General features: G+C 41.1%; 8 protein-coding genes and 2 long non-coding RNA genes across 10 annotated transcripts; 3 read left to right on the plus strand and 7 right to left on the minus strand.

The window, feature by feature from the left end:
• Nucleotides 1-273: 273 nt before the first annotated feature.
• Nucleotides 274-5,326, minus strand: LOC124291663 (embryonic protein UVS.2-like). Its single transcript, XM_046728711.1, has 4 exons — nt 5,245-5,326; nt 4,539-4,629; nt 1,737-1,864; nt 274-368 (listed from the first exon to the last, which is right to left on the minus strand). The coding sequence occupies exons 1-4, from the start codon at nt 5,264-5,266 to the stop codon at nt 274-276; spliced, it is 336 nt and encodes a 111-aa protein (XP_046584667.1). The 5' UTR covers nt 5,267-5,326.
• Nucleotides 5,327-5,410: 84 nt separating this feature from the next.
• LOC124291651 lies at nt 5,411-7,986 on the minus strand. Its single transcript, XR_006902254.1, has 4 exons — nt 7,954-7,986; nt 6,607-6,697; nt 6,200-6,330; nt 5,411-5,429 (listed from the first exon to the last, which is right to left on the minus strand). It is a non-coding gene; the product is annotated as an uncharacterized LOC124291651 (long non-coding RNA).
• A 1,008-nt stretch (nt 7,987-8,994) lies between these two features.
• On the minus strand, nt 8,995-15,289 carry LOC124291662. Its single transcript, XR_006902257.1, has 5 exons — nt 15,230-15,289; nt 14,001-14,131; nt 13,118-13,264; nt 10,075-10,168; nt 8,995-9,111 (listed from the first exon to the last, which is right to left on the minus strand). It is a non-coding gene; the product is annotated as an uncharacterized LOC124291662 (long non-coding RNA).
• A 12,783-nt stretch (nt 15,290-28,072) lies between these two features.
• Nucleotides 28,073-53,155, plus strand: LOC124291654 (cubilin-like). Its single transcript, XM_046728705.1, has 19 exons — nt 28,073-28,143; nt 28,640-28,793; nt 30,444-30,528; nt 31,714-31,841; nt 33,052-33,195; nt 35,218-35,302; nt 36,390-36,520; nt 37,066-37,212; nt 40,027-40,120; nt 41,069-41,190; nt 42,068-42,211; nt 43,466-43,556; nt 43,831-43,961; nt 44,746-44,928; nt 45,540-45,630; nt 48,147-48,274; nt 49,634-49,783; nt 51,074-51,144; nt 53,050-53,155. Exons 2-19 carry the CDS (start codon nt 28,649-28,651, stop codon nt 53,062-53,064), a joined length of 2,085 nt encoding a protein of 694 aa, XP_046584661.1. The 5' UTR covers nt 28,073-28,143; nt 28,640-28,648; the 3' UTR covers nt 53,065-53,155.
• On the plus strand, nt 53,073-63,593 carry LOC124291657 (cubilin homolog). Its single transcript, XM_046728708.1, has 6 exons — nt 53,073-53,180; nt 55,048-55,194; nt 58,100-58,190; nt 59,912-60,036; nt 62,196-62,369; nt 63,079-63,593. The coding sequence occupies exons 2-6, from the start codon at nt 55,128-55,130 to the stop codon at nt 63,411-63,413; spliced, it is 792 nt and encodes a 263-aa protein (XP_046584664.1). The 5' UTR covers nt 53,073-53,180; nt 55,048-55,127; the 3' UTR covers nt 63,414-63,593.
• A 9,245-nt stretch (nt 63,594-72,838) lies between these two features.
• LOC124291634 (neutral protease-like) lies at nt 72,839-74,568 on the plus strand. Its single transcript, XM_046728685.1, has 2 exons — nt 72,839-73,034; nt 73,222-74,568. Exons 1-2 carry the CDS (start codon nt 72,839-72,841, stop codon nt 74,559-74,561), a joined length of 1,536 nt encoding a protein of 511 aa, XP_046584641.1. The 3' UTR covers nt 74,562-74,568.
• Nucleotides 74,569-75,820: 1,252 nt separating this feature from the next.
• LOC124291635 (ryncolin-4-like) lies at nt 75,821-78,000 on the minus strand. The gene is made up of 3 exons (XM_046728686.1): nt 77,710-78,000; nt 76,728-76,824; nt 75,821-76,491 (listed from the first exon to the last, which is right to left on the minus strand). Exons 1-3 carry the CDS (start codon nt 77,998-78,000, stop codon nt 75,821-75,823), a joined length of 1,059 nt encoding a protein of 352 aa, XP_046584642.1.
• Nucleotides 78,001-80,780: 2,780 nt separating this feature from the next.
• LOC124291655 (putative ferric-chelate reductase 1) lies at nt 80,781-90,060 on the minus strand. The gene is made up of 11 exons (XM_046728706.1): nt 89,720-90,060; nt 89,342-89,437; nt 88,646-88,799; nt 87,701-87,820; nt 85,892-86,007; nt 84,950-85,036; nt 84,692-84,772; nt 83,895-83,994; nt 83,338-83,481; nt 82,803-82,936; nt 80,781-81,652 (listed from the first exon to the last, which is right to left on the minus strand). Exons 1-11 carry the CDS (start codon nt 89,786-89,788, stop codon nt 81,554-81,556), a joined length of 1,200 nt encoding a protein of 399 aa, XP_046584662.1. The 5' UTR covers nt 89,789-90,060; the 3' UTR covers nt 80,781-81,553.
• Nucleotides 90,061-91,472: 1,412 nt separating this feature from the next.
• On the minus strand, nt 91,473-99,663 carry LOC124291658 (ferric-chelate reductase 1-like). The gene is made up of 5 exons (XM_046728709.1): nt 99,506-99,663; nt 96,159-96,385; nt 94,151-94,266; nt 93,241-93,344; nt 91,473-92,378 (listed from the first exon to the last, which is right to left on the minus strand). Exons 2-5 carry the CDS (start codon nt 96,352-96,354, stop codon nt 92,018-92,020), a joined length of 777 nt encoding a protein of 258 aa, XP_046584665.1. The 5' UTR covers nt 96,355-96,385; nt 99,506-99,663; the 3' UTR covers nt 91,473-92,017.
• Nucleotides 99,664-111,040: 11,377 nt separating this feature from the next.
• Nucleotides 111,041-118,090, minus strand: LOC124291636 (putative ferric-chelate reductase 1). The gene is made up of 7 exons (XM_046728687.1): nt 117,689-118,090; nt 116,853-117,038; nt 115,466-115,561; nt 113,985-114,138; nt 112,963-113,076; nt 111,487-111,602; nt 111,041-111,142 (listed from the first exon to the last, which is right to left on the minus strand). Exons 1-7 carry the CDS (start codon nt 118,088-118,090, stop codon nt 111,041-111,043), a joined length of 1,170 nt encoding a protein of 389 aa, XP_046584643.1.
• Nucleotides 118,091-120,271: the final 2,181 nt, after the last annotated feature.

The raw sequence follows: 120,271 nt of genomic DNA on the forward strand, positions 1-120,271 counted from the left end.
CTGCATGACATACTGACTAGGTAGTAATATGAAGAAATGTCTTTGCTTGGGTGTTCTTTTACTAGCTATAAGTAGTATAAATCTGATACATTGTAAATAGTTGATGCATACCACCCAACATCAAAACCTATGTTTTTACTTCTTTTTTCACTACTTTTTCTTATGACTGACTACCCCAATCAAGCACCAAATCAAATATGACTTCTAGCTGTACCTGTAGTTTCAGATAACAAGAAACGAAATCCTTTCCCCGCGGGAACGCTTCATCGGTTTTCATGACAACAGTAAGAAGGTTTCCTGTTGACTGTAGAGTATCAGAGCTCGTCCCAATACAACTTGGTTTAACAGCTTGGACTTTTCCTCAGCACCTAAAAATACATATGTAATGTTTATATGAGGTAATAGTTTCATTAAATGATGAAACACCATTGGTCTGGAGACAAACAGTTAGAACACATTGGCGTGAACGCACCATGCTACACAATCAATCAAACCAATCAAAACGAAGCAAATGATCATGTGCTTTGATAAAATAATCTTGAACATTTGTGTAATCTTGCTTGTCATACCCCTGGTGGAATTTTAAAATGAATTTGTTGGAAAAAATATGAATGACCAAAACAATAGTCAGACTAAAAATATCCCCAGAGATGTGAAATATAAGCCCAATGTTTGAGATTAAAGTTGATAAGTTACATACAAATATAATAATATTGTTTTGAAACTCATAGCCGCATTTATAATTACATTTCCTAAACTTATTGAAGCCAAGACGCATAATCTCCATAACAAGCCCGCAAAGATCGCCAGGAAATACACTCTGTTGGACCCATGAGAGCTGTTATGTCAACAAACGACGCGGCGCAGTATTTGAATCTCTCACCATCAATTGCATGATTCTTATTAAAAACTTCATAATAGGCAGCTTAAATCCTGTTAACTACGCTCTTTGTACTTTCAATATGTATGCATATATATTTATCAGGATTTTTAAACAATGACCTCAATGCCATAAACGATTTGGCACTCGAATTATTTTTATCAAAGCACCATGGTCATTTACTCGCTTTTGATTAGTTTGTTGATTTTCGCATTATAACAAGCATCGAGAGGGGATGAGTCTTCTTGTAGTTTACGGAAAGGGGTGAGAGGTGACTTAATGACTTACCCCATTAGCATTGTCGAAAAAGATTCAACGTTTAGTTCCCCATATTTTTATAGTTTGAATTATTTCATCAGTTTAATCAAGAGAGTCACGCTTAGTTCCCCCAAATAGCATATTTCTCGACACTTCAATTTTAGTTAGTTTCTGCTTTCAATTCCACTGCACAACAACCATCTTGATCCTTCCGAGAACCTGGCTACAAGAGCCCCTCAGTGTTGCAATGTACAACATTAAACAGTAGTCAACATTATGTATAATTCTAAGAATATGACTTCAATTACAATTTATCCAAGATTCTTGTGTGATAATTGTGTTATCACACAAATACAAAGTTCATATATCAACAAAAGTCCTCTTTATGTCAGCAAGCTTAATCAGTAGGTAGGTAAATCTTATCCCAGCCTTAATGTCTCAGTAAAGCCCAGAAAGGGAAGATTACACCTTTTGCAATTCTAGCACAAGTTTGTTAAGGTTAATTGGCACACTTATATGAACTTAAAATTTAGTTCGAAGTTATTACTGCCATTACATATTACAATATACGGAGAATATTAAGGTGGTTCAGACGCACCATCGTACACGTTCAGATAGTCTCCACCACAGTTACCACTGGTGCCGCCTGCAAGGGAGAAATTGCCACTAAGACGGATCTGGGTCGTGTTAGAAGCTGCCCATATAGTCCACTTGCAGAACATTTTGCTGAAAGTATATAAAATCTCTCCATATATACAAAGTCAACATCACTGATGCAAAAGGCAAAAAGGGATTGAAATGGATCACTGAGGTTTTGTGATAATGGGATTACATAATTTAGAATTACACATAATATCGGTCGATGCTCATGCTGTTGATCACTGGATCATCTGGTGACCTGCCATATAGCTGGAATATTGCTGAGTGGGGCATAAAACTAAACTCACTCACTCACTACACATAATATGTACTGAATGGGTGAATTTTTGGCTGGGTTTTTGAGCCTTGAGGGAATGACATAATCTTTTACTATTTGTGACAATGCATCCAAAAGACGCCATATTGAGGCGCAACTTAGCAAATACATAAACTGTTAAAGCTCAGAGAATATCCACCTCCATTGAACAATTTAACTCTTTTGCTACAATCTAGCCAACAAAAACTTGGAGACAAGAACTGCCGAAGTTCATATTCTAGCCTAATATGCCATGCTTTTCAAATTAGGTATCAAATGGTCAGGGGCATGATTGGCTAGCCTAATGGTTAAAGCTGCCCACTTGTCACGCTGAAGACCCGGCTTGGTTCCCCACATGGCAAATGTGTGAAGCCCATTCCTGGTGTCCCCACCGTGATATTGCTGGAATACTGCTAAAAGCGCCCAATACCATACTCACTCTTTAGTCAGGCTGTTCTCTAGTTTGTAAAGAAGTAAGCTTCTGCTGAAATCAAAGCAGTCGAGCCTAATCGATGCCTATATTAGAGCATTTTGGGTTTATTTGGCACAATAAAAGCTATAGTCTTAATGCCTACAGTGACAAATGCCTACAGGCAATAATAGCTACAGAGTATGTTGTTTTAGGTGAGCAGCAGTGATGCGCTTCCCCTGCACACAAGTGGTCACTTCCACCCTAATGAGTTTAACCTGTTTACACTATGAAAACTTCCTAGAGATTATCCGATCATATCAGCACAAGCAGGTGCCTTATGTATCCTTTTTGCTTGTTTTCACACAATTTGTCTATCTTTCTCAACAGGAACTATATATGTAAAAGCAATGTAATTACTTCTGTTTAGCATGCAATAGATTTTGTACTGAGTAAGTTTGAGAAGGAAACATGTTGAGCTGGTGTGAAGGCTCCCTTTGACTTTCTCAGTGCTGTTGGTCGACTCAGTGAAAATGGAGTAAAACAAATTTCTCAGACTTTTTGCCAGTCAAAATATGCATAAGATGATGTAAAGATATTTGACCCTGTCAGATGTAAAGATATGAATTCAATTATTGTTCCATTTCACAAATATATGAAAACCCCCAGCATTTTTAATTGTGTAGGCATTTGTCCACCTTGTCTGTTGGAATGTTCCATTTATGTAACGGGAGAAGATACTGCTGCTTGAAATCACTGGTGCATTACTTTGTTTATTCTACACTGTAGGCATTTGTCACTGTAGGCATTTGTCACTGTAGGGCCACTACAACAGTAACAGTGAGAAGCCTGGCAGTCTATCCTTACATGTATATGACTGCTAGTCCTTAATGTGGATGTCGGCACATGGCGCTTGTCAAACCTTGAATGTTAAAATGTCGAAAAGTGAAAACTGTGTGAATAGCATTCTAGCCGCAATATTGGGGTTCATATTCTTCATAATGATGCCCAAGGGCAAAATATCACTTTGTCATAGTGACATGACGCCATGAACAATGCCATGACGCCACGCTTTCCATGATTTTAGTGTTCAACACGACACCTCGTGGTCTAAATATCGGTATATCCCTCGCCTTGCCTCAAGAAATACCAACATTTAGGCACTCGTGTCGTAAACAGTGTGACATGGGCACTCATATAATATCCCTCTATGGGTGACACTAGAATTGAGCTCCACACATGGTACACTTGTGAGGAATCAACCCGACTTCGCATGACAAGCCGCATTGTTTTAACATCTAGGTTACCCCACCACCCATGTAACAGTTATTTCAACTTGTGTACTCATACTGATACAGTGTTTGGGTACAGGTCCTTATGACGCTGTCAATCAAGAAAATGGTATCAAGATTTATACTGATATGCTGCACCATAAGAGAATAACAAAGTTGTCATCGATCAAATATCTTGCCTTTTACAATATAGACAAAGGATAAACATGTAAATCAATGTTTTTTCACTTTTCAGGATATTTCCCATTCAAAATTACCCATTTCTTGCTCATTTACTTTTGAAAAGTAGATGGATGAAAAAAATGAAAAGACAGTGTAAGATGTGACTTTTCAGCTGTTCCATATTTCCAGGAAGCATCTGAGAATCCTTAGCACTAACAGTAGACTCCAAAGTTTCTCACAGCTTGTACACTTTCAATTCTTGTAGAAACTCTGGCATTTACAGACTCAGGTCCTGTGAGGGTCCTTACTCAAAGGAATCACACAAATTGGGATTGTCAAATCCCAAATGGTGCCTAATGTCTGTCACCTGCCCGCCGTGAAGAGGCTTACTTAATGGGATCGGTGGTCAGGCTCGCTGACTTGGTTGACACATGTCATCGGTTCCCCAGTTGCACAGATCGATGCTCATGCTGTCGATCACTGGATTGTCTGGTCCAGACTCGATTATTTACAGACCGCTGCCATATAGCTGGAATATTGCTGAGCACGGCGAAAACTAAACTCACTCACTCAGTCACTTGCCTGCGATAGTTTCGAGGGTAGTTTGGTGAGGTGATTGCAGTTTCTTGTGATGCGGCAACATACATTCCGCCACACGTATATGGGTAGATATCTATTGAACATAAGGTCTTTCAGTATCAAGAGTATTATAATTAGGCATAACAAACACACATTTAAATTCCTACTTCACATCTGCAAATAGGACAATAGCTTGAATAATTGATTTAGTGAATAAGAATTGGTTTTCATCAACCCATGTTTGTCGTAAGAGGTGACAAATGAGGTCGGGTGGTCGGTGACTTGGTTGACAAGTGTCAACATATCCCAACTGCATAGAACGATGTTCATTATATTGATCACTGCATTGTCTGGTCCAGACTCGATTATTTCCAGACATATAGCTGGAATATGCTGAGTGTGGCATTAAACAACAAACAAAACAAACATGATTTAGTCGCCATCACACCTTCCAGGCAAAAGAAAATATTACATGATTCTTATTTAAGTGCCTTCAATTAAGAACAACATTTGGCGATATAGGTTCACATTGTCCTAAATAAACATGACAGCTTAATTTACTTGACAATGAAGATATGCTGAACAAAATGTCAGGGTGGTAGTTTTGTGCACTGGCAACAGACAGCTTAATATTTCAAATATACCAATCAAAAATTCTCTTGATCCCTTTTGTTTTTGTTACGATATTTAGACGCTTGATTAAACATACCACTGAAGTTCCCGCGGCTCATACATCAGCACAAAGCCAATTCTTCCATGGTCGGAGACATACGCTGTTTGATACACCATGGTCATGTAGTTGCTGTTGCTGACTTAAGACTGGGAGGTCCAAGGCACTCAGCCGTGATTCCCTGTGTGTTTATAGACTTAAGCTCGAACTCTCTGAAGATGGGCCTACAATGACATCATAAAGAGCAATAGAGTGTGTTTGAAAGCCAAACAGTTTATCATAAAGCTGCAAACTTGCATGGTGTGGTTTGCCTCTCAGAGTAAGTGAGTGAGTTGGGTTTGAATTTTAACAGTATATCAGTCATATTACTTAACTGTCAGCTTATTGTGTGTGTGTGTGGGAAAGCCTTCACTGGCAGTGTCTGATGTTTACCTCTTTCATTCTGGTGCTGACAAACCAAGAAACCGAATCATGGTGAATCTTGAATTCAAACCCAGGAATATACTACATTGCATGTGGTGCTGCTAAACGCCAAAGTGTTTTGGCCTATCACATTGAAGGCAAGGTTCTATACCAAAATGTACAATATTTGAAGCCCATTTCCAGAGATCCCTGCCCCAGTATGATGGGAATTTTGCTAAAGTGGTCAAAACCATATTCACACATTCCATTCAGTTAATATATGCCGACGAAATAATAGAAGGATCACATAAAACACAAGTGTTCCTTATTTTTTCCCCAGGTTTCTTCACAAGCTTTGTATCTCACAACTTGTGAAAAAACCTGGAAAAAAATAAAGCATTACTTGTGTTTTCATGTGATCCCTTATTTTTTTTCCTCAGTATATTATCATCACCACAAGTGAAAGGAAGTAGGCGATATGAATTTGTTCAATACATTTGAAATTTATTCTGTCACCTTTTGCTAATGCTAAATATGCTCATTTGTCTTATTCCTCTATAACACCTGTATTGTCATGCTTTGTTGGTTTTACCATCATACAGCCTGACCCTTTTGCTGAGACAACGTCCATTGGCTGTGTTGTAACGCAGATACGATTCTGTAACACGCAGCCGTATTTGTTGTTGAGGGTCGGCAGTAAAGACGTAGCTGTAGGTGATTCCTCTACAAAAATCAAGGAAATGGATCAATAAAACACTTACAATAAGATTAGCATGAAATGTATAGAAGACATAGCGGGGCCCTCGTGGTTAAAGTGCTCCAATGGTCGGTTTTGAAGGGCTGGGTCTCGACTCCTTACTCATTGCTACATCTTTTACAAACGACTTTAATTTTCACTTGCAAATATAATCATTTTGCTTTTTACATTTCAGTAGCTATAATGGATACATAATCTATTTTCATCTTTGACCTTGTAAAATATATTCATAATGCACGTACCGAGGGAATCGTTTTTCAAATCCAGGCGAGGTCAGGTAGAGAGGAGTGCTTCGTGTGGGCATCGTCATTGTCTGCACTCTGCTTGTGGAACCTGTACACGTGAAAGGTGACAGTGTGTTCTGTTAAACCTAAACCATGACAGTTTTATGGTGAAAATGTAATAATTTTCCTCTGCTCAAACTTTTATATATTTTCAACCAAGACTTTTGAGTTTAACTCCTGAACAGTCTAAACACAAGAACTATCACATACTGAAATAATCCTGATCTGTAAATAATCTAATCTGGACCAGATAATCCAGTGATCAACAGCATGGGCATCGATCTCCACAATTGGGATATGATGACATGTGTCAAACAAGTCAGCGAGCCTGACCACCTGATCCTGTTAGTCAGCCTCTAAAACAAGCATAAGTTACTGAAGACCCAGGTCTTCATGGGTGAGGTGCTGTATATAATGGATTTGATGACTGAGAGTGAATGAAACATCATGTGCAACATGCAGACAACTGAAGTCATGACATGTATGATTTAACACTTTTCCATTAGCTGCACTGGCAGCTGAGTGGGAGACCTTGCTTACACATACTGAACATGATGCTCTGGATTGTACGCTTGATTCATGTCAGAATTCTCCTAGGTACACTTACAGAATACCGGATACCTAATTATATACATCTCTATTCTGCGCAAGTGAGGCTCCTATATATAGAAGAAACAGAGAGCGCCGAGCCCAAGCGAAAGGATCCCATAAAAATAATGAATTTAAGGTAAAAAATAAGGTTAAAATCGAATTCTCACCTTTACTGCCGGGTTTAGGAAACCTAACCTGGGGATTTTAACAGAGTTCACTGACGTGAAACAGAGTAAAAAGTTATCGCGGTGTTGAAATTTTATTCAAATGCATGCTGGGAAAAGGAACTCTACAGTGTGGGAACACTCTGATGGTAAGTGTTTTTGATTGGTAAGGTTAGGTAGGTAAGGCTTTTGACAGCTGGGGTACCCCTTTACCCCCATTATCTTACCTTTTTAGCTTTTAATATTGTTTAATATTTAATATTTAATATTGAACGCTGCTCCAACACAGCCTTCCTTCATGGCGCGCATTGCTAAGGAAACAAAACGGAAGTGCGAAAAATAAATGCTAATCAAAATAAAATGCATGGATAGGTATCCGGGTATTCTGTAATCTTGCCTCCTCCTATAAAAAATCATGATCTTTAACCAGTTAAAAATCAATCATTGGATTTTCTCATCCGACTTGACTATTTATATATTGCTATCAAAGAGATGGAAAGTTGCTGGCATTAAAGAGCAAACAAAACACATGTTTCCCAGGGTAACCTACCTCTGACGGCAGAGTACTTGAGGGAGAAACCCCTGCCCGCTGTTGGAGTCGCCTGTAGTGTAGGTCACTGTGAGGTAGTTCTTCTTGACTATTCACAACTTCACCAGCCCTACTACCACACCATAACTCATCAAGCTTCTCGAGGTACCTTAAAAGCAGACAGGACAGGTGATTGATTCAGTAAAAATCCTGTACACACCACACCTTCCAAAATAGCACTGGTCCCTGGGATATTATATTTTTGTTACATTTTTAAATCCCTTTGCTGCACAACTTCATTTCAATTTTGCACATTTATATGATCGAAAGTAATGACAGTTTATGAATACACAATGCCATTTAGAAAGTGGTCACTAAGAAAGTGTAATCCCAAATATAACATGTTACATTTGACTACTTCTCTAAATGGCATTGTGTATTCATAGCTTCGGCTGTGGGAGCCGCGGCAATTTACTTATCAGAGGGTACACAAAGTCCCCAGTCTAGACTACTTCAGTTGTCCGGACCTCCATTTTGTGGAAGTCGGCTGGCTGAGTGGGTTAGACACCTGACTTTGTGTGCTGGCTGATTAGGTGCCTGACTTCTGAGGGTGGGTGGGTCTCAAACTCCGGATGGGAATCAACCCAATAAAGTACTAGAATCTGTACTTTACTAAGAAAGTGTAATCCCAAATATAACATATGTTACAATGAATATTTGTCCACCAATGGGATACATGTCTTCAGCTTCCAAAACTATGTATGCTCGCTACAGGATGATAAATAATATTTTCAGAGTGAAATATCAACTATTTAGTAGCTGTTGGTTCCATCCAGTGAATACAATGATTTTCAATGACTGCAAATTCATGCAAGGAAAAGATGATGTGAAACAACAGAGAGAGCTGTATTCAATTTCCAATTTTTTCTAACGATAATGCCAAGGGTTATTCTCTAAGGTGCTTTTCCTACAAAAAACAATCAAGTAAAGAGCATCTTTATTTGCACACAGATAAAATCATTATGTTTTTTTTGTGTTTTATCATATCATTACCTACCATCTTTTATCATCAAGCTGTCATATCGGCATTCTCGGGCCAATTCAATGTCAAGGTCATTCAGAGTCACTCTGATGTGGTAACCAATCGGTCCTCTTATAGTGAAGGAACAGGTCTGTGATCTGTAAAGGAGAAAATAGATTTAGCTGATACAGATGAAAGACTGACTGACTGAGTTTTTAGTTTTACCGCTTAGCAATATTCCAGCAACATCACGACGGGGACACCAGAAATGACCGATGAAAGAAGACAAGGAGAATGAGTGAGTATGATTTTATGCCACTTTTTAGCAATATCACAGCAGGGGACACCAGAAATCAGTCTGTAAAGCTGTGTCAATGTTTTAAATCAAACTTCAGCTGTTGGTGTGATGTGCAAACACTTCAACTACTAGACTACCCCACTGACTGGAGATAAGGGAGAATTGTCAGTGTGATATCTCAAGTGTTCTTATACATGTATCATTACATCATTGACACCACTATAAACAGTGTACACCAGTTATGTACACATAACAGCATGTCAACTTTACCTTGCAGTAAAGCCTAAAAGAGATGGTCTCAGACCTTTACGAAATTTGGTGAAACTAGCAAGCACAGCGTTGTTAAGCGACAACAACTAGAAACATAACCAGGGAAAACCAGAATTGGAACCCACCATCTAATGTTTCTGGTAAGCTCAATGGAAGCAGAATTGGTGTGAGCAGTATTAGACAAACAAACAATCAGGATCGGGTTTAATAGATGTTAACCTTATTTTGCACCAGGTGCAACCTAAGATAAAACCTAGTTGCACTAGCCAAATTCCAGCTGCACTGCTCTTATCGCAATATGTAATGAAAGAAATGTGCTACTGAATTATTCAAAGCTTAGATAAAAAATGAGCTGACATAAAAATGCTTATAATAGATTTATTTCACAAAAATGACTTGCACCTGGTGCAAGTTAGACGAATAACTAGGTTGTACTTTGTAATATTGGGTTGCACCAGTGCAAGTAACAAAGCACTAAATAGAGCCCTAAACAAACAAACATTAACAGGTTGATATAATAATCTGACCTCCAGAGTCACTAAAACAGACTTACATGAGAGAAATACGCGGATACCCTTGAGATGTGAGAACTTGCTCCGTTTCAGTTGCACTCAATGTTTTATCACACGAGCCAGAAGGTTTGTCGACTGGAGTTGCAAAATAGAATTATCTGCATATTATCAAGCATAAGACATCTACATACACGGGGAAATGATACGACAAGGTCACTATATCATCTGGATACATAGTGAGTGAGTGAGTGAGTTTAGTTTTAAGCCGCATTCACAATATTCCAGCTATATGGCTTACAGTCTGTAAATAATTGTGTCTGGACCAGACAATCCAGTGATCAACAGCATGTGCATCGATCTACACAATTGGGATATGAGGTCATGTGTTAACCAAGTCAGCTAGCCTGACCACTGATCCTGTTAGTCGCTTCTTACAAGCATGGGTTACTGAAGACCAATTCATGGATCAAGATACATAGGTCATGATACAATATGTATCTGTATGGCAATATGCATATTAACAGCAAATCATGTCCAAACTTCTTCCTATAAATATTTCAGAGCTTATGAAAAGGAACAGCTACCTGTTTGTACTGGATATTTTAAGTAGTAAACATGAAATTCTAATTACACTTTAATTTGCCGCAATGTCAAAATGATGGGGTGGGCGGTGAAAACCGCAATTAGTAATTTAGCAAGTGGCGGGTGCGGTGGGCTTTAGCTAGCTAAGGCTTGCAGGCTAGTGATCCAGCGAGGTTGAGGTGTCGGATCGAGCCCACCTGTGACCGGGTGTAAAACCTTTGGAGTCAACTTTGTGCAGACTCTTTCAGTGTTGTCACAACCCCTAGTGTACAGTACACAACCCTGTGCACTTAAAAAGAACCCACGAATCCGTTGGTATTTGACCAGATGGTGGCTACATGAATACGCAAACACCTAGTTGCGGGTACAGCAACGTGCAGTGAACATGGACAAAGTACTGTGACTATGTGTCCCAGTCCACCCAGCTGTGAATGGGTACCTCGCTAGGATGAGAAAGCCACAATAACTCGTGCTCCTAGTGGCTGCAAGAGTTGTATACTCCCCAGGAGTTGAGATTGATAATGCGATGTGCCGCTGAGATTGACATCCAATGAGCGAGGGAAAAAATACCAGCGTCTTGAGCATGCACTAGTGCGTGGATATGTGCGCTATATAAATATCCTATAATAATAAAGTGAATCATTTGGTTTCCATACAGAAGAAAATGTATCACATCATTGCATGAAACTAATACTGCATCCATTCCACCTGTGTATCATCTCATCCTGAGACATATACAGCATTAAACAGGAGCTGTTAACAAGAAAACAGGTGAAAAACATTGCTCTGTTGGTATGGTGCATAGGCTCTAGTATGACAGGGGCTTATATTGAATGGAACTTCCTTTAAACAATAGGGTCAGTGGTGTGGTTCTTTCAAATTTTAGCAAACACAGGTGACCAAGGCATGTTAGGTACAGAAACTCATTAATCAACTTATCACTCACTCACTCTCACTCTCAAACAACCACCCACCCACTCACTCACCCACCCACTCATTCACTCAAACAACCACCCACCCACCCACTCTTTCACTCACTCACCCATTCACTCACTCACTCATCCACCCACTCACTCCACTGGACTGACTCACTAACCCACCCATTCACTCACTCACTCACCCACAACTCTTACTCACTCACTCAAACACTAACTCACTCACCAACCCAACTACTCACTCATTCACTCACCCACCCACCCACTCACTCAAAATACTCACCCTATCATTCATCTCTCACTCACTCACCCAACCTGCCACCCACCCATCCATTCACTCAAACAACCACCCACCCACTCACTCAACCACCCACCCATTCACTCACTAACTCAAACAACAACTCCACCCACTTACTTACTCACTCACCCATTCACTCACTCAAACAACCACCCATCCAACCACCCATCCACTCACTCAACCATTCACACACACTCATTCAACCAACCACCCACTCACTCACTCACTCACCCACCCATTCACTCACTCACTGACTCAAACAACCACCCATCCACTCCACTCACTCACTCACTCACCCACTCAAACAATCACCCACCCATTCACTCAGTCACTCCACCCACCCACCCACCATTCACTCACTCACTCAAAAACACCCACCCACTCACTCACTCACTCTATTCACGGTGGTCAAGATGCAAAGAGTTTCACTTTCACTCACTCACTCAAAACAACCAACCACTAACTCTAGCACCCACCCATTCACTTTCACTAAAACAACCACCCACCCACTTACTCACTCACCCATTCACTCACTCAAACAACCACCCACTCACTCCACTCACTCACTCCACCCACCCATTCACACTCCACTCAACCACCCACCCATCCACCCACCCACTCATTCACTCACTCACCCACTCAAACAATCACCCACCCATTCACTCACCCACCCACCCATTCCACTCACTCACTCGAAAACACCCACCCACTCACTCTATTCAGGATGGTCAAGATGCAAAGAATTTCACTTTCACTCACTCAACAACCGCCCACCCACTTACCTCACCCACCCATTCACTCACTCAAACAACCACCCACCCACTCACTCACTCACTCACCACTCACCCATTCACTCACTCCAGCCACCCACCCACTCACTCCACTCACTCAATCAAAAACACCCACCCACTCACTCACTCACTCACCCACCCACCCACCCATTCACACTCACACAAACAAGCACCCACCCACTCACCCCTCACTCCCTCACCCATTCACTCACTCACTCAAACAACCACCCACCCACTTCACTCAAAAGAACACCTACCCACTCACTCACTCTATTCAGGATGGTCAAGATGCAAAGATTTTCACTTTCACTTTGACAATAATATCATTCTAATCACAGACATGTACGCCAATAATTATAATTTCAGGATTATCTTTTACAAAACATGACAAATGCAAACATGTAATACCAACATCAAGAGACATGAGGACTATACCAGCCTAATTTCCAGCCACTGTGTAAGTTCAGAGAAAGCCTACCTTGTACCTGACGATACCGAATGTCAAAACCTTTGCCTTCATTGGCACCGTCTGAGGTGAATGTGATTAACACTGTGCCATCAATGCTAACAAACGTTTGTGTCGGGGTGCTTGAACCGCAAATCACTTCATTTGGTGACGATGAATCTGCATGAAATGAATACATATTCAGACAAAAAGTATAGCGAGTTGGTTCCCTAACATTTACAGCTGACATCAGAAAGATACATGTCATGAAACAGAAATAAACGACGAACAACCTTACTCACATACTACATAAAGAACAGGGTGGTATGTCCGTCATGTCCATCCCTCCATTCGTCCGTCCTGTCCATCTGTCTGTGTGTGTGTTTGTGCATGCTATCCATGTCCATCTAACCATATGGTGGGTATGTTATACACTTACTGGACATGAAAATTTGAGATCACGAATATTTTGGAGATATTTGTAAGACATTGTATAATAAGTCTTCACTATAAAAGTGTCCTTACAAAGTCATGACCCCTAACTTTATGGTTCAGTACAAATGTGTTATAACTTCATGAGATGCTGTTACACATGCTGAAACAAACAAACAAACGTCGTCTACTGCAGTGTTACATGCTGATCAGACAAGACAAAGATGTATGAAAAGCGTCTACTGAAACTTACATTAGATTTGTGATTGTAAATATATGGATGGGGCGGCGGGGTAGCCTAGTAGTTAAAGCGTTGGCTCGTCACGCCGAAGACCCGGGTTCGAATCCCCACATGGGTACAATGTGTGAAACCCATTTCTGGTGTCCCCCGCCGTGATGTTGCTGGAATATCGCTAAAAGCGGCGTAAAACCATACTCAGTCAGTCAGTAAATATATGGACAGGCAAATAGAGGCAAAACTTACGAAGGTAATCCACTTCAATTCTGTCTTCATTACAGGTAGGAGGTGTGCCAGATATTTCTACATGGATGACCTCGACCTCTATCTTCCTTTCTGGGTCACTAGTTGATATTGTCCATCTACATGCAAGGTTGCTGAAAAGAACAAATTAACATCCTAAAATTCCCACTGAAAAATATTCAATCTCAAGAAGGCAGTCGTTAAGTTTTTAAAACACTACTTTGACTAGTATTCAAGTTCCATGTCTGGGTTTGAATATTGAAAATCCGGGTTAGAATATTGATCTTCAGTAACCTATGCTTTTTGTAAGAGGCGACTAACGGATCGGGTGGTCAGGCTCGCTGACTTGTTAGACACATGTCATCAGTTCCCCACCATAGACCGCTGGCGATGTATGCTGTTGATCACTGGAATGTCTGGTCCAGACTTGATTATTTACAGACCGCTGACATATAGTTGGAATATTGCTGGAGTGTGGCTTAAAACTAAACTCACTCACTTCACTCACTAAATGTCAGCATGATGTAGGAGAAAAACATGTGACATTCACTCACTTTGGTGAACCCATGACAAACCCCGGAAACAAAATCGTGGTCAATCTGGGATTCGAACCCACAATCACAGGTTTCTGACACAACCAAGGGATTCAACTCTCCATAGCAACTTGTAATGCCTGAACTGACTAGGCCATTCCAGCCCTTAGAAATCCATACAGATTGGGGTCATATTTTTAATGGCAGTTGCTTATTTTGCATGAATTTTCCCTAGTTTTCAAGGAGAAATAGTGTTTTGGATAATCGATTGCTGGTGTTTAAAAAAGGAATTGCAGCTCAATATAAGTTGGGTGAGGTGAGGTGAAATTGGGTTTAACGTCAGGTTTAAGAATATTTCACTATATGAAGATCGCATGTGTCTGTATGTGTGTGTGCTGCTTGTACTAGCCCAGACTGAAGCTGGTTTTATAGTGCTAGCCCACTGAGATACCATGCCGCAGTGAAGCATGAATACCCCACTCAGACACATAATACTGACTCGAAGTCAATCAGTCCTTGTTGTACCCATTAATGCTGAGCCAGGCAGGACCAACAAGAACCATATTTTAACGCCTTTTTGGTATGACGTTGGGGATCGAACCCATGACCTTCCGCCTCCGGCAGACGCTTTAATCACTACACCACAGAGGCGTGACAAGAGGTAAATACCAATTTTCACACAGGACTGAAGCATCTTACCTGTAATAACGATTTGATAACCAGGAGACAACAGGTAGGAATCAACATCAGTCGCTATCAACTCTCATCTCCGCAGTCAGAATCTAGATCAAAATGCCAACAACTGTCACTGTAATTGCCTCTTAGCAATATTCCAGCAATATCATGGCAGGGACCCCAGAAATGGGCTTCACACATTGTACACATGCTGAATCATCCCAGGGCCTAGATTTGTAAAGCTCTCTTTAGCTGTTAAAATAGTCGGTTAATATTAATGTATGGTACTTATGACTATCTTAGCTTAAGACAGCTTAGAAAAATCTAGGCCCAGGTCTTGAGCATGATGAAGAGAACACTTTGACCACTTGGCTGTCATACTGTTCCCCTGATATTATTTGGATTACATACCAAATAATGCCTTCAGAAATTTAACTGACATTGTTTCAGGAAATATTTTTTTAAGTGGAATAAAATACAGGGCTCGATTTAAGGAAATGAGACTCTGATTTGCAATAAGGTGCAACCTTGAATAAAAAAAACCTTGTTGCACCAAACTAAATGCAGCCCAAAATGGGACCTCTGCTAGGAAGTAGGACTGTAACGATGCATCAAATTATCGATGGATTGCAATTGTTGAGTCTCCGATAGCAGTTAACTGATGGTAGAAGAAATATAAAACTATTGATGCATCGACAGTATGTGTGGACTATGGATTAGTGACTATTCGATGATAGTAAACATGAGCAGTGTAAAATACAGGAAGTACCACATTCATTCCCTTTGATTTAGAGTTATCTGCCCCTGTTACCTCTTTTAAACGTTAAGAAGACAAAGTTCAATCAATATCCCCGCAATGGCAAAATAATGCTCATGATTATGTCTACAAGTTATGATTATGTCAACATTTAGGTGTGTATATAGAAAGGTGGAAGGAGAGTATTGAAAGGTTTTAAAGTTCTTGCCCAGAAAGCAGCACTATCACCAATTTCAGGCTAAGTCAAACTTGTTGCCATGGAAATGCCAAAAATATTTTATTCAGAATTCCAAAACTACCAAAAGGCACAAATACACCACCAGATCTATCTATGTGCCAAGTTTGGTGAAGAAACATTGAACGGTTTTAGAGTTCTGCTCCGGAAAAGAGCACAACCACCACCCCAGTCTAAGTCAAACTTGTTGCCATGGAAACGCCAAAAATATTTTATTCAGAATTCCAAAACTACCAAAAGGCACCAGTACACCAACAGACTATCTATGTGCCACAAGTTTGTGAAGAAATTGTGAACAGTTATAGAGTTCTGCTGGCCCGAAAAGAGCACAACCACCAATCTCAGTCTATGTCAAACTTGCTACTGGAAACCAAAAATATTTTATTCAGAATTCCAAAACTACCAAAAGGCACCAGTTCACCACCAGATCTATCTATGCGCCAAGTTTGGTGAAGAAACATTCAACAGTTTTAGAGTACTGTCTCAAGAAAAGAGTCCTACCACCAATTCTTCTTGTGGCTAAGTCAAACTTGTTGCCATGGAAACGCCAAAATATTCTTATTCAGGAATTCCTAAAACTACCAAAAGCAAATCTTCAGTTCACCACCAGATTCATCTATGTGCCGCTTCTAGTAAAGAAACATTGAACGGTTCTAGAGTTAAGTGCTCCGAAAAAGCACACAAATGCACGGATCGATCGATGGGATCGACGGACGACGATCGACGACGCTGACGACCATCGACGACGACGACGCATCGACGGAGTCCATTTTTAATTCCCCCGCAAAACGCTATGGGGATAACAAAACTTGAACTAGGGTTTCAAGTTTCTTACCAGTTATTAGAAGAGACTAAAACCATCGTTTGCTTGTTTTATTTTCATACAAAACTACACATTCATTTGGGTAATGACTTCAAATGAGACAATTCAAGGAGAAAAATAATGATGTTATAGTGGTCGTACAGTTGGTCGCGAACAGATTGTCGCCATCGCGAATAGCTTGTTTCCCCTCAATAGTTACACTTCCTAGGAAGTGCCGCGTATTGTACCCACCAAGAACTTTCCCTAGCATATGTAGACTTCAACACTGCAGCCTTCTTGCATTACCCAGAGTGTCAGAAGGGTTGCAGTTCTCGTGGAGAAACTCCAGGCACACGCATCACCTGTGTCAGGGGAGATCAAGAAGCACAAAACCAAGGGATCCGAGAACAACAGGAGCCTGATGACAGTGGCATGCAAGTGAGACATTTTAAAGGTGGAGGTCCACATATTTATCATGCCTTTCCTGAATCTTGCCAATCACACTCAAGCCAAAAAGGACAAAAATTCAATAACACCACCAATAATTTCAGGAAAGACTTCCGCCATCCCCACACATTTAAATTCTCTCATCTGTAATCAAATCATATCACTTGAATACATTATCCCTCATCTGATAAGGAATAGTTTTACCATTTTTCTTTAATTGTATCTGAACATATTCGAAAGACATATTCTACTTCTAAAAATGCCACTCAAAGAAATCTTTCCTCATCCCAAGTAAAAATTTAGGGGATACGGATGGAAGTTTTACCTAATTTCACTGGCTTAACAAAAGACTCTTATGCTGCATATGGGCCTATTCCCAAGAAGCATAAAAGCATCATATTCCTTTTGCCCTGAACATGCACAGGATCATATAAAGCCAAATTAAAGGCAGAAACATATGGTGCAGAGTTGTATGACAGAAATAAGCCATGCCATTGCAGTTTCTTCAGATAAGTTGTTTATATGCACATGGATCGACATCCATCATCACAATGAGTTATTATCAGCCGTGATAGAAATAAGGCCCGGTCCGACAGCCCGAGATCGGATAAATTTCTGATGATCTGACTAAATTTACAGCTAAGCAAGCCCCATTGTCCGGTAAAAAATATTTTTGACGTTCCATACATCTGAGTAAAATTCACCATATCTTGGTGTCTGGTCTGGTTAAATTCATTTCTGGGACTGGTAACATTTTTGAAGTTACCAGCCCTGATGTCTGGCTGGGTTTTACCTTATTTCATACAATATTATTATTATTTCAAAAACACAAACAATGATGCATTAAGGAGATGAAAGCAAATGCTTGTGTCGAATGAATAATTCACTTCTACTTAAAAATACCTCTTGTACTCTGATCATAAATCCTTTGGCTCTGCTTGATACGGTTGGATTTGAAGCTTATCTGTAGCCTGTTTCCACTGCCTGATACTTAATTTGGGTTTCATTTGTCCATTGCGATAGCAGCCCACATCATGCACCCAATATCTAGAGTGAGTGAGTGAGTTTAGTTTACATTGCTTTTATCAACATTCCAGCAATATTACGGTGGGGACACCAGAAATGGGCTTCACACATTGTACCCATGTGGGGAATCAAAACCCTGTCCGCGCGACGCAGCTTAAAGTTTTAACCACTAGGCTGCCCCCAATACCCATAGAAACAAAGCAATCACTGCTGCTACAATGAAATTTCTGATTAAAACCATACAATATAATTTGTTATCTTTACGCTTGTAACCCCATTCGCCTATGTAATCTCAACAAACCAATTTCCAGATACTAAGTAAACCATGGCTATAACGAAATGAAAGGGACTTATAAACAAGCGTGTTACAAATCCATAGTTTGCTATATGCATTCCAATGGATATACACAGCAATTGGGCCAAGACAAAAAAAAACAACAGTGAGTGAGTTTAGTTTTACGCCACACTCAGCAATACCCAGGTATATGGTATGGCCCGTAACAACGAGTCTGACCAGACAATCCAGAAGATCAATAGCATGAGCATCGCATCTGCTAACTGGGAACCCATGATATGTGTCAACCAAGTCAGCAAGCTCGACCACCGATCCCGCTAGTCACTTTACGACAAGCATAGTTACTGAAGATCAATATTCTCTAACCCGATTTTAAGGGTCAATAAAACAACAGCTTGTAGTGAGTGAGTTTGGTTTAATGCCGCTGTTAGCAATATTCCAGCAATATCACAGCGGCTCATTGCCATGGTTCATCATAAGTTTGTTTATTGTAAACGCAGCTCAACGTAGTAAACGTGAGTTGGTGCAATTTGCAGGCCTGTTAATACATCTGATAAATGTTACTATTGTTACTCCAGCCTGCTCAGCAGCATTAAAATGTATTAAATTTCCATTTACATTTTTATTTTAACCATATTATATTCATTGAACAAAAGCATTGGGGCAATGCCATCCAACTTAATGAAGCCCTCCCAGCATTTATGTTAAATCCACATTTCATACGAGAAACAGAGAACATATATACATATTTTACATTTCTTTGGCACAAAGATAAAAGAGGAAATGACGGCAGCATTTACCAACCGAATTCAGCTTATCAGCATTCTTTGCCTTTTTTCACCTGCATTTAAAGATTATGGTTTGTATTGGATAGAATCCCCACTGCCTCCGTGAAGTTAAAATAATCAGGTATAGATATGTGTATAATAATCAGGCATTATAATCAGGTATGACACTGTCCACCTACTTGATCTACATTTGGTGATGTTGTCGTTCTCAATAACTAACAGAGTTCTCAATGGATGCATGTCCACCACGCCTATCCGTATCCCGTCATGCGACCTGTGCTGCTCCTGGATGTTGTGGTATTTATGACATATCACTGAAACGGACAAGAAACAAGTAATGACAAAACTGCAAAGTCCCTCATTCATATCCCAACCAGGAGTAGATGTCCCAATAATGAGGGGTAAAGAGATGCACGAAGTGGTTAAAGCGACGGCTCATCACCGAAGACCTGTCTCGATTCCCACATGGGTACAATGTGTGAAGCTCCATTTCTGGTGTCCCCTACTGCATATTGCTGGAATATTGCTAGTGCTGCATAAAACCAAACTCACTCACTCACTCACCTAATAATGAGGGAAATTATTCTTCAGATGTACAGTGTTAATGTTAGTTGTAGTCCAACGATGAGTCATAGATTATACAACACCAGCCATCAGAACATGATTGTCCAGTGGAAGAACTTAGGCAGGAACAAGCCATATATTTTCAGATGAAATAGTCATCGAACACGATGCAGCAATAGGTTAGAGGGATCATAAATCAGGTGATCGATAAGTCACTGGTGCCGATTACCGCGGTGAGCCATGAAATAGGACACTGATTGATTACCCTGTGAATTATGCCACGATTGCATAGCGCCCAGAGCACTGATTACTATTTGTTTCAGTGCCATCTGTCGGACGCAGACTACTGTCATTCATCTGGGATATTGTGCGACTGCTTGATCATTGTAATCACACCATTTGAATTCCAAATATGATATGTTATCTAAACAACAGATACCATCACCAACGCTGTGCCTGTTTCACGTCGCATGTCATCCACTGTCACCTTTCCGAGTTTGTTTTTGCCTAATGATTTGCGATAAGCATTATTTTAACAGCAGTACGTGAAGAATTGCTTTAACTTTTCGCGGTAGTATATATAAGGCTGGTATAAGTTTCATATACGTCGATAATGAAATTTCCAATCAACTGGTGGCGATATGAAATTTCGCTTTCGGTAAAGCCAAGAACGCGAGCCCATTATTAGCCAGCTTCGAAGAAAGACAATGAGCATTATAATTAAACATAGAGCGACAACATGAATAAACATGGTCGTTTAAGATAAAGCCAGACTCAGGCTTCGTGTCATCACAGATAATCTTCAGACAACTCCGAACCCGGTTGTTCAGGCCGCATTTTGGGAGATTTTAACCAGCACCAGGTGCAACTCAAGATGTAAAACCAGTTGCACTGTGTCGTTCAGCAGCATCGTGCTTGTATTGCAATATGTAATATCAGAATGGCGTTATTGAATATTTAGATGTTTTATTCTAGTGCCATTCGACCGTGCCGATTTTGAGTTTCGGTGCAGTTGTGACCACAGCAATAACTGTGCTGCACCCTGGTAATATTGGGTCAGTACCAGCAAAAGACCAACGACTTCGTCACGCGTTGGCGCGAGCCACGACACACCAATACGCCGTTAAAACCAGTATATCTTTAAAGGCTGGCATTGTCAACTATCATAGACACAGATCAGTTCGGTAAGTATAGCATGCAACGGGTTTCTCTGCTTCGGCGTCGGGTCAATTTTCAATTAACATATTGTAATACAGGCTGGCAGATCGGTATCAGGTGTTGAGTACCTGTAGATCGGTAATTGCGTTATGTTATACCTATCGGTACTGCGTTACCTGGCAGTGATTGGGTAATCAGGTGCTGAGTACCGGTAGATTGCACGGCGTTAAGTGCTCGTGTAGATCGCACGCCCGGGTGATTGCGTTGCGCTTCAGTAGATCGCACGGTTTTGGGCACGGGCAGATCGCGATCGGGCGTGTTAAGTACCTGGTGACCGCAATCAGGTTAAGCACCTGGGCAAGACGGTAACATGGTAACTACTTGAAGCGTCGAACTATGGTTTCAGCCTAGTTTAACATATATGATATCGTGATCATTGGCTCTAAATGAGCCAGTTATCATGTTTCAATAGTTTTGATACCAGCCGACAAGTTCAATATCAATAGCTGGCGACCATCATTGAAAATCATTTACTCATCATTGCCATATTTCATATTTATAAACCGACATGAAAATTTCAATTTATTCGTTTTGCTTCAGTCTTCGAAAACCCAGCTTGCGAGTTCGTCGTCGCGCCCGGTAACGCCAGATCAACACTGCCGAAGACATATACCGAATGTTATGTCTTCATAATGAAAGATGATCCAAAATCTTCATCTTTATACGATATTGTTTTCGAACAATGTCAAGGGGATCGAAGACGACCATTAAAACCAAATACAGAAATATATTATTTCAGGGAACGTCAGCGTGGGGATTTCCCAGCATAAAGAGTTTGAGAATTGTTATGACATGCTCGATAAAGTCAATAGCGGAACATTTCGAGTTCAACAAAGAATATTACGTTGTTTTGACGATACGACTTAGTCTCTGGAAGTAATATCGCGATTTCACCGTTTCATATTGAATTCGACGAAGAAAACAGTAGTTATTGAGGCATCAAAGTTGTAATGGTAAACCACAGACGCATACGGCAGTTTCAGGTTGGCACCCGCCAAATAGGCATAAGTTGTCATAGTAACGGTTCCAGGCAAGCGAGTTAACCAGGCCTCGATGAGTGAAAGCGAGTTTGTTTATCGCCAATCAAAGCAATAGTTCCAGTTATATGGCGGCGGTTCAAACAGTTCGGATCCGTCATCCAGCGATCGAACAAAGATAAGTTAGTCATTCGCACAATGGGGAATCGATGATAGGCGTTCGTCAGCGAGCCCGACCACCGATCATTATTTGACGTTGGCCGGATTACCGAAAGACCATCCCAACCCGAATCACGGGCATACGCAGAATCATTAACAATCATTGATACAAAAACCGCGACATTGTCGAATATCAAAAACCGGCACAAACCAAACTCAATCATCAGGAGACACACAAAGACCAAATCTGCCTGGCCTGGCAAGGGTGGAGAAACTGATTTTGTATCAGCACTTCCCGTCTTCGAAGACGTACTTATCAACGCGGTCAAAAGCACTAAGCTTCAATTTCATCGGTCTGTAACATCACCGAACCAGATAACTGATGTCATGAGACCATCGTTCGAACAATTAGACACGACGACGACATGCATCAGGTCAGTAGTTCGACCACTGTTCGCGAATGCAGAGGCAGGAGATCATCATGACAGTTCTCCTGGATTCGCACCGGTAGAAATCGGGTCAGCCATCGTATCCGATGGAAAACGATTACGTATTCAATATTTGGTGATGCAGAATTATTTCAGTTTAGCACAGTTTGTATCGTCGGGTCTCGATTTATTATTCATAGTGGCATTGTTTAAGATCGTCTTCTGAATATAAACAACATCTGCGCTGAAGAAATTATCAGTCCATCGTACCGCGAATAAACATGAAGTTTAAACAGCATTGTTGAAGCCAGGTTTGCTAGTCAAAGTTTCAAATTTTATTATTTTTTGTCGTATTTTCGTTATTTACTGCGTTAAATTTTGCAGAATTTGAAAATGGTGATGAAAGAATTTCACCAAATTTCAATGGTAACGTGCTGCGGGAATTGGTGATCGACAGCGAATTCGTCAAACAAGTAGCAGCTTGTTAATGCCAAATATCATCAATGAATCAAAATTCACAAATCTTCTTTTGTTTCTATGACAACATTAATGTTAATGCCATTTTCAAAGGTACTGACACTGTACCCAGACAGGTGATTATCAACAAGATTAACAGCATTATCGCAATTTCGAGATTTCACCGAACACGTAAGCAAAGTGCACCCGTTTGCAAAGCCGATATGAATCATAGAGTTCAATGCCTCCATCAATCACCTGTTTAACGAATATGGCCACACGCCATTTACCGTTGATGTCGGTTGATTAAACTTTTGAGACAATATTTAATCTTTTGAAATAATATCTGAAGATTGTTTCCATGATATCAATGAGAAAGGATGAGTACCCATAATACGGTCGCAGCATGGCGTGGAAACCAAAGTTCAATACGTGTTAATAAGCGGGGTGGTCACGGCGTTTCCAGCATTTGTTTTTAGTTTGGTGTTTTGTTTCGATTAAAGCATGCGCCCGCCGAGTTGCATTCGTAAATTTATGTTTTGCGGCGTTAGTGCGTGAACGCCGCCGCAATGGTTTGCCGCAAAGTGCCCTTTAAGTTTCGACGAATATTGATCGGCCGTTAAGTTCAGTATGATTTAGTTTGCAGATATGGGGAAAATAAACCTGCAAGATGAAGATTGATTAGACTGAAACACTTAGCCTTCGAATATGCTATACGGATATAAGTAAATCACCTTTAACATAACCGTTGCCGCTAAACATGATGTGAAACAGAGCAGCAGCCAGTTGAATTTTTATTTCACACCAGTCATTTTTTAAACATTGGTGAAGTTGTATCAGGAAGTTGAGATTGATAACAGAGTGCCGTTTCAGAGCCGATTCAGCGATTGAGTGAAAGCGTTCTTTGTTGCCGAGCGACATATGGCGCCATAAATACAATATAATGCGTAAAAAACGTTTATCGCATTAAGAATTATTTCAACATTATCTATTACGCTGCAGATATTATCGTGAAAGACACGGTTGACAAGCCAAAGATGCCAGCGTTCAGTTGCCTGCGGCCGACAGCCATATTAGTCAGGCTGATATTTTAAGACTGTCTATTAATATTTCACTTATTCATCCATATTGTCATAATACGTTTTCGATAATAAAGATGATGAAAAGGGATTGCAGTTGATCATATTTTGAAGACAGACTGAGTATTTGTTGTTTGATATTCAGCCGAATGAATATTTGAAACACGATACTAGCCTTTAAAATTGCATTGAGCGAAGTCAGTGTAAGGGTAAGATTCGTTATTGAAAAGCAACATTTACGAGACTGCCCGGATTGTTGAGTTCGAAAATTATCACGTCAAAGACCTGGGGATCAGAAGACTCGGTGTTCGATTCTCCAGTGCTGTTGGTCAGAATATCATTGTATCACTGATAATAAGGAATAATCACAGCGTCTGTTCAGTGGTTTTCTGTCGGCAGTAAGTCAGTATGAGGCCGGAGTTCAGTTTTCCATGTTATTTATTTAAAATCGCTAGTTAATGGTCGGCAGGAAGCCAGATGAGGCAGCATTTTGTTGATGTCACTGTACGAGCAGTAAAGCAATTTTAAAGTTACTTCCACCCCGTATATACATACATAGATAGAGGGTGAGATCATTCATCAGTAGCTTAAACATTTAATCATATATGCCAAATGTATTATCTATGTCACATGATCACCACTAGCATGTTCACATATTCCATACTTTCATACTGGAATCTGCAATACTACTAAAGCACACTCATCTCCTGCCATCGTTGCGACTTCTTACATTGTAATTGTCATAAAGTGCTTCTCTATTGTGTGTTTCATGTAGTGCAGCTTGCTTACATCGGCCAGATTGCAGTGGACTCTCCACATTAACTTTCACTTCGCCAGGATACCCTGTAAAATATCCTACGGTGAGGTAAAATGTCAAATAGCAACAGCTATGATCTTTAAAAGCTGATGGCTGAGATAATTGGTAACACAGTAAATGTTACAGACCCATTATGGAAATTAATGGGTTATGTGACATGCTTAATTGGGAACAGGTCATGTGATTTAGATGAAATACATTTTGGCATGCCATAAACCCATGGTCGTGGTTTTCTATACTGATGAGGTTTGTCTGCACCATATCTATCTATGTATGTATATGCAGGTGGAAGTAACTTCTTCTTTAAAATTGCTACTGGTAATTCGGGTACAGTGACACATGTAAAAAATCACTTGCCCTCATCATACTTCCACTTATACCGCCGATTTTCTTTGCTGATTTTTAAATAAGCAACATAATTACCATAGTAAAGTCAACTGACCCCGTACAGCATCACATACAACTTATTTGCCCCATGCAGAAAACCACTGGACTGGGACGCCGGGCAATGGGTTATTTCCACCCCTGATATGAGGAGGTGGGCACGAGAAATGGTCTTCACACATTGTAGCATCAGGAATCGAACCCGGCTCCTCACTGATCCTCGGTCTTGGAGCAGTGATTGAAATAATTTCAAACTCAACCAGACAGTCAAGCAGGTCACCCATAAATGTTGGCCTCTATTCTGGCCTGGAAGATGCCCGAGTTCAAGACTTTGACTCATATAATGCAATTCTTTACAAAAACAAACAAGTATCATTGTTTCGAATATGTATTCATTCAGCAAATTATAAACAACAAATACTCCAGTCACATTCCCCTGGTCATTTCAAAAGAGTCTGTTAAACTCCTGGTAACCTCCCTTCATCATCCTTATTATCAAAACGCGACATGACACTTATGGATGGATAAGAGTGAACAGTAATAGATTAAGTCTTTAAAATTATCAAATTGACAATATGGTTGGTGGAGATTTTTCAGGCAGCCCGAGACGACATTATTATCTTTGGCTTTTGTCATTGTGTCTCTTTTCTCAATATTAATATCTGTACCTTGTGTAAGATGTATTGAAATCCTGGAAATTAATGCCCAAATGCATTAAACGCTTACATTACATAACAATATTTATATAGCTACTATCCAGCTCAACTCAGCTCAAAGAACTTTTGTTTTTTCCCTCAATCACTGAATGTCAATCTGAACGGCACTTCGCATTATCAATCTCAACTCCCTCGGTAGGCAATACAACTCTGCATTAATGTTTAAAAAATGACTTAGGTTAGCAGAAATAAAAATTCAAATATCTAACCAAACAACACCTTGTTTCACATCATGGTTTATTGAGCAGCAGTTTTAACAGTTATGTTAAAGGAATTGGTTTACTTATATCAAAAATTATATATATTCAGAGGCCAAGTATTAGTCTAATCCAGTCTAAATGCACAGGTTTTGGCACCCACATATCACAAACCAAATCATACAGACACCCGCAACAGCCAATCAATATTCATCCAAGAACTTAAAGGCACTGCAGCCATTGCAAACAGCATTCACACACCAACAACACACAAAACTTTATAATTTTAATTTAATGTACTCAGCGCACGAAGGGGCAATCAAAACAAAACACCCAAACCTAAAAACAAATACTAAAGAGTACTCTGGTGATTACCCCACTCAGGTGCAAGCAATGTGTGAAGACTTTTTCTGGTCCCTGCACCATGATACCAAGCGACCATATTGCTAAGGTACACTCATCAACTCTCGGCCGCTATCATGATAATCTAGATATTGATATTTCATAGATTAAATGTATCTCAAAAGTTTTAATCTTTTGACACTGTGGCATTGTATTTGTTTTTTTATCCAGCAATTTCGCTAACTGCGGCATATTCATGCAGCAGACCCAAACAAGGTGGTTGTTCTGGAGACATTGGACTCTTATGATTCATATCAACTGCAAACAGGACACTGCGTTGCAGTGTTTCTGGTAAGAGCATTCAGAGAGGGTACCATGAAGTACTCGTTCATTTTGTTTATAATCACCTGTCTGAAGACTAAGTAACAGTGTTTGCCTTTGGAACTTAAAAACACAAAAGCATCTTTATTCATGTTGCTCATAAATAGTAAAAAAGAAGATTTTGTGGATTTTGATTCATTATTGATATTCAACATTAACAAATACTACTTGTTTATTACTAGTTAGATTCATATCAGTGTCTCCTGATTCCACAGCACATTTTACGAATTCATATAAATTTAAGTAAATTCTGCATCCCATTTTTCAAAATTCTGCAAAAAATTCTGCAGTTAAATACTTGAAAATACAACCAAAAATGATAAAGAATTTCAAACTTTTATTCTTAAACACAAAAGCTGTAAGTACTGTTTAAGAGCTTCATGACATTCACGGTACAGTGGACTGATAATTTCTTCTTGCAAGATGTTGTTTATATTTAGAAAGACGATCTTAAACAGTACCCTTATGAGTGTAATCAGGATTGACATTACAAACTGTACAAAATAAGTAAATTCTGCATCAGTAAAAATGGTAAATTTTGCATGAAAATGCGCTTTCCATGGACCAGACGCTTTTCTGCAGTAAACGGTAATTTTCGTGATTTATCCTGCAATTGCGGAATCCAGGTAGGGACTGTCATATTGGTCTCCTGCCTCATTAAGATTCCTGGGATTGGGTGGTCAGACTTGCTGACCTGACTGATGCATGTCGACGCCATTGTATCCCAATTGTTTAGAGCGATGGTCCTCTGACATCAATCACTGGATTATCTGGTTCAGACTTGATTATTTACAGACCGGTGGATCAGATTATGGGTGAAATCAACGCGCACAGTACACTGTTGATAAAGTACATTCAGAGGCAAGGGAGGTAACTGATACAAAATCCAGTTTCTACCCTCCTGCCAAATTTAGGCTGGAATTTGGGGTCTTTTTTATTGTGTCTCCCAGAGTGAGGTTTAGTTTATGCCAATTTTTGCAATATTCAAAGCAATATCACAATTTTGTATCAATAATTATTAATAATTCTACGATACCCATGAAGGTCCAGATTAGAATATTGATCATCAGTAATCCATGCTTGTCGTAAGAGGCAACTAATGGAATTGGGTGGTCAGGCTCGCTGACTTGGTTGCCACATGTCATCGGTTCCCATTTGTGCAGATGGATGCTTATGCTGTTGATCGCTGGATTGTCTGATCCAGACTTGATTATTTACAGACCGCCATATATAGCTGAATATTGCTGAGCATGCGGGCGTAAAACTAAACTCACTCACTCACTATTATCGAGCCCTAGTTAACTCCCCTTTGCCTCAGGAAGGTGATTACAGTATAGCCTACAACTTATGCCTCTATTTACAACAGGTGCAACTTATGAAACTGCCACCCTGCGGTACGCCACTGGAAAGGGGACTCATGATACAACTTTTGATGCCTCCAATAGCTACTTTGTTTTCTTCCGGGTCGGATTCCAAGTATGAGAGCAGAGGATTTCAAATGCGATATTACCAAGGGCCAAGTCAGTATCATTAAAAACAACATATTATTCTTTTGTTAATTTCAGAATGTTCCATATTGACTATCAGACATGTCCTGCTTTTTTAATTCTCAAACTCTTTATGCTGGAAATCTTGCCTTGATGAGACACACAAGGAGTAATATATTTCTGTATTTAGTTTTAATGGGTCAGTGTGATCCCATGACATTGTTCAAAGCCATTTAAACAGCATGTCGAAATATAAAAGGTGAAGATTTTGATGTCATCTTTTTCATTATAAGGAACATAACATTGAGTATATATCTTCAACAGGTGTTGGTCCTATGTTACCAGACTTTTGACAGCTTGGTAGAAGAGTTGCTCCACAAATAGGTTTTCAGAATTTAAACAAGACAAGTCATTAAGTTTTCATATGGACATATAAATATAAATATGTACTTTAATGATAAAATAGAAATATTTTCTAATGATGGTCCCTTAATATTGATAATGAACTAATCAGTAATATCGTGAAAACATGATAGCAACCATTTTAAATTGTAGACTGATGTCTGATGTCAAATATATGTTAAACTAGAGCTGGGAGCCATAGTTCCGACCCTTCAGAGGTTACCATGATTACCCGATCTTACCCAGGTACCCAACACCTGATTACCCGGTCCTACCCAGGTACCCAACACATGATCACCCGATCCTACCCAGGTGCCCAAAACCGACAATCTCGATCCTACCCAGGTACCCAACACCCAATCCCACCCAGGTACCTAACACCAGATTACCCGATCCTACACAGGTACCCAACACCTGATTACCCAATCCTACCCAGGTACTCAACACCTGATTACCCAATCCTACCCAGATACCCAACACCCAATTACCTCGATCGCACTCCAGGCACTCAACACCCAATTACCCGATCCTACCCAGATTCCCAACACCTGATTACCCGATCCTACCCAGGTACCCAACACCTGCTTGAGGTCTCAACAGTTGAGTACAAAATGTGCAATTGGGAATTGTTGTACCAGAAATAAGGAAAACCGATTTACCCAGTACATACCCTTACAGACTGATCTGGCCATGCATACATGATAGTTGACTGAAACTTTATCTTAACTCAACCGTATATAGGGTATAAAAAGAAGGAATGCATGCACAGAGAGAAATGTGAACAGCAGTGTAACTATTGAATTATTGTCATTAAACCATATATCACGGACAGGGGTCGATTTAGTGCTTTGTTACTTGCACTGGTGCAACCCAATATTACAAAGTGCAACCTAGTTATTACTATTAGTCTAACTTGCACCAGGCTAAAGTCAATTTTTTGAGTGGGTAAACTTCTGAATAAAACATCTAAATAATTCAATAGCATATTTCTGATATTACATATTGCAATACAAACAGTGCAACTGGAATTTGACTGGTGCAACTAGGTTTTTATCTTAGGTTGCACCTGGTGCAAGTAGGTTAAAATCTCTTAAATCGAGCCCCGCGCGACTAACCATAGGTTCAGGTTGTCCTGGGTTATCCTAATGATGACCCACAAAGCCTGAGTTACCCGTCCCAGCCTTATCTTAAACAATTATGTTTTATTCACATGTTGGCTTTTGCCGCCAGCACATGTGTATTTCTACAATTATATAATGCGCTCATTTGTCTTTTCTTCAGGCACTGGCCCATGTGATCGTGACCTTGTGGCTACCAGAAATGCCCAGGACCTCATATCGCCTGGTTACCCAGTGGGATATTTCCGCTACATCTTCTGCTTATGTTGTACATATATGAAACTTATATAACACTTATATATACTACACGAAAGAAGTTAAAGAACACGCAATTCTTCACTGTTGCTTTACTCTGTCTTAAGATGAAAAATTAATAGTAACATGTAAGAATCCATTAAAGACTAAAAATAGCAAAATGGAATAATCAGTGGCTGAATGATTGGTCGAGAGAAGGGTTGAGCAAGTGGATGAGCATATGGTTGCGTGAGAGGGTGAGTTTGTGGGTGAGTGATTGGTTGAGAGAGAGGTTGAGCAAGTGGATGAGCATACGGTTGCGTGAGAGGTAGGGCTGCAACGATTCGGTTCGATTCATCGAAAATTGAATCTGACACCTTTGTTTAGATTTTCGATAACCATTATCACTATTTAGATTCAAATCGTGTGTTCTTTACTGTGAATCAAGTGATTTCTTTTGAGTAGTATATCAAGATGAATGATAGTAGTCTGTAAAATTCCATGACAGATTAGCTTTAGTAAAATGAAGTAATCAGGTGCTCTGGAATTTCTCTTGAGAAGTACGCAATCCATTTTAATTCTAGGGTAGAATCATCAGTGTGTCCCTCTTTTCATATTACGCGATGTACATTGATCAGGTAGTCGAACTTGGTGACACTCAGTCGATGGTTTAGCTGGTCCACTCTGGTATATTGCTGCATGTTGTCATGGATGTTGTCTTGAATGTGACTGAACAAATTAATCTCTGAAAATTATAGAACAAACCAAACTGTTTGCCTCGGCTTTTATGAAAAGTTCTTCCACTGGACAATCTGGTTGTTCTGCAGTGAAACAAAGTGTTTTGTATCCTGTATGTCTATCACTCATGTCACGTTTGGTTCCCCTCACACAGTAACTTGACATTAACACACCATGGTACATCTGAAAAATAATTTCCTCATTATTAGGTGAGTGAGTGAGTGAGTTTGGTTTTATGCCGCTTTTAGCAATATTCCAGCAATATCACGGCAGGGGACACCAGAAATGGGCTTAACACATTGTACCTATGTGGGGAATCGAACCCAGGTCTTCGGTGTGATGAGCGAACGCTTTAACCACTAGGCTACCCCCATCACCCCCTCATTATTAGGACATCTACTCAGTTGGGATATGGACGAGGACTTTGCAGTTTTGTCATTACTTGTTTCTGTCCATTTCAGTGATATGTCCTGCGTCTACAACATCCAGGCAGCACAGTCCACTGACAGGATACAGATAGACGTAGTGGACATGCATATTGAGAACTCTGTTAGTTGTCAAGACGACAACATCACCATCATAGATCCAAGTAGGTGGACAGTGTCATACCTGATTATTATACCTGATTATTATACCTGTCTATACCTGATTATTTTAACTACCTGAAACAATGGGGATTCTATCAATACAAACATATCTTTAAATGCAGGTGAAAAAAATAAAAAAATGCTAATTGGCGTAAATGTTTATTTCACCAATATTTCATCTTTGTGCCCCATAAAAATGTAAATATGTATATGTTCTCTGTTTCTCATGTAAATATAGTTGCTGTAAATACTGGGAGAGGGCTTCATTAAGTTGGATAACTTGTGCCCAATCCTTTTCTTCAATGAATATAATATGGTTGAATAAAAAAATGTAAATAGAGGAAATTTAATACATTTAATGTACTGAGCAGGCTGGGTAACAATAGTAACACATTTATCAGATGTCTTGTGTTGAGCCTGCAAGTACACCAGCTACTTTTGCAGTAAACTACGTTTACAATAAACAAACTTATGATGAACCATGGCAATAGACCGCTGTGATATTGCTGGAATATTGCTAACAGCGGCGTTAAACCAAACTCACTCACTACAAGCTGTTGTTTTTGTGACCCTTGAAAATCCGGGTTAGAATATTGATCTTCAGTAACCTATGCTTGTCGTAAGAGGCGACTAACGGGATCGGGTGGTCAGGCTTGCTGACTTGGTTGACACATGTCATCGGTTCCCAGTTGCGCAGATCGATGCTCATGCTATTGATCACTGGATTGTCTGGTCCAGACTCGATTATTTACAGACCGCCACCATATACCTGGAGTATTGCTGAGTGTGGCGTAAAACTAAACTCACTCACTGTTGTTTTTGTCTTGGCCAATTGCTGTGTATATCCATTGGAATGCATATAGCAAACTATGGTTATAACACACTTGTTTATAAGTCCCTTTCATTTCGTTATAACCATAGTTTACTGTATCTGGAAATTGGTTTGATGAATTGTGGGCGAGTAGGGTTACAGGCGTAAAGATAACAAATTATATTGTATAGTTTCCATCAGAATTTCATTGTAGCAGTGATTGCTGTTTCTATAGACATTGGGGCAGCCTAGTGGTTAAAGCTTTCGCTCGTCACGCCGAAGACCCGGGTTTGATTCCCCACATGGGTACAATGTGTGAAGCCCATTTCTGGTGTCCCCACCGTAATATTGCTGGAATATTGCTAAAAGCAATGTAAACTAAACTCACTCACTCACTCTAGATATTGGAGTGCATGATGTGGGCACTATCTGTGGACAAATGAAACCGTCGTATCAGAGCAGTGGAAACAGGCTACAGATAAGCTTCAAATCCAACCGTATCAAGCAAACCAAAGGATTTATGATCAAGTACAAGAGTATTTTAAGTAAGTGAATTTATTCATTTTGCTAAACAATTGCTTTCATCTCATAATGCATCATTGTTTGTGTTTTTGAAATAATAATAATATTGTATGAAATAAGCCAAAACCCCAGCCAGACATCAGGGCTGGTAACTTCAAAATGTTACCAGTCCAAAATGAATTTAACCAGACCAGACACCAAGATATGGTGAATTTACTCAGATGTATGGAACATCAAAAAATATTTTTTTACCAGACCATCGGACTGGCTAGCTGTAAATTTAGTCCGTCCATCAGAAATTTATCCCGTCTCGGGCTGTCGGACGGGCCTTATTTCATACGCTGATAATAACTCATTGTCAGTGGATGTCCTTCCTTGTCACATAAACAGCTTATCTGAAGCAACACAATGGCATGGCTTATTTCTATCATACTGTCTCCACCATACCTGTTTCTTTCCCCAAGGCCCACCTTTGTATGATCCTGTACATGTTCAGGGCAAAAAAGGAAAATGATGCTTTTATACTTCTTAGGAATAGGCCCATATGCAGCATAAGAATGTTTTTTGTAAAGCCAGTGAAATAAGGTAAAACTTCCGTCCGTATCCCCCCTAAATTTTAAGGATGAGGAAAAATTTCTTTGAATGGCATTTTTAGAAGTAGAAAATGTCTTTGAGTATGTTCAGATACAATTAAAGAAACATGTTAAAACTCATCCTTATCAGATGAGGGATATGTATTCAAGTGATATGATTTGACCTGAATGAAATTTAAATGGGGTGAGCGAAGTTTTTCCTGAAATAATTGGTGTTATTGAATTTGTGTCCCTTTTGACAGCAGTGTGATTGGCAAGATTCAGGAAAGGCATGATAAATATGTGAACCTCACCTTTAAAATGTCTCACTTGCATGCCACTGTCATCAGGCTCCCTGTTGTTCTCGGAGCCCTTGGTTTTGCACTTCTTGATCTCCTGACACAGGTGAGGCGTGTGAATGGGTTCTCCACCCGGGAGCACAGCCCTTCTGACACTCTGGGTAATGCAGAAGGCTGCAGTGTTGGGGAGTCTACATATGCTAGGGAAAGTTCTTGGTGGGTACAACTATGCTGCACTTCCTAGTAGGAGTAACTATTGAGGGGAAACAACTATTGCGATAGCGACAGTCTGTTGCGACCAACTATTGCAATACTATTGCAATATTATTTTTTTCTCCTTGAATTGTCTCATTTGAAGTCATTTCCCAAATGAATGTGTAGTTTTGTATGAAATAGAAACAAGCTGAAGTAGTTTCAGTCTCTTCTAATAACTGACAAGAAACTTGAAACCTAGTTCAAGTTTGTTTAAGAGGTAACAGGGGCAGATAACTCTAAATCAAAGGGAATGAATGTGGTACTTCCTGTATTTTACACTGCTCATGTTTAATATCAACGAAAGTCAGTTACTTATCCATAGTCACACATGCTGTCGATGCATCAATAGTTTTATATTTCTTCTACCATCAGTTAACTGCTATCGGAGACTCAACAATTGCAATCCATCGATAATTTGATGCATCGTTACAGTCCTACTTCCTAGCAGAGGTCCCATTTTGGGCTGCATTTAGTTTGGTGCAACAAGGTTTTTATTCAAGGTTGCACCTTGTGCAAGTAGGTCTCATTTCCTTAAATCGAGCCCTGTATTTGTATTCCACTTAAAAAAAATATTTCCTGAAACAATGTCACTTAAATTTCTGAAGGCATTATTTGGTATGTAATCCAAATAATATCAGGGGCAGTATGACAGCCAAGTGGTCAAAGTGTTCTCTCATCATGCTCAAGACCTGGGCCTAGATTTTCTAAGCTGTCTTAGCTCTAAGATAGTCATAAGCACCAAACATTTATATTAACTTACGACTATTTTAGCTCTAAGAGAGCTTTGCAAATCTAGGCCCTGGATTTGATTTCCAGCATGTGTACAATGTGTGAAGCCCATTTCTGGGGTCCCTGCCATGATATTGCTGGACAATTGCTAAAGGCAATTACATTGACAGTTGTTGGCATTTTGATCTAGATTCTGACTGCGGAGATGAGGAGTTGATAGCGACTGATGTTGATTCCTACCTGTTGTCGCCTGGTTATCCAAATCGTTATTACAGGTAAGATGCTTCAGTCCTGTGTGAAAATTATTTACCTCTTGTCACCGCCTCTGTGGTGTAGTGGTTAGAGCGTCTGCCCGGAGAGCGGAAGGTCGCGGGTTCGATGCCCAACCGCGTCATACCAAAAGACGTTAAAATATGGTACTTGTTGGTCCCTGCCTGGCTCTCGGCATTAATGGGTACAACAAGGACTGATTGACTCGGAGTCAGTATTATGTGTCTGAGTGGGGTATTCATGCTTCACTGCGGCATGGTATCTCAGTGGGCTAGCACTATAAAACCAGCTTCAGTCTGGGCTAGTACAAGCAGCCGCATATACACATACAGACACATGCACGTCGTCATATGAGCGAAATATTCTCAAGCACGACGTTAAACCCAATTTCACCTCACTTCACCCAACTTATATTGCAATTCCTTTTAAACACCAGCAATCGATTATTCAAAACACTATTTCTCCTTGAAAACTAGGAGAAAATTCATGCAAAATAAGCAACTGCCATTAAAATATGACCCCAATCTGTATGGATTTCTTAGGGCTGGAATGGCCTAGTCAGTTCAGGCATTGCAAGTTGCTATGTAGAGTTGAATCCCTTGGTTGTGTCAGAAACCTGTTATTGTGGGTTCGAATCCCAGATTGACACGATTTTGTTTCGGGGTTTCTCATGGGTTCACCAAAGTGGTGATGTCACATGTTTTTCTCCTACATCATGCTGTCATGGAGTGAGTGAGTTTAGTTTTATGCCACACTCAGCAATATTCCAGCTATATGGCAGCGGTCTGTAAATAATCAAGTCTGGACCAGACAATCCAGTGATCAACAGCATAAGCAACAATCTCCGCTATTGGGAACCGATGACATGTGTCTACCAAGTCAGCGAGCCTGACCACCCGATACCGTTAGTCGCCTCTTACAACAAGCATGGGTTACTGAAGATCAATATTCTAACCCGGATTTTCAATATTCAAACCCGGACATGGAACTTGAATACTAGTCAAAGTAGTGTTTTAAAAACTTAACCACTGCCTTTCTTGAGATTGAATATCTTTCAGTGGGAATTTTAGGATGTTAATTTGTTCTTTTCAGCAACCTTGCATGTAGATGGACAATATCAGCTCGTGACCAAGAAAGGAAGATAGAGGTCGAGGTCATCCATGTAGAAATATCTGGCACACCTCCTACCTGTAACGAAGACAGACTTGAAGTGGATTACCTTCGTAAGTTTTGCTTCTATTTCCCTGTCCGTATATTAACAATCACAAATCTAATTTAAGTTTCAGTAGACGCTTCTCATACATCTTTGTCTTGTCTGATCAGCATGTATCAGTGCAGTAGATGATGTTTGTTTGTTTCAGCATGTGTAACAGCATCTCATGAAGTTATAACACATTTGTACGGAACCATAAAAGTTAGGGGTCATGACTTTGGAAGGACACTCTTTATAGTGAAGACTTATTATACAATGTCTTACAAATATCTCCAAAAATATTCGTGATCTCAAATTTTCATGTCCAGTAAGTGTATAACATACCCACCATATGGTTAGATGGACATGGATAGCATGCACAAACACACACACAGACAGATGGACGGACGAATGGAGGGATGGACATGACGGACATACCACCCTATTCTTTATGTAGTATGTGAGTAAAGTTGTTTTTTTTCTGTTTCATGACATGTATCTTTCTGATGACAGCTGTAAATGTTAGGGAACCAACTCGCTATACTTTTTGTCTGAATATGTATTCATTTCATGCAGATTCATCGTCACCAAACGAAGTGATTTGCGGTTCAAGCACCCCGACACAAACGTTTGTTAGCATTGATGGCACAGTGTTAATCACATTCACCTCAGACGGTGCCAATGAAGGCCAAGGTTTTGACATTCGGTATCGTCAGGTACAAGGTAGGCTTTCTCTGAACTTACACAGTGGCTGGAACTTAGGCTGGTATAGTCCTCATGTCTCTTGATGTTGGTATTACATGTTTGCATTTGTCATGTTTTGTAAAAAGATAATCCTGAAATTCCCCAAAATGTGAAATTATATGTTTCTATAATTATTGGCGTACATGTCTGTGATTAGAATGATATTGTCAAAGTGAAAGGGAAAATCTTTGCATCTTGACCATCCTGAATAGAGTGAGTGAGTGGGTGGGTGTTTTTTGAGTGTTTGTTTGGGTGGGTGGGTGGTTGTTTGAGTGAGGGAGTGAATGGGTGAGGGAGTGAGTAAGTGGGTGGGTGGTTGTTTGTGTGAGGAGCGGAGTGAGTGAATGGGTGGGTGGGTGGGTGAGTAAGTTCAAGTGGTTGGTTGTTTGAGTGAGTGAGTGAGTGAGTGAAAGTGAAAATCTTTGCATCTTGACAATCCTGAATAGAGTGAGTGAGTGGGTGGGTGTTCTTTTTGAGTGAGTGAGTTAGTGAGAGTGAGTGAGTGAGTTGGTCGGTGGGTATTGAGTGAGTCGGTGGGTGGTTCAGTGAGTGAGTGAGTGAATGGGTGGGTGAGTGAGTGAGTGGTTGTTTGAGTGAGTGAATGGGTAAGTGAGTAAGTGGGTGGGTGGTTGAGTGAGTGATTGAGTGAAAGTGAAAATCTTTGCATCTTGACCATCCTGAATAGATTGAGTGAGTGGGTGGGTGCTTTTTGAGTGAGTGAGTGAATGGGTGGGTGAGTGAGTGAGTGAATGGGTGGGTGGGTGAGTGAGTGAGTGGGTTTGTGGTTTGAGTGAGTGAGTGAATGGGTGAGTGGATGGGTAGTTGTTTGAGTGAGTGAGTGAATGGGTGAGGGAGGAGTGAATGGGTGGGTGAGGAGTTAGTGGGTGGGGTGGTTGTTTGAGTGAGTGAGAGGAATGGGTGGGCAGGTGAGGAGTGAGTGGGTGGGTGGGTGGTTGTTTGGAGTGGAGTGAATGGGTGAGTGAGTGGATGGGTGGTTGTTTGAGTGGGAGAGTGAATGGGTGGTGGTGGAGTGGGTGGGTGGTTGTTTGAGTGAGTGAGTGGGTGGGAATGGGTGGTTAAGCCAAGTGGTGGGTGGTTGAGGAGTGAGTGAGTGGGAGGGTGGGTGGGTGGTTGTTTGAGGAGTGAGTGGGTGGGTTGTTTGAGTGGGTGAGTGGAGTGGAGTAGGGTGGTGGGTGGGTGGGAGTGAGTGGAGTGGTTGTTTGAGGGAATGGAGTGGAGTGGGTGGGTGGGTGGTTGTTGAAGTGAGTGAGTGGAGGGTGGGTGTGGTTGGGTGAGTGAGTGGCGGTTGTTTGGTGAGTGGGTGGGTGGGTGAGTGGTTGAGTGAGTGGTTGAGTGAGTGAGTGAATGGGTGGGTTGGTGAGTGAGTGAGTTAGTGAATGGGTGGGTGGATGAGTGGGTGAATTAGTGGATTGGTGAGTGAGTGAGTGAGTGTGAGTGAGTGAGTGAAAGAGTGGGTGGATGGTTGTTTGAGTGAGTGAATGAGTGGGTGGGTGAGTGAGTGAGTGAGTGGGTGGTTGTTTGAGTGAGTGAAAGGGTGGGTGGGTGAGTGAGTGGATGGTTATTGAGTGAGTGAGTGAGTGATAAGTTGATTGATGAGTTTCTGTACCTAACATGACTTGGTCACCTGTGTTTGCTAAAACATGAAAGAACCACACCACTGACCTATTGTTTAAAGGGAAGTTCCTTTTTTATTATTATAGGATATTTATATAGCGCACATATCCACGCACTAGTGCATGCTCAAGGCGCTGGTATTTTTTCCCTCGATCATTGGATGTCAATCTCAACGGCACATCGCATTATCAATCTCAACTCCCTGGGGAGTATACAACTCTTTGCAGCCACTAGGCGCACTGAGTTATTGTGGCTTTCTCATCCTAACGAGGTACCCATTCACAGCTGGGTGGACTGGGACACATAGTCACAGTACTTTGTCCATGTTCACTGCACGCTGCTGTACCCGCAACTAGGTGTTTGCACGTATTCATGTGGCCACCATCTGGTCAAATACCAACGGATTCGTGGGTTCTTTTAAGTGCACAGGGTTGTGTACTGTACACTAGGGGTTGTGACAACACTGAAAGAGTCTGCACACAAAGTTGACTCCAAGGTTTTTACACCCGGTCACAGGTGGCTCGATCCCGACACCTCAACCTCGCTGGATCACTAGCCTGGCGCCTTTAGCTCGCCTAATCGCGACCTCAGCTACCACTTGCTAAATTACTAATTGCCAGTTTTTTCACACACCCACCCCATCATTTTGACATTCGGAAAATTAAAGTGTAATTAGAATTTCATGTTTACTACTTAAAATAGCCAGTACAAACAGGTAGCTGTTCTTTTTCATCAGCTCTGAAATATTTATAGGAAAGAAGTTTGGACATGATTTGCTGTTAATATGCATATTGCCATACAGATACATATTGTATCATGACCTATGTATCTTGATCCCATGAATTGGTCTTCTGTAACCCATGCTTGTAAGAGGCAACTAAAAGGATCGAGTGGTCAGGCTAGCTGACTTGGTTAACACATGACATCATATCCCAATTGTGTAGATCGATGCACATGCTGTTGATCACTGGATTGTCTGGTCCAGACACAATTATTTACAGACTGTCGCCATATAGCTGTAATATTGTGAATGCGGTGTAAAACTAAACTCACTCACTATGTATCCAGATGGTATAGTGACCTTGTCGTATCATTTCCCCCTATATGTACATGTCTTATGTTTGATAATATGCAGATAATTCTATATTGCAACTCCAGTCGACAAACCTTCTGGCTCGTGTGATAAAACATTGAGTGCAACTGAAACGGAGCAAGTTCTCACATCTCCAGGATATCCGCGTATTTCTCTCATGTAAGTCTGTTTTAGTGACTCTGGGGGTCAGATTATTATATCAACCTGTTAATGTTTGTTTGTTTGTTCAGGGCTCGATTTAGTGCTTTGTTACTTGCACTGGTGCAACCAAATATTACTAAGTGCAACCTAGTTATTTGTCTCAATTTTAAGAAATAAATCAACAATAAATCTAACATTGTAAGCATTTTTATGTCAGCTCATTTTTTATCTAAGCTTGCAGTAGCACATTTCTTTCATTACATATTGCGATAAAAGCAGTGCAACTGGAATTTGGCTGGTGCAACTAGGTTTTTATCTTAGGTTGCACCTGGTGCAAGTAGGTTAACATCTCTTAAATCGAGCCCTGATTGTTTGTTTGCCTAATACTGCTCACACCAATTCTGCTTCCACTGAGCTTACCAGAAACAATAGATGGTGGGTTTGAATTCTGGTTTTCCCCTGGTTATGTGTCTAGTTGTTGTCAGCAACAACGCTGTGCTTGCTGGTTTCACCAAATTCGTAAAGGTCTGAGACCATCTCTTTAGGCTTTACTGCAAGGTAAAGTTGACATGCTGTGTGTACATAACTGGTGTACACTGTTTATAGTGGTGTCAATGATGTAATGATACATGTATAAGAACACTTAAATATCACACTGACAATTCTCCTTATCTCCAGTCAGTGGGGTAGTCTAGTGGTTGAAGTGTTTGCACATCACACCAACAGCTGAAGTTTGATTAAAAACATTGACACAACTTTACAGACTGTTTTCTGGTGTCCCCTGCTGTGATATTGCTAAAAGTGGCATAAAATCATACCCACTCATTCTCCTTGTCTTCTTTCATCGGTCATTTCTGGTGTCCCCCGTCGTGATGTTGCTGGAATATTGCTAAAAGCGGCGTAAAACTAAAACTCAGTCAGTCAGTCTTTCATCTGTATCAGCTAAATCTATTTTCTCCTTTACAGATCACAGACCTGTTCCTTCACTATAAGAGGACCGATTGGTTACCACATCAGAGTGACCCTGAATGACCTTGACATTGAATTGGCCCGAGAATGCCGATATGACAGCTTGATGATAAAAGATGGTAGGTAATGATATGATAAAACACAAAAAAAACATAATGATTTTATCTGTGTGCAAATAAGATGCTCTTTACTCGATTGTTTTTGTAAGAAAAAACACCTTAGAGAATAACCCTTGGCATTATACGTTAGAAAAAAATTGGAAATTGAATACAGCTCTCTCTGTTGTTTCACATCCTTTCCTTGCATGAATTTGCAAGTCATTGTAAGTCATTGTATTCACTGGATGGAACCAACAGCTACTAAATAGTTGATATTTCACTCTGAAAATATTGTTATCATCCTGTAGCGAGCATACATAGTTTTGGAAGCTGAAGACATGTCCCATTGGTGGACAAATATTCATTGTAACATATGTTATATTTGGGATTACACTTTCTTAGTAAAGTACAGATTCTAGTACTTTATTGGGTTGATTCCCATCCGGGATTCGAACCCACACCCTCAGAGTCAGGCACCTAATCGCCAGCACACAAAGTCAGGTGTCTAACCCACTCAGCCAGCGCGACTTCCACAAAATGGAGGTCGGACAACTGGTAGTCTAGACTGGGGACTTTGTGTACCCCTCTGATAAGTAAATTGGCACGGCTCCCACAGCCGAAAGCTATGAATACACAATGCCATTTAGAAAGTAGTCAAATGTAACATGTTATATTTGGGATTACACTTTCTTAGTGACCACTTTCTAAATGGCATTGTGTATTCATAAATATTCATTGCTTTCGATCATATAAATGTGCAAAATTGAAATGAAGTTGTGCAGCAAGGGATTTAAAAATGTAACAAAAAATATAATATCCCAGGGACCAGTGCTATTTTGGAAGGTGTGGTGTGTACAGGATTTTACTGAATCAATCACCTGTCCTGTCTGCTTTTAAGGTACCTCGAAGCTTGATGAGTTATGGTGTGGTAGTAGGGCTGGTGAAGTTGTGAATAGTCAGAAGAACTACCTCACAGTGACCTACACTACAGACGACTCCAACAACGGGCAGGGTTTCTCCCTCAAGTACTCTGCCGTCAGAGGTAGGTTACCCTGGGAAACATGTGTTTTTGTTTGCTCTTTAATGCCAGCAACTTTCCATCTCTTTGATAGCAATATATAAATAGTCAAGTCCGGACGAGAAAATCCAATGATTGATTTTTAACTGGTTAAAGATCATGATTTTTTATAGGAGAAGGCAAGATTACAGAATACCGGATACCTATCCGCCATTTTTATTTTGATTGCGCATTTATTTTTGCGCACTTCCGTTTTGTTTCCTTAGCAATGGCACGCCATGAAGGAAGGCTGTGTTGGAGCAGCGTTCAATATTAAATATTAAATATTAAACAATATTAAAGCTAAAAAAAGGTAAGATAATGGGGGTAAAGGGGGTACCCCCCTTTATTTAAAAGCCTTACCTACCTAACCTTACCAATCAAAAAACACTTACCATCAGAGTGTTCCCACACTGTAGAGTTCCTTTTCCCAGCATGCATTTGAATAAAATTTCAACACACGATAACTTTTTACTCTGTTTACGTCAGTGAACTCTGTTAAAATCCCCAGGTTAGGTTTCCTAAACCGGCAGTAAGGTGAGGAATTCGATTTTAACCTTATTTTTTACCTTAAATTCGTATTTTTATAGGATCGCTCGCAGGCTCACGCTCTCTGTTTCTTCTATATATAGGAGCCTCACGCGCAGAATAGAATGTATATAATTAGGTATCCGGTATTCTGTAAGTGTACCTAGGAGAATTCTGACATGAATCAAACGTACAATCCAGAGCATCATGTTCAGTATTGTAACCCAAGGTCTCCCACTCAGCTGCCAGTGCAGCTAATGGAAGGGTGTTAAATCATACATGTCATGACTTCAGTTGTCTGCATGTTGCACATGATGTTTCATTCACTCTCAGTCATCAAATCCATTATATACAGCACCTCACCCATGAAGACCTGGGTCTTCAGTAACCCATGCTTGTTTTAAGAGGCGACTAACAGGATCAGGTGGTCAGGCTCGCTGACTTGTTTGACACATGTCATCATATCCCAATTGTGGAGATCGATGCCCATGCTGTTGATCACTGGATTGTCTGGTCCAGATTCGATTATTTACAGATCAGGATTATTTCAGTATGTGATAGTTCTTGTGTTTAGACTGTTCAGGAGTTAAACTCAAAAGTCTTGGTTGAAAATATATAAAAGTTTGAGCAGAGGAAAATTATTACATTTTCACCATAAAACTGTCATGGTTTAGGTTTAACAGAACACACTGTCACCTTTCACGTGTACAGGTTCCACAAGCAGAGTGCAGACAATGACGATGCCCACACGAAGCACTCCTCTCTACCTGACCTCGCCTGGATTTGAAAAACGATTCCCTCGGTACGTGCATTATGAATATATTTTACAAGGTCAAAGATGAAAATAGATTATGTATCCATTATAGCTACTGAAATGTAAAAAGCAAAATGATTATATTTGCAAGTGAAAATTAAAGTCGTTTGTAAAAGATGTAGCAATGAGTAAGGAGTCGAACCCAGCCCTTCAAAACCGACCATTGAGCACTTTAACCACGAGGCCCCCGCTATGTCTTCTATACATTTCATGCTAATCTTATTGTAAGTGTTTTATTGATCCATTTCCTTGATTTTTGTAGAGGAATCACCTACAGCTACGTCTTTACTGCCGACCCTCAACAACAAATACGGCTGCGTGTTACAGAATCGTATCTGCGTTACAACACAGCCAATGGACGTTGTCTCAGCAAAAGGGTCAGGCTGTATGATGGTAAAACCAACAAAGCATGACAATACAGGTGTTATAGAGGAATAAGACAAATGAGCATATTTAGCATTAGCAAAAGGTGACAGAATAAATTTCAAATGTATTGAACAAATTCATATCGCCTACTTCCTTTCACTTGTGGTGATGATAATATACTGAGGAAAAAAAATAAGGGATCACATGAAAACACAAGTAATGCTTTATTTTTTTCCAGGTTTTTTCACAAGTTGTGAGATACAAAGCTTGTGAAGAAACCTGGGGAAAAATTAAGGAACACTTGTGTTTTTATGTGATCCTTTATTTATTTCCGTCGGCATATGTTAACTGAATGGAATGTGTGAATATGGTTTTTGACCACTTTAGCAAAATTCCCATCATACTGGGGCAGGGATCTCTGGAAATGGGCTTCAAATATTGTACATTTTGGTATAGAACCTTGCCTTCAATGTGATAGGCCAAAACACTTTGACGTTGGCAACACCACATGCAATGTAGTATATTCCTGGGTTTGAATTCAAGATTCACCATGATTCGGTTTCTTGGTTTGTCAGCACCAGAATGAAAGAGGTAAACATCAGACACTGCCGGTGAAGGCTTTCCCCCCCCCCCCACACACACACACACACACAATAAGCTGACAGTTCGTAATATGACTGATATACTGTTAAAATTCAAACCCAACTCACTCACTTACTCTGAGGCAAACCACACCATGCAAGTTTGCAGCTTTATGATAAACTGTTTGGCTTTCAAACACACTCTATTGCTCTTTATGATGTCATTGTAGGCCCATCTTCAGAGAGTTCCGAGCTTAAGTCTATAAACACTGGGGAATACGGCTGGTGCGCCTTGGACCTCCCAGTCTTCGTCAGCAACAGCAACTACATGACCATGGTGTATCAAACAGCGTATGTCTCCGACCATGGAAGAATTGGCTTTGTGCTGATGTATGAGCACGGGAACTTCAGTGGTATGTTTAATCAGCGTCTAAATATACGTAACAAAAACAAAAGGGATCAAGAGAATTTTCGGTGGTATATTTGAAATATTGCGCTGTCTGTTGCCAGTGCACAAAACTACCACCCTGACATTTTGTTCAGCATATCTTCATTGTCCGTAAATTAAGCTGTCATGTTTATTTAGGACAATGTGAACCTATACGCAAATGTTGTTCTTAATTGAAGGCACTTAAATAAGAATCATGTAATATTTTCTTTTGCCTGGAAGGTGTGATGGCGACTAAATCATGTTTGTTTTGTTTGTTGTTTAATGCCACACTCAGCATATTCCAGCTATATGTCTGGAAATAATCGAGTCTGGACCAGACAATGCAGTGATCAATATAATGAACATCGTTCTATGCAGTTGGGATATGTTGACACTTGTCAACCAAGTCACCGACCACCCGACCTCATTTGTCACCTCTTACGACAAACATGGGTTGATGAAAACCAATTCTTATTCACTAAATCAATTATTCAAGCTATTGTCCTATTTGCAGATGTGAGGTAGGAATTTAAATGTGTGTTTGTTATGCCTAATTATAATACTCTTGATACTGAAAGACCTTATGTTCAATAGATATCTACCCGTATACGTGTGGCGGAATGTATGTTGCCGCATCACAAGAAACTGCAATCACCTCACCAAACTACCCTCGAAACTATCGCAGGCAAGTGACTGAGTGAGTGAGTTTAGTTTTACGCCGTGCTCAGCAATATTCCTGCTATATGGCAGCGGTCTGTAAATAATCGAGTCTGGACCAGACAATCCAGTGATCGACAGCATGAGCATCGATCTGTGCAACTGGGAACCGATGACATGTGTCAACCAAGTCAGCGAGCCTGACCACCCGATCCCATTAGTCGCCTCTTACGGCAGGCAGGTGACAGACATTAGGCACCATTTGGGATTTGACAATCCCAATTTGTGTGATTCCTTTGAGTAAGGACCCTCACAGGACCTGAGTCTGTAAATGCCAGAGTTTCTACAAGAATTGAAAGTGTACAAGCTGTGAGAAACTTTGAGTCTACTGTTAGTGCTAAGGATTCTCAGATGCTTCCTGGAAATATGGAACAGCTGAAAAGTCACTGTCTTTTCATTTTTTCATCCATCTACTTTTCAAAAGTAAATGAGCAAGAAATGGGTAATTTTGAATGGGAAATATCCTGAAAAGTGAAAAAACATTGATTTACATGTTTATCCTTTGTCTATATTGTAAAAGGCAAGATATTTGATCGATGACAACTTTGTTATTCTCTTATGGTGCAGCATATCAGTATAAATCTTGATACCATTTTCTTGATTGACAGCGTCATAAGGACCTGTACCCAAACACTGTATCAGTATGAGTACACAAGTTGAAATAACTGTTACATGGGTGGTGGGGTAACCTAGATGTTAAAGCAATCGCTTGTCATGCCGAAGTCCCGGGTTCGATTCCTCACAAGTGTACCATGTGTGGAGCTCAATTCTAGTGTCACCCATAGAGGATATTATATGAGTGCCCATGTCACACTGTTTACGACACGAGTGCCTAAATGTTGGTATTTCTTGAGCAAGAGCGAGGGATATACCGATATTTAGACACGGGTGTCGTGTTGAACGCAAAATCATGGAAGAAACGTGACGTCATGGCATTGTTCATGACGTCATGTCACCATGACAAAGTGATATTTTGCCCTTGGGCATCGTATGAAGAATATGAACCCCAATATTGTCGCTAGAATGCTATTCACACAGTTTTTCACTTTCGACATTTAACATTCAGGTTTGACAGCGCCATGTGCCGACATCCACATTAAGGACTAGCAGTCATATACATGTGTAAGGATAGACTGCCAGGCTTCTCACTGTTACTGTTGTAGTGGCCTACAGTGACAAATGCCTACAGTGACAAATGCCTACAGTGACAAATGCCTACAGTGACAAATGCCTACAGTGACAAATGCCTACAGTGACAAATGTCTACAGTGTAGAATAAACAAAGTAATGCTCCAGTGATTTCAAGCAGCAGTATCTTCTCCCCATTACATAAATGGAACATTCCAACAGACAAGGTGGACAAATGCCTACACAATTAAAAAATGCTGGGGGTTTTCATATATTTGTGAAATGGAACAATAATTGAATTCATATCTTTACATCTGACAGGGTCAAATATCTTTACATCATCTTATGCATATTTTGACTGGCAAAAAGTCTGAGAATTTGTTTTACTCCATTTTCACTAGTCGACCAACAGCACTGAGAAAGTCCAAGGGAGCCTTCACACCAGCTCAACATGTTTCCTTCTCAAACTTACTCAGTACAAAATCTATTGCATGCTAAACAGAAGTAATTACATTGCTTTTACATATATAGTTCCTGTTGAGAAAGATAGACAAATTGTATTGAAAACAAGCAAAAAGGATACATAAGGCACTGCTTGTGCTGATATGATCGGATAATCTCTAGGAAGTTTTCATAGTGTAAACAGGTTAAACTCATTAGGGTGGAAGTGACCACTTGTGTGCAGGGAAGCGCATCACTGCTGCTCACCTAAAACAACATACTCTGTAGCTATTATTGCCTGTAGGCATTTGTCACTGTAGGCATTAAGACTATAGCTTTTATTGTGCCAAATAAGCAAAATGCTCTAATAGGCATCGATTAGGCTCGACTGCTTTGATTTCAGCAGAAGCTTACTTCTTTACAAACTAGAGAACAGCCTGACTAAGAGAGTGAGTATGGTATTGGGCCGCTTTTAGCAGTATTCCAGCAATATCACGGTGGGGGACACCAGGAATGGGCTTCACACATTGCCATGTGGGGAACCAAACCCGGGTCTTCAACGTGACAAGTGGACGCTTTAACCATTAGGCTAGCCAATCACCCCCTGACCATTTGATACCTAATTTGGCTTGTAGCATATTCGCTAGAATATGAACTCGGCAGTTCTTGTCTCCAAGTTTTTTGTTGGCTAGATTGTAGCAAGAGTTAAATTGTTCAATGGAGGGTGGATATTCTTATGGCAGGTCACCAGATGATCCAGTGATCAACAGCATGAGCATCGACCGATATTATGTGTAATTCTAAATTATGTAATCCCATTATCACAAAACCTCAGTGATCCATTTCAATCCCTTTTTGCCTTTTGCATCAGTGATGTTGACTTTGTATATATGGAGAGATTTTATATACTTTCAGCAAAATGTTCTGCAAGTGGACTATATGGGCAGCTTCTAACACGACCCAGATCCGTCTTAGTGGCAATTTCTCCCTTGCAGGCGGCACCAGTGGTAACTGTGGTGGAGACTATCTGAACGTGTACGATGGTGCGTCTGAACCACCTTAATATTCTCCACGTATATTGTAATATGTAATGGCAGTAATAACTTCGAACTAAATTTTAAGTTCATATAAGTGTGCCAATTAACCTTAACAAACTTGTGCTAGAATTGCAAAAAGGTGTAATCTTCCCTTTCTGGGCTTTTACTGAGACATTAAGGCACAGGATAAGATTTACCTACCTACTGATTAAGCTTGCTGACATAAAGAGGACTTTTGTTGATATATGAACTTTGTATTTGTGTGATAACACAATTATCACACAAGAATCTTGGATAAATTGTAATTGAAGTCATATTCTTAGAATTATACATAATGTTGACTACTGTTTAATGTTGTGCAACACTGAGGGCTCTTGTAGCCAGGTTCCTCGGAAGGATCAAGATGGTTGTTGTGCAGTGGAATTGAAAACGAAACTAACTAAAATTGAAGTGTCGAAATATGCTATTTGGGGAACTAAACGTGACTCTCTTGATTAAACTGATGAAATAATTCAAACTATAAAAATATGGGGAACTAAACGTGAATCTTTTTCGACAATGCTAATGGGGTAAGTCATTCGTCACCTCTCACCCCTTTCCGTAAACTACAAGAAGACTCATCCCCCTCTCGATGCTTGTTATGTGCGAAAATCAACAAACTAATCAAAACGCGGCGTAAATGACCATGGTGCTTTGATAAAAATAATTCCGAGTACTTAAATCGTTTATGGCATTAGGTCATTGTTTAAAAAATCCTGATAAATATATATCGCCATATTGAAAGTACAAAGAACGTAGTTAACAGGATTTCGCTGCCTATTATGAAGTTTTTAATAAGAATCATGCAATTGATGGTGAGAGATTCAAATACACGCACGTGCGTTTGTTGACATAACAGCTCTCATGGGTCCAACAGAGTGTATTTCTGACGATCTTGCGGGCTTGTTATGGAGATTGTAAGTGCGCTTCCAACAAGTTTAGGAAATGTAATTATAAATCGCTATGAGTTTCAAAACAATATTATTATATTTGTATGTAACTTATCAACTTTAATCTCAAACATTGGGCTTATATTTCACATCTCTGGGGATATTTTAGTCTGACTATTGTTTTGGTCATTCATATTTTTTTCAGCAAATTCATTTAAAATTCAACCAGGGGTATGACAGCAAGATTACACAAATGTTCAAGATTATTTTTATCAAAGCACCGCGGTCATTTACGCTCGTTTTGATTGGTTTGATTGATTGACGCGAAGCATGGTGCGTTTACGCGATGTGTTCTAACTGTTTTGTCTCCAGACCAATGGTGTTTCATCATTTAATGAAACTATTACCTCATGTAAACATTACATATGTATTTTAGGTGCTGAGGAAAAGTCCAAGCTGTTAAGCAAGTTGTGTGGGACGAGCTCTGATACTCTACAGTCAACAGGAAACCTTCTTACTGTTGTCATGAAAACCGATGAACGTTCCACGGGGAAAGGATTTCGTTTCTTGTTATACGAAACTACAGGTACAGCTAGAAGTCATATTTGATTTGGTGCTTGATTGGGGTAGTCAGTCATAAGAAAAAAGTAGTGAAAAAAAGTAAAAACATAGGTTTTGATGTTGGGTGGTATGCATCAACTATTTACAATGTATCAGATTTATACTACTTATAGCTAGTAAAAAGAACACCCAAGCAAAGACATTTCTTCATATTACTAGTAGTCAGTATGTCATACAGTGTTCATTGAGGATTTCAACATGTTTTACAAAGTAGAAATTAAGATGACAAAACTTTATGGATCATCAACTTCTTTATTTTGACAATGGCGACGTATATAGATTCTTATACCGTTTTCAAGCATATGGTGAGGTGATTGCTGGATTAGATGTGCTTCTTCTCCAGGCGGCTGAGGGTGTTGATGGTGCAGATTGCCCCATCTCCATGTAGACGACGAATGATTTGTCTGAGTGGTATAATAATCGATACTGAAACATCTCCATTGTCAAAATAAAGAAATTGATTATCCATAAAGTTTTGTCCTCTCTATACCATCAACTTCTAGAATGCCACTCAAACAAATCAAAGTAGACATTTAATTTCAGTTGATATACAGTTTGAAGTAACATTTTTTTTCTAAAAATGAAAATACATTGTTTTCTTTAACGTTTTGTGAGTAGTATAAGCTCTTCTTGTAGATGTGTAGCAATGTCGTAAAACTGCTTCCTGACTTAATTGTAACACATGGTGCGTCTGTTTGTCCACACATGATGTGACGACAACACATGCTATATTTCTCCAGTATACATTTTCTGAGGTACACATTCTAGTAATTTGGGGTTAAGACTCACTGGAATTAAAACCCTTACAGTGATAGTGGAAAGCACACAAAGCCAATGATTAGGTGCTCGAGTGAGAGTTCATATCTCGCATGGGACTGAACTTCCACAAAGTACTAGGATCTGTACTTTACTGAGAAAGTATAATATATGTTACTTGATGAAACAGATTTTAAGAAATAGCATTCCGAGGTTATTATGTGTATAATAAATTATTCATGAAGTACAGTCAACACCACACCTTTTCAGGGTTACTCTTGTATATGTTGTATCAGACTATATTCAACTGGTTTTCAGTCATTCCATCAGTGCTTTAACACTTTCTGTTTTTCTTCTCTGAAATAACTACTTTGGGTCAAAATGAATACTTGGTACCTCCTAAGTTCATAACATCAATTTTATCATCTGTAATGATGCTTCATGTTGTCGTAATTCAGGCTTTATGTCACTGAGACTATGTTGTACAATCCTGTTTCAGATATCCTTTGGTGTGGTTCGTCCTTGACAGCACATTTTGAGGAAGTCTTACCTCACAAAAAAGATTACTCGGTAAGTGTTTATACAGTCTGGCTATAATATTAACTTTGTGTATTTAGGTAACAATGAATGTGAATGGACTGACCATAACTTTGACAATTTTTTACTATAACTTTGACAAGGATTATAAAATCTGTTGAAAGCAAGGGAGGTAACTGACGAAAGAAGTTGTGTTTTCTTACTTGCCAATCAGGGCTGGGTTTGTGAATGTTCCAATCAAAATCATGTCATGAATTTGACATCTGGTTCGTTACCATGGCAACGATATTCAAGCCATGTTCGGCAAGAATGGAAACTTGAATCCTTTAGTCAGTAAACTCCATTACCTCAGGAAGCTGTGTGTGTGGGATTCCCCACATAGGTACAGTATGTGAAGCCCTTTTCTTGTGTCCCCACCATGTTATTGCTGTAATATTGCTGAAACCCAACTCACTCACTTGGTTGATTGTGCGTCATCGTACTACATTCATGCCAATCACTTGTTTGTCTGGTCCAGATTCAGCCATTAACAGGACACCATGATCTTATTTGAGAAATGCAAATTGTAGCTAAATAACAGAAACAAAAGCCATTAACAGGACACCATGATCTCATTTGAGAAATGCAGATTGTAGCTAAATAACAGAAACAAAAGCCATTAAGGGGACACCATGATCTCATTTGAGAAATGCAGATTGTAGCTAAATAACAGAAACAAAAGCCAAAAACAGGACACCATGATCACATTTGAGAAATGCAGATTGTAGCTAAATAACAGAAACAAAAGCCAATAACAGGACACCATGATCACATTTGAGAAATGCTGATCGTAGCTAAATGATAGAAACAAAAGCCATTTATTGGACACCATGATCTCATTTGAGAAATGCAGATTGTAGCTAAATAACAGAAACAAAAGCCATTAACAGGACACCATGATCACATTTGAGAAATGCAGATTGTAGCTAAATAACAGAAACAAAATCCATTAACAGGACACCATGATCACATTTGAGAAATGCAGATTGTAGCTAAATAGCAGTCACACAAGGCATTTATGGGACACCATGATCTCATTTGAGAAATGCAGATTGTAGCTAAATAACAGAAACAACATCCATTAACAGGACACCATGATCTCATTTGAGAAATGCAGATTGTAGCTAAATAACAGAAACAAAAGCCATTAACAGGACACCATGATCACATTTGAGAAATGCAGATTGTAGCTAAATAACAGAAACAACATCCATTAACAGGACACCATGATCTCATTTGAGAAATGCAGATTGTAGCTAAATAGCAGTCACACAAGGCATTTATGGGACACCATGATCACATTTGAGAAATGCAGATTGTAGCTAAATAACAGAAACAACATCCATTAACAGGACACCATGATCTCATTTGAGAAATGCAGATTGTAGCTAAATAACAGTCACACAAGGCATTTATGGGACACCATGATCTCATTTGAGAAATGCAGATTGTAGCTAAATAACAGAAACAACAGCCATTAAGGGGACACCATGATCACATTTGAGAAATGCAGATTGTAGCTAAATAACAGAAACAACATCCATTAACAGGACACCATGATCTCATTTGAGAAATGCAGATTGTAGCTAAATAGTCACACAAGGCATTTATGGGACACCATGATCTCATTAGAAAAATGCAGATTGTAGCTAAACAGAAACAAAACCTTTCTTTGGCAGTTCCTGTTGCTTAAGAGTTGGACTCAGATGTTAGACTACGAACCCGTAAAGAATTGTCAATGGAAAGTATATTATGTGAAGACCGGACTTATTGTGCCATGCTTGGATAAGACTTTAGTAATTGCTGAAAGGGACATGAAACAAAACTCACTCAGTTTTGCATGTCTTGGATGAAGCACCTTCTTATATATGATAAATATTCCTGATTTTTCTTTTACAGGAACGCTTCATGTAAATGGGTGTTGACAAAAGAAACAAACGATACCTACATCCAACTCTATTTGGTAGATTTTGAACTGGGGAGACGAAACGGCGACACTTGTGGCACAGATTATGTAGAAATATTTGATGGTAATTAAGTATAGCTTTACATCTTATCAACAGCTCACCTGCCCTTTTTTATCATATTTTATCCCCATAGGATATGGACTCCAGTTAAGGTGAGTAAAATGTTATTGTTATGATGTGTTGGACTCAAAACATTTTATCGTGGTTTTACTTGACAAGTGGTTTGTGTAAAATAGAGCAAATCAGTGAAGTCAGGTAATTAGCAACATAATGATGTTGTTTGTATTTAATGATCAAAAGATTTACACAACTTCGGTAATACTTTTTTATTGATCTATAGATTTAAACAGCCTCAGCAACATTTTGCATTGTGCATGTTTATAAGCATCAATGGAGGCACAAGTGGCTCAGTCTTCTAACACACTGCCATTTGCTGTGCAGAGTTGTGTCGCTTGACACACCAGGAACCTGTGATTGTGGGATCAAATCCTGTTTCACCATGGGTTTGTTTTTAGGTTTGTCAGCACCAGAGTGAGTGAGTGAGTTTAGTTTTACGCCACACTCAGCTATATTCCAGCTATATGGCGGCGGTCTGTAAATAATTGAGTCTGGACCAGGCAATCCAGGGATCAACAGCATGAGCATCGATCTACACAACTGGGATACGATGACATGTGTCAACCCAGTCAGTGAGCCTGACCACTCAATCCTGTTAGTCGCCTCTTAAGACAAGAATGGGTTGCTGAAGATCAATTCTAACCCGGACCTTCATGGGTCCAGCACCAGATCTGTGCCACTTGGTTTCACCAAAGTGGTGAACATTTAGGACCTGCATCCTGTCAGGCCTGCTTCCCACATCGAGCATTCGTAACTACTTGCCTCTTTCCATAACCTACAAGACCTGTACCTGTGTAGTACGCCATTATTGCCAAGAATCGTGGCAAAACAATCAAATTCTTAAAAATAGTAAAAATGTGGAATGAGATCAAATACATGTATTTTCTTTGTGATTATCTATTTTCATTATTGTTTCCGTCATGATAAAATTATCTTGTTACTGATATTTGTTAACAACATAAGAAACTTACTTAGAGTGACTTCGTGTTGTACTATAAATTAACATTTGTAACTACTCTCCTCTTTCCGTTTTCTTGTTGTTTTCAAGGAGTAACCATGTTTGGAAATTCTGAATTACCTTTCCTTGGAAATAGTACTAGACTATTTTCATCTCTGTGCCTGTTTGAGCTTAGACAGGGCCCCGTCGTGAACATAGCCACAAGAGGAGTATGAGTCGCCATCCAGATTGCCGGAATGACACGAGTAGTTACAAATGCCACATCATATATACTGTTAAAAGCTGCTTTAAACCAAACTCACACACAAATATTTTAAAGTAGTGACAGCCATTATCTTTCCTGCACTTATGACTCCTCTACATAAGTGAGTGAGTGAGTTTAGTTTTACGCCGCTTTTAGCAATATTCCAGCAATATCACGGCGGGGGACACCAGAAATGGGCTTCACACATTGTACCCACGTGTCCTCTACATAAGGGGTGGTGGAGTAGACTAGTGGTTAACGCGTTCGCTCGTCAAGCAGAAGACCCAGGTTCGATTCCCAACATGGGTACAATGTGTGAAGATAATTTCTGGTGTCCCCTGTCATGATATTGCTGGAATATTGCTAGAAGCTGCGTAAAACCATGCTCACTCACTCACTTACTTATCTGCATAAATGCCATTAACAAAACTATTAATAAATATTTATACTATTCAACCTTTCATAGGGATAATCTGATATCACTCTATATGCGTTATATTATGAAAATCAGTTTTGTGTGTCTTGGGAGATCAAAGTATCCCTATCAAATATGGTGTAGTATAGTACTGTGGTGATGTTGTGGTGTTATTTATTACTTATTTTGCATGCAGGTAATTCTGAAGACAGTAAGCGTATTGCTTTACTGTGTGGGTACAAGTCAGCAGCCAGCTATATTGGAACCGGTAGTCACATGATGGTGAAGATGGTGACAGGGGCGTCACCTAGAGGAAAGCTCTTCAAAATAGAATACAGCTCATGTAAGTCTATCCCCTGGCTAATACTTAATTAGCTGTTGTTGAACTCTTAATTAGAGACCTCTGATGATAGGACATACTGTCAGAGCGACAGCTAACAACTGAAATGTTTGAAATTATTCTGAATATTCACATGACATTCAAAATTATGAAAACATGCATGATGTTTCTTTTTACCAGCATTGTAATTACACTGATTAACCTGGGTGCTGTTGTACAAAACAACCTTAACGCTAAGACTACCTTATGTCTATGTTAAGGTATGGGAGTTATGGTCACCTTAGCGCTAAGGCTACCTTATGTCTATGTTAAGCTATGGGAGTTATGGTCACCTTAGCGCTAAGGCTACCTTATGTCTATGTTAAGGTATGGGAGTTACGGTCATCTTAGGGCTAAGGCTACCGTATGTCTATGTTAAGCTATGGGAGTTATGGTCACCTTAGCGATAAGGCTACCTTATGTCTATGTTAAGCTATGGGAGTTATGGCCACCTTAGTGCTAAGACTACCTTATGTCTATGTTAAGCTATGGGAGTTATGGTCACCTTAGCGCTAAGGCTACCTTATGTCTATGTTAAGCTATGGGAGTTATGGTCACCTTAACGCTAAGGCTACCTTATGTCTATGTTAAGCTATGGGAGTTACGGTCACCTTAGCGCTAAGGCTACCTTATGTCTATGTTAAGCTATGGGAGTTATGGTCATCTCAGCGATAAGGCTACCTTATGTCTATGTTAAGCTATGGGAGTTACGGTCACCTTAGCGCTAAGGCTACCTTATGTCTATGTTAAGGTATGGGAGTTACAGTCACCTTAACGCTATGACTACCTTAAGTCTATCTTAAGGTATGGGAGTTACGGTCACCTTAGCTCTATGACTACCTTATGTCTATGTTAAGGTATGGGAGTTACAGTCACCTTAGCGATAAGGCTACCTTATGTCTATGTTAAGGTATGGGAGTTACAGTCACCTTAGCGCTATGACTACCTTAAGTCTATGTTAAGGTATGGGAGTTATGGTCACCTTAGCGCTAAGGCTACCTTATGTCTATGTTAAGGTATGGGAGTTACGGTCACCTTATGTCTATGTTAAGGTATGGGAGTTATGGTCACCTTAGCGCTAAGGCTACCTTATGTCTATGTTAAGGTATGGGAGTTATGGTCATCTTAGCTCTAAGATCGCTTTGTACAATGGCACCCAGGACAATATGTTATATTAATAACATACATTTCTGGAGGCATAGAATATTCCAAATTGTGAGCGACAATGGCTGATATGTTTTGGCAATCATTATATGTGTTTGTTTGTTGTTTAATGCTGCACTCAGCAATATTCCAGCTATGTGATGGAGGTTTGTAAATAATCGAGTCTGGACCAGACAATCCGGTGATCAACATGATGAGCATCGATGTACGCAATTGGGATATGATGACATGCATCAGCCATGTCGACCAACCGATCCTCTCACAATACATGCATCAGCCATGTCGACCAACCGATCCTCTCACTATACATGCATCAGCCATGTTGACCAACCGATCCTCTCACAATATTGTTGTGTAAATACATGCACCTACTCAGCATGTTGGGATCCAAGTATAACTGGCAGTTTCACTGTACTGAGAAACGTATTTACTGAATCAATACTTGCCAGGAGCATGTAGACTGAGCCATACAAATGTGATGGTGTACAAAAACAGGGTATAATAATAATAATTTGAAGTCTTATAATGCGCTGATCTCCATGCAACAAAGCATGCTCAAAGTGCTAACACCCTGATTATTATTACCCCAGATAACCCAAGCTGCCTGTTAGGTGCGAGAAGGTTATAGTCACATGACTTTATCCAACCGGGTACCCATATTCTGCTGGGTGAACAAAGGCAATTTTGAACAAACTCACTTGCCTGAGGTGAGACCACATGTATCACATGTGCTTCATTGTGGGGCAGGATGGAAGTCCTAGAAACTCTCAGGAGTCAAGCTGTCAAACACGGTCACCCATCCAAGGACTGTCCGAGCTCGCCCGCTGCTTAACTTCAACTGATTCGTGACCTGCGCTCTGTGCACAGCAGTGTATCAAGCAGTGTGCAAAATAGTTTCCGAATTTTGCTAGCCAGTTGGGCTAGCTATGCCTGAAAGTTACTAGCCCACAAAATAATTCACTAGCTCGACATGTGAATGTAGACATGGGTTTTATCACTAAGCTGCTAATATGCTGAACATTTTTATAACTTAACACATCTGAGAAAGTGATATAATTACTAAACGAACCCATGAAAATTCATTAGCCAGTTGGGTCAGTGACTGTGGAGATTTACTAGCCTGACTGGAATTTTACTAGCGATGGGCTAGTTGGCCAGTGGCTATTTCACACACTGGTATCAAGTGGTCATGCCATGGAAAAAAACAGTGTCCAGGTTTAAATCCCAGTTTCTCTCTGATAAGTTTTTTTGTGATATAACTCACATACTCACTCACTCACTCATATCTTTTGTTAGTCTGTCTCACAGTCCCTGAACCACATTATTTTCCCTACTGCCAAGCCCTGCCTGCAATGCAAAAGCCCTACAAGAAGCAAGGCTAGATTTCCACTGGCCCATCCCACTAGGGTCCATTTTCAATTTAGGGGCGGTGGGGTAGCCTAATGGTTAAAGCGTTGGCTCGTCACGCCGATGATCCGGGTTCGAATCCCCACATGGGCACAATGTGTGAAGCCCATTTCTGGTGTCCCTTGCCGTGATGTTGTTGGAATATTGCTAAAAGCGGCATAAAAACTAAACTCAGTCAGTCAGTCATTTTCAATTTAAATGGGTTTATTTGTTTCTATCAAAGATAGATATATGCAGATACTAATCTTTTGTGTGTACCAATACATTTACGTTCTTGATCTTGTATCTATGATTTTAGCGTCCGAAGAAAGATGTACCCCAAAAGATCGCATGGCGAAGGAACACCCATCTTCCCTCCTCTCACCCTCATACCCAAGTCAATATGCACCGTAGGTATACCAGATAAATGGTTGGATTAAAGCACTACACTCGATAATAGAACTTCATGCCAGCCGTATGACGACCACCTGGGAATTATTAGACCAAGTCTGTGTAAACAAACAAAACAGGAACGTGCACATTCTTTTGTGATAAGGGGTGGTGGGGTAGCCTAATGGTGAAAGCGTTGGCTCGTCACGCCGAAGACCCGGGTTCAAATCCCCACATGGGTACAATGTGTGAAGCCCATATGATGTTGCTGGAATATTGCTAAAAGCGGCGTAAAACCAAACTCAGTCAGTCTTTTGTGATAAGTTTATATTACTCACCTGTTGAAGCTATTACAATTGTTATTACAATCTACGATGTTATTACACAACTATTTGCACTGAGTCACATGACAGAGTATACTTAAGACCCAGTTGTGCGGGTATAATGCAGTCATAGAATTCTTAGGAAAGACGTTTCAACTGTTCTTTGCTCGGCTGCATGTAATAGCATTTATATAAAAAAATAATGTTGATTGAAGTCATATGGTCCCTTTTTCATACCCTTTGTTTAATTTTAAGAAATCAGATTAAATAGACTAATGTAGAAAATCATAAATGAAACGTATTCACACGCGTGACCCCAGTTATGATGGCGTAATCCACTCGTTCTGTAAGTTGAATTCTGGGATATTATTTTGCTAATGTTGGGTCAGTAATAAATAGAATACTAAACGACATCCCTTGTAATACCATATTTATGAAACAAGTGAATGGTATTGGTATCTAACTCACTTTCACTCATTAGATACCAAACCAGTCACTCGTTTCATAAATCTGGTATTGTATTGGACATTGTTTAGTATTCTCTATGTATCTAACTTGTGTGCGTGCGTGTGTGCAATTGTGCCTTTGTCTCTTGTTTACATTAGCATGTAGCAAATATTCCAGTCGTGTGACAGGTGCCTATTAAGCCTTTTCATATTTTTGTATGTTTCTCGTCTTAAAGCTAACCCTCATACCAAACCACGTTAAAATATGGTACTTGCTGGTCCATGCCTGGTACTCTGCATTAATGGGTACAACAAGGACTGGTCGGCTCGGAGTCAGTATAATGTGTCTAAGTGGGGTATTCATGCTTCACTGTGGCATGGTATCTCAGTGGGCTAGCACTATAAAACCAGCTTAAGTCTGGGCTAGTACAAGCAGCCACACATACACATACATGCACGTCGTCAAATGAGTGAAATAATCTTAAGTGCAACGTTAAACCCCATTTCACCTCACCTCAAACCTCGACCAGAAGGAGGATGGGTAGGATGTGAGATGGGAAACACGTGAAAAATACATAGTTGAATGTCTTGGCCAAAGAATCATCTTACGACATGTGTACATTGCTAGGGCGCAATTCCAGGGAACTTGTGTTTATCAGAATATAGACTAACAGAGGCAGCCACTTGAAATAGTATGGTTCTCTCAATAAAAACATTTAAAATTTTACTTGATTGAAATGACATTGCTTAACTGGATTGATGTAATATTTTACTCCACTACTACTCTCACGGTGTCTTATGTAGACTTATGGCTTTGAAATTTTGACTAGTAGGAAAACCATTGTGTTCTGGGAAAGCACACTGTATAAATACACTTCATCAACTCATGTTTTGTTTGTTAGGCTAGAAACCAATTTTACAATATTGTGTTTGGAATGTTTGCAAGTTAATTCCTTGGTTTGTGTTCTGCAGGAGTCTTCACTGCACATGGCTCATCGACAGTGGCAGCGAGAACCATGTCGTTATGTTTAAGGTCGTTCTAGCAAGTATCGTTTACTCCGACGGGTGCACGGATGACTATCTAGCTGCCTATGATGGTGGGTGTCACATATAAATGTGCATTGACTGTTATCATGATTATTCTGCCCTTCTGCCTGAGTTGGACTTTTCAAATTTTATTATCAAGTAACACCCAAATTCAAGTAAGAACACTCCTTTTTTTATAAAATTCATGAATATCTGGGTTTAGTAATAGCAAATAATGATTGGAATATATGAAGGTTATGGTTCAATTAACTGAACACGCAAGTGAATCAAAACAGCCCAAGTCGCTATGCAACTGAATCATAACAGCCCAAGTCACTATGCAACTGAATCATAACAAGCCTGGTTGCTATGCAAGTGAATCAAAACAATGCAAGTTATCATAACAGCCCTATCGGCTATGCAAGTTAATCATAACAGCCCAAGTCACTATGCAACTGAATCATAACAAGCCTGGTTGCTATGCAAGTGAATCAAAACAGCTCAAGTCGCTATGCAAGTTAATCATAACAGCCCAAGTCGCTATGCAAGTTAATCATAACAGCCCAAGTCGCTATGCAAGTTAATCATAACAGCCCTCATTAAGCTATGCAAGTTAATCATAACAGCCCTCAATGCAAGTTAATCATAACAGCTCTCGCCGCTAGTTAATCATAGCAGCCCTCATCGCTATGCAAGTTAATCATAACAGCCCTCATGGCTATGCAAGTTAATCATAACAGCCCTCGCTGGTATGTTAATCATAACAGCCCTCGTCGCTATGCAAGTTAATCATAACAGCCCAAGTCATTAACAGCTATGCAAGTTAATCATAACAGCCCTCATCGCTATGCAAGTTAATCATAACAGCCCTCATCGCTATGCAAGTTAGTCATAACAGCCCTCGCCGCTATCATAACAGCCCTGGAAATTAAGCTATGCAAGTTAATCATAACAGCCCTCGCCAAATATGTCGCTTATGCAAGTTAATCATAACGCAGCCCTCTATCAGCTATGCAGAGTTAATCATAACAGCCCTGGAATTTAAGCTATGCAAGTTAATCATAACAGCCCTCGTTAAGCTATGCAAGTTAATCATAACAGCCCTCATTAAGCTATGCAAGTTAATCATAACAGCCCTCATCGCTATGCACAGTTAATCATAACAGCCCTCATCGCTATGCAGAGTTAATCATAACAGCCCTCTCGCTATGCAAGTTAATCATAACAGCCCTCATTAAGCTATGCAAGTTAATCATAACAGCCCTCGTCCGCTATGCAAGTTAATCGTAATGTGCCCAAATTAAGCTATGCAAGTTAATCATAACAGCCCTCATCGCTATGCAAGTTAATCATAACAGCCCTCATCGCTATGCAGAGTTAATCATAACTAGCCCTCGAGTAAATGCAAGCCCTCATCGCTATGCAAGTTAATCATAACAGCCCTCATGCGGCTATGCAAGTTAATCATAACAGCCCTGGTTAAGCTATGCAAGTTAATCATAACAGCCCTCATCGCTATGCAAGTTAATCATAACAGCCCTATGCAAGTTAATCATAACAGCCCTCATGCAGCTATGCAAGTTAATCATAACAGCCTCCCCTCATCGCTATGCAAGTTAATCCCCTAACAGCCCTGCCGCTATGCAGCCATAACAGCCCTCGCCGCTATGCAAGTTAATCGTAACAGCCCAAGCCGCTATGCAAGTTAATCATAACAGCCCTAATCAATGCAAGTTAATCATAACAGCCCAACCTATGCATGTTAATCGTTAATCAAAATGGTATGTCCGGACCTATGTACAATCTGTATCTCGACTTGTGTTTGTAATATAGTTTATTTAGTTTTAGTAATGGATTTAGTTGTAGTAATCGCATATCAATAAACTGTTGCAGTGGAAATAGCAAGATCATGCGAAATGCTTCTTTTCAGTTTGATGGATTCTTGTTGTATTGGTGCAACATCATATTGCTGGCCTGTTGTGGCCCTGTGGTGTGTCAGTGCAAGGCTATCACATATAATGGTTCTATTGTCTTGCTGCTAGCACCTGGTAACTAAGTGAGGGAAGTCAAGGACTGTAGTACAGCGCACATTCATTTGCAGATCCAGGTGTGCGTACGTGCGTGCGTGTGTGAAAGTTTATTTAAAACTGTCATGAAAATGGGTGAAAATAAACTGTGCACGCCCTCTTTCTCAAAAAGATGTATCCGCCTTTGCTTATTCTCTTCTCAGGCATGTCTGAGACAACAGGTGTCCAGTTGGGTAAATGGTGTCAGGACATCGACCAGTCAGAAACAATACACTCCAGCCACCAATACCTGACAATTGTCTTCCACACTAACGAGGATCAGTCAGGTGATGGCTTCAGGCTGAAGTACTGGACAGATGCCAGACATGATGAACAAGGTACTTACTCAACGCATACACAAACATAACATGCCACAGAATTTAAATCCAATTACTTGTGACAAGATGATTGACATGTGACATGATTCTACTTCTAAATGTTTGTTGCTGGAATTAATACTCTTGGGTAAACAAAATAAAGCGTGGGGGGTATATTTGGTATGAAAGATATTTAATCCATTGCAAATGATGATGCAGGATAAGGACTTTAACGGCATCTAGATTTGGAGATTTCAGAAATGAGAATACATGTAGCAAACCCTGTGAAGATTATCAGATGTATTCATATGTTTCGTCTTTAAAACCCATTCCACTACTCCTCCTAATAAGACCGCCTCCGTGGTGTAGTGGTTAGAGCGTCCGCCCGGAGAGCGGAAGGTCGCGGGTTCGATCCCCGACCGTGTCATACCATAAGACGTTAAAATATGGTACTTGTTGGTCCCTGCCTGGCTCTCGGCATTAATGGGTACAACAAGGACTGGTCGCCTCGGAGTCAGTATAATATGTCTGAGTGGGGTATTCATGCTTCTCAATGGTATCTCAGTAGGCTAGCACTATAAAACCAGCTTAAGTCTGGGCTAGTACAAGCAGCCGCACATACACATACACACGCATGCACGTCGTCATATGAGCGAAATATTCTCAAGTACGACGTAAAACCAAATTTTCACCTCACCTCACTCCTCCTAATATCATTGCACAGTTTCAGGTCAGACTGGAGCCCTCGGGAATGTAGGAGCTGTTGTTGGTGCCGTAGTAGGAGTCCTCGTACTGTTGGTTGTCATCATCATCATCATATTCTGTATCATCAGGAGACCTCTGTCAAAAGGTTCTGGGGGTTCTTCTGGGGGAAGTCAAGCCGCTCCTGTAGTGGTTTATCAGCCAAAGGAGCAAGTTATGTATGAAAGACCACCTGACTACCCTCCTCAGTATGACCCACAACAAGGGTCAAAGTACAAAGTTCAAGGACATGGATATCCCCAGACTGGACCTGTTCAGGATCATGAAGTTTCACAGTTACTACATGTTAAGGAACATGTTTAATCTTGTTCTTGAGCTTTTCAAGTGAAGACCTATTCAAGAAATATGTATTCTTTCCCAGGGCCTCTCAAAAGGAATGAATATTCCAGCCAGTGCTTGTACATGATTATGCATGTTCTCAGGACAGTTCCAAGTGCATTATCTCAGTCAGTATCTATTGAAGAAAATAAAATATGTCAGCCAGGGCCTAATATGAATACTCTCTTGACATAGCATCTTGAATGGGACGAATATTCCCAGCCAGGGCATGTTGAGAGTGATGAACATTCCTAATCAGACCCTGTGCAGAGGGATGAAGATTCCAGACCAGGGCCTGTCCATGGGGATGAATATTCCCATCCAGGGCCGGTCCATGGGGATGAATATTCCCATCCAGGGTCTGTCCAGAGGGATGAATATTCTCAGCCAGAGCCGGTCCAGAGGGATGAATATTCCCATCCAGGGCCGGTCCAGAGGGATGAATATTCTCAGCCAGAGCCGGTCCAGAGGGATGAATATTCTCAGCCAGAGCCGGTCCAGAGGGATGAATATTCTCAGCCAGGGCCGGTCCAGAGGGATGAATATTCTCAGCCAGAGCCGGTCCAGAGGGATGAATATTCTCAGCCAGAGCCGGTCCAGAGGGATGAATATTCTCAGCCAGAGCCGGTCCAGAGGGATGAATATTCCCATCCAGGGCCGGTCCATGGGGATGAATATTCCCATCCAGGGTCTGTCCAGAGGGATGAATATTCTCAGCCAGAGCCTGTCCAGAGGGATGAATATTCCCATCCAGGGCCGGTCCATGGGGATGAATATTCCCATCCAGGGTCTGTCCAGAGGGATGAATATTCTCAGCCAGAGCCGGTCCAGAGGGATGAATATTCCCATCCAGGGCCGGTCAATGGGGATGAATATTCCCAGTCAGGGTCTGTCCAGAGGGATGAATATTCTCAGCCAGAGCCGGTCCAGAGGGATGAATATTCCCATCCAGGGCCGGTCCAGAGGGATGAATATTCTCAGCCAGAGCCGGTCCAGAGGGATGAATATTCCCAGTCTGGGGTCGGTCCAGAGGGATGAATATTCTCAGCCAGAGCCGGTCCAGAGGGATGAATATTCCCAGTCAGAGCCGGTCCAGAGGGATGAATATTCTCAGCCAGAGCCGGTCCAGAGGGATGAATATTCTCAGCCAGAGCCGGTCCAGAGGGATGAATATTCTCAGCCAGGGCCGGTCCAGAGGGATGAATATTCCCATCCAGGGCCGGTCCAGAGGGATGAATATTCCCAGTCAGAGCCGGTCCAGAGGGATGAATATTCCCAGTCAGAGCCGGTCCAGAGGGATGAATATTCCCAGTCAGAGCCGGTCCAGAGGGATGAATATTCTCAGCCAGAGCCGGTCCAGAGGGATGAATATTCCCAGCCAGGGTCTGTCCAGAGGGATGAATATTCCCAGTCAGAGCCGGGTCCAGAGGGATGAATATTCCCAGTCAGGGTCTGTCCAGAGGGATGAATATTCCCATCCAGGGCCGGTCCAGAGGGATGAATATTCTCAGCCAGAGCCGGTCCAGAGGGATGAATATTCTCAGCCAGGGCCGGTCCAGAGGGATGAATATTCTCAGCCAGAGCCGGTCCAGAGGGATGAATATTCTCAGCCAGGGCCGGTCCAGAGGGATGAATATTCCCAGTCTGGGTCTGTCCAGAGGGATGAATATTCCCAGTCAGAGCCGGTCCAGAGGGATGAATATTCCCAGTCAGGGTCGGTCCAGAGGGATGAATATTCTCAGCCAGAGCCGTCCAGAGGGATGAATATTCTCAGCCAGAGCCGGTCCAGAGGGATGAATATTCCCAGTCAGGGTCTGTCCAGAGGGATGAATATTCCCAGTCTGGGTCTGTCCAGAGGGATGAATATTCCCAGTCTGGGTCTGTCCAGAGGGATGAATATTCCCAGTCAGAGCCGGTCCAGAGGGATGAATATTCTCAGCCAGAGCCGGTCCAGAGGGATGAATATTCTCAGCCAGAGCCGGTCCAGAGGGATGAATATTCCCAGTCTGAGGTCTGTCCAGAGGATGAATATTCCCAGTCAGAGCCTGTCCAGAGGATGAATATTCCCAGTCAGAGCCGGTCCAGAGGGATGAATATTCCCAGTCAGAGCCGTCCAGAGGGATGAATATTCTCAGTCAGAGCCGGTCCAGAGGGATGAATATTCTCAGTCAGAGCCGGTCCAGAGGGATGAATATTCCCAGCCAGAGCCGGTCCAGAGGGATGAATATTCCCAGTCAGAGCCGGTCCAGAGGGATGAATATTCCCAGCCAGGGCCGGTCCAGAGGGATGAATATTCCCAGTCAGAGCCGGTCCAGAGGGATGAATATTCCCAGTCTGGGTCTGTCCAGAGGGATGAATATTCTCAGCCAGAGCCGGTCCAGAGGGATGAATATTCTCAGCCAGAGCCGGTCCAGAGGGATGAATATTCCCAGTCAGAGCCGGTCCAGAGGGATGAATATTCCCAGTCTGGAGTCTGTCCAGAGGGATGAATATTCTCAGCCAGAGCCGGTCCAGAGGGATGAATATTCCCAGTCAGGGTCTGTCCAGAGGGATGAATATTCCCAGTCAGGGTCTGTCCAGAGGGATGAATATTCCCAGTCAGGGCTGTCCAGAGGGATGAATATTCTCAGTCAGAGCCGGTCCAGAGGGATGAATATTCCCAGTCAGAGCCGGTCCAGAGGGATGAATATTCTCAGCCAGAGCCGGTCCAGAGGGATGAATATTCTCAGCCAGAGCCGGTCCAGAGGGATGAATATTCTCAGCCAGAGCCAGTCCAGAGGGATGAATATTCCCAGTCAGGGTCTGTCCAGAGGGATGAATATTCCCATCCAGGGCCGGTCCAGAGGGATGAATATTCCCAGCCAGAGCCGGTCCAGAGGGATGAATATTCCCATCCAGAGCCGGTCCAGAGGGATGAATATTCTCAGCCAGAGCCGGTCCAGAGGGATGAATATTCCCAGTCAGAGCCGGTCCAGAGGGATGAATATTCCCAGTCAGAGCCGGTCCAGAGGGATGAATATTCTCAGCCAGAGTCGGTCCAGAGGATGAATATTCCCAGTCAGAGCCGGTCCAGAGGATGAATATTCCCATCCAGGGCCGGTCCAGAGGGATGAATATTCCCATCCAGGGCCGGTCCAGAGGGATGAATATTCTCAGCCAGAGCCGGTCCAGAGGGATGAATATTCCCAGCCAGAGCCGGTCCAGAGGGATGAATATTCCCAGTCAGGGTCTGTCCAGAGGGATGAATATTCTCAGCCAGAGCCGGTCCAGAGGGATGAATATTCCCAGCCAGAGCCGGTCCAGAGGGATGAATATTCCCATCCAGGGCCGGTCCAGAGGGATGAATATTCTCAGCCAGAGCCGGTCCAGAGGGATGAATATTCTCAGCCAGAGCCGGTCCAGAGGGATGAATATTCTCAGCCAGAGCAAGTCCAGAGGGATGAATATTCCCAGTCAGGGTCTGTCCAGAGGGATGAATATTCCCATCCAGGGCCGGTCCAGAGGGATGAATATTCCCATCCAGGGCCGGTCCAGAGGGATGAATATTCCCATCCAGGGCGGTCCAGAGGATGAATATTCTCAGCCAGAGCCGGTCCAGAGGGATGAATATTCCCAGTCAGAGCCAGAGAGGGATGAATATTCCCAGTCAGAGCGGTCCAGAGGGATGAATATTCTCAGCCAGAGCCGGTCCAGAGGGATGAATATTCCCAGTCAGAGCCGGTCAGAGGGATGAATATTCCCAGTCTGTCTGTCCAGAGGGATGAATATTCTCAGCCAGAGCCGGTCCAGAGGGATGAATATTCTCAGCTAGATCCGGTCCAGAGGGATGAATATTCCCATCCAGGGCCGGTCCAGAGGGATGAATATTCCCATCCAGGGCCGGTCCAGAGGGATGAATATTCCCAGCCAGAGCCGGTCCAGAGGGATGAATATTCCCATCCAGGGCCGGTCCAGAGGGATGAATATTCCCATCCAGGGCCGGTCCAGAGGGATGAATATTCCCATCCAGGGCCGGTCCAGAGGGATGAATATTCTCAGCCAGGGTCTGTCCAGAGGGATGAATATTCTCAGCCAATGGGCTGTCCAGAGGGATGAATATTCTCAACCATTGGACTGTCCAGAGGGATGAATATTCTCAGCCAGAGCCTGTCCAAAAACGATGGATATTCCCAGTCAGGGTCTGTCTACAGGGATGAATTTTCTCAGCCAGAGCCTGTCCAATTCCCAGCCAGACTTGTGCAGAGGAAATTCGAAGAATATTCCATCAGAGCCTTTTGAGAAGGATGAATGCTCTCAGATGTAGCATGTTCAGAGGAGTGATTATACTCAACCTGTCCAGAAACATGAATATTCTCATCCGTCCAAGTTATGATGACATAACTGCTGTGGTCCATAATGATATGGATAAAATCCAGATTGGACAATGTTTAGTCATACAAATTAATGTACATGCATGCAGACACAGAGACAAGAAATATTGGGCATTTTACCCTGACAAGAATTTGATAGTAACCTCATTTTGTATTAGGAATATTGCTGAGTACCAATACACTGGCAGTATGTACCAACTTATATTAAAAGAAAAACATCAACTGGTTGTCCTATATGTGTTATGAATAATTATACTTATGTATTATTAAGCAAGTTGAAGATGAACAAGGTTTCCCATCTATGGTATAAATATTTGTTTTGTGTATCAAGTGTTATTAAATAGTGAAATATCAACAGCTTATCCCATGGCTATGTTGTAAATGATTTCAGTCTGTCAGTCTGTTTCTTATGTTGTTGTTTTCTTATCACAGGAGCAGTTCTCATCTGCATGCAATTCTGACTGTTTATTATGAAATATATCCATTATGATGTACAATGTCTGTTGTAGTCTGTTCAAGGCCAGCAAGGTTTTAGTAGATTAATATTGATCATTTGCTTGTAAAGAGGAACCAAGCCTTATGCTACTGAGGGTGAGTCCCGTATTGTGAAACTACCCAAAGGTGGCAAGCTGCAAGGGTATGAAGAAAGCCAGGCACCACTTACCAAGAACATATTTTTGTCTACTAGCATATGTTCAAGGATAGAAACATGCGGAATTTGCCTGCAGTTCTGCAAAGTTACAAATGCCTGCAAATGCTGAAGGAATGCCCTCACGCTTTGGAGTATCCCAAGGTCCCATAGACCAACGTGATATATTTTATGAGCGCCTCAACAAATTTGCTGCCAGTCATAATCGCCACAGTGGCCTGATACAGAACTAGTGTCACAAACAATAGACCCATTCTGTCTCAATAAAAAATTACCTGAAGTCTTCCTGTCCCACCTGAAAGAAACCCAGCAGCTGTTCCCATTATCAAAACCTCGTAGAACATAACCTTTATATGTAAACATCACAGAATTAATTGTTTGATGAAATTGGTGACAGGTTAAACAATGCCACGTGTGTGGACCATAGGCGGATCCAGACGGGGAATACAGTACTTTAAACTTTGGGTTTGGCTCTAAAACCCTATGTCCATTCCCCTTTTGTACTGGAATACAAAGCAGTATAAAGTTCCCTTCAAAGAGGGAGACATTGCTGAGGACGGGAAATATACCACCAAATCTGTGTCGCAAAGAGAAACCTTAATCAATAATACGACCACGGAAAGCCGTTCTTTATATTCAGAGAAAGCATGGCTGACACGAGCAATTAATGCCTTGACAGTTCGCCAAAACTCAAATAAGTTCTATCAATTTCTGTACGTTCCTAGCACATACGACAATTATAGTTCCATGGATATCTTCAAAGATTGAGTGAGTATGGTTTTACGCCGCTTTTAGCAATATTCCAGCAATAACACGGCTGGGGACACCAGAAATAGGCTTCACACATTGTACCCGTGTGGGGAATCGAACCCGGGCCTCGGCGTGACGAGCGAACGATTTAACCATTAGGCTACGCCTCAGGGAGTAAGGACACTTGTCAAATGAGGAAGGAGATGTTGCTAGTGCTACACAATTCAAAGTCTCGGTAAAGTTTACAGAAACGTTTATGTGGAGGACATTTACAAATTCTACTCACTCCCACTATATGCTGCATTACTGCATTAGCCTGTTTCTTTGAAATTTAAATGGACTTTCTTTTTCAATTCCGTTAGTGTCTTTCAAAATTAAACTGTGAAACTAGGTAATATTGACTGAACGGGGCTGGGGGGTGGGGTTTCAGCTTCTCGTCATTGCTCTAATGGTCTGTTAGATCGGGAATTGTGGGTAATTAATAGTATCAATGGTAACAGAATATTGCGGAATAGGCCCATTCGTCACCTCTCGCCCCTTTCCGTAACCTCCAAGCTCTTTGGCTTGTCCCGGAATAACACGAGTTGGTCACGAATGGAATAGGCCATTACTTCGGGTCGCCATCTTCGGGAAGAATTATTTGGTAGAGTGTTAAATAATTTATTAAGATTTAACCAGAAATGAAAAGATAATGTGCTGAAGATTTGAAAATACTTCAGATTATATTTCCGCAGTACACCTTATTAACCTTAACTTCTTTTAAGGTATGGTTGACTTTCAAAACAAAATATGTAAAGTCTGAGTTATACTTCAAATGTGAATCAGTTATAAGATAAACATGTCCTCTCTTCCTTGCATAGAGACTGCTTATCTGTCTTTGAACCCAAACATAGTTCCGTGACAGCTGGTTCTGAAACATTTGACGAAGGACAACTGACCTGCGCCCTCTTGCACAAAGAAGATTTTTTTTGCGTTGGCGGAGCCAATGGAGGGTTCAGGGGGTTTGAACCCCTTCAACCACACACACACACACACACACACACACACACATTTTCTCATCAGGTTAATTCAATTTGCGTAAAGATACCTTCTGTTTAAAACAAAACTCCACAACGAATTATGAATTTAAATGACATGTTTACATCTTGGTTACGGGTCACTGGATTGTGATTTAAATGAAGTTTTCAAAACATAATATGTCTATTTATGAAAGAAATCCGAATTCGTTCTTACAGACAATACATTATTTTTTAGACCACCCAGTAGGACCAGGGAAAACCTTTTTGTGTGTTCGAAAACAAAGTACTGTTTCCCAAGCGGAACCAGGGACAGATTATGAGTCCCAAAAAATCGCTTATACGTGTAAGCACAGTGGTCTTATCGATTTGACAGTTAATCCCAAATTTAAGGGCATCACATGTCGCCAATTAAGGACATTATGACGATGTGTGTTGACGGTATTATAAATGGATCAGCTTCTCTAACAATTTATTGCATCTATTATGTACAAGTCATAATAGATGGTGTTTAATGTACAATATCGATTTAGGCACCAGATGTGTCAAAGGTTAAACCTTATGCACTGTTGCTTCGAAACTGTCTTTAAAAGCGTCCATCCAAGCTGAATGACTGTAAAAGGGGTAAGTATGTTTATATATTATTCGAATGGAACTGAACAGTTTACCATTTAAACTTCAAAATGAACTATTACTCATTGTGGAATCATAATTATCATAAGAATAAGGATTATTTGTGTATATAGTGTAATGGTTGTGATTGTGTGTGAGTTGTCAAAGGCTCTGTAATAACCTGAGGGCGTCACTGACTCTTGATACAAACCTGTCATAGAGTATAGGAATCTCAAATTCTCTCTGACTCGTGGACGGTGGGGTAGCTTAGTGGTTAAATTGTACGCTTGGCACGCCAATGACCTGGGTTCGGTTCCCCATATGGGCACAACGTGTTAAGCCCATTTCTGATGTCCCCCGCCGTGATATTGCTTGAATAATGCTAAAACCGGCGTAAACCTAAAGTCACTCCCTCTAGGGATGACTGTGGTTTGTCTGTCTAGGTTTGTCTGTATATTCTCTCTTTCTCTCTATCTCCCTCTTTCTCTCTCTCTCTCACACACATACACACGCACACATACACATTTCTATGTTTTCTGTTACCAGTACACTACTCTTTGTACGTAGCGCCTAAATGATTCTATGCCGCGTTCCACTATTCACACAGTCCTGAAGCCATGTGTAACAGACCCCATGTTTTCAGCTAGCCAGTGATCGCTTCAGCCACAATATATTACCTACGCTGCCGTTATAACCTCAGAATGAGTATGTGTACTTGCTCAAGGATCATTCACAGTCTCAGAGGTTGTAAGCACAAAGTTGCCCAAGCATATCTTGAACACATATTATAAGTATACTTTTCAAAACGAGTCATAGAAAACAAAGAATTAGAAGTCTATGTGCTGCGATATCCACCAGTTTGACAGAGTAACTATTTACATAATTATGTAAAGATCGAATCTTCTCAATTTCTGTTGAGTAGTACGTCGTGTGTGTGTGTGTGTGTGCGCGCGCGCGTGCGTGTGTGTGTGTGAGTGAGACATAGTCATCTAGAAGACTTTACAATGTACTGATACAATTGTGTTATTGTCTTCAGGATATTTCGGAACAATGTGTGCCTTCCTCTTGACTTTGACTGCAGGTAGGTATAGAATATCACAATATATTGAGTTGGAAAAATCTAAACTGGAAGCTCATGTGACACAATACGAGTATTCAGGATGTGCTTAGACCAATGCGCAGTCCACTGGTATGACACCACACATATAATGACAGGTTGTGCAAGGATACACCGGAAAATACATTTCACTAAGGTTTACAGATGGTTCACCGAAGATGCAGAATGTCCTTAAATGTCTTGTTAAAATATACGTTAGAGAAAGAAAGTGTTAGATCTGAATCAATGACGGGAACAATATTGAGTGAGTGAGTATGGTTTACGCCGCTTTTAGGAATATTCCAGCAATACCATGGCGGGGGGCACCAGAAATGGGCTTCACACATTGTGCTCGTGGGGAATCGAACCCGAGTCTTCGGCGTGACGAGCCAACGCTTTAACAACTGGGCTATCCCACAGCCCCGGAACAATATTGAGTCTATAATATCCCAATTATATAACACCCTCATCTTCCCCTCCAAACCACACACACGCGCACGCACTAACGCACGCACACATGAAAATGTTTCGGAAGTAATGTAAAATGTGTTAGTGCATACGCTACTTGTGATTCACCTTCGAAACTCCATTAAGGATTTTTGAACAAATGACTTAAATTCAAGACTTGAAAATCCATCAGGTCAAGAAGACACATCTAGATAGTGCACACAATAAACTCCTCTCCTCTTTATCCTTTACAGTTTTGTGTCACGTGCTACGTGTGGATGGAGCTCAGGTGATTGACGCCAACAACCGCTTCCGGTACGCACTACACCGGAACTGGCGTCTGGCATATCGTCGACCAACAATAGCCCGAGTCTTAGAGCTTGATACGGATGTTAGACTTGAAACACGCTACACATTCACCACCGTCCATGGTGTCCATAGATGCAGATTACGGGGAGTTGTATAACGGCATGCCTGTCATAGGGACGAGTGTTGAAGCCGACGTTGACGACATCGGCCGATATGCTGGTGGCGCCGTGACGGGGACGCTGGTGCTGTCTATGAAGAACGACATCTCTAACCCTGAGCTGTGTCAGTTGACGGAGCAGGAGGCACAAGACATCCTCCTTACAGAGGAAGGACTAGCCTTAGATATACATATTTTGCGTAAAAGAGTCATCAAGAAGATATTTGTTGACAAGGCTAAGAAAGCCCATCTTGTGTTCGCCACTGACATACTGGTTGAAAACACATTAACTGAGACAAGACCATATTACCTCATAGATCGCTGCGACGGTTCTGTTCTCAAGAAATCAAAAAGGTTGAACACGAAATTCCGATCCCTGGGGGGCAGATTTGTCCATCACCGGGGAGACAAGTACAGAGGAACTGGATGCAGAGGAAACCTCTACTGGGACCGCGCCCTCACCTACCGTGACAGTTCCAGACACACCTGGCGGGAAGTGTCCAACCTTTGTGAAGGGGACCGGTGGCAACCCGAAGACAGGCCCCATTGTGTACAGCACTCCCCCCTACTGTCTCGACGTGAGGGTGGAGGGGGACACGTGCTTTCTGGAAAATGAATATGTCAAGGTCGTTGATCTGAAACAGACAAAAAACGAAACGAAGACTGAGGTTGTTAGCTTCAAATGCTCTGATGGGTATGACGACGCCATCAACGAGGCCAGCAACCCCGTCCTCGACGCCCTCTTCTACGGCACAGCAACTTTCAAAATGTTTGAAGACTGGTATGACACCAAACCGCTGAACATCCAACCATCATGGCTTCTTGTTCATTACGGTTACGTGACTGATAACGCTTTCTGGAACGGGGAGAGGATGTTGTTTGGGGATGGAAACCTAGACAATACTTATCCCGTTGTGGGACCTGATGTCATAGGTCATGAGCTTGGACATGCGATATCAGAGCAGAACTCTGAGTTAGAGTACTCTGGACAGTCTGGCGGGATTGATGAAGCCTTCTCTGACATTGCAGGAGAAGTTGTAGAGGCCTACGTTAGAACAACTGACTGGATGGTCGGATTCGATTTATCAAAGTCAGAAACTGAAGCGCTGCGATATTTTGAAGACCCCACCAGGGATGAAGTTTCAATTAAAGATGCTAACAATTTTGAAATCGACATGGACGTCCACTACAGCAGCGGCGTCTTCAACCACGCCTTTTACCAGATTGTTGTAGCCGGCATGGTCCCCATCAAATACGCGTTTGAGGGTTTTCTTATCGCCAACAGGTTGTACTGGAAGGAAGATACTGGGTTCGTCGATGGCGCATGTTCAACTATCCGTGGCGCTTACGATGCCGGCTTGGATACCGATATATACAGCTCAGCCTTCACAGCTGTTGGGATTAATGCTTGTCCTTTGACCAGGTTTCTTCAGATGCTGATCCCCTCAATCGAACACCCCAACATCCGGGTATCGAGTATCCGTCAACCGCTGTTTGGCATCAAGACCAAAGACACAACAAAGAAGATCGTTGTGGAAGCTGTCAGTGGGACCGAAGCGGATGTGAAGCTGGCGCTGTCGAGGACGGAGTCCCGAAGTAACCCTGACGCTTCAGGGACTGGGAGGGTTGAACTGCCAGTTTCGGGGATAGCTTTGTACTACGTCCGCATCTTCACAGACTCCGTCGACGAGATAGATGACGTCAGGGTCACTTTGAAACTGGAATAAATTACAATTAATGGAAACAAATTCGAATCGACCTGTCACAGATCTGGAATTTACCAGGTGAATAAATATGATCTCAACCTTGCTATCATATATCTTTGTTTTCTATCAGGCCACGTAATCATCAAAATCAAATATTTAAATTCTGAACAACCAATTGTAACAAGTGTATTAATTTCCAACAGAGACATACAGATTTCATAAACCATAAAAATAACAAAAATACGCTATTTTGTCAATTTAATGCATGAAAGACGTGGGTAATAAATAAAATACCACACTCGGTCTCATTACATATGAATTATACGAAACTCGTGACCTTCCTATGGTATCTGACCGAGGAAGGACACTCGTTTCGTATAATTTGTATGTAATGAGACCTCGTGTAGTATTCTCTATGTATGGCATAGTCACTCTATCCCAGTAAGGATTTTTTATGATAAACTTATTTGCACTGATAAATGTTCAAACATTTGTAATAAATGGCAGCTTTTATTTCCTGAAACTGACTTTGATTGGAAAAATATATTTACAGTATATAGAAAGGGATTACAAGATACAAAGCTTAAAGCGAGTTAAGATTTAACGTCACATCGGCAATATCTCAGCCATATCGTGACGAACAAAGCTTATAGACTTATTATTATACAAAAAAGGAATTGGTAAAAAAAAAAAAAAGTTGATAACAGTTTGTGTTGTTTTTGCAATGCTGTAAATGAGAGTTTGTGTCATGTGTACTTGGGATGTCAGGAGACACAAACATATTCCATCAATGATGGAGAGTTCTCTCCCCAGTACTAAGATGACTCTAAACTGTATTAATTTGTACCTGACATTATCTATACATTGTCTATTTATGATTTTATACATGTTTATGGATATATTAATATATTGATATCTTACCTGTATATCATGTAGTTATATTACCTTAAGCCGTATGTAACACGGCTATGTATATCTGTGATATTACAATCTTGGGAACCAATAAAAAATTATATAAAAAAATATGGCATACCACTGAATCTACAAATGAGTATAAACAGCTCAAAATCATTTGGATTTCATTTTATTACAAACGAAACAGCAGAATAATCAGTGCTAGTTTACAATACAACCTTACACAATGGATGAGGCTGTTCCAGAGAAGTACGACAATCGGCACACATTTGAAACTGGTTCAATCTCATGGCTAGTCAGTCAGCCTGATGTACGCACACAACCAACAATACTGTCCCATCACCGCGACTGGTCCCATCTCATGGCTAATCAGTCAGCCAGATGTACGTACTGTACACAGAGTACGGGAACCCGTCCCAGAAAACCTCCCCAGGATCAGTCTGTCTCATCCCATCTAAAGTAGGAATCAGTTTACCGTTAGGGTTGCACAGCGCCGGATCCATCGTATAGGAAAACGCTGCGACATCACAACCTTTGAACCACCAACCCGACTTATGCTCCAAAGCACAAGTCCACCACGAAAGGTCATCATTGTCGCGGTCTTTTGCTGAGAAAGGCTTCCCGATGACGCTGGTGAGGCAGTCGTTCCCGAAGTCCCCGTAAGAGTGGTTGAACGAATCGATTGCGAAGTCCTTGTTCTCGTCCAAGATTTTGAAGTTGGTGTAACTTCGGGAATAGGTCGAGCCGTTCTTAATTACGTAACTGATGGTAAAGGTCACGTTCCTGGACGAAAGGAGGGTGTGGAGGTAGCGGTTCCCAAGCCAGTGGTCCCCCGTGAGACTTCCAAAACCCTCAGTGTACTCCGCCCATGGTCTGAACATGTCTGTGGAGGGGTTCTCCCGGTACTGCACGTGCAGTCTCCCGCCATTCCTCATGTCGCACCGGACAAAGAAGGTATGATTGAAGGTCGACGGCTGGACGGGTAGAACACCTGAAAAGTTGTTGTAGCTGTTTGACTTGAACCCATCGCTACAACCTAGATACAAAACACAGGTGAGAGTTAATCAGTGTAATAAATTATCGGACAAAAGAAAAGCATATAACAATGGCCTGATTGTGACGAAAAGTAGTGCAACAAGATATGATCATTCTTTGGTGATGTATTGATACTTGACAAACCAATTCGATTATGTACTTAAAGCTGCTTACCCATTTTTTCTGGAGTTAAATTCAATTAGTCTTGGTTGATATGAGTTAATAACGTTTACTCACTTGACATCCGTCTCTCACAGCTGTCCCCCACATAGCCGTGAACGCAGATGCACTGGTCCCCAGTGTCTTTGTAGCCCCCATTCTGACAGTCGCCACGCTATCACACAGACATATTTGATTATTAGATGGGAATAGTTAAAATCTCTGGCTACAACAGTTCAAATGTGTTTGGTGCGGAGTTTAGTATTTTGAACGAGTGGTAGTAGTATTAGTAATAGTAGCTGCAACAGCAATAATAATAGTAGTAGTAGTAGTGATCGAGGGGAAAAAATAGCAGCGCCTTGAGCATGCACTAGTTGCGTGGATACGTGCGCTATATAAATATCCTATAATAATAGTAGTAGTAGTAGTAATAGTAGTAGTAGTAGTAGTAGTAGTAGTAGTGTGGTCCTATGCACAGAGCTCAGGTCACGAATCAGTGAAGTTAAGCAACGTCGAGCTCGGACAGTCCTTCGATGGGTGACCGTGTTTGACAGCTTGACTCCTGAGAGTTTCTAGGACTTCAGTCCTGCCCCACAACGAAGCGATACATGTGGTCTCACCTTAGGCAAGTGAGTTTGTTCAAACTTGCCTCTGTTCACCCAGCAGAAAATGGGTACCCGGTTGGAAAAAATTATGTGACTAACCTTTTAGCGCCTGACAGGCAGCTTGGGTTATCCGGGGAAATAATCATTAGATTCTGAATAAGCGCCGCGAGCAATCACTTGGTGTTTGGAGACTGTGCGCTATAGAAGATGACTTATTATTATCTTAGTAGTAGTGTTTTCTTAGGAATGTCCCAGCAATATTACGGCGGAAAGCCCAAAAGAGCAGTGGTACTAGTAGTAGTAACAGGAGGAGAAGTAGCAGCAGTGATTGGATATTGAATATGCTAGTGTGTTTAACAAGTAATACAGGTATAAAAAAACGGGCACACACGCAAACACACACACACACACACACACACATTAACGCATTCGATGTGGAAACAAGAAAACAAAACCTGCTGGAGGATTAAATCAACCACCTCCACAAAGTAACTTGAGAGTTGTTCCCCCTTGCACTGGTTATTGTCAGGCTGTGGGAAGAGAGTACAGTTTCGTCGATAGCGGTCAAATACCCGGCACTGGGGGTTCTGTAGGCACAGGACGGCACACTCAGTGACGGTGTTGGTGTCCACGGTGGCCAGGACGGACGTCAGGGAGCACAACTCGGACTTGAACATAAAGATCCCCGTGACATGAGACAGGTACATCACGTGCATCATGGTTACCAGGAGACAGCGGAGTGGCATCCTTCTTGACAACACTTAGCAACGGGATACACGTGATCTGTAGATAGAACTCGGCATTGAAACCATCCTGGATGATCCGGTGAACAATACTTTCTGATTACTACGAGGAATGCCCTGGACAAATTCCATATCATAGCTTCGTCACGAAGGTAACGGCGTATTCTCGTGGCGTAGGTTTAAGGGCCCGACAAAATCTACGTGTACGCTAAACAATAGTAAACATATCCGCCCATTAATGATAATAGTGAGTGAGTTTAGTTTTACGCCGCGTTTAGCAATATTCCAGCAATATCACGGCGGGGGACACCAGAAATAGGCTTGTACCCATGTGTGGAATCGAACCCGGATCTTCGGCGTTACGAGACCGCCCCCATTAATGATAATAACTATCTGGAAGTGTACTATTTATAAGACGATAGAGGCGATAAAGCAGAATTTGTTTTAAGAATGACAGTTTTAAAATTCGCAATTTTAGCAGCGACGTTTAATAGAGTAATAAAACATATTTTTGGGAAATTCGTACAAATGGAAACCTAGTTGGATATAACAGAGGTCTTACATAAGACATAAAACTTGATTTACTATGTGACACGGGACTCAAACGCGTTGCACACCCGTGTCACATGCGAATTACACGCGTTCAAGGAGAATGAATTTTTAGGCAGTAGTGTATGTATGTATGTATGTGTGTGTGTGTGTGTGTGTGTTCGTTCGTTCGTGCGTGCGTGCGTTCGAGCGTGAGGGTGTGCTTCCACTACCCTGTATATCACATGCGTGCAAGACTCTACACCGAAACGTCGCTCCTTGTTGCAATAACAAGTTCTTCATGTATACATCTTATCCTTACTTCATCTGTGACTGATATTTCCAACATCACAGCGAGATGGTCATCCCTAAGTTTAATTCTTCTTAAAATTTGCCGGGATCAAATTCTGCAGCTTCTCTCAGTTCTAGTATTCAGTTCAGTACACTGGAATTTAACACTTCATCGTCAATATACAGGATATGACAGGCAACAAAGGCATACTTTCCCATGCACATGTTTTCGAGGTGGCTACCGATAGAGCAGGGCATGCCTACCCTTTCGGCGAACACCTGGTATCATCGCTGATTGCCAGTCATTTAGTTATTTAGTGTTCATTTCCAGTGGATAATTAAGACTGGTTATTCCCTGCCATTGCCGTTTTCTATTTACAACATGACCTAATGCCAAGAACCAACAGAAACCGACCGGAACAATACAAGGTTTTTTATGCCAATTTTCATCGCTAATCGTGATTTAAGGTGCAGTTAAAATATTTTGATAACTTTTAACTCATGCTTGTCAAAGTTAAATAATACTGACCGTGTACTGTTATTGGGTTTCATTGTCTCTCATCACGAACAAAAACATAGATACCAGTAATAGAAAGTTCAAAAGACTCACCTTACATTACTTGTGAAACAACATGTTTGACACATTCCATCAAACACAAGTGTGATAAGTGAGTATCAAGCACAACGACATCAGCGCCCTCAACCGTCGAAATCTGTCGTCAGAGTAAACAACGTATCGATATCGATTTGGAGGATCAGAATTACTCTGAACTAACCGGCTCACTGATCAATGGAGCCTGACAACACCGTGTTGGTTGGGGCTGCGTGTCTGATCACAAGCGTACGTCTTCAGGAATATGATCATAAACCTTGACTCATGTCAATGATACATTAAACGCTTAATTAGACGTTGGATATCATTTTAACATTAATACATGATTTCCAATTTTGAATAACATTCATTATTACACTGTCACCTATTCATCAATTTGTAAGATCGTTACGTGACATGACATCAAGTGTTGAACAATTTCTCGATAGGCTTCGCATTGAATCAAATCGATTGTGATCGATTACTTGAACTTCAAGGTATGATCGTTGTTTCTGAACATATAAAGTTTTCAAGTTCTGTCACACACACACATCAAAAGCTCTGAGAAAGATTATTACAAATGATTTAAATGAACACAGATTAAATCTTTGAGTGGTCCAGCAAACCTGGGATTATGCGTATGCTTAAACATGGTAATAGTCTGTTCACAAACAGCCCATGTAATAGGATAGGATTGTCTCAACCACGTGTTTACACGGTCACCAAGGACGCTGTCATGGTAACGATGTAGGATGCTGTTAGATAAGGAAGAAGGTAATATGTTACATTTAAATTCTCTCAGTTCAGCCCTTTGGTTTGAGGCCGTGTATTGAATAAGGAATTGTTCTCCTAATGCCAGACACTTCCCTTGCTTTATCAACAGTTACGCTTTGTTGGGTGTCACTTAAGAAGTCGCATACACCACACACGATCAAACTACTGTTATTATCCAAATGTAAATTACGAAGCATAATACTTTTAAATGGATTGTATTCACACCTTTACGGTGTTTGCATGTCGAGATAAAATGGATACGGGCGTAATCTTATTGCCGAGTTTAAAAAATATTAAATGAGAAAGTTTCTCGAGATTTATCTTTGAAGGTTTAATGCACTATTTCCGTCTCTTGATGCGTAACTGTTTGTAAATCAGCGGCCACTTTTGATGACAAAAGAAAGCTGTAGAGGAGGTGAGCATTTTTAAAGGGACAAAAGCTCTTTAACACTCGAACTATTTTGACTGTAATTATAGATGGATGGGTACTACGGAATATGTCATGGTTCATGTTTTGATGAGAATGATAAATAAACACAGATAACAACTTTTATTATTTGAAGTTTTATTGAAAATATAAAACATAATAGCACAATAAACATAATAACATTTCATTTAAATTTGCTCGTGGTAAACTAAAATGAAGAAATAATGCACATTTTTCCTACAGAGTTACGTAACCATTTGAACTCTCACATCGTATGGACATATATAAATACATTATCGACAGGAATATGAAACTATAAGCAGCCCACAGCATCGAATGCGGTGATATTATCATATGAAATCATAGGAAAAATACACAGAGAAATATAAAATATATGTAACATTAAAATGAACCATTAATGCAATGACATTTCGTTTCAGAATTGTACCGCTTTTTTTAACTGTTTTGAACATTTGCTTTTTGTTTATTGTATTTCTTGCAAAGTAATGGAACTATTTGAAACCTTACATCTTAACAGTGTGTACTAATATACAGTAAATTACTATTATCAGGGCCTCAAACTATCACTTTTGTTAGTTTGTTCCAGCTGCAGTTCTTTATGTGCATTTGGACTAAACTACACAGCAAGTGGACTAAAACAAACAGTTGAGCCCTAAATAAATCAAAGGAGACTACCTATAGAAATATACACAATAAAAAGCAACAAACGTTGTAAAAAGGATTAAACAGACAATATTTCTTCTTCGATATCCAACATAGTCATCAGTTTATTGGCCATACATCACATGGTGAGATACATGACACTAAACTCATACAAATGTATGCCTCGTCTTATGTACATATAAATCAATTTTGACATAAGCATATAACATTCAAACGGACTTCCTGTACAAGTATATGTTACAAAGGCCTAGCAATTACGTTCAGTGAGGATGTGTTGCTAAAAGAATCACCATGACGACAGAGAGCAGACCGGTTATGACGTAATGAATCAAGAGCATGATGGTCTTGACTCGGTTCTCCTGAAAATAAAGCAGACATTAAAACATTTTGAACAACGGTAAATACGCTCTCCGTGGCATCACGGGAACAACCCCAGAGCTCCGTGTATAGTATCCAAAGCGTCCGAAGCAAAAAATATAAAAGCGTTTAGCGCAACTATGAAAAGCGGGAACTTAAAGCAAGTTTAGATAAACACTATGGTATACTTCACCAGCATGAGCAGGTTGGTGCCTGTGAACCCTTAATATTATCATTAGTAATCTCCGATAAACTTTCAGCACATATCACAGTCAGGTGCAGGGCTCTACCGAGCCATCACCCGATCCTGACACGACAAAGGGACACAAATTTTAAAGGTCCAAAAATGAACACTTCAATGCCTGATTGTTATGACTGAAAACAACATCTAAAGTACATGGTCAGGCTTCAGGAAGGGGTCGTCATTGTACAACTGTCATATACTTTTCCATATACTTGCAGTTACATCGTGTTGCCAAAAGAAACATAGCATCAGGCAATGGAGTCCGACAGGGTGATCTTAGAACCAAATTGGAAGTGCCTTAATACTTTAGGGACGATGGGGTAGCCTAGTGGTTAAGGCGTTCGTTCCCCACGCCGAAGACCCTTGTTCGATTCCCCACATGGGCACAATGTGTGACGGAGTGCGGAAGGTCGCGGGTTCGATCCCCGACCGCGTCATACCAAAAGACGTTAAAATATGGTACTTGTTGGTCCCTGCCTGGCGCTCGGCATTAATGGGTACAACAAGGACTGGCCGGCTCGGAGTCCGTATACTGTGTCTGAATGGGGTATTCATGCTTCACTGCGGCATGGTATCTCAGTGGGCTAACACTATAAAACCAGCTTCAGTCTGGGCTAGTACAAGCAGCCGCACATACACATACACACGCATGCACGTCGTCATATGAGCGAAATATTCTCAAGCACGACGTTAAACCCAATTCCACCATCACACCACAATGTGTGAAGCCCATTTCTGGTGGCCCCCGCCGTGATATTGCTGGAATATTGCTAAAAGCGGCGTAAAACTAAACTCACTCACTCACTCACTTTACTACCTTAAACACAGATCCACGATAGTGGTGGCAATAATACAAGAACAAAGGCCACAGGGGTCCACTGTTCCATGACGCTGGGAAATATAGTTACCTGTTCTATGGTTGGTGGGGGTTGAGTGATGACAGCGACAGGAGCTGTGGGGAGAGGGGTAGTGACGTCGTACCCCTTGTGAGAACCACGCCTCAAATTCAGATTGGCACTCAATTCGAACTTGGTCTGTTTAACTGGAAGCAAACACCCATGAAGTTAACTGAGTCAACTAGTATATACTCATCCACTATATACCCAGTACTAACATCTCGACCAACCTACACTATCCCTGGATCCATTCCCATGGCTTTCGCGATCGCTAATTATCCGCCCTTGATTTTAAGCCTTGGTTTGATCGGTTCGTTAGGCCCAGTACCGTAGCGATCAAAATGGCAAAATCAAAATTAAGGGCGGGTAATTCAAAATTTCGAGAACCATTGACTGGATCCAGGGGGAAGTGTAGGCTTACAGAAATGCTTGCCCTTGAGATATCAAAGATGGCATATAGTCACAGTGCAGTATCTATGAAGCGTCAGTCAAACGTCTGTACTAAAAGGTATTGGCGTTTTTTAAGAAAGAAATACACGTGATGTACCTGCAAGTGTCTTGAGAATAGTTGGCAGAAGTTCCATGGCAACTAGATACGCAGCTAAGTAGACGACGTAAACCGCCATGACAGCCATCGGCGCTGTTGATGACCCTGCCTTTGTTAGGTCAAGGCCGATGAATATAGTTATGACTGAAACATGAAAGAAAATACAGATTTCTAGAGGAGTGAGTGAATGAGTTTAGTTTTACGCCGCTTTTATCAATATTTGTACCCATGTGAGGAATCGAACCCGGGTCTTCGGCGTGGCGAGCGAACGCTTTAACCACTATGCTACCCCACCGCCCTCCATAGAAGGAACATACCACTGAGACTATCATGCACGGTTCAGTAATTCTACATAACATGTATTCTTAATATGTAGACAAATAAAGGCTCTGACCATGCACGGTCGAGTAATTCTACCTAAAATATATGCGCATCAATAATCTTAATTCAATAATCTTTGTTTTGTTTTTCACAAAATATAAATGACAGATGAAGGATCTGGCATGCGTGAATTGTTTATGTTGTGTTATTTTGTTTTAATTGGAGTGAGTACTTACTTGCCAGTACAGCCGATACAACCCCAACACCCCAGTGGGCCCAGTTGAAGAGTTGTCTCCCTACAGACTCAGGGCCAGGGCGAAACAGCGCCATGATTGGCTACAAATAAACACGATGCATTCATGAACAAACAGACTGTGCAAAAGTAAATTCCGCGTGCAATGTAAAACGTTTTACTTCTGTTTGTGCACAATGGTTTAGGAATCTATCGATTATGTTGAACTACATTTCAGTCGTTCGACTGGTGGTACTGTGGGCAACGTCTTCTCTTCTGGCGGCTTCATATAAATAAACAGCTAATTCTGTAAATCATTTATAAAATGTAGACCTTTCACGTGAAATCATTGAAATATTCCTTAAAAATTCTCGCGATATTATTAGTAACTGACGGTAAATGGAAAATGCAAACCCATGTTTGATAGCAGCAAATAATGAAACAACCAAAGAAATGTTTCTTAGACGGGAATAAGGGGTTGAAATGTTTTTCATTTTTGTTCCAGTAAACTTTCAATATCCACTTGACCAAATGTTAATTTCAATTGATCACACTTAACAATTTGGTTTCTTTTGTAAATAATCTTTATCAATTGGTAGCAATTGCATTTGCACTACTGTGCCACGGTAAAGTTAATATGGATATTTACTTGACCGACCGAGAATTCGTAAGACCCAACTCACTCACTCACTCACTCAGTCACTCATCAACTGTGTAGTTTCTTTTGTTCGTCAGTTTAGATCAAACTCCAGCTGTAGTATCGGGCTACTATAGTATTGCAGCCACTGTAGTGGTACTTACGTTGGTGATGGCGAGGATGATGACGATGATGCCGAGAGGAGGATGCAGCTGTTGATACTGCTTGCCTGGAATCTTTGGAATCTGAGGACATGGATGAACGTGAAATTTCAAAATTAGCGGATTTTAGAGATTGAACGAACGCTTTCATCAAATACTGACCGGATTTTAACTTTAATTATTACATGTACTGGAATTTCTACTTTTGTGGTCGGGGGAACAATAAGCATGACGAAAGTAGTCCCGGTTTGTCTTACTGACCTTGCTGTATCCCTCCGACTCCACGACAACAATAAGTGCCGCAAGGAGCGTCATACACACTGATGTTATCATACATCCACGGTGGATCTGAAAATACAGTACAGGCATGTTGCGGTCAGTCAGAATAAGAGTGAGCGAGTTTTAGTTTTAGGCTGCTTTCAGCAATATTCCAGCAATATCACGGCGGGGGACACCAGAAATAGGCTTCACACATTGTACCCATGTGGGGGAATCGAACCCGGGTCTTAAGCGTGACGAGCGAACGCCTTAACCACTTGGCTACTCCACCGCCCTCAGAATAAGGTGGAGCGCTATTACTTGTCGTAGGTGAGGTAGAAACATATTCGTTGGGAAGATAAGCGTGGCCAAAACGTGCCTCAAAAGTTGGACAGGGTAGTTTGAAAATATTTATATTCATATGACGAACAGTTACACTAGATAATCTTTCCCACAGTTCCTGAACCGCAATATTTTCCCTCCCGTCCAGACATTTCCGGAGTGTTAAAGCCCTGAGGGACCGTTCATAATTTATGGCTAGAGGCGGTGATGATGATTTTTATGGATTATTTTCATGTACAAAATCAATTACCCCAATGACCTTTCCTATAATTTCTAAGCATAATTTTAAACATACTTTCATGTACAAAATTGCTGACCCCCCTAGTACGTATGTACAAAATTGATGAGCCCCCCTCCTAGCTCCCTAGAACAACCCCTTAAAATCATCACCACCACTACCCCCTCCAGCCATACATTATGAACGGTCCCTAAATGAAGCAAGTCTAGTTTTCCTGAGGTTCAGAATCTCCTATCTCACTTGATCTCGGTTTCAATTTTTAAGGAATTACTTGTTTCTATTAAAATAACACATATCAGTGTTAGTCTGTAGGTAAACATGTAGTATCATTGACATGGTGCACACTTATGTCACTAGGGACTCACCTGAAACCATATTTTCAGTCCGAAGAAGTGAGTTTTTGGCAGCAGTGGTTTTCCGTACCTGGCTGTGACAATCCCAATACCCGGAAGTAGCACCCAACACATGATCATAATGCAGCCTGCAGTGGAACACGTAATGAGCGGTATAGTGAGCCTCCTCTGGAGACATGTAAAGCACTTAACATTAAACACTCACCGGGGACATACAGGTACTACGAGGCACGTAATGAGTGGTATAGTGAGCCTCCTCTGGAGACGTATAAAGCACTTAACATTAAACACTCACCAGGGACATACAGGTACTACGAGACACGTAATGAGTGGTATAGTGAGCCTCCTCTGGAGACGTGTAAAGCACTTAACATTAAACACTCACCAGGGACATACAGGTACTACGAGACACGTAATGAGTGGTATAGTGAGCCTCCTCTGGAGACGTGTAAAGCACTTAACATTAAACACTCACCAGGGACATACAGGTTCTACGAGACACGTAATGAGTGGTATAGTGAGCCTCCTCTGGAGACGTGTACAGCACTTAACATTAAACACTCACCGGGGACATACAGGTACTACGAGACACGTAATGAGCGGTATAGTGAGCCTCCTCTGGAGACGTGTAAAGCACTTTACATTAAACACTCACCGGGGACATACAGGTACTACGAGACACGTAATGTACATAGAGACAATAGTCTAATGGCTTTCAAGTGGGTGGCGTGAAATGGGTTAAGCGTCACGTCCAAGATTCAGATTGTGTGTAGATGTATACATGAATTAGTTTGGATATCTTCCTGTTGCATGGTGAGGACCTACTTAGAGACCATGGCGCAGTTTTACAAGGACATCCCACTCAGACAGTGTACTCCGTAGTGTTGGGAATTGGTTCAAATCTCATTATTGATGATTGCTTCATTACTACCGATCAATCATCGAAAATAATTGCGTGTATATATGGAGGCGTTCAGGTTTATGCAATTGAAAACAACTTATGGCAGAATGATTTACGAATATTTTTATTTTAGATATAGTGCAGAATACAGCGTGTGTCAACGACCCTTCTCGTGTTACTAACAAACATGATAATAATTATAATGTAAAAATATATCGGGATACTTTGATTCGATACAGCGAACATGGATCTTCAAGTGATCTGAGACAGTTATACCGTCAATAAATGAGAACCCTGTACACAAAAGTGGCCTGTATTTGATACATAATAGTTTCTCAAATAAATATTACAAATGTATAGTTCAATAAATAAGTAGAGATTATAATTCACTTAAATGCAATACAGCATATTGCTGGTGTTATTGTGCGGATTTGTTTAGACTGTTTGAAAGACGATGCATATCAGACTTCCGGTCAGGACGAAAACGAGGTTACTTCCGGTCCATCTGCAACCAGCTTTTGGTGCCGGGGGTATAATGACGCCTTGCACCTCTGCAAGCACACAGACAAGCGTGTTAGATTTAAAACTGCGATAGCTTTCTTGAATGAAATAACTCGAAATGCTGAGCTTTACTTTACGAGTCCAGGGGCATACTGCTCCTCCACTTCTGTCAAACTAGTTAGATGTTACCAGGATCCCATCGAAGGGGTAATTGATCATAGAAACTTTCTGTTTCATTTTGCATCAATCTGGTCATAAATTTATAATCATATCTTGGTGCTCGTCACCGCTTGACAAGATCTAAGGCCATCCTATCCCGGTGCACACTGCAATGCGTCCTATCCAAAGAGATCCCGGTATCAAATACAAGCTCACTTGAGTTCCACAGAGTTCCGCGAACGATTACAGAGATTACTTACCGTGAGCCAGCACTAGCGGAAACCTAGGCCCCTCACCTCCCACACTCTCCATGCTCTGCAGGTCAACTGGCACGTCAGTCACTGGCGGCAGCACGTCGTACCGGTGAGGGAAGATGTTACCTGGAACACGACCATTGTACATATGTTCTCACAGCTCGCACTGAGTGTTTCTGTTGCTCAGTGCGTTGTGTTTATGGGATCGAACAACGCCGCCTTTTCAGTGAGTGAGTATGGTTTTACGCCGCTTGTACCAATATTTCAGTAGTATACTGTATTCTTGTTAGAAATGAAGCCGAATTGTATCGAGCGAATTTAGCTAAAGGCGAAAAGAGCCTTGACGAACAGGTAGATGAAAAATGCAATTGCAAACATGCATGGTGTCCTTCGTTTCAAAGAGTGAGTGAATGAGTTTGTTTGACGCCACTTGGAATAGTATACGAGTTATATCAGTTTACTGTGGGAGGATACCCGTGAAGATCCGGGTTATAATTGATCTTCAGTAACACATGCTTGTCGTAAGCGCGACTGTCGGGATCAGGTGGTCAGGTGCGCTGACTCGGTTGACACATGTCATCGTATCCCAATTGCGTAGATCGATGCTCATGGTGCTGATCACTGGAGTTTCTGCTCCAGATTAGATTATTTACAGACTGCCGCCATATAGCTGGAATATTGCTGAGTCTAGCAAAAAACAAAACTCACTCACTCACTAATTTGGGTGGACAGCCACAAGAGATGCAGATCTTAGACGTTTACCACGTGAACACTGGATTTAAGGTGAAGACAAACCTAGCAACATGTTCGGGGATAATTGGGATTCGAACCCACAATCTCAGTTTCGTAGATGAGCACAGACAACTGGGTCACTCGTTTCAGTTCTATTCAAAGACAATGTTAGTACGTTTTCGTTGTTTATCTACCAAACATATATAAGGGTAAGCCTACCGCTAATGGCATCCCCGTCGGCAAACATAAGGTAGAAGTCGTGGTTAAGGTCCTTCAGATGTGGGTAGAAGTCGTCCTTCTTAACGTGGTCGAAGCTGCATTCGAGGACGCCGTTGACGTAGGAGCCGGCAGCGTTACTCAGACCAGCAGTTTTCTTAAACGCCAATCGCAAAAGTGAGTTACATATGCCATCCAGATATAATAACTTTAACTGAGCAAGGCAGCATCTTAAGAGTAACATGCATGGGGGTGAATAAATATTACAACTTTGAAAGGAGACTCAAGTCTTAGGCACCAGAAATGCCTTTCAGATACTATCAGGCCTTTCTGTCCATTTCTATAAGAAACATTGGGACCGATGCCTTCAGTAATTGCTAAGGGAATCCAATTCCTAAGGGAAACATCTCCGTACAGGCCAGGGTAGCGTTGTACAAAACAACTCTGACTAGTCCATGTTAAGGTATGGGAATTACGGTCACCCTAGAGACAAGACCCTTTTGTACAACGGCGACCCGAGCATTATTTTAGAAAACCAATGTATGTGTCTTTCCTATGCCCTTGCACGAAAGACTCCATTAAATCATTTGTAAACTTTGGTTAATATACTATTCAAACCTGGAAGGTTAACCATAGTGAATTGAAAGCCGCAGGTGATCCTTAAGTTTGGGTTAACAATCACTTCTGGTCAGTACTTACGTCTTCCATGCGCTTGTTGATTTTATCATCGTTGTAAGAGCTGTACACGCGGACAAACCCGGCGTCAATTACGCATTCAATGACTGCATCGTCTCCCTGGATAACAACGGGAACATAGTGTCAACATTCAGAAACATTACAACGAACGTTGGCTCATGGGAGTGTTGGTGAGTGAGTATGGTTTTACGCCGCTTTTAGCAATATTCCAGCAACATCACGGCAGGGGACACCAGAAATGGGCTTCACACATTGTACCCATGTGGGGAATCGAGCCCGGGTCTTCGGCGTGACGAGCTAACGCTTTAACCACTAGGCTACCCCACCGCCCCGTGTTGGGAAGAAGACGTCATGTTTCATCTTACAAGGTCAAAGGCTCACCATCATCCTGTCCTCTGAAAAAGCAATGGCCATCCACCTCTCGCTCCTTGCTGGTTCGATCTTCTTCATGTCAAATGTGATGACGTCCCCAGCATCCACCCACGTGACGATGTACGTGCACCTGCCTCTCTGGCAGTCATGGAAGCAGCCCCGAGTCCGGCCACAACCAGGATCCAGGGGTAGACCAAGAGGGGTAGTACTTTTGGAAGCATTCTGCAAGGAAGATAACACAGCAAAGTGTTAACTAAGCATATTTAACCTATGCAGGTGCTCGATATCTCAGCCACAATTTAAAAAGTAGACTTGTAATAGACTCTCACAAGGTTTAACGTCCACTATAGTCTGTTTGCGGTGAAAACATACCGATGAATTTCACTTTAAACAAAAATGTAAATCAAATAAAGAGAAATTAAGATTGCGAATCCTCATAATTTTACCTTGCCATTTAAAAATTTAAATCTCAGATTTTTATTCAACATAGGATAAAAGGTGTTTAACAAACGATCATAGTTTCAAATCGGTATTATTGGTTTGTATTACAAGGGGTATGCACATTAAATGAACAAGGAGGGTTGGTCTAAGTTAACGCTCATCACGTACCGCATGTGCATTTGTTTCACTGTTCCAACTACTGCGCTTACCCCCTTGTAATACAAACCAATATAAGCGATTTGAAACAATGATCGTTTGTTAAACAACTTTTTTCCTAAGATGAATAAAAATCTAAGATTTATTTTTTAAATTGGCAAGGTAGAATTATGAGGATTCGCAATCTTAATTTCACTGTATTCGATTTACATTTTTGTTTAAAGTGAAATTCACCGATACGTTTTCACTGCAAACAGACTATAGATGAGGTTCAGCAAATGTGAACTCACAAAAATGAATATGTCTTTACTTTATGATTCGTCCACCACCAGAAATTATTAATATCAAAGAATATAAAAGAGGACACAGACCTAGTCGGAGTGATCCAAAGACTCAAACTCAGATGTGCGACAGCTAGGAAAGAGGAGATAGGAAGAACACCAAAGAGGACAGTATATTAAGAGATGAAACAAATCAGCTAAAACGTCCTCATTCCACAGTAAAAAACTGTAGATGTAACTGTAACATGTTGCATGTAATATACATTTTTGAAAATGTCCGGTGTGGGTCAATTTAATATCTTATAGAAGAGTGAGTGTACGTGTAAGTGAAAATGTCCGGTGTGGGTCAATTGAATATCTTACAGAAGAGTGAGTGTACGTGTAAGTGAGTGTGTACGTGTGTGAGTGAGTGAGTGAGCGTGGTTCTGCATTTATCACCACTTAAGCAATATCACCGCGGAGAATATCAGAAATAGTCTTCACACATTAACCATGTGGGAAACGAACCCGTAAGTTCAGCGTAACTGACACTTTAACCAGGAGGCTACCCCCGCCGCCTCTTTCCCTGACGTTCAAAAGGACTACTTTGTAGAGCTATCGCTGTCTAATGAATTGGCAGTTTTGCTTCAAAGTGTTGAAGAATCTTTCACTTATTATGTTACACGCTATTACATTTCACTCTGTTGGTTAATCCCAGAATGTCTGTTGCTGGTCTACTGCCCTTAGCCTGGAAGGTACCGGAAGTCGGGAGCTTGTGGGTAATGTACTGTGCGTAAAGCCCTGGAAGTGAATCATGTACAATATGGAAACAATCCATCACCACTGTTCTGACTACTAGAATTCCATGCCACTTAATAGGATAGAAAACATGCAGGAAACAGGAAAAAAGACCAAGTTGTTTATTTTGGTTGCAAGAATGAGATACGTTTGACATGCAAGAGAATAAAGGCGGGGAACACTGCAGGTTAACTGCAAATACTGAAGAAGCAGAGCTATGATATTCAGGTGGGGTCTGGAAATAATTTGTTTCCTACAAGAATAGACAAAATAGATTTGCCTCGAGTTTATAGAAACTACGACAAACTGTTTGTTGAACATGCCCGATATCCTGAAAAAAAATAATTACAAAAAAATAACATACCTTTGGATCCTCGTTTCAGAGAAAAAAAATGTGAATCACAATCTCCCCACCACCCAACCCTTCAAACTCCTCCCCCACCTGAATATTAACTAAACAATCCTCAACAGACACGTTCATGTACTCAAGATGCGGCAGTAAAATCTTAACTTTTTCTGTAAAAAAGGTTGATCTGAATCGAAGTCAAAGTCATCAGGCAATGCATTTCACTGTGGACAGTCTCCTCCAAGATGATATTACGATTACAACCTAACATTGAAAATGAAAGACAGGAAATTGAAGTTGGAGAGTTTAGGAACGTGGTGTTGCCCATCTAACGTTAGGGAAAATGAGATGAAGGAACCGCCGCCACGACCACTGAATCGCTTCACGGGTTATCTGGCCCACCCGAGTGATCTCCTTTTGCGTTTGTTCAGCAGTTAGGGGTTCAGTTCCAATTATCTCCCTTGGTACAGATCCCTGCTGAGTTTTCGTTTCACGTGACGGAGAAGGGTTTGGGGCCTGACGTCCGTTCGAGATGCCAAACGTGAATCCACCGACAGGTTGGCGTGGTTTGGGTGTGGTTGGAGCTTGTGTGGTCGGTCGGGACACTATGACCACGTTGGCGGAGTTCACGTAGTAGTAGCGGGTTTTGTCCTCCACGATGACTGACCTGCATGTAGAAGACATGGATTAAGATAATGGACCTTGTTCGCCTCGCTTCAGTTGTAGACCATAACAAAACATGAGTGAGTGAGTGAGTTTAGTTTTACGTCGCACTCAGAAATATTCCAGCTATATGGCGGCGGTCAGTACATAATCCGAGTCTGGACCAGACAATCCAGTGATGAACATCATGAACATCGATCTACACAACTGGGAACCGATGTCATGTGTCAACCAAGTCAGCGAGCATGACCACCCGATCCCGTTAGTCGCCTCTTACGACAAGCATGGGTTACTGAAGATCATATCTTACCCGGATCTTCACGGGTAATCAAACAAAGGCAATGCAACCGATCTGACGTACAGTGTGTTGTTTGTTGTTTAACGCCATAACGAGCATTGCATGCGATGTCAGGCATGAACCAAATCAGCGAGTCAGATCACTATGTCCCGTTAGTCTTTCACAAAACACAGAAACATCTAATAAATTGGGTTCCTGAAAACCAATGATTATCAGGATTTTCACGTGTGTCTCAATACAGACATATTTTGGATTTTCATTGAGGTTCTGATTCGACTGAATTTTTACAGTCTCGTTCTTGTTTAGAGGAACGATCGTGGCGCTACAGGAATCGCATACTCCGGCATCTGACTGCTTCCACATGGGTACCGCTACGTACTGAATATTGGAGTTCAAACTTTCAGGACTTCAACTTCCTGTTCCCGGGGGATGCTCCTCTGGAGCTTCTCTGTGTAACGTCAGCTCAGCGTGGACTGCAGTACGTCCATGTCAACGTACAGGAACTACGACAGCAGAAGCGCTTTGCATCAGAACTTGGAGCATGGCACCCGTTTAAGAGTTCACGTACCTGAATTGGATAATCGTCCCGGGATTGGCGTTTAAAGGTGCGACCCAGTCGAATGTTTTCCTCTTCTTTGCTATGCGACCGTCCATATGTGTTACACCGGATTTCTGATACAGAAGCAATTGACAAAATACATGCATTATTAATGTGTGATCTGGGTTTGACAGAATTTCATGTTAATCAGGGCGTGTCACGTTAAAGTCGGAAGAAAGTCAAAATGAGATAGTTTTGTTTTTTTTCTTCCACTTTGAAATGTTTTTACGGAAACGTATTCCAAAACAGGGAAGAATGTCTGGTGGAATTCAGCGAGAGATGCAGATACTTCTAGATCCTTCTTCCCATTATTGGTGAACCCAACGAGCTCTGGCAGGAGCTTGTGACTTGTCCTGAACATATTTTCAGGTGCATCTACAACATTGTGCAACAGTCTATTGTATTTCATTTTTGTGGTGCCAGGCACTTTTAAATATTTTTCACAAGCATAAAAAAGATTTTTGATAAAATCCCACGCCCGATTATCAAACAGTCGCTCCCTATGTGATGCAGCTCTACACAACAAATTTTACAGCAAATAGCTGGCCTCCTCAGTATAGACTTGAGAGAAAAGCAACAAAGCTTATTATGCTGGGTTCGGTTTGTTGTTTTACGCCGCACTCCCCAATATTCCAGCTATATGGCGGCAGTCTGTAAATAATCGAGTCTGGACTAGACAATCCAGTGATCAACAGCATGTGCATCAGTCTACGCAATTGGGATCCGATGACATGCAGCTAGCCTGACCACCCGATCCCGTTGGTCGTCTGTTACGACAAGCATGGGTTACTGAAGACCAATTCTAACCCGGATCTTGACGGGTAGCTTATTATGCATTCCCATGGGGATATCCTTGCCCCTATCACAATACAACACTTACGGCACACCTGTCGGCCATGTGGATGCCGGGGATGCTGACACCGATGGTGTTACCATTCCGAGTTTCGACCGTCTTCACTAAGAAACCTCTGAAGTCCTTTGATCCCTCGATGGTTACTGGGTAACAACAGAAATTCACGTAACTAAAATAAGTGCGTTTTGTGAACTATACAAGAATAACAATAACCGACTACGGCCATGTTGAAACTGAGCTTGGGGAGACAATATGGCTGCAAAATGGACAAAATGGCTTCGGAGTATAAATAGCATTTGTATTTGCACATGCAACAGAACATTCTCATGTGATCAGTGCCACGTTAAGGCGATCGTTATTCGCATACTTTCACGTAGAGTTACGATGACCGTAACGGGATATCTTGCAAAACAGGGCCAATGCTAGCTGTGAATCATACTACCAAAACGAACTATCGTAAATTGTTGATTTACACATGGTGCTTTACAGTTCCATGATAAATACGTTCACATCTGCTTCACATCTCATCTTGTACCAATGTAGCGAATGAAACATACAAGTGGTGATTGTTGTGCCCCCCCCCCCCCTCTCCACACACACACACACACACACACACACACACACACACACACACACACACACACACACACACACACACACACACACACACACACACACACACACACACACACACACACACACACACACACACACACACCTAAAGCCAGCTATTCAACACGCATATTCTCAAGCCAATTATGAAAAATTTGAGAGGTGTGATTTTATCCCAATTTTGTGACACAATTTTGTCATGTTGATAAGATGAAAAGGAGTTGATGGATAATAGAAAAGTATAATACTTTATAGATAACACCTTCTTTATTTTCATGAACAAGAAATAAAGAAGTTGTTATCCATAACGCATTATACCTTTCTATGAATATTTATCATCTAAAACATTTATTAACACGTTTCCTTGTTATGCGTTATTAGTTATCTAGTTTAAATGTGAAAAAGGACTTGACATGTGCGTGTTTTCTTTGTATTGTGACACTCTTGTCAGAGCATGCTGTGGTGGCATTTTTATTGCCTTGGCATATTCTTTCTGTTTAATGATATATTACAAATTTTAACGTTACGGTATATACACGTATACGCAACAATATAAACAGAGCTCCAATAAGGAATGAACAGAATATATAGCTACAATTGTTACTGGGTATCTGTAGGTTGTGCAATGCTTCTACACCCACTGAATCTGTTTCAGTGATAAATCTCTATGGCGTTAAAGTTATATTAGATATTAGAAAAATAAACATCAAACAATACCCTAGGCTTTTCACTAGACGGCATTTTGGGTTTCCCTCCTCCCACGTGTAAATGAAATTCCCATTTGTGCCCCCTCTCAAAATGATTATACGCATTTCTTTTAATGTGTCCCTCTCACATGTCATACACTTCTCTCTAAATGTGCCCGTAGCCCAGTGTCAATACATTCTCTTTGAATGTGCCCCTCTCACATCTCACACTTCCCTCTAAATGTGCCCCCAGCCCAGTGTCAATACACTTCTCTTTGAATGTGCCCCTCTCACATCTCATACACTTCCCTCTAAATGTGCCCCCAGCCCAGTATCAATACACTTCCCTTTGAATGTGCCCCTCTCACATGTCATACACGTGACTCTAAATGTGACCCAGCCCAGTGGAACTGCACTTCCCTTTAAATGTGCAGCTCTCACATGTCATACACTTCCTTCTAAATGTGCCCCCAGCCCATGTCAATACATTTCTCTTTGAATATGCCCCTCTCACATCCCATACACTTCCCTCTAAATGTGCCCCCAGCCCAGTGTAAATACACTTCCCTTTGAATGTGCCCCTCTCACATGTCATACACGTGACTCTAAATGTGACCCAGCCCAGTGGAAATGCACTTCCCTTTAAATGTGCAGCTCTCATATGTCATACACTTCCCTCTAAATGTGCCCCCAGTCCAGTGTCAATACATTTCTCTTTGAATGTGTCAGTGCCGTACCTTTGATCATGTCTCCTGGGTGCACAGTCAGCTTGCTGACGATAAGGTTGTAGGGTTTTTCGTGTTTCACCTCTATTCCGTGCCCTGGAACTAGTCCCTTGCAGGACATCTCATTGGCTCCCTGGGGGAAGGCAGCATCCCTTCCCAGCATCCCTAGCAGCACCAGCAGGGAGCAGATACCGGAAGTGAACGTCATTGCTGGACTCGGCTGGAAACTCTCCTTGGAACTGAAATAGAACTGTACATCCTCAAATACTACCGATAACATGTTACTCACAGGTTAAAACTCCCATGCAATACCGTCATCTGTTTATGTGATGATCTTCCTTATCAACATTGCTGCGGTTTATGCCCTTGGGTAATAAAATATGGCCATGAAGGACTTCAGCGATTCTACATCAACCTCTTTACTTATATCCACATAAAACATACTTAAACTGTAATAACATTTACTGCTTCGGTTTTGTTTTTGATGTGCCGGACATTGTGTATTTTCTATGTGAAATAAGATAACGAATCCCTTTACGTATACATGACTTTGTCACCGTACGATATACCGTATACATATGTTTAAGAATCACCAAAACATGAAATTGGTTGTAACCTGGGCACCGTTCCTCAAAGCGATCGTAACGTTACGACAGTCGTACGTCTATGTTAAAGCATGGGGGTTACGATCATCTTAGCGCTACGATCGCTTTGTGGAACGGGGCCCTGGCCCGTAACGTACGCCTTAATTACACGGTTTGGTTTTGTACCGTCGAAACCTTGGCGAAATTTTGATTGCCTTTCAAAAACATTGCCAATTTTCTGAGTCAGTCATTCAATACACATGTGTATTGCTGAGTAGATGTGTGTTGAAACATTTACTTCAATTTTCTGTGAATAGATACATATTCTATTTTACTCCAAATTTGCAAATCATGAGCGACTTTGACAATTGTACAACTTTACGCAACATAATTATATCAAATTTTCTAAAACTACATTTAACCGGATCCAAATACCCATGTGAAATAGATGAAATATACTCATTATCTGTTAATCTGAAAAGACGTCAACACCTTCTTACTTCGTTACTTTAGAGGTGTTTAACTAGCCAATTGTGTCAAAAAAATACTACCCAAGAAAACCAAGATGGTCATAATCTAAAACCCCAATCACCAAACATTCATTTGAATTTGAATATAATATAACTGCACAATGCTTGAATATATTTGTTAGTAATTTTATCTCCAGCTATCTGTGCCATCTACACAAAAGCAAACAAATATCTAAATATAGTAACATGTTGTGTATAATGGAGATGGTCTTCGTAAATTCAGTTTTACACCTGCACCCTGCACTACGAACAAGTGAACAAGATAGCTGCCATACAATGGAGATCGGACACATTTGCCATAAACTACTTCGAGAGATGTTTGTAAGCACTTATGTAAACACTTTAAAAGCCAACTGGTGGATTATTTTCTCTATATTGCCAAATCCACTGACCCCCCAAATTTCAGATGTGTACTTTAAAATCTGACAGATCTGACAATCAAATGATAATGGCAATCAAATTTACTTTACACCTTGCCCTTATGGTACTGTATTTCTTTAAGCGATAAGTTTTCTCCAGTTCTAAAAACAACATTAACCTTCACAAATGTCGTTCCCCATTTATCTGTAATAAGAACCTAGCACATATATCTGGCGATGTAAACTACAGAGTCTGAAACTAGAATTACATCACTAGCAAATAACGACAGTAATACGTTTACAATACCAGTAAACAGTTGAATGTCGCGAGCTCCATATGTTTGCGGCTAACTCTGTTATGAACAGTGATTGTTGTTGTTTTATCTTATCCTTAAAAACATTGCCCAATGAGTCAGTCATTCAATAGACATGTGTATTGCTGAGTAGATGTGTGTTGAAACATTTACTTCAATTTTCATATGAATATATAGATATTATTTTGACTACAAATTTTGCAAATCATGAGCGACTTTAACAATTGTACAACTTTACGCAACATATATCAAATTATCTAAAACTTACATTTAACCGGATCCAACTACCCATGTTGATATACACTTACCCTTGACACATAGGCCCTAAACAATATGTTAAAAATGAATCAACTAAAGTCGAGAATAAAAATAAGCATTTTTCGCTGCTCCGTTTTATTTTGTATTTCATAAACACATATTTCTAAATTTGATAACTCTGTTTCTTAATTTATTGGTCACTCTACCCTTTTGCTTTCTGGATTAAATACATTTGTTTGTTAATTTTGCTGATAATCTCAATTCGCTTGCTGCGTGATCTATGTACAAATACGCAGCAAAGGGCTCAAATTTAAGGAGCGTGTTTTCCAGCAGTTTTTTCGTCTCGCCCTAATTACGCATGTACATGTATTCAGGCAGCTGTGACACTATGCACCGCTCCCTGTGACGTAGTGAGGGTAATTAGTCTTCAAGATAAACGTACCGGGACGTAGATTTTGTTTGCGATTTAAATCTGACCGTGTACGTGTTCTGTGTTTGCAAAGACTATGTGTTGTGTATTCACAAATGCTCTTATGCATATAATTTGCACTGGTTTGGGAGAGGTTAAAGGTATATCATTAATGTTCCGACTGCTAATAAACTCTTAGTAGCTGAGATTCTAATGCCCGGGTATATTAATCATAACCAGCCTCGGGCTAAGAAATCAAAGCTATTTTTTTCTGAAAACAAAATTGGATCTTTATTTCTCGACAAAACTTTCAATTATTATTTTTTTAATTCCCTAAGCGGGTTAAAAAATATACGGTACTGATTATCTATTAATTCATTAGCTCGAAAGGGATATTATTTTCTGTCTATTCATTGCGAGCGTTGTCACTTCCTTCTTTGATTGGTGTGGCGAAACCCGGTGACATGTGTCAAGTATCAGTAATAACGAATGATATCCTCTGGATCTGAAGTTGGTTTGACAGCAATGCTATGCAGTGAAATTATGGTTGTGAACAATTATTTGAGCATTATCTTTGATAGCCTAATGGCGTGTTCAATTTACCTCGTTTCTTCTGCACGTGCATCGCCCTTTAACACTATTTTTGATATGCAAATGTAATAATATTCGTTCTAATAATAATGGTTGCTTTTATAACACATTTTAACCAGTATGTCGAAATTGTATTTTATAACGCTATCAAACAGCAAAGATTTTTAAACAAGTTCAAGTAAGTATTTCTTTGAAAAAGTCAGAGATATGTCTTTCTGTATTTTGTATAGCAAAATCAAAATAATTACATAGCCAGATGGTGATCAATTGATATACATAATCTTTAAATGAATACACTGCTAAGTAACTCTTACCTGTTGTGTGGGTCTTCCTGGTTGTGGGTGTATAATCCGCGGGTCAGGGTCTGTTTGTCGGGTCCCTCCCTCCGCTAGTGTGAAGCGCGTTTGGTAATGTGAAAACGACGCATGTCTGCTGTCATAAGAATTACTTACCTGTCTACCTGTCACGTGCCCCCAGCAGTGTTCAGCCAGGCGCGGCCAGTGTTTAGGTCCTCGGGCGACACGGACAACCGTTTAATAAATGGTGATAATTAAACTCGCTATTTTTTAAATGATTACAATGTTTAAAACGTGTTTCTGCTACACGACACCCCCTTCACTCCCCTTACTGTGTTGCAAAACGAATATATTTCTGAAACGTACTCTTTACTTGTACTTAACTTAATCTCTGCACTTGTACTTTTTGTGTGTTTGTACTTAGCATGATTTGTGTGATTGTACATAGGATGATTTGTGTACTTGAACTTAGCATGATCTGTGTGCTTGTACTTAAGATGATTTGTGTACTTGAACTTAGCATGATTTGTGTGCTTGTACTTAGCATGATTTGTGTGCTTGTACTTAGCATGATTTGTGTGCTTGTACTTAGGATGATTTGTGTGCTTACTTCAACTTCTAGCATGATTTGTGTGCTTGTACTTAAGGTGATTTGCACTACTTAATTTGACTTAGATGATTTGTGTGCTTTTACTTAGCATGATTTGTGTGCTTGTGTTTGTAGATGATAGGATCTTTGTACTTGTTTGCATTTGGATGATTCGATGTGCTTGTACTTAGGATGATTTGTGTACTTCAACTTAGCATGATCTGTGTGCTTGTACTTAAGATGATTTGTGTGCTTGTACTTATAGGATGATTGTGTGTACTTTGGATAATTTGTACTTAAGATGATTTGTGTGGACTTGTACTTAAGATGATTTGTGTGCTTTTACTTAGGGTGATGTGTGTGTTTGTACTTGATAGGATCTTTGTACTTGTACTTTCGATGATTTGTGTGCTTGTACTGAGGATGATTTGTGTATTTCAACTTAGCATGATTTGTGTGCTTGTACTTAAGATGATTTGTGTGCTTGTACTTAAGATGATCTGTGTACTTTTACTTAGGGTGATGTGTGTGTTTGTACTTAACAGGATCTTTGTACTTGTACTTTGGATGATTGTGCTTGTACTTTGGATGATTTGTGTGTTTGTAGTTAGCATCCACGCCGCCTTTGGTCTTAAGCCCAGCTCGTTGCTCTCTTTTCTTTTCAAGCAGGTCATCGAGTGTCGTCTATTTCTTTTTCTTCCTTGGTGTCTCTCTCCCTCTCCAAATACTAAATGGCTCATAGGTATACCGCTTTGGCCTTTTGATGTCCAATTCTGTAGTCGATATCATTCTACGTGCTTTGTGGTGCAGAGTCTCTCAATATTACATGGGCTTTCTTTATCGAATTTAGATTCTAAGAATATAGATATGTTCAGACACAAATGCTAATTAGGTGCTTGGTGGATAGGCATGGGGTTAAAAAAGTCATGAAAAGACAGTTGCATTTAAACAATGAGAGAAAACCGTAGCTCCGCACAGTGTTAAGGTCAACAGTAAGGAGTGCCCTAGGGTACACCGTAGGGTGATATGGTTATCAGTGTTCTACAACACGGCATGCACCAGCTTCCTGGAGCAACACGGAAGTAATGACATAATACTGTACATGCCCACAGCACGGTCAGGACACGTTGGAAATGAAGCTACCTTTTCAGTAATAAGACATATGACCATTAGCAACAATTTACATCCGAGAGTGAGTGAGAGAGCCCTGAAAAGTCTTGTGGATTTGGATTGACCTCTTGTCTTCTTCACAGAATAATACGAGTCATTATCTTTACTGTTCGGAATTTGTTTACTTTAATAATAATTGATTTGTACAACGTAGGGCTACACAGTATTACCGGTATACCGGTTAACCGCAATACGAAATTGTAACAATTACGTATCGCGATACGTTTATGACGTACCGGTATACCGCCAAAGATTTATTTGTTCAATTTTAACCCATTCAACAACGCACATAAGACTTCCGCCCGTATACCCCCTAAATTTTAATGGTGAGGAAAAAGATGTATATGTATATTCAGGTAATATGGGGGGTGGGGATTGGGCGGAAGACTTTCCAAATGATTGGCAACGGGTCCACTTAATAATTGTCAAAGAGCAAAGTATGGACGTTTCGAGGAAATCATTAAAATTGAATAAACTAATGAATAAAATCAACAGTTTTCATAAAAGTTGTCAAACGTCTCGGCTTTCGTCACCTTTTCGTTCGTCATGTTATGTAAGTCAAGTCACGTCTCGATCTTCATGCTCGGACACGATGTTTAATGTGAAAATAGTTGCATAAAGAATATTTGTCACAGGTCGCCACTTAGCACGATACGTCCAATAAGTTCCATAATGTACGTATATATTGCGATTTGTTGCTTAACACGTTCAGAATAGCATTATTGTACCCAAAACTTTTGTCTAAAAGTTTTCGTTTATGAGGACGGTATCGATTGTTGTAATATGATTTTTACCAATCACGAACCTTATAGCAGACTGTGGCTAAAAAGCGTCATTAGAAACCAATCTTTATCCACTAAAATCGCTTCTTACAATTACGAAAATACTCCTGGCAAGGTTATTGTGATATTATTGATGATTAGAGAGCTTTGGAACAATACCCGCCATCAAATGAATCTTCTATGGTGTTGTTCATACGGAGCTTCGAAAACGAAGGCATTTCCCAAAGTTGTGTCATGTTACCGGGTGGAAAAGCCACGGTTATCGGGAAATAGGCGACCATACACATTATTTAATTAATCTTTATTTAATGATATTCTGATTACGTAAAAATGAAAATATAAAAGAAATAGGTAAGAGGATATTATGGCAACTTACAAATGGATTTAAATAGCGGGAGTTTACGACTCCTTCGTGGTTTATATGGACATTTTAAGTGTGTAAATATGTATTACTATTAGAAATAAATTTATTTAAGTTGAAGTTGTATTATTTGAATAATATGATAAACATACCTTTGGTATTTATCAACAGTTGGATTAGGCCTAAAAAATTGAAATGGTGTATGACATAGCAATAATGTTTCACGAGCTGATATTTTCCTTGATAAACGTAGGCTTCTATCTTATTATAAGGTTATGTTTCTCATGTTTCATCTTTTTTCATTATTCTATTTAGTCTAAAGAAAGTGTTCTTTACCTGATACAGACTGACTTTTGTCCATCGTGAGTGTTTTATTAAATCATTTCTTCATGTGAATGTGCACCAAACATCATTCATGAAATAGTAATGTTAATAATACTTTTATTCAAAGACAAAGGTGCATTAATCATCGTTTTAATTAGAATGTGCACTTCAAGATCATGTCACATGATTGTGACTTCAATTAATTTTTTCTTGAGTAATACAGATGTGTACAGTAAATTCTTTAACTCTTTGAATTATTTGAAATTCAACATCCTTTGCTGTTTAAAGAAGTTAAAGTATATACATAGTATGGGTGGGTCGATGGAGGACATGGTGTAAGCTAGTTTCAGTTGAATTTGTCATATATATGAAATGATAAATCATCCATTTATCTGCGTTAACTTTCCTTTGGACAGCAGTTACAATTAAAAGAAACACTTGTTGAAAGTTTTTTTATAGTAAAGCGTAGGGCTAGTAATATTTAGAAAGGACTAGTGAAATACAAAATCCACTAGCCCGAAGGGCCAATTTAAATTTTTAGTGAGTGTCGATCCCTGCTGTTTTAAAATAAAAATATAAACAGAAGAATGTTCTGGATTTTCCTTTTTTCATTTTGAAAGAAGCTATACAATGCACAATGGTTACGCACATATACTGTGATTCAATTTGAAGGTAAAAGAATATTACCTAGTGGACAGATCTCAATAACTGTTCTTTCACAATATATTGCAATACGTATCGCAGAAGAGTGTATCGCAATACGAAATTTGGGGCAATACACAGCCCTAGTACAACGTACCTTAACGGGTTGCATTTACTGAACGTGTTTCTTTAGGTGTAATCTGTGCATTATACACAACAGAAGTAAATTAGCATATTTTTTTTATGTTATTTTTTTCAACACCTAATTCAATGCGCCTATCGTGTGAGGTCAGTAAGATATTTGACAAGATTAGATAAATATCGTCTATATCTTGCCGAAGGATATGCCAACTCTGTCTGCATAAATATGGGTTAATACAAGATGGCTCACCTGTTATTGGGGCCATGATCGTACGGTCAGATACATGGAGATATCTGGAATATTTGGTATGCATACGTGACGCCTTGACATACATTTTGTACAACAGATTGTACAGCGTCCAGCGAGTTTCGTTTGAATATCTGTACAAAATGTTGATCAATGATGCAATTTCTTCTCTCTGATTCATATATGATGAGGAAATAACTGCAATCAATATACCTGGTGTGTTGATGTATCATTACGTACTGATGGGGCCTGTGATCCGTCAACTGTCTAGTGATATAAATTCCTCTTGGCCAATTTGCGTACCATCTCTCTCGCTATAAAGTGAACGTTCTTGATAGTCAACAGAAACATTTCGCGTTATTGTTCAACTTTCTCGCAGCATTGGGTTGGGGAAAGTAAACATGGATAGAAAGGGTGAATATTGCAGAATACTTAACCATCTTCACTTACGCAATTAAACTAGGTGTATGTTATGGAAATGTTGAGGACTTCCTCTGAATCAATCAATCATTATCTATCGACATAACTTGAGGATGAGTTAGGTTAAATAATCCTCAGTGGCACCCAATACTAGCTCTCAAATTCAATTTTAATATCCGCTAGTTTTTCATATTTTAACAATCAATAATCATTATAAAAAAAGAAGAAATACGAAATATTACTGAAGGAGCTATACCAACGAGACTTAATCACATCCTCTCCAAATCATCTATGGAACTGCAACTCATCGAGCAGAGTTTTGTCCCTTAGACGGGCCTGGATACTATCATCGTGGTTTCAAATCCAATATTACTCTTTGATTATGTATCTCTAATTTTGTCAGTGCCTTACCCGTGCTCGCAGATTTCAACAAAAAGTTATACGTAACATATGTTATATTTGGGATTACACTTTCTTAGTAAAGTACAGATTGTAGTACTTTTGTTGGGTTGTGTGATGGCGATTAGATGCCTGACCTGAGGGTGTGGGTTCGAATCCCAGATGGGACTCAACCCAACAAAAGTACTAGAATATGTACTTTACTAATAAAGTACAATCCCAAATATAACATATGTTACATTTGACCACTTTCTATATGGCATTAGGTATTCAAAAAGGTAAAAGTCAGAGACTCACACCACTTGAGGGCTTTACTCTCACATTAAGATGACACGTCTCAGTTTTACAGAAATCCTGTTCAAAGCGTCACAAAACCACACTCACTCACGAGTTTAACAAAAGTTTCAGATTTCAGATGTGCAGCCGGAAACTTAAATCACGTTAACGTACTTTCTTTGTTTATTTCATTTATATAGCCAGGATTTATAACATATGACAACGTATTTGTTAAGGCACTGGGTTCATTGAACCGGAAATGAAACAATTTTTATATGTATGAGAATCATTAAATTACATATGTGATTTCCTCCAACCTTAGTAAAGTTACTTCCGCGGTCTCCCTGCAGCCATGGCGTGTATGAGAAGGTTCAGACATGGACATCTCGCCTCTGGTAAAATATACGATAGGATATCCGTCTGGGTCCATCAATATGTTAAACCACCGATGTCATACACGGCCGCTTACCGAGGAGGTTGACATAACCCTCATCTGTAATGATATACACCTAAACAAGTAAACCACTTGTCCAATGCTGTCATATCATTTGATTGTATTTTGGATGTCGTTTCTTTTCATTAAGTACACACTCTGGTACTTTCTCCAGATGGTTACCAGGACTGCGTGTTTCTATTTGCAAAGAGTGAGTGAGTGAGTTTGGTTTTACGCCGTTTTTAGAAATATTCTAGCAGTATCACGGCGGGGGACACCAGAAATGGGCTTCACGCCTTGTGCCCATGTGGGGAATCGAACCCGGGCCTTCGAGCGAACGCTTTAACCACTTTGCTATCCCACCGCCTCCCATTTGCTGAGATGTGTTAAGATGAAATGTGGTTTTACATAGTGTTCAAGGTTATAGCAACGTGCATTCGCGTGTGCCTTTGTAATTGTGTGTGTGGTTGGTTGTACTAGCCCCGGCAAATGCAGGTCTTATATTATAAGTCCACTGAGACACCAGACGTAGTTGAACAAGGATGCCCCTCTGAAACACGGTGTGCTGACCCCCAGCCGACCAGTTCTTGTTTTATCCCATTAATGCCGCGTGTCAGGAAGGGTGAGTGAGTGAGTTTAGGTTTATGCCGCTTTTAGCAATATTCCAGCAATATCACGGCGGGTTACACTAGAAATGGGCTTCACACAATGTGCCCATGTGGGGAATGGAACGCGGGTCTTCAGTGTGACGAGCGAACGCCTTAACCACTAGGCTACCCCACCGCCCTGTCAGGAAGGGAAACAAAAAGTACCATTCGTTTGGAATGAACAAACCATCCCCTCTCAAGACGATCTATCGACATGGCCTCAAAGCGTGATCAAACGAGTGAGTGGGTGAGTAAATATAGGTTTATGCTGATTTCAGCAATATATCGGTGGAGTACATAGCTGCGTGAGTGAGTGAGTGAGTTTAGTTTCACGCCGCTTTTGCACCCACATAGGAACACGGACCCGGATCTTCGGCATGACTAGTGAAAGCTTTCACCACTCGGCTGCCATAAATTTAGTGCCCCATCTTGGAAAGAAATCACTGACAGTGCTGTTGAATAACTGACTGACTGACTGACTGAGTTCGGTTTTACGCCGCTTTTAGCAATATTCCAGCTACATCACGGCGGGGGAACACCAGAAATGGGCTTCACACATTGTACCCATGTGGGGATTCGAACCACTAGGCTACCCCACCGCCCCGTTGAATAACTATTGACATAGCCACACTTCATGACATAATCGATTTACACTTTCACATCAACTGGAATTTATCGACAAAGTAAAATGCTACAGTCTGAAGAACTAAAGAATATAAAGAATACATAATATCGTACATGTTATTTTATTCATAATGGCATATATACAACGATCACAGTATCTTCTATATGTGACATACATTTCAATTAATAACAACAGAATACAATCACAGGTCAAAATAAACTACATGCAATTATTAGTTCTTTGAAAACACATATCCCAGGAGAAGTATACGATACATATCGGGGACGCCATCAAACCAGTATTAAAACACGAGGTCAGCTTTTCTTCAGCTGTTGGTCTTGCACAGTTTATAACGAACTCAACAAGCAGTAGTTCAAGTTTGAACACTATTAAATCTAAACTTTGTAAACAAATTGGTTTGACATTAACGAAAGCCAATAGTGTTCCACAACATATCAACATCACACAAAACACAGAACTGGTGTATAGCACAGCTAGGATATACATGTTTACCTCTTGTCCAAATTAAATAACATTCAATGTAAAGGAAAACCAAGTTCTATGGATAGTCAACTTCTTTATTGCGATGGGTGCGACGTTTCGGTGTAGGTACTTCTTTCATCGCAATAAAGACTGTCCATAGAACTTGGTTTTCCTTCATCTATACAACTTCTAAAATGCCCCTCAAAGAAACATTCAATGTATATAAAATAGTAGGCCAATTTATTAATATTTACAATAAGATTGTCATTATGTACAATTTGTCTCATTCAGATCCAACGTATTGAAAGTAAGGTGATAGTGCTTGAAATCGTGTTACAAGTTTCCTAAATATACTTAGTTCCTGGTGTGATTCGGTTGTCATTTAGAAGATTTTACCTGTAAACCTTGACGGGACCTGTTGTGTCATGACATTACTGCTCTCTATATGGAGAATTAGTGTTCTAATGTAGCTAAATCCGTGTATGCCAAGGCGACCGGCACGCATAGTGCACAGGCGTTTGATGTTCATGAGTGTTTCGTGCCGATATACATGTTTTGTCTCTTTGATGGCGTGTCACGTGCTGGCAGCCCGCACGAGTTGCACGTGCTATCACGAGGAAGCGTCATTAAATGATTTTGAATTCATTACAATAGCACGTTACATTTTTCTGCTGAATCGGACGATTTTTAAAAGTATTATTTTTAGAACTATTACAGATATGTTTTGCGTGTGGTTAATTCGTCTTTTCAAACAAATTCTTGGTGTAGTGGTGATACTGTTCTTGATCCAGATTTGTCAGAAATTTGTTACAGGAACCCTTGCTATTTGTGAGACAGTATGTAACAAATAAGATAGCCAATAATTGTACACTGAATCAGGTTTCCGGACTTTCATTGAAAAATAACCATCACGGGAACTTTGTCATTTTCGGTCCCGACAGTTTTGCCTATTGAATACTGTACACAGTTCTTCCCAATTGTCTCATTATGCCAAGCTGTTCTGCAGGTCGTCCACGACGCCTCAGCTGATGGCAATGATGGCGATGACGCACCCGGTGAACGCTGTGATAACCAGGACATGGATCCTCAATATAACGCGTCGGGTGAACCCTCCCTGAAACACCAAGAGAATTCATATGATTAGAACTGGTCTTCAGCAACCCAGCCTTGTCTTTAGAGGCGACTAATGTGATCGGGCTATCAGGTACGCTGATTTAATTGATGCATATCCATGATATCCTGCATAGGGTTGATGTTCACGATGTCAATCACAGGATTGTCTGGACCAGACACGATTATTTGCAGTCAGCAAAAATGTAGATGGAAGATGGCTGGGTGAGGGGAGGTGAAATTGGGTTTTACGTCGTGCTTGAGAATATTTCGCTCATATGACGACGTGCATGCGTGTGTATGTGTATGTGCTGCTGCTTGTACTAGCACAGACTTAAGCTGGTTTTATAGTGCCAGCCCACTGAGATACCATGCCGCAGTGAAGCATGACTACCCCACTCAGACACAGTATACGGACTCCGAGCCGACCAGTCCTTGTTGCACCCATTACTGCCGAACGCCAGGCAGGGACCAACAAGTACCATATTTTAACGTCTTTTGGTATGACGCGGTCGGGGATCGAACCCGCGACCTTCCGCTCTCCGGGCGGACGCTCTAACCACTACACCACGGAGGCGGTCTGGAAGATGACTGGGAGAGACGTTAGACAACAGCAAATATATAACATGTGGATTATATAATCATATAGAGCTTTCAATCAACCAAGATTAACGATACTTCCACACACACTAACGTCTCAATAACTTTCGATCCCATCAAGCAGTACCAAACGAAATGACAACTTTTAGTCCCCACAACAGGAACCTGGGATGCCACAACCAACCTAGCTTCGGACGACACTCTGTCACCATCCTAACACCATCCATGTTAGCTTAAAGCATACGGAAGAGGCGACTAACGGGATTGTATCGTATCCCAATTGGGTAGATCGATGTGCATGACATTCACTGGATGAAAAGGCCCAATCTATTTGCACTGAATGCTCAGACAGCGTCTCAGTACCGCCATGAAGTCATATCAGCGCCTTGCTAGAACCCTGTCAACACTCCGTCAATTGCCTGTATCAAGGTATTGAACAAATACACAGCTTCACGCCTTTTCGACGCCCTGTCGAACTGTGGCCAACAGTGCACCGACATGTAAGCACGCTCTGTCAGCCCTATGTAACTACTGGCGTTGAAGCAACAACGCAAACATCGCACACCAGTCTGTGTCACTGATGTTTGATTGTGTTACCGTTGTATTATTGTTATCGCTTTCCTTTTCTTTACCAACAAAGGTAAACCCCTTCTGAACCCATTCTGAACTTACCGGTGGCTCTGTGTCATCAGTGTCTACATCTTTTGTACTGGAATACCGGGTGGACCTATCTGCGTAGATGGAGTAGCTCTGTTGCTTGCGTTCTGGAAAGAGATGGGCAGGAACATTGTACACGATGAAGTCAGAAATATTAAGGCGAGGCGGTTTTATCGATATATTTGCTAGGCAAGTTACAGTTAATGTGGTCTTTCTCCCCTTGCGGGTTATGAGTTGTCTACCCTTTGTCTGGGTCGAAAGGAAGTCGATTATTCACATCTGATCTTGTGTTTACAGAAGGCGAGGTCATGAACCTTTGACCCAAAACAGAAGTTACCTTTGACCCGAGGGCTGCGAAAGACAGACCACTCACTCACCTTTGATTCTGGAGTTACAGGAGACCACCTCCAGGATGAGGACAATGAACACTTGGTACACGGCGAAACAGTAGAGGATGTAGGAGACGTACTCGTGCACGCCGGCCTTCTTCAAACCCACACCAAGGATGATGTTCATTACTACAAGGACATGAAGCATAGGTCAGATTCAGTTTATTAAAGCTATATTATTGCCATGTAATATAAAACTATTAAAACACTAATAAACACCAAAAAATTGTTCTTCCGTGTGATAGAATGAAAACGATTATTTTATTGTTGGCGTGAGATGGGTTCATAGTGGGTAACCACCATAGTGTAATGTCCAGTAGGACGCACGACATGACCAAACCTCCTCAACCCATGAATGACGGAAGTGTACCACGTCGACTCAACCGACGACCAAGCAAAAGGATATCTCTAACAATGAATACACTGATGAACGTATATCATATCTATCGTTCTGTGACGCACCTGCCAGGATGTGGTCGATGATGCCGACACACCAGTGAGCCCAGTTGAACACTGGTCTGTTGGTGGAGGTGGACTTGGGGCGGAACAATCCCATCGCAGCCTGGAACATATACAGAGGCATACACGAACCTGACAACATTGATGTTTCAAGATCAATGAAATCCCGCTGTACCTGAGTTTTATTTTCTTTGTGGGTTTTCCTTTTATACTGTCAGTTACATTACAGAAAAACAACATAAAATAACTACACATTTGTCAATACTTGTAATTTGTCAAGATTATTAAAACTGATATGATTTTTATTGATTGCTTACTTTTAGGCAAACATCTAATGGACAACTAGGTCACTGAAGACTGGGCATTCCTTTACTTGCTTGTAGCTCCTTAAATGACGTTGAAATCCATACATTGGCACAACAGTTTCTACCAGCTACCAAGGAAGACAAGTTTAGTAAATGTATTTTAGTTCAGAAAGCAAATGACTGTTGGTTTGAAATGAATAATTTTCAATTTGAAACACACACCTGTATTATTGTAAGACCGGTGACGATCATGCCGAGTATTGGGTGAATTTTTCTGAAGTCCAGGAAACTGATCTGAAAACGGAAATCTGAACCCTGTATAATTCACGAATGAGTGAGTTTAGTTTTACGCCGCACTCAGCAATATTCCAGCTATATGGCTGGTATAATTCACTAAACGATATGATGAAACTGTATACATTCGAAAATAAGGTAATCTGTGATTTTTAAGATTGTTTCATCTCAACTAATAAATACAATGTATGTAGTAAGTTTTAAGTGTCACTTACATCACTGAGACCTTTGACCTCCAGGAAGATGACGACAAAAGCCCCCACAACCAACAACGCCAGCAACATCGTGCACATCCGGTGTATCTGTGGAGGAGAGCATACAGAGCAAGTGAGTTGGGTTTAACACCCCTTCAACATATTTTAGTTACATGGCTTTATGAGGGGTGAAGGTAACGAAGGTCAAGGTAACGAAGGTCAAGGTAACGAAGGTCAAGGCAACGAAGGCTATAGACGTTAACAACTTTGGTTAAACAACAAGCAACACACGGCTATCATCAAATCTCATCCTTGTATGAATTAAATTAAATAAGTATTGAACATTTAGCTGAACACAGAAAACTGTTTCAAAGATAGCCCATGCGTTTCATTTTTGAAGAGTTACTAGACCTTTAAGTGCTCATTGATTATGATTAGTCAGAGTTACTCACCGTGAACCACAGCTTGCGGCCGCATACCCGGGACTGGGGCCACATCGGTTTGTAGAAGCGGGCCACGACAATAGCAATGCTGGCCAGGAACATCCACGCGAAGGTCATCGCACAGGCTGGAAAAACACATTGTCAGAGATATTTACTAGGCTAGAAAACACACTGTTTTCATCGAACTGGCTACTAACGTTGTCATGGTCACCGAACTGGCGACAGACACATTGTCAGGGTCACCGAATTGGCTACAAACATGTTGCAAGGGTTACCGAATTGGCTACAAACATGTTGCCAGGGTCACCGAACTGGCTACAAACATGATGCCAGAGTCACCGAATTGGCTACAAACATGTTGCCAGGGTTACCGAATTGGCTACAAACATGTTGTCAGGGTCACCGAATTGGCTACAAACATGTTGCCAGGGTCACCGAATTGGCTACAAACATGTTGCCAGGGTCACCGAATTGGCTACAAACATGTTGCCAGGGTCACCGAATTGGCTACAAACATGTTGCCAAGGTTATCGAATTGGCTACAAACATGTTGCAAGGGTAACCGAATTGGCTTCAAACATGTTGCCAGGGTCACCGAATTGGCTACAAACATGTTGCCAGGGTCACCGAATTGGCTACAAACATGTTGCCAAGGTTATCGAATTGGCTACAAACATGTTTTCAGTCATCGAATATAGGCTACGAAACACATAGTGTCATCGCACAGGCTAGGAAACACATTGTCAAGATTATTGCACAGATTAGAAAATATGTCGTGGCTAGGAAACATAAATAGCCAACGCACTGGCTACGAAACACACAGACAGGGTCATCGTACAGGCTGGAGACCTCTTGTATACACACGGTCATCACACAGAATACCTGCATCACCAGAATCATCAGACACCGTATAGATAAACAGTTTAAAATCCACCAGTAATGACATCAAGAGTGAGTGAGTTTGATTTTACGCCGCTTTTAGCAATATTCCAGCAATATCATGGCGGGGGACACCAGAAATGGGCTTCACACATTGTACCCATGTGGGGAATCGAACCCGGGTCTTCGGCGTGACGAGCCAAAGCTTTAACCATCAGGCTACCCCACCGCCCCAATGACATCAAATGAGCTCATTAGAATGTTGTTATTGATATTACATTTGGTATGAAGGTATGGGCTTTATTTTATTTGTTCAAACGATTTTCATGTCAAACATGGTGTCCCCCCGCCGTGATATTGCTGGAATATTGCTAAAAGCGGCGTTAAGCCATACTCACTCACTCATGTCAAACAGGTATGGAATTAGTTAAACGTTTTTACAAAGCCTCGACATCACCGTCAGTTCAACATAAGTTGTTCCCTATCACAGTATATTGGTCAACTTTTCCTTCTACGACATCCATTCAACAACCGTTAACTGACATGTATCTCTCTACAAGCAAGATGGCGTTTTATCCTACACAGTTGATTTTGTGATACCCTTACCATGAACCTTGATGAAGATTCTGTCTCCGAAAGCCACTTGCATCTGCTGGGTAGCCTTCAGGTCGACCCTGTACCTCGACACCCACGGCAGGTTGGTGTGACGCTCCATGCGGCCTAGAGAGAGTGTGTATTGTATATATGTACTCGAAGAAAGACGAGAACGCAGAAGTAAAAGTACAATCCACAGGCTTTACATTTGTTTGTCTGTTGTTTAAAGTCGTACTCTGAAGTATTCCAGCTAAGTGGCGATGGTTTCTGAAACATCGAGTCTGGATCAGAAAATCTAGTGATTGACACCATGATCTACGTTATCGGGTTACCATCAATCACATTATTTTGGTTGTTCGTTTATGTTTAACAAGTAATCGAGTCTGGACCAGACAATCCAATGACCAACGTCATGAGCATCGATCTACGCAATTGGGATACGATGACATGTGTCAACCAAGTCAGCGAGCCTGACCACCCGATCCGTTAGTCGCCTCTTACGACAAGCATGGGTTACTGAAGACCAATTCTAACCCTGATCTTATCGGATCATATGTTTTAAAGATCTCTACTGGCGTCATAACGATCATCCTACACCCATGATAATACACAGTAGATAGGTTCTATGTCCGTGGATGTGAAGAAATAGATTACATATTTGATATGCGTATATTTGTTTACATGGCATAAAACCTAAACCCTAGAGAGCAGCTAGTCCAGATTATCCCTGAAACAGATCCCGCTGGGTGTAAATGGCAAAACAGTGATGGAAAATACATGAATGGATCACTGAAACCAGGTGTTCGCGAAAGGGTAAGCATGTCCTGCCAACCTTGAATTGAATTGAATTTTCACAAGTAACTGTTTGTTGTCTCACAACAGCACTCCTCCTACGCGACGATAGTGAGTAAGCAAACCAGACAATCAGGTGATTGACCGGATAATCCAGTGACACGACATCGCAATAACTGATTCTGATGAACCTAAAGAAATCAAAATGATGAAAGAAATATTGGGTATAAAACCTCACTCACCAGAAACAATGGGGCCTTGGGCGACCAACATGAACCAGGACTTGTCCAAGTTGTAAATCTTGTCGTTTCCGGGCACCATCTTGGCCCGTACGAACTCGCATGTGAGTACACCGTCTGCCATGGTGTCGGAGATGGGGAAGATGACGGGGTTCATCTAAACAGATAGTACAGGTTACCAGAGTGCACATGGTTATTTGAACAGAAGAACATAGGAAGACCGTTTTAGTGATCTCCAATACCGTGTACCATTACTACATTGTGATAAATGACCTAAACGCATTCGCTTGCTTACATCAAAGACGTTTATGTTCACTGCTTACAATTATCATACGACACGGGTCCCTACAGGATATGTTGCCTTGGTGGGATCAGTAATGAAATTGGATCATAATTCATTGCGGACCTGGGTTAATATGAGCAACACTAATCTCTCTGACACTGAAGTTGGTAAGTTGGACCTTTCACACCTAATGCTGTATTTAAAAATGTAGGAAGTGACTTTTGATGATATGAAGCCGTTGAGTTTGCTTTTATTAAATCATTAGGTCAGATTGCCTCTAAAGCTCCGCTGTGAGGCTGATTTGAATGACATAACATATCAGAGTGAGTGAGTGAATATTGTTTTACGCCGCTTTTAGCAATATACCAGCAATATCACGGAAGGGGACACCAGAAATGGGCTTCACACATTAAACCCATGTGGGGAATTGAACAGGGTCTTCAGCGTGACGAGCCGAGGCTTTCAACAACTAGGCTACCCCACTACCAATATAACCCATCACAGCGCACATGGTTATTTGAACATAAGAACATAGGGAGACCGTTTTAGTCATCTCCAATAAAGTGCATCATTTCCACATTGTGATAAATGACCTGAACTCAGTCGCTACATAGAGCATGAGCATCGCCTATCGCTCTGACACTGAACCTGGTTGACTGTACCCTTAACATCTGAGACACTTCTAATACTATATCTCAAACTAATGGAAGGGTGATTTTGTATTATAGAGAGAATATTATCCTCGTGTCCCTAGTGTCGAACACGAACTGATAAAAGTTTAAAACTCAGAGGCAAACTTTTATTGATTCGTGCCGATATGTTTTCTATGAAGCTGAGGAGATAGAAACAACTTTTGATTCGTATTATATAGTTTAACGGAGAAAACTCCGGGTCAGATTTTTGGTACAGCCACTTTGAATGGTATAACGCTTTCGAGCATATATACTGAAGGAAACAAATAAAGGAACACGTGAAAATTCAAGTTCCATTAAAGATGTGCCGAGAATAAATATAGGAACGCTGCCTGAAGTGGTGTTCCCTTAATTGTTTACTTATAGTTTTTACCCATGAGCACCACTGCCTCATTTTTCATGGCAAGAGCACCCTGTTGCTTTGACGCATTGTCGCCCCATGAAGAATGCGACAATGTGACAATGTCCCTTCTGGGATTCCATACTAACTTCATGCCCTCAGTTCTCACCGGGTTCATTCTCCTGTTGGACCTTTGGTAGTTGTAGGAGATGCTCATGCTGCGTCTGCCGCCCTGACTCAGACACTCAACAACGCTGTCGTCGCCCTGGTAACATAAAAGAACAAGGTCAGATATCACAGCGTTCAACGCTTAGCATTATCACGACATTGCCACGTGTTGTTCTATATCTTCTAAAATCGTGTAAAATGTTTTGAGGGCATGGTCTACAGTACATTGTACCAGATCCCGTATTGTACTGCGTAAATGATATGTACTAGCATTTCAGTGAATGAATATAAAGCGTAAAAGCAGATTGGGTAAAGTTTTATGTCGCTTTTAGCAATATTCCAGTAATATCCCTGTGGCAATACGCTGTATTGCAGCATACCAAGGCATCCATGCTGCTTCTGGAGGCGCAAAGGACACAGTGCACGTACAAGGAAGTAGTATGTCAAACATAGGAAACACAGTTACTTCAACCTGAAACGTCCTATTCAGTTCACCCGCCCATGTCCAAGAATAGTTTTCACTTTGATATGAGCCAGAGAAGACTCAAACCTCGGGTAATGTATGTGGATATGGACCTGCGAAGATCCGGGTTAGAATTGATCTTCAGTAACCCATGCTTGTCGTAAGAGGCGACTAACGGGATCGGGTGGTCAGGCTGACTTACATACATACATACTAACATTTGTATAGCGCCGATATCCAGCTCAGCTCAGCTGCTCAAAGGCGCTTTGTTTTCCCTCGTTCACTGGATGTCAATCTCAACGGCACATCGAATTGTCAATCTCAACTCCCTGGGGATCATACAACTCTTGCAGCCACTAGGCGCACCGAGTTATTGTGGCATTCCCATCCTTACGAGGTTCCCATTCACAGCTGGGTGGACTGGGACACATAGTCACAGTACTTTGTCCAAGTTTACTGCACTGGGTGTTTGCACGTATTCATATGGCCACCATCTGGTCATATACCAACGGATTCGTGGGTTCTTTTAAGTGCACAGGGTTGTGTACTGTACACTAGGGGTTGTGACAACACTGAAAGAGTCTGCACACAAAGTTGACTCCAAGGTTTTTACACCCGGTCACAGGTGGGCTCGATCCCGTCACCTCAAGCTCGCTGGATCACTAGCCTGGCGCTTTAGCCAGTTCGCCCACCGCGAACATGTCATCGGTTCCCAACTGCGCAGACATGTCATCGGTTCCCAACTGCGCAGATCGATGCTCATGCTGTTGATCACTGGGTTGTCTGTCCCAGACTCGATTATTTACAAACCGCCGCCATATAGCTGGAGTATTGCTAAGTGCGGCGTAAAACTAAGCTCACTCAATATGTGGATATGTTGACAAAACTACATAACACATCTGAAAACGGTATATTCTCAGCTTACCATCTTCGTATCATGCGACATCCCTAGAGCCACCCACTGGTCGGGTGTGTCCGGCAGCACCTTGACCGATAAGCTGAACCACACCCGGTCCCCCATATCTCGCCATTGCACGTTGAATGTGCAGTCCTTCTCCACACATTGGCTGAAGCATCCCCGAGTAGTGCCGCATTTACCTCCCTTGTCGTCCTTCGGAAGAAGAAAAGACATTTAAGGTCATTATTAAAACTGTGTTGTCGAGAAAACATTTAGCAGTGTAAAGTACTGTAAACTATACACATGCATACATAAAACTTTCTACGAGGTGAATGTACGTTGTAATCATTTTCTTTATCATTTGAATATAGGGTCAATGTATTTTTCAATCATACACGAATCGTGGATTCTTTGGTCAAATCCAAAGTTTACTCTAAAAGGACATCGCACTAGAAGAAAGATACAACAAGTATGTCTGATGTAATGCTTATATGACTATGTGTGTGAATCAGTGTGAATCAGTGCTAAAATGCATCATACGGTGACCTGGATGTTTTTATCGAAACACGTGCAGCTTTTTCGCTAAAACTTTAATATTAGAACATAACCAGTCTCGATTGCAATAGCAAAATTGCGGGGAAAAAGACGTGAAGCGTTACTGAAAATCATACAATATACATACGTAAACCCTGAAAAGTTCGGAAAATATCACATTTCCCCGTACGAGACTAAACCCTCCACACGTGCGCTTGCGTGCGTGCGTGTTGTGGGATAGATAGGTGGAGAGAAGGATCAGTAAGAATACTTTAGAAACGGGATATTACAAAGACCAGTTCAGACGGTACGTCGAATGTGTGACTCACCAGGCCCACTGTAGTACGGGTGGGTTTCGGGGTTGATGTTGCCTTTGGTACCGAAGGTGGTGTGGCTGGTGCCGGGGTTGGTAGAACCTGTCTAGGAGTGGTCACCCATGGTGAGGTTACACGGTCTGTTGGTCTTGTAGTTGTCGTCGTGGTTGCAGTCGTCGTTGTAGAAGGTGTAGTTGTAGTGGTCGTTGGTGTTGTGGTGGTTGTCGTGGTGCTGGTCGTTGTGCTGGTCTGGGGGAGATCCTCGGGACACGGCGTGATGTAGGGGGTCACCAGCTGGCTGGGGTTGACGCTGAGGGGGAAGCGGGCCATGTTGTCGGTGATGACGGCGGAGTTGACGCCAACCCAGAAGTTGCTGAAGCGCTGTACGAAGGTCGCTCTGTGGACGAAATGGTACATACGTGTAGATGTTTTGAAGTCAATATACACCTTTAAAAGAAGTTGGGGGACCTGAACTTTCAATTTGGATAGGGAGTATAAGCGTTATCAAACTTTTCAAAAACAGACATCTTATGAACGCACCACCATTTCCCTTTACTACCACCTCTAAACACAACGCATGGGTTGCACGGGCACAACGCAGTAGACCCATACATGTGCATGGGGTGTCATTATTGATTTTAACGGTTTCCAAGAAGGTCATCTTTCAAGGGCGATTACTGTACAAACAACTATGGTCATAAGGAAGTGCAAGTGGTGATGCACTCTCAAAACTCTTTTTAAGAGAATATTTCTGTTGAACCTCTGTGTTTTTATCAGGACTAAAAGATGACATTAAATGTGATAGAAAAAGTGAGTGAGTGGGTTTGGTTTTACGCCGCTTTTAGCAATATTCCAGCAATATCACGATACCGGACACCGGAAATGGGCTTCACACTTTGTACCCATGTGGGGAATCGAACCCGGGTCTTCGGCGTGACGAGCGAACGCCTTAGCCACTAGGCTACCCCACCGCCCCGTGATAAAACTAGTGTACATAGGTGAATGTAGACCCTTTTATCAACCCATTAAGGTATACGGTGAGAATATACACTGGGGTGTACACCATGGCGCAATACGTCAGTACAAGACAATACCCAGTCTTCACTATCCCCTGAAACAGATTCCATTGTTGTAAAGGGTGAAACAGTTGTGAAAATTATGTGAGTGGACAACTGAAAATCATGGATGACACCAGGTGTTCGCGGAAAGGGTAACACCGGCAGCACCCGCCATTAAAAGAGTAAGTATTCTCATCTAAAGCTGACCTTAGTTTATGCAAACATGTCATTGATTTATCGTGTGTCTGCTTTCTGTGAAATTTTGGTCAGAAAATATCTCACAAGGGAACCAGCAAATACGCTGGTTCTATCCGTTGCTGTGAATAGATCAAACACCACTACAACACACACACACTCTCCCTCTCCCTCTTCCTGTACGATACAGAACTGTATTAAATTCTCAATCTAACTTTCAAAGTTTGTCGGGAGAAGCATCGCGCTACTTGAGGGATTTGACCGAGGTCTACACTCCTGCTCGCAACTTAAGATCTGAATTTCGTCAGCTTCTCCGTGTTCCACAAAGTAACACTGTCCGTGATGTCATTGATTTTTGCTTCAGACTCTCCTCTTCAGATCTTTAAGTCTCGCTTGAAAAGATATCTCTCTTAGAGTTTCGTTGTACATGGAGATATGCGCTATACAAATGCACCGTTGTTATAATGTGAAATGAGTGTTTTGCGTGTCCTGCGTGCAGTGTGGTCAGAACCCCGCTTACGTGACGACTATGTGTCCAATGGACTGGGAGGGCGATGTCCAGTTGAAGAGGAGAGAGGACTTGTCATCGTTAGTGATGTGGGTCAGAGCCGCTTCCTGAAACAGATGGAATACATTGGAGAGCCAGTCTAGACAGCATTCAATGAGTAATTTGTCACAATACCACGTCACGTCAACAACCCCCTAGATACTGCTCCCGTCACCTACTTACCTTCCTCACCCCTTTACCGCCCGTGAAGATCCGCAGTAGAATTGATCTTCGGCAATCCATGCTAGTCGTAAGAGGGATCAGGTGGTCAGGCTTGCTGACTTAATTGACACATGTCATCGTATCCCAATGGCTTAGATCGATGCTCATGCTGTTGATCCCTGGATTGTCTGGTCCAGACTCGATTATTTACAGACCTATAGCTGGAATATTGCTGAGTGCGGCGTAAAACTTAACTCACTCACTCATTCACTCACCACTTTACCTCCCCCGTTCCCTCCACGCCCTCCGACACTACCCCACCCCATCCCACTCACCCTTCGACACTACCCCTTTCACACCTACCCCTCCCACACTACCCCTTTCACACCTACCCTGCCACACTCGTATCTGGATCCTTGCACGGCTGTGAAGGTGCCGACTAGCTCCGTCTGGTTGAAGCGAGGATCTGCCCGCCTGGCTTCTACCAGAAATCCTCGGAATGTATTCTTACAAAGGCCTCGAAGCATCACTGAAAATTCACAGAAAACATTCAAATGGACATTCACTAATTCCTTGACTTGAATATATATTTTAACACTTGTAATCAAATCAGGTAGTAATTGTGTATACTGCTTC

This window comes from Haliotis rubra, unplaced genomic scaffold (genome assembly GCF_003918875.1).
Source record: "Haliotis rubra isolate DU_JTF1 unplaced genomic scaffold, ASM391887v1 Scf499, whole genome shotgun sequence".
NCBI lineage: Eukaryota > Metazoa > Mollusca > Gastropoda > Lepetellida > Haliotidae > Haliotis > Haliotis rubra.

Bases quoted from the DNA above. Each gene is read 5' to 3' on its own strand.
- LOC124291634 (XM_046728685.1), top strand. From the start codon at position 72,839: ATGCCTGTCATAGGGACGAGTGTTGAAGCCGACGTTGACGACATCGGC. The intron at 73,035-73,221 runs GTAAAAGAGTCA...CCTGGGGGGCAG, and splicing joins CTTAGATATACATATTTTGC to ATTTGTCCATCACCGGGGAG.
- LOC124291636 (XM_046728687.1), bottom strand. From the start codon at position 118,090: ATGTACCATTTCGTCCACAGAGCGACCTTCGTACAGCGCTTCAGCAAC. The intron at 113,077-113,984 runs GTGAGTGAGGTT...CACTCTCTCTAG, and splicing joins CCAAGGCCCCATTGTTTCTG to GCCGCATGGAGCGTCACACC. The intron at 111,603-112,962 runs GTAAGGGTATCA...GTGTTTTTCCAG, and splicing joins AATCTTCATCAAGGTTCATG to CCTGTGCGATGACCTTCGCG.
- LOC124291635 (XM_046728686.1), bottom strand. From the start codon at position 78,000: ATGCCACTCCGCTGTCTCCTGGTAACCATGATGCACGTGATGTACCTG. The intron at 76,825-77,709 runs GTTTTGTTTTCT...TCTGTGTGATAG, and splicing joins TTGATTTAATCCTCCAGCAG to CGTGGCGACTGTCAGAATGG. The intron at 76,492-76,727 runs GTGAGTAAACGT...TTTTGTATCTAG, and splicing joins CTGTGAGAGACGGATGTCAA to GTTGTAGCGATGGGTTCAAG.
- LOC124291658 (XM_046728709.1), bottom strand. From the start codon at position 96,354: ATGACGTTCACTTCCGGTATCTGCTCCCTGCTGGTGCTGCTAGGGATG. The intron at 94,267-96,158 runs GTACGGCACTGA...GTTGTTACCCAG, and splicing joins CCCAGGAGACATGATCAAAG to TAACCATCGAGGGATCAAAG. The intron at 92,379-93,240 runs GTACGTGAACTC...TTCTACATGCAG, and splicing joins GGGACGATTATCCAATTCAG to GTCAGTCATCGTGGAGGACA.
- LOC124291657 (XM_046728708.1), top strand. From the start codon at position 55,128: ATGATGGTGAAGATGGTGACAGGGGCGTCACCTAGAGGAAAGCTCTTC. The intron at 55,195-58,099 runs GTAAGTCTATCC...CTATGATTTTAG, and splicing joins CAAAATAGAATACAGCTCAT to CGTCCGAAGAAAGATGTACC. The intron at 60,037-62,195 runs GTGGGTGTCACA...TTCTCTTCTCAG, and splicing joins CTATCTAGCTGCCTATGATG to GCATGTCTGAGACAACAGGT.
- LOC124291663 (XM_046728711.1), bottom strand. From the start codon at position 5,266: ATGAGCCGCGGGAACTTCAGTG. The intron at 1,865-4,538 runs GCAAGTGACTGA...ATATACTTTCAG, and splicing joins TACCCTCGAAACTATCGCAG to CAAAATGTTCTGCAAGTGGA. The intron at 369-1,736 runs GTGCGTCTGAAC...ATGTATTTTTAG, and splicing joins CTATCTGAACGTGTACGATG to GTGCTGAGGAAAAGTCCAAG.
- LOC124291655 (XM_046728706.1), bottom strand. From the start codon at position 89,788: ATGAAGAAGATCGAACCAGCAAGGAGCGAGAGGTGGATGGCCATTGCT. The intron at 85,037-85,891 runs GTGAGTCCCTAG...CTGTATTTTCAG, and splicing joins GACTGAAAATATGGTTTCAG to ATCCACCGTGGATGTATGAT. The intron at 83,995-84,691 runs GTAAGTACCACT...GTTTATTTGTAG, and splicing joins TCATCCTCGCCATCACCAAC to CCAATCATGGCGCTGTTTCG.
- LOC124291654 (XM_046728705.1), top strand. From the start codon at position 28,649: ATGAAACTGCCACCCTGCGGTACGCCACTGGAAAGGGGACTCATGATA. The intron at 37,213-40,026 runs GTAGGCTTTCTC...TTGCAACTCCAG, and splicing joins TCGGTATCGTCAGGTACAAG to TCGACAAACCTTCTGGCTCG. The intron at 44,929-45,539 runs GTATGTTTAATC...TATGTTCAATAG, and splicing joins TGAGCACGGGAACTTCAGTG to ATATCTACCCGTATACGTGT.